This window comes from Eschscholzia californica, unplaced genomic scaffold (assembly GCF_041429995.1).
Source record: "Eschscholzia californica isolate CP2 unplaced genomic scaffold, dmEscCali1.0.p SCAF_3, whole genome shotgun sequence".
NCBI lineage: Eukaryota > Viridiplantae > Streptophyta > Magnoliopsida > Ranunculales > Papaveraceae > Eschscholzia > Eschscholzia californica.
This window is the reverse complement of record NW_028238420.1, coordinates 12,991,314-13,135,492: the sequence shown is the minus strand read 5'-3', so window position 1 is coordinate 13,135,492 and position 144,179 is coordinate 12,991,314. Positions and strand designations below refer to the sequence as shown.

General features: G+C 37.7%; 7 protein-coding genes and 1 non-coding gene across 25 annotated transcripts; 5 read left to right on the top strand and 3 right to left on the bottom strand.

Moving 5' to 3' along the window:
* Positions 1–26,796: 26,796 nt before the first annotated feature.
* LOC147548514 (uncharacterized) lies at positions 26,797–27,894 on the top strand. Its single transcript, XM_086668067.1, has one exon. The coding sequence runs from the start codon at positions 26,797–26,799 to the stop codon at positions 27,631–27,633; it is 837 nt and encodes a 278-aa protein (XP_086524193.1). The 3' UTR covers positions 27,634–27,894.
* A 9,567-nt stretch (positions 27,895–37,461) lies between these two features.
* LOC147548513 (geraniol 8-hydroxylase-like) lies at positions 37,462–41,866 on the top strand. Its single transcript, XM_086664901.1, has 3 exons — positions 37,462–38,614; positions 40,394–40,852; positions 41,139–41,866. The coding sequence occupies exons 1-3, from the start codon at positions 38,114–38,116 to the stop codon at positions 41,757–41,759; spliced, it is 1,581 nt and encodes a 526-aa protein (XP_086521027.1). The 5' UTR covers positions 37,462–38,113; the 3' UTR covers positions 41,760–41,866.
* Positions 41,867–42,820: 954 nt separating this feature from the next.
* LOC147548512 (uncharacterized) lies at positions 42,821–72,192 on the top strand. Of its 14 annotated transcripts, none has more exons than XM_086664909.1 (26): positions 42,824–43,077; positions 43,216–43,290; positions 43,427–43,485; positions 43,654–43,698; positions 44,532–44,577; positions 44,686–44,736; positions 44,926–44,999; positions 45,346–45,404; positions 45,842–45,898; positions 62,303–62,391; positions 62,621–62,771; positions 62,938–62,988; positions 63,094–63,269; positions 63,379–63,456; positions 63,571–63,682; positions 63,999–64,083; positions 64,162–64,213; positions 64,308–64,366; positions 64,443–64,558; positions 64,657–64,769; positions 65,313–65,381; positions 65,468–65,525; positions 66,159–66,232; positions 67,242–67,278; positions 67,669–67,748; positions 71,802–72,192. In XM_086664909.1, the coding sequence occupies exons 11-26, from the start codon at positions 62,645–62,647 to the stop codon at positions 71,862–71,864; spliced, it is 1,350 nt and encodes a 449-aa protein (XP_086521035.1). In that variant the 5' UTR covers positions 42,824–43,077; positions 43,216–43,290; positions 43,427–43,485; positions 43,654–43,698; positions 44,532–44,577; positions 44,686–44,736; positions 44,926–44,999; positions 45,346–45,404; positions 45,842–45,898; positions 62,303–62,391; positions 62,621–62,644; the 3' UTR covers positions 71,865–72,192. The 14 variants fall into 14 exon arrangements, 11 of the variants coding, with proteins under 11 accessions (XP_086521034.1, XP_086521035.1, XP_086521037.1 ...); XM_086664910.1 differs by having other exon boundaries at positions 42,838–43,077; positions 62,636–62,771; XM_086664902.1 differs by lacking the exon at positions 62,303–62,391 and having other exon boundaries at positions 42,838–43,077.
* A 446-nt stretch (positions 72,193–72,638) lies between these two features.
* On the top strand, positions 72,639–72,740 carry LOC147548511 (U6 spliceosomal RNA). Its single transcript, XR_015239111.1, has one exon. It is a non-coding gene; the product is annotated as a U6 spliceosomal RNA (small nuclear RNA).
* A 1,196-nt stretch (positions 72,741–73,936) lies between these two features.
* Positions 73,937–78,858, top strand: LOC147548510 (uncharacterized). Its single transcript, XM_086664897.1, has 6 exons — positions 73,937–75,501; positions 76,252–76,307; positions 76,697–76,927; positions 77,294–77,585; positions 77,683–77,879; positions 78,440–78,858. The coding sequence occupies exons 1-6, from the start codon at positions 74,266–74,268 to the stop codon at positions 78,591–78,593; spliced, it is 2,166 nt and encodes a 721-aa protein (XP_086521023.1). The 5' UTR covers positions 73,937–74,265; the 3' UTR covers positions 78,594–78,858.
* PTAC14 (plastid transcriptionally active 14) lies at positions 76,396–85,187 on the bottom strand. 3 transcript variants are annotated; one of them, XM_086664899.1, is made up of 14 exons: positions 84,880–85,182; positions 84,584–84,715; positions 84,111–84,248; positions 83,855–83,980; positions 82,532–82,660; positions 81,738–81,827; positions 81,499–81,649; positions 81,279–81,388; positions 81,066–81,137; positions 80,389–80,494; positions 80,096–80,296; positions 79,827–79,869; positions 79,653–79,735; positions 76,396–76,940 (listed from the first exon to the last, which is right to left on the bottom strand). In XM_086664899.1, exons 1-13 carry the CDS (start codon positions 84,931–84,933, stop codon positions 79,657–79,659), a joined length of 1,431 nt encoding a protein of 476 aa, XP_086521025.1. In that variant the 5' UTR covers positions 84,934–85,182; the 3' UTR covers positions 76,396–76,940; positions 79,653–79,656. The 3 variants fall into 3 exon arrangements, with proteins under 3 accessions (XP_086521025.1, XP_086521024.1, XP_086521026.1); XM_086664898.1 differs by lacking the exon at positions 76,396–76,940 and having other exon boundaries at positions 79,567–79,735; positions 84,880–85,187; XM_086664900.1 differs by lacking the exon at positions 76,396–76,940 and having other exon boundaries at positions 79,567–79,735; positions 80,096–80,293.
* An 8,946-nt stretch (positions 85,188–94,133) lies between these two features.
* Positions 94,134–114,454, bottom strand: LOC147548508 (nascent polypeptide-associated complex subunit beta-like). 3 transcript variants are annotated; one of them, XM_086668156.1, is made up of 6 exons: positions 114,405–114,454; positions 95,526–95,593; positions 95,066–95,214; positions 94,873–94,929; positions 94,622–94,660; positions 94,134–94,508 (listed from the first exon to the last, which is right to left on the bottom strand). In XM_086668156.1, the coding sequence occupies exons 2-6, from the start codon at positions 95,591–95,593 to the stop codon at positions 94,342–94,344; spliced, it is 480 nt and encodes a 159-aa protein (XP_086524282.1). In that variant the 5' UTR covers positions 114,405–114,454; the 3' UTR covers positions 94,134–94,341. The 3 variants fall into 3 exon arrangements, with proteins under 3 accessions (XP_086524282.1, XP_086524283.1, XP_086524281.1); XM_086668157.1 differs by lacking the exon at positions 114,405–114,454 and adding an exon at positions 96,473–96,774; XM_086668155.1 differs by lacking the exon at positions 114,405–114,454 and having other exon boundaries at positions 95,526–95,599.
* LOC147548507 (nascent polypeptide-associated complex subunit beta-like) lies at positions 112,047–114,539 on the bottom strand. The gene is made up of 6 exons (XM_086668158.1): positions 114,405–114,539; positions 113,319–113,386; positions 112,845–112,993; positions 112,700–112,756; positions 112,447–112,485; positions 112,047–112,328 (listed from the first exon to the last, which is right to left on the bottom strand). The coding sequence occupies exons 2-6, from the start codon at positions 113,384–113,386 to the stop codon at positions 112,162–112,164; spliced, it is 480 nt and encodes a 159-aa protein (XP_086524284.1). The 5' UTR covers positions 114,405–114,539; the 3' UTR covers positions 112,047–112,161.
* Positions 114,540–144,179: the final 29,640 nt, after the last annotated feature.

Sequence of the window (144,179 nt, the reverse complement as noted above, 5' to 3'; positions counted from 1 at the left end):
TTTCAAGTGAAAATCTCATTATGGTTTTGCTTGAAGCTTTAAAACCCTCGAGGGTTCTGGAACCCTTGATCGTGAATTTTTATTAGTCAAAAAACGTGTGATGTCCCAGACAATAAATTTTAAAAAATTTTGATGTCCCAAACACAAATTTCTTAGATTCAGATGTCCCAAACACAATTTTCTTGAATTCAGATGCCCCAACACTAGTCTTGCAATTTTTTTCAAAAAGATCAAAAGAAGAGAAATTTAGGATGCGCCTTTGGATAGTAACGTTTTGTTAATCCAAAATTTTAGTTGGGAAAAATCATGGATGTCCACCATTATTGTCACTCTTTTCTCTCACAACTCTTGCAAAGGGAAGGGTTCTCTTTCGTCGGAATCCCTATTGTCTGAGAAAAAGGGAAGAAGTTTTTAGGGGAACCCTTCCTCGAAAGTTTCAGACCCTCAATGTTTTAAAACAAAATCATTTTTCTTCGTCTAAGATCAAAGGGGTTTTAGAAAAGAGAAACATTTCCTTCGTCAGATTTGTGAGACGAAAGACAAATAGAGACCGGGAGAGTGAGACCCACATTCGAGAGAGAGATTCGCGGAGGGTTCATGAAGAAATCCTCCTTGAGAGGTTTAGACCTACGACCAAGGATTTCAGAACACTTGAGGGTTTTAAAGCTTCAAGTGAAACCATATATGAGATCACATAAACCTTTTCAACTCATTTGATACGAAGAGCTAGGGTTTCATTAACCGGTTTTTATACATTTATTTTATTTATATAAATAAAATTTTCCTTTTTATTTTGGATATTATTGATTTTTTTTTTTTCGCAAAACTATTTTTAGAGGATCTAAATTTAATAAATTAGTATTTGGGTAGGGGTGGGAATCGGTCTGGGTCGGGCTGGTTGGGTTCATATCATCAATCTGGTCGGCCTTTAAAACTCTATGTTCATTCGGGTTAAGGGGATGTCCTTCGATCAAAGATGCAATCCGAGCAATTTGTCGGATAGGAGAATTGATGAAGAAGATCATCAATTGTCCGGTTGATTTAGGGGTCGTAGTGTTTAGCTAGAAACCAACTACGATCGTCGAATTACGAAGTAATTCGCGGCTAACTTCGACTGGATTCTACATCGGGTTACACATAAGAATGTCTATTTGATCGGATGATATGACTAGTGGGAATGAGACATATAATCCTGGGAGAGTCCCATAAACATGTCTCATTGGCCTAAAACAAGTTTAGGCAAATATAGCACAAAAGGCCCAAAAAGGGGGTTTTGGGTCGGGGGCAAAAATGAGACTTTTTGGGCCCGGATTGGGGCCGGCAATGGCTGGCAGGTTCCCCTAATGGGGCCGGTCAGATCTGCCCAATTTGGGTGGATTTGGACGGCCACATCTTTAGGAATTTGGAAAAAGAAAGTAGTTTATATTTTCGACTATTTCCTTAATCTTATTCAAAAAGGACTTTTTAGGAATCTAATTAGGGTTGAACTCTAACTAAGAACTCTATATAAGGTCTCTTAGGGACTTGAATAAGGTGTGGAATTTCTCAATAAATTTTCTTACTCTACCACATCAAGTAGAGAAGAGAAACACCATTGGAGACTTATCTAGCTACAAGGTGGGGGATCAATAGATCATTCAGGTGTCATGAGTAGAGGAGCAACACGTGGAGCTCTTGGTCTTCGCATTCGATTGGAAAGGTTCGAGAGAAAATTAGCGATTAAGGTAATCCTAAACTCTTAGTTAATTATTAGCTTATGCATGATGATCTTGGGACCATACTAGTGTTAGACATGAGATGTCTGAGATTCCGCTAAGAACACTAGGTGACACCACAACCCTACATCGGGTTCTCAGGCTTAATCAAACGGGTTATTTTAAAAATCCTAGTGTCCAAAATCCGTTCAAGTCCGTCAAACCTTTCGGATTTCTAAGGAATCGGGCGGTCGGGTATCGGATTTTACACCAAAATTTTGAAATATCTCGGTCGAAATGACCAAAATATTTCTATCAATGGCTACGGAAATTTCCATGGAAACTGAAACTCAATTAAGTTTCTCTTAACAATGCCTTGTCAAAGGGCACCTCGAACAATAATATGTGTATATATATATATATTATATATATTATATACTTAAACTATTTTTAACATATCAAAGTACATTTAATCTACTTTATGAAGGATATAGTCCTTCGATCTGGAAGGAGATGTCCTTCTGAATGAGTGTCCTTCGACCAAGGTGGAAATGCGTACAATTTGTTAGTTAGGATGACGATGACTTTATCCGCAAGATCATCTAGTCTGGTCCAATTAGGGATCGTAATGTTTAGCTAGAAGCCGCTTACGATCATCAGATCACTTCGGTAATCCGCGGCTAACATAGACCGGATCCTATAACGGGTTACACCAAAGAGTGGTAGCTTGATCGGAGAGAGTTGACTCATGGAAGCTTGCCTATAGATGAAGATAATCCAGTCTGATAGTGCCAAAAGATAGAATGAATCTGGCTCGAAAGAGGAGACCCGAAAAGTGCAAAACCCACTGGGTGGGTGCCCAGATCACATCCGATTAGGGGCAACCCATGACCGACCGTGTGATGTCAATGGGCCGGGCATATCAAGTGTAGGGATTTACACCCTTCTACTAGTGTTTATAGCGGAAATATGACATCTAATGTCTACACTAGTATTCCCAGGATCACATGCAAAACTAGTAATTAATCTAATGGAGATAGTAGATTACCTTAATCGCTTTTCCCTCGAACTAGTTGAATTGATTGAAGAAGACCAAGAGCTTCAAGTGTAGCTCCTCTACTTGGGACACGAGCAATCAATTTGATCTCCCACCTTGTTGTATAGCTAGCACACCAATGGTGGTTGGAAAAGAAGAACACCTTCTTCTTTGACTAGATAGATAGTTAATGGGAATTAGCTCACTTTCTCCTCTCTACTTGATGTGGTAGAGTAAGAAAGCTTAGAGAGAAATTCCACACCTTATTCTCTGTCCTAAGAGTGTTTATATAGAACCCTAATAAGAATCCACCTCCTTTTAGGTTTCCTAAAACACCCTTTAGAATAAGATTTAGGGAAATAGTCGAAAATAGCAACTATTGATATTTTCTCAATTCCCTAAGGAGGAGGTGCCCAAACACCACGAAAATTGGCAGATATAATGTTTATTATATCAGCAACTAACCCTCCAAAATTCAGCCCAATCCGAGTCCTAGAAGTACCCGAACCGGTCTAGGCCCAAAAACCCTGTTTTTGGCCTTTTTGTACTATCTTTGCCTAATTCCTTTTTAGGCCTATGAGATATGTTTATGGGACACTCCCATGATTATATCTCACTCCCACTAGTCATATCCTAGATCAATTTGTCACTCTTATGTGTAACCCGTTGTAGGATCCGATCGAAGTTAGCCGCGAATTACTTCGTAATTCGACGATCGTAGTTGGTCTCTAGCTACAACTCTACGATCCCTAAATCAATCGGACTTGATGATCTTCCACATCAATTGTCCTATCCGACAAATTGTTCGCATTGTCACCTTGGTCGAAGGACATCTCCTTCAACTCCTTCATCAAGCCCATTATGGGATGATATGGATGGCCATAGCACTTGGAGAAACCCATTAGGGTTTCGGGTCAGAAAGAGTTCTGACTGTTTACTTTTTCTGGGACTCTTATGGAAACCTAATTGGACCCAAATTCTAATTAGGGTTTCTCTATATAAGGGTGATTAGAGAACAGACTAAGGGATGGATTTTTCTCGAGAGAAAACATCATCTCTCTCACAATATACAGCTTATGGAGACAGAGGGTTTTAGAGAAAAAGCTCCCAATCTATCTATGGAGTCAAAAGAAGAATAGTTCTTCTTCTCAACCTTCAATGGAGTTCTAGCGGGCATGAAAGAAGGGAGATCAAGTTATTGACTCGGGTGTCTCAAGTAGAGGAGCTACATATGAAGCTCTCATCTTCTTCGGGATAAAGTTAATGGATTCTAGTTCGTGGGAAAGCGAATCCAGGTATTCTTCTTTCAGTTTCTAGTTCATTATTAGTTCATGCATATGATCCTGGTTAATTAGTGTTAAACATATGATGTTTGAGATTCCACTTACAACACTAGTTAGATGATTAGTATGTATTAGATACGTACAAAATCCAACACTTTATACATTATCTCACTGGGCCAGTACCATATTTTGTCACCTTGGTCACCACCACCATACAACCGTCGCATGCACGGTCCACCATCATACCTATATGTAGTAATGTATAATTATGTGTTATATATATAATATATGAGTATAGTATATATATTATGCATACATAAATACATACAAACAAGCATATATACATGCAATGTACACATGCATTATCGTATAAATAGATGACATTATTAAGTGTGTTATGTCGAATGAATATTAATGGTCGGGTTCGGGCCGGAGTTCGGGCGGATGCCGGGCAGCACTCCAAATCTCGAGCCCAACCCGTTTATTTCACCGGGTCGGATGAACCCATCTTCGGGTTTCGGGTACCCATGGGTTCTACCGAACTCAGGTACCCGTGAAGGGTTTTGAGTTTTCAGACGTTTTTCCCAGCCATAATTTGGGACAAAAGTTCAAAAAATTTAGTGTTTGGAGCATCTTACGTTTTTTACTAGAGTTAACTAACGTTAAGGTTTGTTAGACGTCATTATTTTTGGGTAGTAAATTTAGTCTAAGTTAGAACATGCCCTAAACTCAAAAAAGAACATCTTCATGTCCCAAACTCGTCGCCAGGTATTTTTGTCCCTTTCACAAATAACTCATAAAAATATTTTCTAGGGTGTAAAAATTAGTCAACTTTAGTTGACCAATTTATTTTACATTGTTATGGAGAGATAATTTTGAGTGAAAATTTTTGGCTTTTCTTTTTGTTCTCCCAATTCCACCACCGTTTTTGCTCTACTCCGATAATGGTTTACAAACAACCATTGCTGACAACCTTTACTTTTTCGAATATTTCTTCTTCTTTGCCCACCACCATAGGCCACCATCACCACCATTATTTCCCTTTCTCTTCCTTTTTCTCCTTCTCCCCCCCTCCCCCTTTCTTTCTCTCATCTCTTCTTCTCTCTCTAGTGATTCCAACAAAAAGAAGATCCCCTTCACCGGAAAAAGGTGTTGGACTCATTGGGTATTTCCCCCAACCAGCATCCTGGTTTGGGGATCCCCCAAACCAATATGAACTGGTTGGTGGACCTGCGTTAGTAAAACTATAAAACCCTTGATCCAATCAATTATGAGAATACCATCATCATCAGTCACTGCTTTATGAACCAACCACCGAAATTGACCACCAAGGACACAACTTTTAGAGAGGCAAGAATTTTTGACAAAGAGGCTACAAGGCCTGAGGATTGGAGGGTTTGGCGGTTTTATTGGCCAGAAACTTCTAAATTTTGACCCTTAATTGACTAGCAAAAGGGGATCTCCCAGATTGGTTGGTCTTCCCCTTCGCCGGATTAGATTGAGAGAGAAGAGGGAAGGGTAGAAAGAGAAGAGGGGAAGGGTAGAAAGAGAAGAGGATAAATGAAGGTGGTGGTTGTTGGGTTATGGTGTCTCCTAGTGATGTATGCGGAATCTCAGACATTAGTCCGCACTCTAATGTCTAAACACTAGTATTCTCAGGATCTTATGCATAAGCTAATAATTAACTAAGAGTTAGAGATTACCTTAACCGTTAATTTTCCCTCGAACCTTTCCAATTGAATGTGAAGACCAAGTGCTCCAATTGTTGCTCTTTTACTCAAGACACCCGAACGATCAACTTGATCTCCCACCTTGTTGCTAGCTAGAACACCAATGGTGGTTTGATTGAAGAACTACTTCTTCTTTATGACTAGATAGATAGTTGGAGTTCTCTCTTTCTTTCTCTACTTGATGTTGTAGAGTAAAGAAGCTTCTTGAGAAATTTACACACCTTATTCAACTCCTTAAGAGACATTATATAGAATCCTAAGTTAGAGTATAACCCTAATTAGGTTTCCTACAAGTCCATTTTGAATAAGATTTAGGAAATACTCCAAAATAAAAACTAGTTTCTATTTTCTCAATTCTCTAACTTGTGGCCACCCAAACCATGCGCAATTGGGCAGATATGGGCGGCCCCATCAGTGGAACACGTCCAAGCTTGGCTGACCCCTTTTGGTCCCCATATCACCACTTTTGGTGCCCGACCCAATTACCCTTCTTTTGGGCCTTTTGTACTATCTTTGTCTAAACTTCTTTTAGGCCTATGAGACATATTTATGGGACTCTCCCATAATTATATGTCTCATCCCTCTAGTCATATCATCCGTTCAAATAGACATTATTTTGTGTAACTCGATGTAGGATCCGGTCGAAGTTAGTCGCGAATTACTTAGTAATTCGACGATCGTAGTTGATTTCTAGCTAAACACTGACCGCTAAATCGTCTGGACTTGATGATCTTCTTCACCAATTGTCCTACCCAAAAAATTGCTTGCATTGCATCTTTGGTCGAAGGGCATCTCCTTCAGTGCTGGTGGTGTTGGAAGGAAAACAGAAGAAGAAGAAGAAGACAAAAATGGTGGTGGTGGGTGAAGTTGGAGATGGTGCCAAAGTTTGTGGTGGTGGGTGGAGTTGGTGGTAGGATATGAGGAAGAAGAAGATGATTTGTTTACCATTAAAATTTTGGACCTCAACAAAATTTGTAACTATTTACATTTTTCCCGAAATTTTTTATTATTTCCCCAAGCTGTAACCTTGTGAAAAGGTACTAACAATTTTTCGTAGATCAACGACGGAAAGTAAATAAGTTACAGGTCTAAAAAGTAAAATCTTGACAGTAAAAGCAAGGAAAATTACCAAATGAGATGTATTATACATGTTACTGTAGATTCGTCATGTGCAAAAAACTCATTGAAATCAGTAAACTGACTTTCACAGGTTGTTTTTCAGGGGAATTAAAGATGTGCCATCTACTAGATTAATTTCACCTGATTTTTTTTTTGGTCTTTGGTATATGGACTTGTCTCTAGTGTATTGGGAGTCAATTAGTAAAGAGAAATTAGTCCATTCAGTAAGTAGAAATTTTTCTGAAAGAGTAAATAAATTATCATATATTCACTTTAAAACGACTATTTTGAGAATACTTTAATATTTAAATCAACCCGCTAAAACATAAAAAAAATAAAAAAAATAAAAAAAAAGTTTAAATAGTTTAAGATTTTCTTTTATTTTTTGAAATTGAACTCCCGGAATCATTACATTTGAATGACATTGATACATCGTGATTATAATACGCAATAACATCATCAATTTGGATGAGCGTGATAACCGCCAATTAAGATCTCCTTCTCTACCTAAAAATGCTAAACAAATGATATATAGACATCAAGATTAGACAATCCAATCTAGTAATGTCTCTTAGCTCATTCAAAATCAAGATTATGACATTCAGCTCGAGCTCCTTCGAAAATTAAAGTTAAGATATTGGAATGACATTAATATTACACTGTTAAGCAAAAATTATGAATCTAAAAACTCGAACAAATAAAGAGAGTGAAGCAAACATGGGATGAGATGTGTCAAGAGCTCATAACTTTTGCCACCTCATGATAGAAGGAGATAACCAAAGTTCAATGAAACATTTGCAAACCAATAGAACAGGGATATTTAATGGCAATCCAAAGCCACATTTAACACCATTAGGAGTTTACAGAATTCCTTTAACTCGAATTACTTTCAATTGTGAGTTGCAGTGTAATAACAATGCAAATATTTTAGCCAAATGGTCTAGACAAAATCATAGGAAGCGGTTGTGGACGTTGATTCCACCTCTCCTATCACATCTAAACTGTACTTAAAAGAAGTTGTCATAGTTCGATTAAGTTATATTTCACCAAAATATATCTTAAGTTTCACACTTACTCATATGTGGTTTATGTTTGAAAGGTTAAACGAGACAAATGAGTAACTACGCCGGTCAAACCTTTTCAATCTTCATATTTCGTTAGAGTATTCAAATAAATATAAAATAATTATAATAATAATAAATTGTTAGGATCAACACAAAGGCTTTTCGTAAACTTTTTGCAATAGGTTTATATAAATATATAAAAGTTCATTACGTGATTGTCTATTTATAAATAACTTTCGCTTCTAGATAAAAAGTATTTATAACCCACAAAAAAATTATTTTCAAAACAGTTTGTAATACGTACTACGTTAATTCATAATTAATATCCTACAAGATTAAAATAACTTGTGTCAGTGACGAGTAAAAAAATATCTTTCGCTTTCGTAGACCTTCGCTATATATATATATACACACACGTATTAATGTATGCACATATACATATTATAATAAGATTAAATGAGTCAAGGATCCAAAAACCACCCCCAATAATTTGGATGCCCCCAGCCTTAACCAGAAATTTGAAGCAGACCCAAAGTGTCACAAATGGTAAAGAAAATGCAACTTTTTCTTTTTCTTCCTGTTATACCCCTGCACGGTACACAAGCCTGTTGACTTCACCTTTTCCTGACTGAGATGACATATCGCATTAAATTTAGGTCCCTTCTTTAAGAAAACTTTCCAAAATCAATCTACCCTTTGGTTTCTACGTCTTACATGGATCATCTTCTTCATCTCTATTTCTTTGTCTAAAAGATTAATAACTTCTAATCTCTCTCATTAAAAAATTTTGGGCCTGAAATATTTCCTTTCTATTCTAGCGAAGATCAAGGATCGACTTCATATGGTTCAAAAGATCAGATTCATATTTTGGGATCCTTTCTCTCACTAAAAGAAGACCAAATATTGACTTCATATGGTTATTCAGAAGATCGAGGATCGTTGGCGATTTATGATCGATTTCGTATGGTTAGGCACTTATTAAGAGATTTCTGAATGAAATCTGTGATTTTTCTGGATTCATGGATCTTAAAATCCTGAAATCAAGATCTAGAGTTTTTTACAAATGAAATCGAATAACAACAACTCTGGTATTTTTAAACGAGATCAAAGATCTCTGTTAAATTTGGTCTACAACTTAAAACATAAATTTTAAGCAACATCGGATATATCTGTGGACGGGTAGAAAGTCACACGGTTAGACAGATCGTTAGGTGGGCACCCGTAACTAGGCTTTGAGCCTTCAAATTGACGGGTTGACGGGCAGAAGGTCGGTTCTGGTAGTCGGGTAGATGGGTAGGCAAACGTCAGGGCTGGAAACCGCTACTAGTAGGCTACTGCTACTGGTAGGCTACTGCTACTGGTAGGCTAACGTGAGGGTAGGAAACTGCTACTGGAAACCTGTAGACCTGCACAAGAGAAACACAACCGTGAAGTCCAAGGGCACCGGGGATGGTGTCGGCCAAGGACCCTCCGACGGTCAAGTTAGTAACTTAGTTCGATAAAATAAAGTAGATAGATCGAAGATAGAGTTACTAATGATGTTAGTGTCGTTGTAGCATCAGGGTGGCGCGACTCGTAGGGTGGCCGGAGCTCGATTCTACGGAATGATGAGTTGTGGTAGCTTCTGGACTACTTGATCAGCAGAGTAGACTTCTGGTTATAGAAGAGTAGGATTATGCTTGCGGAAGGGTAGATCTCTACTTGCGGAAGGGTAGACTTCTTCTTACAGAAGGGTCGACTAGCAAGAAATGAGAGAAACGAGAAGCCTCTAGCAAATTTTGATATGGTTTCGTGCATGCTTCTAGCCGGAATCTCTGCCTTAGGCCAGCTTAGATCAGAGGTCGTCGGAGTAAATGATTTGTAGCCATAGCTTAGTATATAATGAGTGAAGTGATCGGAGTAGAGCTTCTGGAGTGCTAAGTAGAGAATGAGTGAACGATTTCGGGTGAGAGTTAGATGTCTTATCCAATAGGCTTCCTCTATTTATAGAGCGTAGAGGATAGTAACCGTTCTTGGGGCGCAGGGTTGTTAGATCCGCAATAGTATGATCCCACTAGACTGCCTTCTTAGCCGTTGATCTCTTGAGAAGGAAAGGTAGCTCTACGATGCATGCCACCTTAGTCTGCTCGTTGCCAGTAGAAATGGTCCACTACTCCTTTAAAATAGCGCAAGACTCGGTCTTCTACCATGACTCCAACGTGTAGCAAAATGCTAGGATTGGACTGACTCAATCTCTAACACCTTGGCCACGTGTACGCGCAACTAGCTGGAGTGTGGGTGGATTGTCATGGCAGACCATATCTTGGCATGCCAGAAACGTGGGCTTGAGCAAGCATGCTTAGACTTTCTGGGCTTACGAGGCGTGTTGGGCTTTTGATGGGCTTCCTTGCTAGACCACAGAGGCTACTGAAGGCACTCCTCTCACGTTATGCGAGGGTGGGCGCATAAGGAAGGCCCAATGCTATTTTTAGCCAATATAGTTTGTCCCCCACTCTTTGAGTTAGCAGGTGGCTGACTTAGGGAGTAGTCGTAGCTCGAAACATAGGGATCGGGCTCGGAGGCTTGGTATCGTTGTTTCGCTTTCCCACGCGGTACACCAGAGCATTTTCATATGAGTTTGAAGAAGCGGGGCAATGGTTGTTTGGTATTCGAGTCGAGGAGACCTGTTTTCCGAGGGAGTGACAGATGCTAGATTAGTGGACCATGCTCGGCACGCAGCGTGACGAAGGAGAAGTGGCCCGGATGACCTAGGTAAAGAGAAGCGAGCCGCCCGACACGGAGCGTCCGGGCTAGGACGCCGCAGGGCGGGAGCGCCCTGCCCAGCGCTGGCGTGCGGGGCAGGAGCGTCCTGCCCTGCTGTCTCCTGCCTGCTGTAGCGCCCAGGGCAGGAGCGCCCTGCCCAGCGTTGGCGTGCGGGGAAGGAGCGTCCTGCCCTGCTGTCTCCTGCATGCTGTAGCGCCCAGAGCAGGAGCGTCCTGCCCTGCTGTAGCACGCAGGGTAGGAGTTCTTGCCCTACTGGGATTGTCCCAGGCAACAGTTTCTTTTTTTTAGTATATATATATATACGTATATTTGTCAGAGTTACCTGAAGTTCTACTTCCGAATTTTTGGCTCGAATCGACGAATAAGCTGATTCGGCAATGCCACAACCTATGTTGTTCATCCGACCTTGATTTTGCTCGGTTATGGGCGAGGCTATTCTGCCAAGTCTTGCTTCCCTCGGTGGTATCTTATCCACAACATTTTTCGGGGGTCGCAGACGAGCCGTACAGCAATGAGAATGTGTCGGACGGCGTGGGCTGCTTAATTTACTTTGCCACCGATATATAAGGGGACGAGGGGTCTTGGACCCTTGTTGGTTCCAAGTATCTATTGGAACCATCTTTGGAGGAGATTTTGGAGAGGATTTTCTGGAAAAAAACTTAGAGAGATAAACTTGAAGATCTTGAGGTAATCTTCGAATTTTTCTTTAAGTGTTCTTCGCGTTCTTCATATGTTGGTAAAAATACTCATATTTTGATCTTCCCAACAATAATCGTAGCATGTTTTTCATATTTTGATCTTATGGTAGTGTAGGATTTCACCAAGTTATGTTTCTTGTTTGCCATGTTAGTATAGTGAACTTGACTTATGCATGGCAGAAAATGTGTAACGACGGGGTAGAATCGGGTTAGGCTTGTAGTAACCATGTACCCTAGGGTAAAACTTTCTTACCGTAACTATGTGGGCTAGGGTTGCCATATGCTTTCCTTGTTTTACTCTTGTAGTAGGCGTAAGTTTCCACCAAGTTATGTTTCTCGCTTGCCATGTTAGTATAGTGAACTTAACATGTGCATGGCAGAAAATGTGTAACGACGGGGTAGAATCATGCTAGGCTTATAGTAGCCATGTAAGCTAGGGTAGAACTTTCCTACCATAACTATGTGGGCTAGGGTAGTGATGGGCCTAGAAAGTTTCCTAAATAGGTCTACACCCACAAGTGCACGGGTGTCAAGTTGTAATATTTCCGGTAAGACCGGTTCGTTCCTCAGAGACTAGTTAAACTATTCTAAAACTTAGAATTAGTACGGTTTTTGGTTTTGATTTTGGTTTTTGTTTTTAAAATAAAATAAGTAAAATATTAAAATGATTAAAAAGGTGAACTCACTTGGGGAGAAGTCAAATGGGAAGAGAGCCTAGGATTTTAGAATCCATTTTAACACATTCTCATGAAAACCTAATCATGCATATCTTTTTATCACTCGAGTTTTGGTAACCGAATGTACCAATCCCCGGAAAATAGTCTAATTAACGCCGAAAATAATTAAAGTCTAAATTCTAAAATCTTGATATATTAAAGTTTCAACTATTGACTATCAATCTATAAGCATACACTATCAAAGAACTAAACCTAAGTATAGTTTATCAAATCGAAAGCATAGTCAATGAAGAAATCGTCATCTATCGAAACTAAGAATTCAATATTTCTACATTTAAACCACATCAAGATATTAAAGCATAAAGAAGATATCAAAATTATATGTCAAAACTTCATCACTAATCCTAGCAAGATATTTTAGTTATTCATGGTGGGAGAGATAAATATTTAAACAATTTAAAGTACGAGAGTAAAGTGGGAAGAGAATTAACTTTCTTGATGATTTGCAACCAAACAGGGCCTTAGGGAAGTATTTTCCAGCAGATGGGAAAATAATTTTATCGACAAACCAAACATACCCTAAAGGAACACGACTCTCATCTTCCCGGAATCAATTTCTCTGTGGGAAAATATTTTCCAAGCATTTTTCTCATCTTCCCCACTGATTTCTCTACTGTTTTCTCTCTTTTCTTCTCACTCTTTCTTTCTCAACAGAAACCATAACAACAAGAAGAAGAGGAAGAAAAGAAGATAGATAATAAAAACTAAAAATAAAATGTCAATCTTTGTTTTCAGATTCTTCTCTCTTTCTCACTCTACAAATCACTCTCTCAATTTCTCTCACTCTCTGTTTCTATTATTTCTCTCACAAAAATAAAGAAAGCAGTATCATGGTGAATTAGATATCTCTCTCTTAATTTCAGTCTATTTTCTCTCAATCTCTATTCTGTTTTCTTTCTCTCACTAAAATAAAAACAGAAGAAGGAGATGAAGATGGTGATGATGGTAATAACTCTCTCTGTTTTTCCTTCTCTTTCTTTCTCTGATTTTTTTAATTTAGTTGAGCTTTTGACCCCAACCGAGATATCTTGTTAAGCTCCTGTCCCTTCTCTTTTATAAGAGATGAAAATCTCTCTAGAAAGTAACTCAGTCATCTCTGAATATGGAAAAAGATAAAGCCGAATCCCACTTTCTCTCTTTAATCAATATCTTTGAAAATCCAATCTCTAGATATTTCTTTAATTCTCGGTTATCTCTAAAAACAGCCATCATCTTCTCCTCTTTCCTTCTAATTCTTGATAAAAATAAATTTAGAGAGGGAAAGAAGATGAGAAGGAGTACCTGACTTTCCCCTTACTCTCTCTATTTTTGTAAATATATCTAGGTTTATATCTAAAGGATAAAGACGAGAGAGAGAGGGAATAAGTGGAAGGAACTACCAATCAAATCTTTAGGATTTGACAAATCCCAGGCTGTCACGTAGCAGTAGCTGGTGAGGGTTCGCTTCTGTGCAACACGAAGCAGCTGGGACGAGGTGAAGCGTGATCCAGAGGACGCCACGTTGTGCTGACGTGAACATAGCCGTTGGATTCTTGCGGGAGCACCGAAATATCTTGCGTCCAGGAGAACTGCAGCGCAAATCTTAGGATCCCGTGACAGACAGCTGGTGTCAAGGGTGTGAAGATCCGGTGTAGCCGAAACATATTAAGTAACGTGTCTTGCACGTTAAATTAGTAGATCCCGTAATCCAATCTTTGAGGTCGTCCGATATAAAGGGCCACGGTGGTAAACCATTTCGGGTTGCACCAGATTTTCACTTGTTCTAAATTCCAGAATGACTTCGGACGCGCCCAACAATGTACCAAAATTTCACTTTGCCGTCAGATTAGACCACGCCATCCTACTGGATCAATGCCACGTGTCCTCTAGCACATTATCAATTGATGTTGACCCAAACTTTGACTTGCTCTATCTTTCTCGTCCGGACTCCGATTTGACTTCCTTTTTCGCCCACGAGTTCGTCATGAACTCTAGTTTCATCCGAGTGTCAATATTTGCCAAAATTCTCAGAGCACAAAATGACCAAAATGCCCTCAATACGTCTTTCTCTCGATTTTATCCAGTTTTCACACTGAACTCCGTAAAAGATACCTGGGAAAGAGAAACACACAATTCATCAGAGTAACTGCCCGAAATAGACTAACTAACCCAAATTAAGAGATTCAGATGAGACATTTGCATGACTCATCAAACATCCCCAAACTTAGATTTTGCTAGTCCTCGAGCAAAACAGAAAAATAAAACTAAACCCATTTCACCACTTTCGTAGGGACTCACGATTGCACTTAGCCCGTGCAACAAGCCGTTAAACCTCTAGGTTACCCAAGAGGACGAGTTTTGTCTCGTGAGCAAAATTTAAAGATCAAAAATGCAGAAGGGTCTAAATATGATGTGGACTAAAAATGTTCATCCGGTAGATTTTTGAAAGCTAATAGAAATGAAATCCAAGTCAACCAAACCATACAAATGCTAAAAATCCCTTCACTAGTAATCTGGACTCGAAGTGCACGTGACCAGCCAATATGAGTATCATTTCAGTTCCAAAAAGACAAGACCTCGATTTCCCTCTCAATACATTTCGCCTCGACTACTGCCTCACGATCATACACTCAAATTTAAGTCACTCAAATTTAAGTCACTCAAAAATGGTTCACTCAATGTGCGAGTATGAGTATGAAGGAAAACTCAACACATGAAAAAGATGGACTAAAATTTTTGTGAACGACTGATCTCATCGGAAGGAAACAACCACTAATACGGAATGGGGAAGCTTACCAACTCTTCTCACCTGATCAACTGTCTAACAATGTTTCCTAGAGGTCAATAGATGCTAAGGATGAACTAAAACTCCTGAGAACTCGACGTCTTCAAATCTTCAAGAACTAATTCAAGGGATAAACACTTAAACTAAACAAACACACTTTTCTTTGATTTTTTTATTTCTTCTTTTTTTTTTAGTACACTAGTAGTATACTCAAAATACAAATACTACTTATTCTTTCCTTGGTAATATTCTCTTCCTTTTGCTTCATGTCGTATTCTCAGGGTTCTAAATGATGGATGAAATTTTCTATCTTCCTCTAGTTGACACTGTTTTCAAGTTTCTCAGACTACAAGAGTAAGGTTTGCATTCCTGAGGACATCCCTAGTGGTTGTAAAATGTGAATTCAAGAGATCAACTGAGCTCTAATGAATATTGCGTGGTTGAGTAGCTCTTCATTCTACTCGGAGTTAACTCAGAAGAGATCACTCAAAACAAGAAAGGCTCAGAATCTCACATAGGTTAAGTCTCCACTAATGATCGATTAAGTTCTCTCAGAAAAGTCAACTCTTCACCTATCTAACACTCACATGGCTAGTGCACAGACAACTTCAAGACTCGAAATTCATGGAAAAACCTTTAGCAAACGGATAGTCTGACAAACTAGACTCTATAACTATTAACAAGCAAAAACAACTAGACTCACATTTTCAATCCAAAAATTAAAAATTTTGAACCCTTTTGAATTTTTAAAATAAGGACTTAACAAAAAGTCCAATCCCCTATCCCCAAACTTAAACCTAACATTGTCCTCAATGTTCTGAAGACTATGCAAAAAATAACAGGGTGAAGGGAGAGATATTACCCGATTTAGCGTCCTCTGCATGGGTTGCCTCCCAGAAAGGTTACCCTAAAAGGTCTCCACCCGCAAGTATACGGGCGTCAAGTAATAACCCGGTAAGACCGGGATCGATCCTCAAGGATAGGGGGGTAATTCGAATACCGAAAGAGTCTAACCCACCAGTTTAAGTGTCAGTCACTAACTCAGACTAAAAAACGAAAAGATAATAAGTTGGGTTTTTGGATTGATTTCAAATAAATAAACAAATAAGGCTAACTAAACTAAAGGTGAGAGATTCGGGAAGAGTCGAGCAAGAATCGAATGAGAGGGATACTTCGATCTACAAAATCGATAGTGACTATTACTAATGATCTTTAAGCTTGAAAAGTTAGTTAACTTCACCCATTTACGTGGATTGGTCAACGAACAAGTGGTTTAACTCAGATTCCAGTCCATGAACGGTCTAAAAACCCGGAAGATTTTATCATTAAAAGCAATAAAACTCTTTTGTCACATCAAAACATGTTTCACGAGTATCCGACTACAAAAGCTAGCTAAACATGGCGATACAAATAATAAAAGTAAGAAGATAAAGTAAGACAAAATTAAGATTGAAAACCCCCTTTTTCGATGATGGCGCGAGGCTAGGATAGTTGGAAAATATGAATATGTATGTGCTGCCAATCTCCCCTTAGCAATATCCTGATTTTCCCTTAACAGAGCAGATTAGGTGTCCCCTCAGTGAAAACTAGGGTTCCCCTTAGTAATATAGTACCTTCTTCTTCCTCCAAACTAAAAATCCACCATGAAAGCTTCACTTAAGCTTTCTCTCTCTGGAAATATCAACCAAAAACACAATAGGATGACAAGGGATTCAAGGCAATGATCAAAGGAGCAAAACCCCTAACTTTCCGGCCAAAAAAGATGGTCGGAATCACCACAAAACTGTCCGACCAGATCTGCTTTTTCCGGCCAAGAATTTGAAGTTCCGGCCAAGAAATAGTGCTGTCCCGAGCTGTTGCTTCAACCGAGCAGCTGCTCGTGCTCTTCTCTGTCCCGTACCAGCGTCCCTTAGCGAATCCGAGCTGCTGTTAAACCCGAGCTCTTCCCGATTGGAGATGATGAAGACCCGAGCTGCTCCTCCTGCTGTGAAGAACACGAGCAGCTGCTGTCCCGATTACTCCTCTTGTTGTGCCGGCTCTAGCTTGGCCGGCCTGAAGTGTTGGCCGGACCAAGCTTGGCCGGCGACTCTTAGAACCCTAAAAACCTCCTCCCCCTCTCTAGCTTCAAACCCTAGCTAATGGAGAAGATTCCCAATCAGACTTTTCTTTTCCTTTTGTTCAAAACTCAAAACCTTAGGTCACCTTGACTTTGTCAACCCAATTAGACTTAGTCATGAGACTTTGACTTGGGCCACCTCCTATGACTATTCTTAAAAGCAGGTGCTCATAGAATTTCTTTGTTCTTCTTTAGACTTTTGGGCTTTGGGCCTTGTATCTCATTAGAAACCAAGGAGGTGCCTTCAAATTTGTCATTTCTCTCTACTTCTTTATTTCTTTTCTAACTTTCTCGTCCGAACTCCGATTCAACTTCCGTCTTCGCCGTCGGACTCACCATTGGCTCCACTTTCCATTTAACCTCTAAATTTCACAAAATGACCAAAATACCCCTGGTTCCCTCTCCTTCCGATCTCTTCCACATGAGACGAAAATGTGACGAATTGCTTCGTTTTATTCCGAATGTAATGGCAAACTCCAAATAAGCTTCCTAACAAGAAAAATACATAAATTATTAGAAATAAAACCCGAAACGAACTAACTCATCCAAGTTAAGTGATCTCAATGTGGTATTTTAACGCCACATCAGGTAGCTATATGCTTTAGTCTCAAGTAGAGAAGACTTTATGCTTCTTAGGTTTGGCTTTTGGTGGTCGCTAGGGTTAGGCCAGATCCTTGCTAGGAGTAGTCTATTCTTACTTAGACGTGTGCTGTAGGATGGATGAATGGGTAGACAACTCTTCCAGTGGGTTTACTAGGGCTTCGACGCAAGGCAGAGTTAGCTCGCGTGCTCCTGTTGGGCGGCCCGACGTGTTGATAAATCCTCCATCCACCATTACCGACACCTGTTTGAAGAGACTCGGGAAGAAATACAAGATACCCAAAGACGTGAAGCTCAGAGCATCCGGCCCGTCAGAATTAGTAGACAGTGACATACCAGGCTGGGTTGCTTTATATGAGCATAGCTTCGAAAGCCGCCTCCGGCTTCCAATCCCTTCCTTGGTGTATGAGACCATTAGACGGTTCGAGATTCACCCATCCCAGCTGATGCCCAATGCTTGGAGGATCCTCTATGCCTTGACCAGTTGGCTAAGCCGGGTAGGATATTGCACGGAAAGGACGTATCTGCATTTTATCTCCTGAAACTTGAAAAAGGTCGGTATCAGTTTCGTATCCGACAAGGTAAGACCCAGATGGTGTTACGCTTGCCTTCCTGCGAGAGGCGACGGTATGACCGATAGTTTTTTGCAAAGGGTCCCAGCTTGTTTGGTGGGCGTGACGTGTCGTGGATGCTTTTCGGGGTGGAGACTTTCTAGTGAATGGTGTCTATTGTTTGTTTGTCGGTGTTGTGTGAGTTTTTTCGTTTCCTGCTTCACTTGGTCTAACCGCGTTAGTTTATGCAGATAGCGAGCAAGGGAACGAAATCGACTTTACGAAACGGGAGGCTGTTAGGCGTTTGACTTCTACCTGACTCTTAGCCCTATCAAGAGGCATTGGGAGGTCATACTTGGTCATAAGACAGTCGCCGAAGTGAACCCTGGTATGCACTCTATACTCCTTGCATTTCATTATTTTATATTCTTGCCTTTGGTGTTTTCAAAGTAGTATGGGCTTACTTTCCTTCAGAGGACGTTATGACGAAGAAGAGATATCGCATTCCCGAGGTCGATGTTGCTGCAGAAGCAGCCGCCGGAATGGCAACGTCGCCTTCTCATCCTCTGCGTATCCGCTTCAGGCCCGTTGTTACTTCTTCTCCTTTTGTTGCTTGTGTCGAGTCGCGGCCAACGACCGTGGCTCCCTTGATGGATAGTAGCAGTGGCATGGTGCAGTTTGAGATGCCTTCTTCATCGTCGATATTTGGCGATGATTCATTCGTGCCACAGGTGGTCCCCCACTTTCTTGTGGAGGGAGACAGGCCTCGCTTTGCAGAGATGGGGTTCCGCGGGACCATGGAATGGTCTATGACTCATGCTTATCAGGTTCGCACTCATCCTTCCTTTCTTAGGTCTTTCAGCGTTATTTGTTTGGTTTGTTTGTCTGACCTTGTATTTTGTTCTTGTGCTTCTGTCGCAGGCTTTGTCTGGCATGAGCCATGCTATGGAGTTTCAAGACCAGAGGGTTGCCGAGTGGGAGCACAAGTAGCACGCAGAGCATCTCCTCGTTGAGGAGATGTCTTGCTTCGCCGAGGAGTAGCGTTGTCTGTTCGAGGAGCAGCGTCGTCTTGCCGAGGAGCAGGGTCGTCTTGCCGAGGATTTCAAAGGCAAGTTGAAGGTAAAGGAAAAAGAGTTTGATGCGGCGGTTGAAGAGCATGGGAAGCGGGTGCAGGTGGATGCGCGAGCCACGCTTATGCGAGAGTACTTGGATGGGACGTATCATACGAAATGGAACCCAGCCGCTACGATTGCACTTCACGACTTATAAATGGCGGTGGATAAGGCGGAGGATGAGGCGGAGGAGGCTAGGGCTAGAGCTTCGGGTGGCCGTGCCCGCTGAGTTGTGATGTCATTGGGCTAGCTCCTTCCAGCCCATCAGAAGTTAGATTTACTTTATCTGTTTTGCCCATGGGGCTAAGTCAAAACTACTCGAGTACTTTCTATTATGTCGACTTCCACTTAATTAGTCGTTTACAAGACTGCAGTATGCTTGGTTGCCCATGGGGCATGTTAGACTCTTTTATGGGATTGCATTGACAATGTTGACGTTTGCTTTAACCATGCTTTAACTATGTTTTATTTATATTTTGCGAATTGGTGAACATTGAGTACAGAAAACCAGTAAAAAATGTGACAAGTATTTATGTAGTAGGACAAAGAGTGGTGCACTAGGGCAGCCTAGGGCGACGCTTCATTCCTGGTTCCCCGTTGTTTGAGGGGGTGAGGAGAGGCATACGTCAGGGTAGCCTGAGTCTTCGGCTGCGCGTGCTTTTTTAGTCTTCAGTGGACTCGTTGAATTAATGTTGTATGTCTTGTTGAGTAGAGGGTAGGTTGTGCCCTCCACTTTGCTTTGTATTACTCTGACCCGGGAAGGGATGTTCATGCTAACAATGGGGAGGCGTCATCTGGGCAGAGATGTCGAATTGTCTGTGTGAACCGTCTTTTGTCGTCTCTTATCCCCCAGCCTAAGTGTAGAGTTTGTTTACTCTGGACTTAGGTTGTTATTCTCGTTGGGGTCGTAGGATGGGAGAAGGGCGTCCTTTTTCCAGCTTGTCCAAATCCTCCATCAGATAGTCGATCATGCATACTGAAATGAGGGGTGGTCGATGGCAATGCCATCGACCTTCCGAAACTCGAGTTAGTAAAGTTTTGAGATGACAACAAAAATTGGACAAAGGAGGTAAGGGTATGTGTTACTCTCCCTCAGGTTAAGTGTTGGACTAGACTTGTTCTAGCCTTAGGCTGTTATCCTTGTTGACGTCGTTGGATGGGAAATGAGTGTCCTTTCTCCAGCTTGTCCACGTCCGCCATTAGATAGTCGGTACTGCACACTGAAATGAGGGGTGGTCGATGGCAATGCCATCGACTTTCCGAAACTCGAGTTAGTAAAGTTCTGAGATGACAACAAAAATTGGACAAAGGAGGTAAGGGTATGTGTTACTCTCCCTCGGGCTAAAGGGTCGGATTAGACTTGTTCTGGTCTCAGGTTGTTATCCTGGTTGACGTCGTAAGATGGGAGAAGAGTGTTCTGTTTTCACCTTATCCAAGTTTACCATTTGATAGCCAACCTGTACACCAAAAGAAAAGATGGTCGATGGCATTGCCATCGACCCTCCGACGCCCAAGTCAGTAATGATCTGAGGAGAAAATAAAAAAAATGGACAGAGGAAGTAAAAGTATGTGATACTTCCTGTTCCCTTTCGAGGGGTTAGATTTGGGCATGTTGTGTTCTACCGAGTTATACTGAAGCTATGGCTACCCTTATGCTCCTTGGTCTGGGAGCTGAGCCAACTTCACCAGATGCATACGCCCATGCTGGCAGACCAGCTGGTCTAATGGGGCGTGTGCCACTTTATTTGTTAATAATTCTGTCACAGAATGAATGAGAGGGGTAGTCGGTGGCATGGCCACCGACTCTCCAATGCTTAAGTCAGTACAAGTGTTATTGGAAAGAGTGAATAAAGTAAAGAGATAGGGTCTAGAAATGGTACAACTTTAGATGAGTGGCGTTCCAACTGTTGTTAATATTGAGCCCACCTTTTGCTTGGAGCTTGTATGCCCCCTGGCCTATCACCTTGGTGATTAGGTAAGGGCTTTCCCAGATAAGGGCTAGCTTGCCTGCTCCAGCCTCTCTGGTACTCTGGAAATCTTTCGGAGCACCCAGTCACCTACTTTGAAGGTACGAACCCTACTGTTCCTGTTGTAATGACGGGCTACCTTTTGTTGGTATGCTGCGTTCCTTATTACTGCCATCTCCCGAAGCTCGTCGACAGTGTCAAGGTTGTGGTTGAGTTGTTCCCAATTTGATTCTTCTGTGGTCCATTGACAATGTACTGATGGTACTCCAGCTTTTACTGGTATGATCGCTTCAGAATCTTAGGCTAGGGAGAAAGGAGTCTTGCCAGTTGTGGTTCTAGCAGTAGTTCGATACGACCATAGAACCCCTGGAAACTCGTCTGCCCAAGCCCCTTTAGCTTGTTTGAGTCTCTTCTTCATAGTTTTCATAATGGTCTTATTAGAAGACTCTGCTTGTCCGTTAGATTGAGGGTAGCGTGGGGTAGAGAAGTTAAGCTTGATTCCCCATCCTTTGCAGAAGTCCTGGGAACCGAAACTGATGAACTGGGAACCGTTGTTCGTAACGATCTCCTTGGGTACCCCTAACCTGCAAATAACATTTTTCCAAATAAAATTCTTTACCTCGCGGTCTCTGACCTGGTGGAACGCCTCAACCTCGATCCACATGGTGAAGTAGTCTGTCACGGCTAGCATGTAAACTCTCTGCACCCGGAGCAGTAGGTAGTTTACCCATGATGTCCATACCCCACTTCATGTATGGTCATGACGAGAGTATGGAGTTGAGTTTTTCTGGAGGTAAACGATAGGAGTTGGCAAACCTCTGGCAACTATCGCAATTTCTGACGTGACTTATAGAATCTGCTCGCATGGTAGGCCAATAGTAGTCGGATGTTAGGGCTCGAAGGGCTAGACTGCGACTTCCCGAGTGGTTGCCACATTCTCCTTCATGAAGCTCGGCTAGCACGTACTCGGCTTCCTCTGGATTGACACATTTGAGATAGGGTCCAGAGTAGGACCTTTTGAGTAGCTGACCTTCCAGCATGGTGAACCTAGCTGCCTTTGCTCTTAGCTTGCGCGCCTCGTTCTTGTCTTCTGGTAGTTCGTCTGTAGCCAAATATCTTATTATGGGTGTCATCCAATTGTTGGTGGAGTCCACATTTGATACTTCTAGGGCAGAATTTTTCCATGTGGCTGGCCATTGGAGAATAACCAGTGAGATTGACTGCTATGACTTGGCTGGAATTGACGAACCTAGATTGGCTAGGGCATCGGTGTGTCAATTCTCCAGTCTGGGTGCTTGTGTTATGTTGGCCTCTTCGAAGTCAGCTAACATCTCCTTTACCTTGGCTAGGTAAGCAGTCATCCTGACATCTCTGGTCTGGTTTGCTCCTTGCGTCTGATTGACTATCAGTTGGGAGTCTGATTTTATTTCTAGCCTTCGGACACCCATTTCTTTGGCGAGAGCTAGCCCGCGATCAGTGATTCGCACTCTGCTTCGTTGTTTGTGGCTTTGAACTCACATATGACGGCACGCTGGATTTGGTCTCCCTCAGGGGATTGGAGGACTAGCCCTAGCCCGACCACATTCATGTTACTGGAGCCATCGACTGACAAGGTCCATTTCAGCTTTTTCTGCTCTGCAAGACATAATAACTCCTTCTCGGCTTGAATTAGAGTACTAGGCGTAAAGTCGGCTATAAAGTCAGCCAATACTTGGGACTTTAGCTTCATTTCATTTTCTAAAAATCATTTATCCTTCACTTTCTCTCTTTAAAATACCAGACTAATATTTTGGGACTTTAGCTTCATTTCATTTTCTCTCTCTATAAAATAGATTTCCTCCTCAACCAAAAACTATTTTTCTCTCTCCAAACTTGATGAAGAGATTGTATCCGGACGGAAAATCTTGTCGGATTTGCTTCTCCTTGAAGGTACGTCTTCATCTCTCTTCTACTTTTTTCAATGTATCTTTTATCTTAAATCATCATCTTCTTTAATGGAGGTTGAAGAAGCTTCAAATCTGGTTTTAGGGTGTTTTCATGGTATTTTCATAGTTTTTTAGAGAGTTAAATATATAGATTTGTAGATCTACTTATTTGAAGCTCCATTGGTGAGGTTGTTCTTGGTGTTTTTTTATCTTTATAAGGTTTAATCTTCTTATAAAGCTTCTTGGTTTTACTTCCACACAATATAATTTCAAAAACAATACTGTGAAAAAGCTTTACATAAATTTTTTTCTAAGAAACCAAAAAGTACAATTTCAGATCTATCTTTCGGTTTCTCTCTCTAGAATTAGGTTTTTTGCATATGTTGGTTTTTAACAGACAAATTGACTGGTGCATAAAGCATTTTAAAATATGTTGTTAAACGATGTTAATACAGCGAGCAAACTAAAAAATGTTGTAGTTTTTTTTATAGATGTTACCATCATAAATCAGATTTAGTTTTTTACAGAAATCGTTTGGTGTTTTAAACACTTTTACATATGTTTTGAACACTTGTAAATATTTTTTGACATTTTCAGTAGTGTTTTTAACATAATGCTTAATTTCGAATATTTTGTCTTTTACATTTTTCGACATTTGTGAACATTTACAAATTTGTCATGCGCATTCTCAGAAATGTCGTGTGCATTATGTCTTTCCCGTATGCATATAATTATGTGTTGATTTTTGTGCATTTTTCTTCGTTATACAGACAAAATCATGTTTTCGTGAACATTGTTTGTCGTGTTTTAAACATAAATCTTAATCCTTAAATACTTTCGTTGTTATATCGATACAAACACATCAATTAGTAAACACTTAACAAGTTGTCATGTGCATTCACACAAATGTCTTGTGCATTTTGTCTTTCTCGTAGCATATATTTATTTTGTGTTGATTCCACTTGCAGATTTTATATCTATGGAAAAGGATAGAGCAATTGATATTTCTCAAACGAAGGACAAAAAGCTTATTTCTGAATCTTGGGGCGAAATATTTACTGATATTGGTCAAACATTTATCAATGGTGTCAAAGCTTTTCGAAAAGCTCTTTGCAATCTTATAGTTCTCTAACATTTTCGATCCCGTACAAGTTTTGAAGATTTCGCCTATCGATTATGGTTGTGTTGAGAACATTGTTACAAATGTTTTAAACATTTTTTGTAACAAACAACATTTTGTATAATTCCAACACTGTTAGTATTCATTTTTCATGTAACGTGTCGCTTAATTTTTCTTCGTTATACAGCCACAATCAGGGGTAGGAATTATACCCGGAAGCCCGATACTCGTCCCGTTTACCCGCGCCCGACAAGGCCCATGGACGCATGCACCCGAAGCTGGGTATTACCCGCCCAGCCCGGTGATTTTTCATGGGCGGGCTCGGGTGAAAAGCTCTGCCCGACACCCCGCCCACACCCGAGCCCGATATGTTCACCCGACGGGTGCCTATAGATGCCCACCACTTATCTGTCCATTATACTTCACTATAGAGCCAAGGATAGTGCACGTAATTCTATCCATTAGATTTAGGGCTTCTCTTAAGATATATAAACTATCCAATGAAGCATCCCTAACTATTTATCATATGGAAATGGTGTTGGAAGAAATTCCAATATATGTGGGCTCACATATGTATAGACATGTGTATGGCTATCTCAGTAAATTGTCAAGTCGTAAAGTGGTCTAATATGGATTGACTTGACTAGTAGGTATCAAAGTGTCATGGAATAAACGTGTAGAGACCATTAAGTGATTTTTAATTTGATGAGGGGCCAAATCAGAAATAAAAGTCTATAAATAGGGGTTATGGTCCCCATTTGGGCTTCTTCCCTAATCTCTACAAGTTTGGTTAAAGTGTGAAATCCCTTCATCACAAGAGATGTTCTAAAGGAAGAAGAACTAAGTGGAAGATCAACCCTACCCAACCATCTTCAAGCTATGGATCAAGGTACGCTTCCGTGATTAAGTTTAATCTCTTTGAATCTTGTGGAGAGCATGTCTAGTTTATATTATACATGACATATTATATGGTGGTTTTGTATTTGACTATATGCATGTATAAGGTTAATATATTTACTAACAATTGGTATCAGAGCCACTCCAATTTTAAGGTTCATTGAGAAATTTAGGAGTCTATGGTATTTGATTTATCTTTTGAATATATATCAAGGTTTTCTTATGTCTAAAACTTGGGGTTATCATGATCTTCCATGAAAATTAAGTTCAGATAATTTGTAGATAGGTTATTTTGACATATAAATATTTATATCATGTGATTTGGTTCCATTTCAATATTTAAGGATCAAAGTTTTGATATAAAATTGAAACATAATGATCTTACATATTTGGATTGAAAGTTTTATAGACACAATGAATTTAGTATAAACACATGTTATTAAAATTTTGATATTGATTTAAATCCTTGATTTATCAAAATTATGTGGAAACATATTGGATTAAACACATTATTTGTCAAATTTTGGTATTAGATTAAACTATTATTTATCAAAATTTGGATCAAGTTTTTCTTTTATGGATTAAGTTCATGTTTTTTTTTAAAATAAAAAAAAAAAAAACATTAAAGTTGTTTTAATTCCCCACTTAAAGTGGGGAACTAAAACAGCACCCCACTTAATGTGGGGTGCGTTACTAAGCATCCCCACTTTAAAGTGGGGCTACTGTTAGTAACGCCCCACTTTAAAGTGGGGATGGAAGGTGCCCACGTTCCTTATTAATTGGAACGTGGACCGAGTCAGTCAGATCTGACTCGGACCGAGTCAGACAGACCTGACTCAGGTCTGACTCGGACAGAGTCAGACAGACCTGACTCAGGTCTGACTCGGACCGAGTCAGACAGACCTGACTCAGGTCTGACTCGGACCGAGTCAGACAGACCTGACTCAGGTCTGACTCGGACCGAGTCAGACATACCTGACTCAGATCTGACTCGGCTGAGTCAAACAGTTCTGAATGGTCTGACTCGGTTGAGTCAGACATGTTTGATTGGTCTCAGTCAGACAGATCATTTAGTGTGTTAGACCGGTCTGACTTATTGAGTCAGACAGATCTGACTGGGTCAATTACAGACCAAATTAAAGGTTCTTTTTTGAACATTTATTTTGTAAAATTTAAACAACTAATAACTGATACATCCCTCAAATAATATCCGACATTCGATAGAACTAATTGAAGTAAAATGTCGCCAAAGTGACCTCTTTTATGTAGATTAGTTCCATGACAATGTTGGAGTAGGTTGTGTATATGTAAATTCATGCGGATATTAAGTCGACCCAAAGGTAGTTTAATATTTGGCCGAACTACATATACACCTGCGGTGATAAATGTGAGATGATTGTAAGGTGTCCATGTGAATAATGAGTCGGTCCAAAGATAGACTTATTGTTTGACAGGATTTATCGTCTATGTTTGATTACTGCAACAGAGATACCACTTACAAATTAGTATTACTGTCCAAAGACTTGATGTTAATGTTGTGCTCGGTATTCTGCTTTGTATCTAGTTATTGTTTAAATTTTAAATCTCACTTTAGTTATGATGTGAACATGTAAATTTATTATGTCTATTCTCTGTGTGGTTGCTGCAAATATACCAATGAATGCTAACAACATTTCTATTCTCAATGGGAACAACTTTAAGGACTGGAAAGAGAGCGTTTTGATCGTTCTGGGCTGCATGGATCTGGATCTTGCACTTAGGGTGGAGCAACCTGCCCCTCTTACGGATGATAGTTCTCCTGATGAAAGGAGACACTATGAGAGGTGGGATCGCTCCAATCGCATGAGTCTCATGATCATTAAGCGCGGCATTCCAGAAGTTTTTCGAGGCGCAATCTCTGCTGAGGTAACTAAGGCCATTGATTTCCTTGCCGAAATCGAAAAAAGGTATGAAAAGAACGATAAGGCAGAAATAGGAACGCTTTTGGCGAACCTGACTTCTATGAGGTATAAAGGCAAGGGAAACATAAGGGAGTACATCATGAAGATGTCTCATATAGCTTCCAAACTTAAGGCACTGAAGCTCGAGCTGTCTGAGGACTTACTCGTGCATTTGGTAATGAATTCTCTTCCTGCACAATTTGGTCAATTTAAGGTCAGTTACAACTGTCAGAAGGAGAAGTGGACTCTTAATGAGCTCATTTCAAATTGTGTGCAAGAAGAGGAAAGAGTGAAGCATGAGAACTCTGAAAGTGCTCATTTGGCCAGTACCTCAAAAGGGAAGGGCAAGAAAAGGAAGAAGGATAATGAAGCTGCTAAGGGTCCAGAGCAAAAGAAGCCTAAGGAACAAAACGGTTGTTTCTTTTGCGGAAAACCTGGGCATATGAAGAAAGAATGTACCGAGTATGCCACTTGGCGTGCCAAAAAGGGGTTGTCTGAGCTACCGAAAGCCAATTGATGGTGAAAGATACATCTATGTGGGAGACAGGCAGGCGGTAGAGGTCAAGGCAACGGGTCATTTCAGGATATTATTAGGAACTGGTTTTTATTTGGATTTGAAAGACACTTTTATTGTACCGTCATTCAGACGAAATTTGGTTTCAGTTTCTGTTTTGGACAAATTTGGTTATCATTGTTCATTTGGAAACAATCAGTTTAGTCTTTCTTTAAATTCAAATAAGTGTGGTACTGGTTCCCTAAGTGCTTATGATAAGCTATACATCCTTGAAGACAGCAGCTTAAATCCTTAATAGAGTACCATCTAAAGCAGTTGCTAAAGCCAAGTCTAAAGTATCTACATATTTGGGGATGTCCATCTGAGGCAAGGCTTTATAGGCCGAACGAAAAGAATTTGGACTCCAAAACAATAAGCAGCTACTTTATTGGATACTCGGAGCGATCTAGGGGCTACAAATTTTATGATCCCACAAGAAAGTCTATTTTTGAAACGGGAACTGCAGTATTTTTGAGGATGTTGAGTTTGGGGGGAGAAATAAGGTCAGAGACATTGTCTTTGAGGAGGAATCGATTGTGATCCCTACTAATACTTCTGACAATGTACCAATCTTCATGCGTACGATTGTCGAAGAAGGAGATTTGGAACCCTTAGAAGACAATGTTGAACAACTCCCCACTCCAGTTCAGGAAGTTGTTCCTGAAGAACAAACTCAACAACCTCAAGAGGAAGTGCCATTAAGGAAATCCAACAGAGAGAGGAGAAGTGTTATTTTGGATGATTACGTAGTATATCTCTAAGAACATGAGGACACAGGTGGATTGACAGAAGATGATCCAATCAACTTTCGTCAAGCCATGCAGGATTCTAACTCTGAAAAATGGATCAACGCCATGAATGAAGAACACAAATCAATGCAAGACAATCAAGTTTGGGATCTTGTCCCATTACCTGAAGGTAAGAAACCCATTGGTTGCAAATGGATTTTTTAAAACCAAAAGGGATTCGAAAGGTAATGTGGAGAGATATAAGACTCGTCTTGTGGCTAAAGGCTTCACTCAAAAGGAAGGCGTAGATTATAAAGAGACTTTCTCTCCGGTTTCTTTGAAAGACTCTTTTAGGATAATTATGGCACTTGCAGCACATTTTGATCTTGAGCTACATCAAATGGATGTCAAAATGGCGTTTCTCAATGGAGACATTGATGAAACAATATATATGGTTTGCAAATTAAAGAAATCCATCTATGGGCTCAAGCTGGCTTCCCGTCAGTGGTACTACAAATTTCAACAAGTTGTAGTCTCATTTGGTTTTGAGACAAATATTGTTGAGGATTGTGTGTATCACAAGTTCAGTGGGAGTAACTTGGTATTCCAGGTTTTATATGTCGAAACCAGGAGACCCCCCAGTCGCTAAAGGAGAAAAATTTAGTCTAAACAAGTGCCCTCAAACCAATCTGGAAATTAAAGAAATGCAACATATTCCTTATGCTTCAGCAGTTGGGAGTCCGATGTATGTTCAAGTTTGTACACGTTCAGATATAGCATTCATTGTCGTTATGTTAGGCAAATATGTAAGTAAACCTGGAATGGATCACTGGAAAGCAGCCAAAAGGGTTTTCAGATACTAACAGAGAAATAAAGATTATATGCTCACATACAAGAAGTCGGATCCTCTGGGAGATCATATAGCATTTGATTCCGACTATAGTGGATGCAAATAATTACAAAATCAGTATAAGGCTACATTCGTCTATTTACTGAAAGAGCTATGTTAGGAAGAGTGTTAATTAAACACTCATAGCTTCTTTTGGATCATGTAATAGAACTTGTAGCAGTTTTAAGACATCCAATTTTGGATTAGGATTGCAGTATTTTGTCACTAAAAATGTCATTCTAAGGGTATTAAAATACCATTTAAGTCATATTGTGACAATTATTTTGCATCTGTTTCATATTAACAACAATGAGAACTAAAATATAAAGTTCTCGGTTGTGAATAAAAGAACATAGAGTGGGTTTCTTATAGAGCATATTAAGACAAACTCCATTATTGCGGATCCGCTAACTGAGGGATTAACACCGAAGGTGTTTAATGAGAACATTGTTCTCATTGGTGTTATATCACTATATGGTAATAAGGTTTAGTGGGAGTTTGTACACATATGGTTTGGTGTTATTTAGACATTGCACTATGTTTTGGATATTTTCTGCAGAAATAAGGTATTCAGTTATTTTACACTCTGTGATATTATGTTAAGGTTGATCTCAATAAAGTTTCGGTAGGACCAGTTGGGAATAGGCATGGTAAGATCACATTGCATGTAATTTCCATGCTACGCGTCCATGATTGATCTATGTCATTTGGTTATGTTGGTATGTGTGACTACTGATGGATTTAGTGACGATTGAATGTTACGAAAGTCCCTTTAATCCCATACTAGCACAACTGATGGACCAGATTGTTTGGGATACCTAATATTTGATAGCACATTTTGAGCTCATAAGGATGTACACATTTCTGGATAGCATATGTGGCCCAAGTGGGAGATTGTTGGAAGAAATTCCAATATATGTGGGCTCACATATGTATAGACATGTGTATGGCTATCTCAGTAAATTGTCAAGTCGTAAAGTGGTCTAATATGGATTGACTTGACTAGTAGGTATCAAAGTGTCATGGAATAAACGTGTAGAGACCATTAAGTGATTTCTAATTTGATGAGGGGCCAAATTAGAAATAAAAGTCTATAAATAGGGGTTATGGTCCCCATTTGGGCTTCTTCCCTAATCTCTACAAGTTTGGTTAAAGTGTGAAATCCCTTCATCACAAGAGAGGTTCTAAAGGAAGAAGAACTAAGCGGAAGATCAACCCTACCCAACCATCTTCAAGCTATGGATCAAGGTACGCTTCCGTGATTAAGTTTAATCTCTTTGAATCTTGTGGAGAGCATGTCTAGTTTATATTATACATGACATATTATATGGTGGTTTTGTATTTGACTATATGCATGTATAAGGTTAATATATTTACTAACAAATGGAAGTTGTAAAATTTGGTAGCATAGAGAGCGAAAGATAATTGAGAATCCAAGCCTTGTCTCTCTAGCTGTTTCTCTCTTGTTTTGTAGGGCTTCTTCTCATTCTAGTCTCCTTCTGTATTAAATAAATTCTTTGGATCACCTTTTATCTCTTTGAAGTGGTCAATTTTTAAGATTGTTTTGGTGTGAAGGAAGAATTAATAAGAACTAACAGAACATAGAAAGACAAGCAAAAAGTGGAAAAGATCCAAGTCTCATGTTTGCATATAGAAATATACTTCTTTTTCTTTCTCTTTGATCTCTATTATAAGATCTATGTATAATTTTACATCTTTTTCTCTAAATCTATAATATATCTATTTAGTCTGTAACATGTCTTTGCAGTTTTGTTGTAGATTTGTTTAGATATAGGTTGTATACATCAATAATAAACATATGGATTTATACTCATCTATATCAGTTGTTGATTTCTTATGTAACCGAATCTGAGTAGTTCTTTCATGCTTGATTTATAAGTTTTGTGAAGATTTGATATCAATTTTTAGTATGATCTTGATAATTTTCAATGGACCCAATACCCGATCACCCAATGCCCGTTTCACACGCATACTTAAATGGGCTTGGGCGGGCTTTGAGCATGAGATATCTGTGAAATGCCCGCCTGAATCCGCCCGCTACCCTAATAGTCAAAGATGATTTCTACCCGACCCCCCCCCCCCAGCCCGACACATCATTACCCGCGGGCACCCATATCCGCCCGATTCCTACCCCTAGCCACAATCATGTTTTCGTTAACATTTTTTATAGTGTTTTAGCCATAAATCTTAATCGTTAAATGTTCTTCGTTATACAAACACCTAATTTCTATACTAAAACATTTTACAAAATGCTTATCTAACTACTACTTTTGCCACCAACATGGATATAAGTGCAGACGTAACTTCATTTGAAGCTCTACTCAAATCTAAAAATGTACAAGATAAAAAAGTAAATATTTTGTAAAATGTTTCCAACAAATAACTTCATGTTAAAAGTGTTCTGAAAAAAATTATCAGAACAAGTTATTTTCAAAATCAAGACACCTAACTTTTTTACTAAAACATTTTACAAAATGTTTATCTAACTACTACTTTTGCCAGTAACAGAGGTATAAGTGCAGACGTAAATTCATTTGAAACTCTATTCAGATTTAAAAATGAACAAGATGAACTTCGAGCAAATTCCATGCCTAAGAATGGATGAACAACTCTCAATTCTGTCATAGCCAATTGTTTATTAAGACGAGAAATGACACCTCAAATAAGAAAGGTCGAATTTAGTTAGTAAGAAATGGTCAACATAGACTAAGAACAAAGTAATAGATTCACCAACAACTGGTAGCTCAATTGGTAAGTACATCTACTCTGCAATATGGAAGTTTCAAGTTCGATTCCATAGAAGTGCAAATCTAGGAATATTGAATTTGGGTATAAATCCGTCGGGCTTTAGGCCATTAGTTTCGTCAGCTTTAGGCCAGTAATAATTCGGCAGTTATTGTGCTTATCAAATCGTATCTATGTATCAATGACTTTTGTAATGACCATTGTAGTCAATATTAAAAAGTAAAATAAAAAAAAGGATTCAGTATAGGTTAGTTTTAAAGGCGCCTCTATAAACCTCCCTCCAATACATGTAACTTTTGTTCAGAAGGGTGCCTAGACGTGGCCTGCTATAGAAAAATCTTGGGTGTATATATAACTTCCCACCATGTTAGGAAGTTCTTCGCCCATAGTCTACAAACCTGGTTCTCCAAATGCTTGGGCTACTATCACTTGTTCCACATATAAATAAATATTGCCCGTAAAACAGGTTAGCTCTGGCCCAACGGGAACAAAATTTCTCTTTGGGCCGCCGACTTTTAAGGAGCCCATCTGAATGAGTTTAAATAAGAAATCAACTTGGACCACATAAAAACTAAAAGCACCCGTTGTCTGATATGTGAGAATAGCCCCATAAGGCCATAACAACTCTGAGACTTTTTAGTTTTTACGCAGCCCAACTTGATTTCTTATTAAAATTGATTCAGATGGGGCCTTTAAAAATTGGCAGTCCAAAGTGAGGCTTTGTTCGCTTTGGGCAAAGGCTGGCCCGACTACGAAATTAGGGAGTATGAAAATTCCGATTACAAGAGTCGGTTGGAGCTTTCCATCGGCTCATCGCAGTCTGGCCTTTTCTCCGCACTGTGATGAACTCCATCACGTTACTTGCAGTTTGAGTATCTATTTCACAACTTTTGAGCGGGACAGATGCATTGTCCCCCTCATAAGCAAAAGAAAGAAATGTTCATGTTGTTGTCTTAGAAGACGAGAGTTTTTTACAGTTTATTCTCTAATATCATGTCTTAGCCACAGAGTCATAGCCAACATTCTTATATCGTCCGTCAAGATGTTTACCATTGTTGGTGACAAAGGAGTCAAGACACGTTGCCTCAATGCGTTCTTACAAATTAGACACATGAATCTAGAGCCCGAGTCAACTGATTAGGTATGTTTTACATCATATACCATGCTATCTAAGTTGGTACGTCGAAGTGGAACGATATGTTTCACGAGATACCAACTTTATGCAATAAAATGACAAAAACTACATGCAAATCAAGGTATTTGTTGCACTCAAGAAGTTGAATCAATTACTCATTTATTTCTAGAATATAGATCTGATTACTTGTTGATTTCACATTCCCTGATTCCCTTTATCCAGTACCTTAAATGATCAGCAGACAACTTCAATAATAAATGGGAATGTTGGAAAACTATATACCTTCTCAAACGATTTTTACAGTATCACATCAGAGACTGACTCAAAGAGCTTGGCAGATGACATTAAAGGATAACCCAATACCATTCCATGAGTATACAATCTATTCTCTCTTATATCTTCAAATTAGACGACGAAAAATAATATTATGAACATAGAGGTTGCAGAATTATATACCTTCTCAATAACTATCTTGTATAAATAATGATGTTTTATGAATAAAATCTAGTTTTTCTTTTTGAGCAAAAAAAAATCAAGGTAATAGTATACTTTAAGGCTTCCTGGTTCACAAAATAACTAGACCCAACAACACAAATTGGAATGTGATATACTTAGATGAGATATTAATCGTATTTATATATTTTTCATGTATTTTTGTCTATCGAGACATCGGAACCTGTTTCTTGCTTATTCTCTTATTAAAGAAAAACTAGTTCAAGGAATAATGTTTTTAGTTCTATATTAAACCATCTTTCAACAACCTAACATCAAATAGCAACTCGAAAGGGGCAAACCGAACCGTGGCACAAAAAAAATGCATAGGTCGAGAAGTCTTAGTATGTTGAGTTGTGATGGTATATCGGACTAGTCTCCCGGTTAAATTCCAGACGGATGACATGGCATATCCAGTTACAGAGAGAATTTTGTCTCTCTAAATCTGGATCGGTCACGTCACCCTGTCGAGATTTAGCCGGGAGACTAGCCCGGCATACCATCATTTTTGTACTATGTTTACAGAGAGGAGTTGGTGAAAGTTTGAAAAATGGATCTAACAAAAGTTGTACAAAATGATACTTGATTAGTTTTAGGTTAAGATTATAAAGGAGCATTATTAGATTGTGTTATCCCACGGGCAACACGTTATGTGATAAAGTCAAACATGAGAGAGTTTCTTGTTTGATCCATCCTCTTCTCTTCTTGTTTTTTCATCTTATATTCCAAGACAAATAATAGTAAAATCTTATGTCAGTCCCTACTTCTCCTCCCATCAAATAACATCCCACGAGCTTCTCGTTTTCACGTTTTGCCCTCCACCCTCTCATATAACATACTAAAAGTCCAAATTGCCACTACTTGACACTCAATTTTACTAAAACGCCTCCCCAATTTTTTATTGACAAGCAAACAAATTTGTCTTGAATCAAGCTCAAATAATTTTAGATCAATATATATTTTAATGTTTGAAGTTTTACTCATCTATAAATGAACAGGATGGTATCTACGCATTTCTCATTTTAAATTACATTTAATTAGTGCATGAGGGCCACGTGACGATGAATTAAGACTCATCGAAAAATTAAAATTTGTAATTATTTATATATTATTTAGATTAAATGAAAAGAAGAATCTTGTACATGGATTTTATGTAATGGAAACCTATTTTATTAGATAATTGAAATGTGCATGAGTAAGAGCATCTCCAAGATAAAAGCCAAGAAAAAGTTTTGTCAGATATGAATATGAGATTTTCTTTCTTAGATGACAGAATAAGGGTCCTTTTATTTGTGTCTTCGATATAAATCTCTACAAATTTTATTTATCTACATGTAACTTGATAGAAAAAAAATAGTTATTAGGAAGTTACCAAAGAAAAGTTCATATGGTCGAAACACAAAAAGTGACGACTAAGATAATTAGAGATCTTTATAAGAACATTTTAATTCTAATGGTATTTTAAGTGGGAGACCCAATCTCCTATGCTTAGGCTAGGTTTAGGAAATATGAATGTTCTCTCAATTCTGAATTCAAACTTTTGTTTTTTTAATTACCTGCTAGATTTAATTAATAGAGGTTTTAATCAAACCGGTCAAAATAATATTGAAAATAAGTAAAAAAAAAAAACACAAAACATTTCATAATTATTACTCAAGTTAAAAGACACTTTTGTCATTTTGTGTAACTAAATCTTTTATATTATTTTTAACTTTAAATATATAACTTTTTCTTGAGATGTCTGATTTCTATGAAATTTTTATATATTTAGAAAAGATGTTTCACTAATTTCTACAATCTGGGTTTGCAGAAAATGCAAACTGGGATTGCAAAATGTAAACAGTAAACTGAGGTTTCAAAATGTAAATTGCAAATTGAGGTTGCATGATGTAAATTGCAAACTGGATTTGCCAGCTTTGTAGGATGTAATCTTGAGTTGCAGATCTTGCAAACTCGATAACAAAAAAAAATGAAATTTCTTCTTCAAATATGAAAAAAAAAATCATCTTTTTCATCATCAAAAAATTAGGATTTCAGATTTGGGTTCACATAATCATCAACATCAGATTCATCATCATCAAAATTAGAGTTTCAATTTTAAAGAGAGTGAGAGACAGAGAAAGAAAGAAAGATGAGAAGAATACAGAGATTTCTTCAGATTCATCGTCAACACAAAATAATAGTAGGTGTGGGTACAACAACCACCGATCTGAACCAAAAGAAAACATCTTGGTCAAAACAACATCTGAACCCACGAATTATTTGACTTACACCCCCTAATCGAATTTCTAGCGGCCATGAATGATTTATTGTTATTTTCATTTCTATATGAAGATGGTTACTTTTGATAGTTTTGATCCAAGACCTACTTAACTTTTGACAAAGGAAATGGTGGAGATGATCTTACGAAGGTGATGGCGGCAATCACGAACTTAGAAGACAAAAAGAAGAAGAATACGAAGAAGAAAAAGAACAAGAAGCTAGCATAGAGAAGTAATGTCTTAAAAATTTTGGGGTTTTTTGGGAGAAATTGACTTTTAATGTAGAAGGGTAGTTTGGGAACCAAAATATTAAAATGACCTGATTAACAATTTCACATATTATTTTTAACTTTACGTATTATTATCCATAGTATTTTTGGTAGCTTCTGGTGAATAGAAAAGATTTCTTGTTTTTTTAGTTATTGTGAATAATTTATTGATCCAAACAACCGTTTTCTATAATTAATATCTTTGTGAGCGGAATAAAATTCTACTCATTTAATAATGTCCCAAATGATGATTGTACCATCTGAAATGTAAGAAAATTCATATCTCCATCTTTTCACTTCACCACCACAACACCTCCATCGCCTTCTCTCCCTCCGTCTCCTTTATTTCAAACATGATACTTTAGAGTGGATAACAAACATTCTAACTTTTAAAATAATTCAACCAATTTAGGTTCAATCAATTTTAATTGGGAAGTTTTAGGTTCAACCAATTTTAGAAGGCTTTCACTTGGTAAATTATCATAGAGGGAGGCCCTTTTAACAAAAATGAGGAAGCTCTATAAAATCTCTCATTTTAATTTTGTAAGTTCTATTCACACAAAATGAAAGCCAGAGTGCGCGTAGAACGATTTGAGTTTTTATGAAAAAATTATCGCGGACGAGAGACCAATTACGTATTTCATGATGACCTACGGATAGTTATTATGAATAACTTCTAAATTTTTCTGCCAGTACTTCCAAACCAAAGCAAGTTGATGAGATCATCACAGACCACACAAAATTCTGAATCAAGTTGGGCATGTGGTGGGGGCAGGTCCCACATTTCATGGCATTTCACGTTTTATGGTAAAAGTTCCCTAGCTAGCAGTTTTGCCGTTCTTAGAGCATCTCCAATGCAACACTCAACTTACAAAACTCAATTTGACACATAGGACTACTTGAGTTTTTGACAAAAAACACTCTCCAATGCAACACTCAACTAGAATCTTAATATGATGTGGCAACAATAAATTTTAAGATACTCAAAAGAAAACTCAATTGTTGAGTTTTCTTTTGAGTATCTCAACATTTATTGTTGTGTCTCAATTGGTCCACATCAACATTTTATATATTAAAATAAGAACCAAAAGCAAATCTAAAGTAAATGTTGAGTTTTTTTAAGTGTTGCATTGGAGATGAATTTTGAATTGAGTATCTCAATAGTGCAACTTAGGAAAGAGAAACTCAACTCATACTTGACACATTGGATTAATTGAGTTTTTGTTGAGTTTTGCATTGGAGATGCTCTTAGTGTAATGATGCTAGACCTTGCCAAAATGTTGCCAACTCGCACATCGTATTTTCATGGTGCATGTGCTCTACTGTCACATTTATAACGTTGTTGTTTAAATAACCATGCTTCTAAACAGGTTGGATCGCATCGTTTTTGTGAAGAATCGTCCTTTGTGAACCCTTACGGATAGAGTAGTCATTTTATTCTCATACGTCCAAATCCCCAACCCAAATGCATATGTATACCGACCGTGATGGTATGTCCGGTCAGTCTCCCGGTTGAATCTCGGTCTGGTGACGTGATCAGTCCAAATCTAAAGAGAGAGTTTTTCACTTTTTCTTTCTAAATCTGGCCCGATCACGTCACTCAACCGGAGTTCAGCAAGGATACTGGCGGGGCATACGGTCATTTTTATATATAAGGAGAGAGAGAAGGGTTAAACTATTGTTCTATTCATATTTTAATCCAATTTTTTTTTTTTTGATGAAGGTATTTTAATCCAAGTTGAGTAACAATAATCAGCCATCCGGCTAAAACGTAATTATAGTTGAGAACAAGGGCATTAGCGTAACTTTGATTAATATAGCACCCAATACAAAGTTATAAAACAACACTGACAAAACCTCCAAATTCCACAACTCTTGACTGAATTTAGTCAGGTGACCGGAAAATGGATCAGCTGAAGCCTCTAATCACCACCACCACCACCTACATCTCCTCCCTCCCATTATCCACCACCGCCTCCATAGTCGCCTCCGTCTTAGCATTTTTCCTACTCCCAGTATTCCTTCGCCGTAGAAATTGGAGAAATTCACCACCAGGTCCAATTGGATGGCCAATATTAGGTTACCTCCCTTATTTAACAGATCGTCTTCATGAAGATCTATTTCATTTAGCTAAAAAGTATGGACCAATTTATAGCCTGAAAATGGGTCAGAAAGCGGCAATCGTTGTATCGTCGCCGGCGATGACTAAAGAGATTCTTAAACATCAAGATGCAACTTTTTCAAGTCGTACAATAACAGAGGCAGTTAGATGTGTAACTTATGATGCAACTTCACTTGTATTTGTTCCTTATGGATCAAGGTGGAGACTTCTACGTAAGATTTTAACTACTGAGTTATTTTCTACTCGTGCTCTTGAACTCTTTCAACCAGCTCGTAAAGAACAGGTTAATTTCTTTTTCTCTCTAGATCTCTCTATCTGTTTTTTTTTTCAAATTTTGGTTTTTGAGTAATTAATTGTGGGTTTTACGATTTGATTTTGGTGATCCATTTTCAATCTTGGGTGAAGAATATTATCAGTAATGGACTGGAAAATAGCTGCAATTTTCGGCAGCTTTTCTTGTTCTTTATTGTTTCACAAACAAAAAGTATACTCAACCGTCTCCTTGGACTTTCACTTGAACCGCGTGCGAGAGAAACAAAGATTTCTTTCTCCTCTCACATGTTCAGTCACGTTAAGAGAGAAACTTTTGTTTCTCTAACATGCGGTTCATGTGGGAGTCCAAGGAGATGGGTCGTGTAACTTTGTTGTTTGACAAATGAAAATGACTTATGTACAACCCCATCACTTGCTACATGATGTCTTGTATAAACATGGGGTAAATTGTCCTTTCATATATGTGAAATGAAAATTTTGCCCCTTGTCATATAAAAGATAGCAATATATATGGGCATGTGGAGGCGGTACATATATCTGCTTCATTTCAGAAACACTATTCCCGACCCATCAGCGTCATCTTGTGGTCGTCAAATTGGGGGTTTTCGGCCAAATGATACTTTCGTTTTTGTTTAGATTAGTACATGTTAGGTGTATCAAACCAAAAAATAGTCCCACATATAACATGATTTTGAGAACAATCTACACTTAACGACAAAAAAAAGATTGGGACAACAAATTTTCAACATGAACTAGATTACATTTTCCTAGATACAAGTTTTTTTTTTCTCTGTCATTTTATTTATTGTTTTTAATTATCTCTATAACGTACAGAGAGAAACTTGAATGAAGAAGATAAAATATGTTGCATAATTGTTGTAAGTTTGTTGTATCGAGATTTTTTCTATAGATACAACAAATTTTCGACAATTATACAAAATATTATATTTTTCTTGTGTCTAATTGTTTGGAAAAAGTTATGAATTTTAAAAAATAAGAAATTACTTTTAAAAAGTCGTCTCTATAAAACAATCATATTTAGCAGTTGTTGTGATTTTATTGATAAATAATTTTCTTTTGTTAGTAAAATCTTATTCAAACAATTAGTGTTTTAATTTGCATAGTTATTTCAAACTACTAAAGTTTAAACATAAGTTATAAAAGAATGTGGTGAAGTTGATGTCACATGAGCTTGGGGAGATACTCTAATTAAGAGTAGAGGAGAAATAGTACTAATTTTCTATCGACAAATATACTTTGATTCATGTCTAAGTCTGGCCCATGCTTATGTGTTTGAAAATGAGATGACTACTGGTTAGACCAAGGTATCAATCATGGTTGGTTGAGTGTGAAGTACCATCCCCTTCTTCCTCATATTTTATGTAGGACCACATTCATTCCCAATTCTAGTGGTCTTATCTCATCAAAAAAAAAAAAAATTTCTAGTGGTCTTACACTATTGTGACATGGGGCTATTTCTTCGATCTCTTATCTTCCAAAGTTATATTAACAAATTTTATAAATAACAAACGATCAGTATAACAAAATTACAACAATTATATATTAAAAACATTTATTTAACACAATTTTGGCCGTATCTTTATTTATTTGTTTTACTAACTTCAAAATACTTTGAGATCGATGTAACTAGGACCACTCAAATTGAATGGATTGTGTATATAATTGTTATAATTTGTTGTACTAATAGTTTGATTCTTCTTTTTTGGAAGCATGAATTTAGGTGGATGGAGTCATTTTGTAATTATTTTACTTGTTTTAAAATTTTTAGGTGGGAAAATTATTGAATTCACTCTACATAGCTTCAAAGACAAAGACAAAAGTGAACCTTGCAGATTCTACATTTGTGGTATCTTTAAATCTTATAAGCAATCTTGTTTGCTCAAAGAGTTTATTTGATAGTTCAAGAAAAGAAGGAAAGGAAATCAAAGAAATGGTGTGGGAGATTTTGGAAGTTGTGGGTGCACCCAATGTGGCTGATTTGATTCCATTTTTAAAAGTATTTGACCCACAAGGATTGAAGAGAAGGGTTTGGAAAGTTGTGAAGAAATTTGATGATTTCTTTGAGAAATTAATTGATGAGAGGGTGGAAGAAAGGAAGAAAGGTTTGAAGATGAATGCAAATGGAAGGTTGGATATGTTGGACGTGTTCTTGAATTACAAGAGTGAGAAGAAGAATGATGATGAATTGAAGGAATTCTCTAGGGATGATATCAAAGGAATGCTTTCTGTAAGTATTTCATCATTCTTCATTTATGTCTATCCTAATTTCTCTATTTCTTAGGTTATATCGATTATGAATTTTTCATAAGGCATGAATACATTATTTTCGGTATAGATTAGAAAAATATATACTAGTTTGAAGTCTTAAAACGCTGAATTTTCAGCGAACGTGAGCCACATTTAGGTAGAACTCGTTCTAGATGGTGGCACGCATTAAAGACCAGTCCTTTTATCGCTATATATCAGGACCGGAAATATGAGTCCTCATTTCTTGCTTTCTTTTGCTTGGACAGGACATGTTTGTTGCAGGAACAGATACTTCTTCAAGTACTGTGGAATGGGGAATGACAGAAATCCTTAGGAAACCAGAAGTCTACAAGAAAATATTAGCTGAGTTCGACGAAGTCGTTGGCAAAGACAGATTCGTGGAAGAATCCGATATCCCAAAACTCACTTACTTCCAAGCAGCAGTTAAAGAAACCTTCCGCTTACATCCCGGTGTTCCTCTCTTGATTCCTAGACGAACAAATGAAGCTACCGATGTTTGTGGTTATCACGTACCCAAACACGCAATAGTTTTCGTGAACGTGTGGGGAATGGCTAGGGACCCAAATGTATGGGAGGACCCATGTGAGTTCAAACCTGAAAGGTTCTTGGATTTAGACATTGATGTGAAGGGACAAGATTTCGAGATATTGCCATTCGGGACTGGCCGAAGATCTTGTGTAGGAATGCCTCTAGGGCACCGAATGGTACATTATTCATTAGCTTCATTGCTTCATGCTTATGAATGGGACTTCTCAGCTGAAATCTTACAAGATATGAAAGAGAAAGTTGGAATTACTCTACAAAAGGATAAGGTTTTGAATGGGGTACCCATTCCTCGCTTGAATACTTCTGTTTATCAGGTTTAGGGAACCTAAAAAGGGATGGTTTTGTGTTTGATTTACAATTTAGTAAGTAATGAATGTTTTTTGGGAATTTAATTACTTGAAGTGATTTTCCTGCAAAAAAACAAAAACACTAGATTTTTAAATTCAAGTGACATCCTTACAACCCTAGTGAAATACTTGCTATCTATTATATTAAAACAGCTCAGTCGGTTATCCAGGGGATAAGTCTGGCCGTCTATTTTATTTTAGAGATTTACTTTTGATTAGATCCAACGGCACATACAAAACACGCTTTGGTAAATAGACTAAAAAAAAGAGGGTATTATAGTCAATTTAATCATCTCCCTATTATCTCTCCAACCTACCCACGATCCCTAAATTCTCCCCACGGTTCATACAATAATTCAGAAGATTTAGTTTTGAAACTCCCTAACTTCTCCCGAAGATCTCTGTATCTCAATTTGAAGTCTATATCCAAAATCTTAGTTTGATTTCTCAAGAGAAAACCTACAAGCTATAAATCTTTTGGGCGAATTTATAAATCTTAGTTTGTAATCAAAACCTTCTCTGCAAACCTACAAGCTATAAATCTTTTGGGCGAAGTTATAAATCTTAGTTTGTAATCAAAACCCAAAGTGAAGGTCAGTAGTACATTGTTTTCTTAATCTATATTGTTCTTTTTCTTAATTTCCTTCAAGAAACTTTAAAGTCAGTTCAGATTTTATAAGTTTAGGTTTAGCTTGGGATTTAATCCCTTCGAGAAAATTTTATAAGTTTAGGTTTAGCTTGGCCTTTAATCCCTTCAAGAAACTTTTTCTGGAATTTCTTCGGACTCATCACACTTCAGATTAGAGGTTAGTTAACTGAATTTTAACTTGCTATCTATTATATTAAAACAGCTCAGTCGGTTATCCAGGGGATAAGTCTGGCCGTCTATTTTATTTTAGAGATTTACTTTTGATTAGATCCAACGGCACATACAAAACACGCTTTGGTAAATAGACTAAAAAAAAGAGGGTATTATAGTCAATTTAATCATCTCCCTATTATCTCTCCAACCTACCCACGATCCCTAAATTCTCCCCACGGTTCATACAATAATTCAGAAGATTTAGTTTTGAAACTCCCTAACTTCTCCCGAAGATCTCTGTATCTCAATTTGAAGTCTATATCCAAAATCTTAGTTTGATTTCTCAAGAGAAAACCTACAAGCTATAAATCTTTTGGGCGAATTTATAAATCTTAGTTTGTAATCAAAACCTTCTCTGCAAACCTACAAGCTATAAATCTTTTGGGCGAAGTTATAAATCTTAGTTTGTAATCAAAACCCAAAGTGAAGGTCAGTAGTACATTGTTTTCTTAATCTATATTGTTCTTTTTCTTAATTTCCTTCAAGAAACTTTAAAGTCAGTTCAGATTTTATAAGTTTAGGTTTAGCTTGGGATTTAATCCCTTCGAGAAAATTTTATAAGTTTAGGTTTAGCTTGGCCTTTAATCCCTTCAAGAAACTTTTTCTGGAATTTCTTCGGACTCATCACACTTCAGATTAGAGGTTAGTTAACTGAATTTTAACTTTGGGTTTTCTGTCCACTTTTGATCCTTCAACTGAAAGCCCTAATTGTTTGCTATATTGTCAACTACTTCAAAGTTTTCTCACAAGTTTGCTTCTCTCTTCCAAACAATTTCAGTTTTTATCTTCAAAATCTTCATTATATCTATTGTCAACTACTTCAAAAGCTTCTTACAGGTTTGCTTCTCTCTTCCAAACAATTTCAGTTTTTTTGGTTAAAGATTTTACGTTCTAAATTGCAGAAAATTCTTCTTTCGTCTACGTGGTAGTTTGATTTCCATTCTGAATTGATTGCAGCTTTATGTGGGTTATTTTTGATTAAATATTTGATCTTCTAAATTGCAGAAAGTTCTTTCTTCGTCTATCGTCTACTTTCTAAATTGCAGAAAGGTATTTTTGTCTCTTTTCCTTTTGTGTGGGTTATTTTTGATTAAATATTTGATCTTCTAAATTGTGTGGGTTATTATTGATTAAATATTTGATCTTCTAAATTGTGTGGGTTATTTTTTATAAAAGATTTGATCTTCAAAATTGCATGTAGGTGAAGTTCTTTAGTGTGTACTTCATGCTCACTAAGTGTTTGAAGAAATGCTTAAGTGAATTTCTTAGTTTGTGGCTTAAATAAAAAAGTATAAAAATTCACAGAGCTTCAAGTTCTAAATTATCTTTCTTGGTTGGCTTCAAGTTCTAAATTATTTAGTGTGCATATGTCTTTAATGTATCTGCCTTGATTATATGGCGACACAACCAGATCTTATCCTAACCATTGCTTTAACATTATGTGGTTTTATAAGACCACCACCCTGTTTTAAATAATTGACCCTATTATGTGTTGGTTCGTCAGCTCTAGAGGCGTGGTTTAAGCATCGTTTACGAATTTCAATTTGACTTCTGAATCTGATAGTAGGTATTCATATGATTTGTATTCATAGGTTCAAAAGTTAATAGTATTCATAAGATTAACATTGATTCTTATCACTATTTTGATCTCCTAAATCGGATAGTAGTATTCATTATGTATGAGAGAAATCTTGCCTAAGAGCTCTTTCTTCTCTTGAAATTTAGATGGTTTCTTTTTTACTTTGGACAAATAATTTGGATTATTAAGCTTTTTTGAATTGTTTACTTATGAGGAAACTAATTACATTGTTTACTTTGGACAAATAATTTGGATTATTAAGCTTCAATGATGCACTAAAGGTGTTTGATGAAATGTCTGTTAGGTAAAGCTTCATATTTTGATTATTTTTCAACATCTTTTGAATTGCTGTGAGTTTTCTCTTTTTCCTTCCACTTTCTCTCTCTCTCTCAAAATCACTTCTTTTTTGAGTTTTTTCTTCTTAAAATGCTAACTGAATGTCTTTTGATTATTTCAAGGTCGGACCTTTGGCTGCCTACTATCAAGTACCTTTGCGCCATATCCTATTGGTACGTATTTAATCTGAAATTTCAGTATTCATAAGATTAATTTCAGTATTCATAGGATTAGTATCACAATTTTTGTTTATGCAAGTTGAAGTTCATTACTTCAAGGTCGGACCTTTGGCTGCCTACTATCAACTACCTTTGCGCCATATCCTATTGGTACGTATTTAATCTGTCTGTTGGTCATTGTAGGTTTATGACGAGATGAGCTTACCCAATGGAGTAATGAGACTTCAACCAAAAGGAGGACATGGTCATCATAACGGGTATACTTTTGGATACTATCTATTAACCGATGAACTAAATGTACATACATGTCCATTATGTGATAGGTTTTGGACCTTTTCTCATTAATGAACTTCAACTCTCTCATTAATGAACTTCAACTCAAATGGCCAGATGTGATATGAAAAGCCTCAATCGGAAAGTATCTTTTAATTTTACCTCTTTCCTCAAATTTGCCACTTTGGTGAATCTTTATCCCAATTTCATCTACCTAACTATGTTATTTATATGTTGAAATATATTCCTTTGTCTATCTCAATAAGATATTGCTCTCTCTAAAGAAGTAGTGCATTCTTTTAATTGATGATATCTTAAACTTTATGATAGGCTGAAAAGCGTGATGGACCATTTGGATCGCTGTCGGGAATTTCCTCGGTTGTGCATAGGTTGGCTTTTTCAAGTTCATTAATTTAACTTGCACTTCGCAGATTAGAAAAGAAAATCTTAAAACGTTAGTTGGTGAAAAACTTGAAATATAACTCTCTTTTACTAGGGATCGAATTTTCCAGTCTGGACGATCCACCTTCATTTGGTTCTTTTTTTTCACTTAGATTTTGCATCATAATCAACTAATTTTATCATTCTAGGTCTGAATCCCTAATTATATTTGTTCTCATTTGTTACGGTTCTTCTAATACTTGGTTTCATGATCTTAGAGGAACTTAGATCAACTTGAAGCACTCTCAAAGAAGCTCAAATCTAAAGCCCTTTAATGTTTCAAATGCTACCCTTTTACTGAATTTATCATTAACCTTCATTTTGTTCTTTCATGGTTTTTAATGTTTATGTGCTTATATTTTACTATTCCTATGCGAGGTTATAGGGAGGTTTTTGTAACTTTGAAGATATGCTTCGCTCAACCACTATGCTGTCCAAAGTGGTAAATTCATAACACCTTTCGTAAGTTGTAAATTCATAACACCTTTGTTTCATTAACATAGACCACTAAGTTGTGGTTTTGGGTGAACTATCTATAGTGGTACACCTGTTGAACTTAACTGTGAAATCGGTAGGCGAAATTTAGTGGAATGGCACGTAAAAATGCAGGATATGGTTATTGTCACATGTTAATTTCTTTGGCTAATGCTTGATCGAATTGGTTGATGTCATAAACCAATTCATTGCAACCAATGCTGAACTATGGTTGATGTCATAAACCAATTTATTGAAGTAAGAACTTTTATGTGGAAAAAAGGGTTCTTCGGTCCTTAAAATCTGACTAGGTTCCCACCGCGCCCTACGGGCGCGGTAGATCCCTCTTGGCTAACGCCGTTGTGGTTCATTACGTCCCGGTTTTACGAGTAAAGTATTTTCGAGCATTCTCCGAGTCTGCTTATACTGTGGGATCTATGATCACGTCGTTGACATCACGTTGGGTCGAGCTTACCCAAGACGTGTATTTACAATGATGCCCATTTTCACACCTTTTGGTGTCATGTGTTTACTTGTCATCCGAAATCAGTACGTGATTTCATTCGAAATCAGTACATGATTTCGGATGACAGGTATTCGCGTGACCCCACATTGTGTGAAAATTGACATCATTGTACCTACACTTCTTGGGTAAGCTCGACCCAACGTGATGTCAACGACGTGATCATAGATCCCACAGTATAAGCAGACTCGGAGAATGCTCGAAAATACTTTACTCGTAAAACCGGGACGTAATGAACCACAACGGCGTTAGCCAAGAGGGAACTACCGCGCCCGTAGGGCGCGGTGGGAACCTAGTAATAATTAATATGAACTCGTGCGGTCTTAGAGCTTCGTTTCATGACTAGGTGTTGGAACCCGCCGAGTCTTTCTAACTCTGAAGTCTAACATATATAGTTGTAGCCTGTGTCGTTGGCACGGTGGTGAAAATAAAATAAAGACCACAAAATTAGAAATGAAAATTTACACGGAGTTATATGAAAGAAGCAAGAAAACGAAATTGCATGGTGTCACTGACAGAAAAGAGAATTCAGTAATTCACTTAGTTACTGTTTGTTTTCTAAACTTTTCAGATCGGAGATCTGAATTGGGATCAATTCAGATATCAGATGTTTGTTTTTTTATTTAAAAAAAACTGAATTGTTTTCTGGATTAGGCTATTGTCTGAATTGGCTGAAAAGTAGTCCATATTTTTCAGACTTCAAAATAAGTCTGAAAACAAAAGCCCATGGCTGGATTAAATGTCGTTTATACCCCCATAAAATTATCAGTCATTTTTTTATTTAGCACAGCCACTGAGCCAACCACCGCCACCACTAAGCCAACCACCAACTCCACCACCACCACTGAGCCAACCACCACCACTGAGTCCGCCACCACCACTACTGAAACCACAACTGAGACAACCACAACCACCACTAAGACCACCACCACCGCCTCTACCGAGACCACCACCACCACTACTGACACCACCACAGCCACCGAGACAACAACCACTGAGACTACTACCACCACCACCACTGAGACTACTGCCACCACCACCACCACTGAGACCACCACCACCCACCGAAAGCACCACCAACACAGGTAGAAACCCCCTCACCACAACATTAGGAACTAAATCGCCACCATCATAACAGGAAAGAAATCGCAACCACCAGAAACCAACCATCGACAAAATCAGAAACCGACCCCGCCACTAAAGAATAAACCACCAGATCCAGCGTGCGTCATCGCTTTTGAACCCTCGCCAGATCTTTAACTGCGACAAAGATCAGTTGAAGATAGAGACAGAGAGAGAAAGAAGGTCTGAGAGAGAGAGAGAAAGAAGGTCCGAAAGAGAGATAGAAGGTCTGAGAGAGAAAAAAAAACGAGTAAGAAAGAGTCTCACCATGCCGGACTTTCATTGTTCGACCTCCATTGCCGGATGTTTTCTGTCGAGAGAAGGGGGTTGTGTTAGAGAGAGACGGTAGAGAGATGAGAATGAGAGAGGAAAGACTTCAGGGTTTTGTGTTTGATTTTATAAATAAGTTAGGGGTGAGAAAAATTAGGGTTTAGGTTTTATTTTTCAAAAACATGTAATAAGGGTATAAATGTCAAAATACTAATTCAGACATAAAAAAACAAACATCATATTTCTAAAATAATTCAGCTAATTCAGATTCAGACATTTAAAAATACAACACCTTAAACTGAACTATACAAATTCACATCGAACACATTCTCATTATGCTTCACATGTTGTACATTAATTGAAGATCTTTGACCCCTCCTATATGTTAGAGCATCTCGAATGGGACACTATAACAAAATTATAAAATCTAGTTGTCCAAGTGTCAAATGAAAATTTCTCTCTTAGAGCATCTCTAATGGGACACTCCAACAAAAACTCTAAAGTCTAGTTGTCAAGTGTCAAATAAAGTTTCTCTTTCCTAAGTGCCAATATAGAGACACTCTAAATTTTTTTGGTCTCCAACGGAGATTTCTAAAACCTCTCTACTTAGTACACATGTCACTCTTAAATTGAATATGAAAAAAGTAGTTGAAAAATAAAAGGTTTCTATTGGTTTAAATTTTAAAATGACACTTAGAGAGTCTCAAAGAGACATATTCTCATTATGCTCCACATCATCATAAAGTGTCAAGTAGAGTGTCACATTGGAGACTCTAAGTGTTAGAGTTTGAGTGTCTCATTGGAGATGCTCTTAAGTGTTAATAAAGAGACACCATAAACTTTTTTGATCTCCAACGGAGATCTCTAAAATATCTCTACTTAATACACATGTCACTCTTAAATTGAATTAAGAAAAAGTTTATATTGGTGTAAATTTTAGAGTGACACTTAGAGACTCTGAAAGAGACATTATAGTTTTAGAGTGTCTCTTAATATCACATCATCATGGAGTGTCAAATAGAGTGTCCCATTGGAGAAGGTATTTTAACAAAATTTCTAAAAATCCTATATTGCACTCTAAGTGTTAGAGTTTGAGCGTCCCATTGTAGATGTTCTTATGCTAGTGTTACTCCATCTATAAACAAAGAACAATTTACAAAAAAAAAAAATTGGGGCAGAAGACAATTTAGTATTCGAGGGGACTTAATCAACCATGGTAATTAGAATTATATGATTCAAATTCATCATGATATCGTTTGAAGGTAATTATTATTTATAGAAATTTAATATGGTATCAAGTTTATGATATGCTCCAAATTCATCTTGAGATGTAATATAATTTTGATATTATCAAATAAAGTGTTTGCCACATTGTCTGATAAGACTTCTTTAGCATGAAAATTTGTTGGAATTTGTTAAGTTTGTGGGTCATCCAACTCAAAATCAATTGACAACGAGTGGAGATGACCTAGACATTATATTATTGTTTGTTAGATAGCCTTCTCTTATGCGAGACTATTCTCACTGCCTCTCACGTGTGACGTGATTAGCCTTACACGAATATTTTTTATTTGAGTGGCGTGGAACGCGTGTGGTCCTAGCTCTGATACCATGTTAAGTTTGTGGTCATCCAACTCAAAACCAATTGACAATGAGCGGAGAGGAACTAGACATTATATTTTTAGTTGCTAGACAACCCTTCTTCCATGTGAGACTATTCTCACAGAATTGGTTCAATTGTATATCAATTAGATTTCAAATGTTTCACTAAAATCCACTTTACTCACTTTTTTCTCAATCGTATATTAGTAAATAGTATTGAATAATAGTATGAGAGAGAGAAACAAAAGAAAATTGACAAATAGACTTCCTGGTGAAACCTAGATAGTCGAAGACTTTCTAAGTAAAAAGGATGACAACCCCTTGACAAACGTACAAAGACTAGATCGTTGAAGCTCTAGTCGCGTGCGCCTGCAATGACAAAGTGTGTCGATCAAAACTGGGGATTGGATTTTCAAAGCAAATCCGCTGCAAATGTTCACTCAACATTTAATGTGCAAGAGCTGTGGATCAATCGTGGGCTAAATATATAAACATGTTGAAGAAGTCAGGCGAATCCCACCTCACTCAACAATTTTCAACATCACATATGTGTCCGAGGTCAGATTACCACTGAAAATCGGAAAGTATGTATTTCGAAGGCTATGTCGGGAGTGCTACATGTACAAAGTCCTTGACAAAATTCTTCTCAATGAGTCATTTTCACTAAAAGACAAAAATTGATCAAAGTTTGACTTTGATCGAGATCGTTCACTTAGCATTTTGTCAAGAATCTTGTCAAAATATCTTTGTACATTTAGCATTTCCCATTTCAAAGGTAATTCGAGAATACTTGTCAAAGTTATCAATCAGGATGGGACGTCAGCGAACAAGTCCTTTCTAAAGATCGAAGCTTTACGGGTTGTTTTATTGTGTGAGCGTCTTTTTATCAAGCTATCCTTTGTACCCGTTGAACTTCAAGATTTATTAATGGAAAAAAATCATGAAACCCTTAATCTTGTATAGCCGTTGCGAAACAACATCTAATTTTGCAGAAAGTTGATTATTTGGATACAGTTTAATTGTGTAATATATTAAATTTAGGTTTTGATTTAATTCTATGAAGTGGTTATTTGTTGATTTATCTTGTGGATTTCTTGATTTCATCAACTTGTTACGTTTGTAGTAGAAGAACAGAAAACTTGTATTGATTCAGAGTTATTACAACTTATATAGGAGCCCGTTAGAGTTTGTTAGAGATTAGTTTAGAGTTAGTTAGGTTGTTTAGGTTGTTAGGAAATACTGATCCAGTGTGAGAGGCCACAATGAACCTAAGGTACAACCTACACATTAACACTTATAAACTCTACACCTCTCTTACACCTAGACTTCCAAGACTTCTCTTTGACTTATCATGACTATTACTCCCCCTCAAGATGAAAGGGACTGAGAAGAACCTTCAGCTTGTCCTTTAAAGCATGAAACCTGAGAGAAGGAAGAGCCTTGGTGAAAACATCAGCTAGTTGAGCAGCTGATTTGATGTAATGAACCTTGATCCGTCCAGAAGAGACCAGTTCTCTTATAAAATGAAAATCAATGGTCAAATGTTTCATTTTGGAATGAAAAACAGGATTGGATGCCAAAGAGATAGAGGAGATATTATCACACCAGAGAATAGGAGGAGCATCAAGATACACATGAAGCTCATGAAGAAGATGGCACAACCAAACTGATTCAGCTGCACATTGAGCAAGACTTCTATACTCAGCCTCAGTAGATGACCGAGCTACACTAGATTGTTTCTTTGCTGACCAAGATATAGGATTAGGACCAAGAAAAAGAATGTAACCTCCAGTGGATTTGCTAGTGGAGAGATCTCCTGCCCATTCAGCATCAGAAAAACCAGTGAGAGAAATATCACCTTTGCTGAATGTAATTCCTTGATGCAGAGTACCCTTGAGATACCTAAGTATTCTCTTGACAACAGCCAAGTGAGATTCAGTAAGAGTGTGCATATGTTGAATGACTTGACTAACAACAAAACATATATCTGGTCTTGTCCATGTCAAATATTGAAGAGCCCCAACCAATGATCTATAGGAAGTAGGATCAGAGAGCAAGGGACTATCATTAGGTGCAAGTTTAGAGCCAACAACAGCAGGGGAGGAACATGGCTTAGCACCTAGATTATCACTCTTCTTCAATAAGTCCAAAGTATACTTTGTCTGTGTAAGACTAAGACAAGAGCTATCTCTTTTAACTTCTAAACCCAGAAAGTAGTGTAAATAACCAAGATCTTTCATAGAAAAGAGGAACCAAGCTGATCAATAAGAGATTTACAAGCAGTAGGAAAAGACCCAGTGACAAGGATGTCATCTACATAGATAAGCACAATAGTTATGACACCATGAGAATAACTAACAAACCTAACTAAAGATGTCATCCACATAGATAAGCACAATAGTTATGACACCATGAGAATAACTAATAGTCATGATAAGTCAAAGAGAAGTCTTGGAAGTCCTGGTGTAAGAGAGGTGTAGAGTTTATAAGTGTTAATGTGTAGGTTGTACTTTAGGTTCATTGTGGCCTGTCACACTGGATCAGTATTTCCTAACAACCTAAACAACCTAACTAACTCTAAACTAATCTCTAACAAAGTCTAACTGACTCCTATATATAAGTTGTAATAACTCTGAATCAATACCTTTGTTCCGCGAGATATGAGGTTTAAAGTTAATAAACCTTTTCTTTTCTTCAATCACATGAGCTTTAGAAACCAAAGATGCAGCAGCTTCGTTTTTCTCCTGTTTGAGGTGTTCTTCCTCCACTCTGATTTGAAGGATTAGATATTGCATATCTATATCCTTCCTTTTATGACGCAATTTTTTCTTATATTCACTTCAGCTGACGGGTAGTTTCTCTATTACTGCAGCAACTTGAAAAGCCTCATCAACCACCATTCCTTCTGTCATTATTTCGTTTATGATTAACCGGAGTTCCTGGAACTGCTCAACAACTGATTTAGCATCTTCCATTTTGAAATCGAGGAACCGTCTGACTACAAATTTTTTGATTCCTGCATCTTCAGAAATATATTTTTGTTGTAGGGAATCTCACAACTCTTTAGCAGATTTTGTTTGACAATAGATATCATATAGAGTGTTGTCAAGGCAATTTAAAATATAATTCCTGCATAAGTAGTCAGCTTTTTTCCATGCTTCCTCAACCCCAGATTTTTCCGATTCATTTTCCCCAATAACTGTGGTTGTTGGGTCAGTTAGGACGTAATGAATGTTGAGGGTGGTCAGAAAAAATAATAATTTTTGTTGCCATCTTTTAAAGTTTTGGCCATCAAATTTTTCTGGTTTCTCAAAGCTCATTTTGTAGTCCATGTTAAACAAATAAGCAACTTGGTAAATTAATAAGATTTGTTTTCTTTTCTTTTGACCAAAATAGAGAAGTTAAAACCAAATAGAGGTGAAAGATAAATAGAAGAATTTTGTCTTAAGATTGTTAATAATATATAATAATAAAAATAAATTTCCTCTATTGATTTTAAATAACCTTGAAATAAAATAACTTATCTATTTTTTATGAAGATATAGATGTCTTATATCCTGAGGTAAGACCTGCAACCACAGAGATTATAAAGATGAAGAACTCGACTGAGGCACGTGTTTAACATGTTGTCCTTAAGACAAAATTCGCCCCTGCTATCCTCTCAGAAATGTTAGGCAGTTGATTGGACAATTGCCTTTAGGATTCAACAGTCAATCAGAAATATAGTAGCATTCCGTATTTCTGATCTGTAAGAACTTGACAGTGTAAGAAAAAGCAAACTGAGAAAAAGACTGTTTATAAGAAATAAGAGACAAGAAATAGAGAAGTAGTTTTTTTTTTCTGTATCTAAACCAAAGGGGAGGACCCCTATTTATAGTGTTGAACGTCCAGTTAATATGTAACACAATGTCGACATAATGTTGACATTCTACATGGACGGTCTAGATTTTGACAACAAAATCTCTGCAATCTAATGACTGAATTAGTTTTAAAACCTATGATCTAACGGTTAAAATGGAGAAAGAATTTAAAAGGAATAAGAGAGAATATGCCATATTTGATTTTATATTAAAGGAGAATAAAATCAATAATAATGACAAATCAACCAGAGAAGGAAACAAATGATATTGGATATCAAGGCAATAAAATAATGGCCATATTCTCTTAAAGAAGGAAAATTTAGTTGACTGTGATTTGAAATTCAAGTTTGAATTTTATAGATAGACCAAAAATTTAATTCAATTTTAATTATTTGTTAAGAAATCATTTAGTTACCAAAATAATGTTAACAATCCCCCACATGAATGAAATAACGATAAATCAAAAACAAGAATTGTTATGCTTTAGTGAAGGTGTCTTTTGGACTTGAACCTTTACTTAGTGAGAGTCTGTTGAGACTAGTGGTTGGTCAGTGAACACAATGTCTTGAACTAACCTTCCATGTTACAGACACAAACAGACTTCACACATAACTATATTCTTTACTGTCAAAATCTAGCAGTTGTGCTCATTTCGGCCTTGAGCCATATTCTAGTATTCATGGGTGCTCTAGAGAATTAGCCCAGTTCTCATAGGAAGCGGCCCCACTTCCACACTCATATAGGTGAGTCTATCAAGAGTGGCCTATTCCACCCCACTTGGCATTTCCAAGCTATAGATCTCATCCCCCACATTGAACAGGTACCATTCTTAATTTGTCGTAGGGATGGGAGGGAGTTACCTCCATAGAGTGGTTATTATACTACCGTCTACAACTTAGTTGTCCCATTGAACCATGTGCATGGGGTTTCCAATTCCAAGGTTGGGTATCCGTCATAGATGGTATCATATGATGATAGGTTGTAGCCCCATCCCCCTCGACATTTCATGTATTACTTCTCTCGATAGTCCTTTCGTCAAAGGATCTGCAAGGTTATCCTTAGACCTTACAAAATCTATAGATATTACTCCATTAGATAACAACTGTTTAACAGTGTTATGTCTACGACGAATATGTCTAGACTTCCCATTGTAAATTTTTTTTTTAGCCTTAGCTATGGCAGCTTGAGAATCACAATAAATCAGAACTGAAGGTACTGGTTTAGGCCAAAGAGGTATATCCACTAAGAAGCTTCTCAACCACTCAGCTTCTTCTGTCGCTTTGTCTAGTGCAATGAATTCTGACTCCATCGTAGATCGCGCTATACAGGTTTTCTTAGAGGATTTCCAAGCTATAGCTGCCCCACCAAGTGTAAAAACATATCCACTAGTAGATTTAAAATCTTCTGAATCAGAGACCCAGTTTGCATCACTATATCCTTCCAACACAGCAGGATAATGCAAATAATGAAGACTGTGGGAAAGAGTATACTTCAAGTATCTCAATACTCTGATTAGAGCATCCCAGTGAGTCCGGTCAGGATTGCAGGTATATCTGCTAAGCCTGCTTACTGCATATGCTATATCTGGCCTAGTGCAGTTCATTATATACATTAAGCTCCCAATGACTCGGGAATATTCTAGCTGAGATATGGGTTCACCTTTATTTTTCTTTAAGTTGGTTGTAGGGTCAAAGGGTGTCTTAGCTGGAGACGAGTCAAACTGGCCAAACTTCTTAAGTACACTTTCAATGTAGTGGTTTTGACTTAAGATGATACCGTATGGTTTTCTTATGATTTTAATCCCTAAGATTACATCAGCAGGACCTAGATCTTTCATTTAAAAATTTCTAGTCAACATGTCCTTGGTAGTATTGATTACATCTAGGGAAGTTCCTAATATTAACATATCATCAACATATAAGCACACAATCCCATACGACCCATTAATGCATTTAGTATACACACATTTGTCTGACTCATTGATCTTAAAACCATTAGATATTACGACTTGATCAAATTTTTCATGCGATTGTTTAGGAGCTTGCTTTAACCCGTATAATGATTTTAAAAGTTTGCATACTTTGTGTTCTAGTCCTTTTACTACAAACCCCTCAGGTTGATCCATATAGATCTCTTCGTCAAGTTCACCGTTTAGGAATGCAGTTTTGACATCCATCTGATGTATTTCTAGGTTGTACAAGGCAGCTATTGCTATAAGTGTTCTTATTGAGGTAATTCTAGTTACCGGAGCAGAAGTGTCAAAGAAGTCTAGTCCTTCTTTTTTCCTGTAGCCTTTAACTACCAACCTAGCTTTGTATTTTTCTATGGTCCCATCTGGTTTTCGTTTTCTTTTAAATATCCACTTACTCCCTATTGTTTTACTACCTGGAGGAAGGTCAACTAGTTCCCAGGTTTGGTTTTGAAGGATAGAGTCCATTTCACTTACTACAGCCTCCCTCCAAAAGGGTGAATCTGGAGAAGTCATTGCTTGACTGTAGGTTAGTGGCTCATCTTCGGTTAAGAAAGATACGAAATCGGGGCCGAAGGTTTCTTCAGTCCTAACCCTCTTACCTCTTCTGGGTTCATCTTCTATGTTGGGAGTAGGATGACTACTAGAAGGTAATACATCCAATTCTGGTTCTTTTCTTTTAAGGGTTTCAAGTTTCTTAGGAAATATGCTTTCAAAGAATTCAGCATCTCTAGATTATATTATAGTGTTCTCACTTATGCTTGAAACTGAAGAGTTGTAAACTAAGAAGCGATATGCATTGCTATTTTCTGCATAGCCTATGAAAATACTATCTACGGTTTTGGGACCTATCTTTGTCTTTTTGGGAAAAGGAATTGCTACTTTGGCTATGCACCCCCACACTTTCAGGTGTTTAAAACTTGGTTTTCGTCCTTTTCACATTTCATATGGAGTAATTTGTTGTTTTTTAGAAGGTACCCTATTTAACACATAACAAGCAGAGAGAATGGCTTCCCCCACAAGTTGTAGGGTAACCCTGAACTTATTAACATAGAGTTCATCATTTCTTTTAGTGTTCTGTTTTTTCTTTCTGCCACTCCATTAGATTGAGGTGAGTATGGAGCGGTTGTTTGATGTATTATTCCATTATTCTTGCAGAATTCCGAGAACAGGTCTCCTACGTATTCTCCTCCTCTATCTGATCTTAGTATTTTTATTGTCTTATTAAGTTGATTTTCTACTTCTAGTTTATATGTTTTAAATACATCTAATGCTTCATGTTTATTATGTAGTAGGTATATATGACAATACCTAGAATGGTCATCTATAAAAGTTATGTAGTAGTTTTTTCCTCCTCTAGATGGAGTAGATTTTAAGTCTCCTATGTCAGTGTGAATTAGTTCTAGAGGTTTATTAGTTGTTCTGTCTACATTTGTAAATGTTTTTCTTTTTAGCTTGGATTCTACACATATTTCACATTTATTTCCATCTTTGAATTTTTCTTTAGGTAAATATCCTAGATTCATTAGTCGTTGGAGTGAAGAGGAACTTATGTGTCCTAGTCTACCATGCCATACATTCATATTAGATAATTCAACAGAGTAAGCAGAAGTAGATGCTTTATTCATTTCAGAGTCAAGAACATTTAATTTAAATAAGCCCTCAGTGGCATAACCCTTCCCGACATAAACTCCCCCCTTGGTGAGAATAACTTTGTCAGACTCTATTACAAGTTTAAACCCTTTCTTGTCAAGAACTGAAACAGAGATTAGATTCTTCCGAATATCGGGGACGTGAAGGACATCATTCAGAGTCAAGTTTTTTTCAGAGGTGAGATTCAGGATCACCTTGCCCTTGCCTACAACAATAGAGGAAGAAGAGTTCCCCATGTATAATTTTTCTCCATCTTTTATTAGAGTATATGAGGTGAAGACCTCTCTAGATGAACAAATATGTTTGGTGGCCCCTGTATCCATCCACCAGTCCTTCACATTGGTCACTAAGTTAACTTCAGTGATCACAGCACAAAAATTCTCTGTTTCAGCTACATTAACAGTATTAGGCTTAGGGTTTTTGTCATTATTAGTTTTCCGGTGTCTACAATCTTTAGCTCTATGTCCGGGTTTGCCACATACAAAACAAGATCCTACTTTAGCCTTAGTGATGCCCCTCTTAGGTTTAGAGTTACCTTTGTTCCGCGAGATACGAGGTTTAAAGTTAATAAACCTTTTCTTTTCTTCAACCACATGAGCTTTAGAAACCAAAGATGCAACAGCTTCGTTTTTCTCCTGTTGGAGGTGTTCTTCCTCCACTCTGATTTGAAGGATTAGATATTGCATATCTATATCCTTCCTTTTATGACGCAATTTTTTCTTATATTCACTTCAGCTGACGGGTAGTTTCTCTATTACTGCAGCAACTTGAAAAGCCTCATCAACCACCATTCCTTCTGTCATTATTTCGTTTATGATTAACCGGAGTTCCTGGAACTGCTCAACAACTGATTTAACATCTTCCATTTTGAAATCGAGGAACCGTCTGACTACAAATTTTTTGATTCCTGCATCTTCAGAAATATATTTTTGTTGTAGGGAATCTCACAACTCTTTAGCAGATTTTGTTTGACAATACATATCATATAGAGTATTGTCAAGGCAATTTAAAATATAATTCCTGCATAAGTAGTCAGCTTTTCTCCATGCTTCCTCAGCCCCAGATTTTTCCGGTTCATTTTCTCCAATAACTGTGGTTGCTGGGTCAGTTAGGACGTAATGAATGTTGAGGGTGGTCAGAAAAAATAATAATTTTTGTTGCCATCTTTTAAAGTTTTGGTCATCAAATTTTTCTGGTTTCTCAAAGCTCATTTTGTAGTCCATGTTAAACAAATAAGCAACTTGGTAAATTAATAAGATTTGTTTTCTTTTCTTTTGACCAAAATAGAGAAGTTAAAACCAAATAGAGGTGAAAGATAAATAGAAGAATTTTGTCTTAAGATTGTTAATAATATATAATAATAAAAATAAATTTCCTCTATTGATTTTAAATAACCTTGAAATAAAATAAAATAAAATAACTTATCTATTTTTGATGAAGATATAGATGTCTTATATCCTGAGGTAAGACCTGCAACCACAGAGATTATAAAGATGAAGAACTCGACTGAGGCATGTGTTTAACATGTTGTCCTTAAGACAAAATTCGCCCCTGCTATCCTCTCAGAAATGTTAGGCAGTTGATTGGACGATTGCCTCTAGGATTCAACAGTCAATCAGAAATATAGTAGCATTCCGTATTTCTGATCTGTAAGAACTTGACAGTGTAAGAAAAAGCAAACTGAGAAAAAGACTGTTTATAAGAAATAAGAGACAAGAAATAGAGAAGTAGTTTTTTGTTTTTCTGTATCTAAACCAAAGGGGAGGACCCCTATTTATAATGTTGAACGTCCAGTTAATATGTAACACAATGTCGACATAATGTTGACATTCTACATGGACGGTCTAGATTTTGACAACAAAATCTCTGCAATCTAATGACTGAATTAGTTTTAAAACCTATGATCTAACGGTTAAAATGGAGAAAGAATTTAAAAGGAATAAGAGAGAATATGCCATATTTGATTTTATATTAAAGTAGAATAAAATCAATAATAATGACAAATCAACCAGAGAAGGAAACAAATGATATTGGATATCAAGGCAATAAAATAATGGCATATTCTCTTAAAGAAGGAAAATTTAGTTGACTGTGATTTGAAATTCAAATTTGAATTTTATAGATAGACCAAAAATTTAATTCAATTTCAATTATTTGTTAAGAAATCATTTAGTTACCAAAATAATGTTAACATTTCTATCATCTTCTTCCTTCTTTCTCTGGATTTCTCTGGAATTCTATCATCCTCTTCCTTCTTTCTCTGGATTTCTATCGTTTTCTTCCTTCTTTAGCCATTAACTTCTACTCTCTCTCTAGATTCAGTTTACAGAGATTCAATACTATCATTTCAAGATCAAATCAATGGAATACCCTAAAATCACTTCTGTTTCAGTGAATTCTATGGGAAATGCTATTCCTATTAAACTCCATGGTGATAATTACATTGCTTGGAAGTCATTATTTCTTTCTATTCACAAGAATTATAGAGTTCTTGATCTAATTGAAGGAACAAGGCCTTGTCCCTCAAAATTTAATGATGATGATGATCAATCACTTGAAAATATCAATCAGTCGTATATTGACTGGATTGAAGAAGATCAATCACTTCTAGTTTGGTTGAATTCCACACTTTCTGATTCTATTATACCTTATGTTGTTGGTATAACCTCTGCTCGAGATCTATGGCTTAATCTTGAAGAGAATTTTTCAGCTTCTTCTACTGCTCATGTTCTTCAATTACAAAACAAGCTAAGAGAAATCACTAAAGGAAATCTCACTGTACCAGAATATCTAGGTCAAATTAAGAAGATCACAGATAGCCTAGTAGCAGCAGGATCACCATCTTCAAAGAATGAAATCATAATAACTATGCTTCGTGGTCTTCCATCTGAGTATGATGCTTTCTCAGCAGCCATTAGAGTTAGACATCCTCCAGTTACAATCAATGAACTTCATAATCTACTAGTAAGTGAAGAAATCACTGTTTCAGACAAGATCAAGCAATCATCTGCTTCATTCAATCAACCATTTCTTGCTTCTGCTCCTAATCGAAATACCTCAAATAGAGGCACTTATGATAACAAGAAGTATCAAGGAAGAGGTGGTGGTCGCTTCTCACAACAATCTTATTCAAATCATTAACAAATTCGATCTAATTAATCAGCTACAAACAATTATGCACCTAGTCTCAGAATTCAGGACATTCAGCTAGTTCTTTCTCAGACAAACCTCCACCAAGGTGTCAGATTTGCAACAAACTTGGTCATGTTGCTTATGAATGCTATCATAGGATGAACTTTGCAATTCAAGGCAGGAACCCACCTAGAAACTTATCAGCTATACTGGCTTCAGCTAATATTAATGGTTTTAATCCCTGGTATGCTGATACTGGAACATCTAATCACATTACCCCTGATCTATCAAACATTGCCTCCACTTCTTCCTATCAAGCCAATGAAACTGTTAACACTGCTAGTGGCCAAGGTATGTGCATCTCTCACATTGGTAATTCTTCATTTAGAGTAAATACACAAAGCTTTACTTTGAATAATATTCTTCATGTGCCACAAGCTTCACATAACCTTTTGTCAATTCATAAATTCACAAAAGATAATCAGGTTTCTGTCACTTTTGACCCTGATAAATTTCTTGTGAAGGATCTTCAATCTCAGAAGAATCTTTTCCAAGGACCAGTTGAGGATGGTCTATATCCAATTCCTATCCAAATCTCCAAGCCATCTACTGTTCAAGCACTTCAGACCACAATGAACCTAAAGTACAACCTACACATTAACACTTATAAACTCTACACCTCTCTTACACCACGACTTCTAAGACTAGAGCATCTAATCACATTACCCCTGATCTATCAAACATTAACACTTATAAACTCTACACCTCTTTGACTTATCATGACTATTAGTTTTTCGATTAATCTTTCTTAGTTGTGGATCTAGTTTCATGAAAGTCCTAATTTGGTTATCCTGATGGGTTTGAATTGTCGGTTAAACTTGCTTTAATTCAGTTTTTAGAGTGCTTATCACGGTGATTTTGGGTTTAGTATACTATCTCTCAGTTATTATTTTGATTTTGGTATCTTCAGATGAGATTCCGTTGTTTCTTACCATTTTCTTGATTTTCAAAGTACCCATTAAAATCAGTTGGGTATCTAACTTGTTCAGGGATTTGAAAGCTTTTAATTTGGTCCTTTAATGGAGTGCCCATTAATTGAAAATCCAAGCCTGCACTTTTACAAGTTTCTTCCTTTGATGAAAAAGTTGGAATCCCAATACTAAGAGGGATAATAAGAAAGTGATTTGTATTCACAATCCTAGTTTCAGAGATAATATGAAAGTGATTTATATTGATAGTAAGAAAGTGATTTGCGTGAAGAAATTACAATGGAATTTCAGAGGAAATCAAACCCTGTTTGTTGATGGGTCATTACTTGTAATAAGAATATCTTTTTCCATCGAAGAAAAATATTCGGGCGATTAAGTGATTAGGGTTTGTGAGGAAGAAGATGAATTAAAGATAAAAGAAGAAAATGAGTTAAGTAAACTAAAGGGTCCAAAGTACAATATTCATTATATAAAGGTAAACTGGGAATTATTTAAAGTATAACTTTAGAGACGGAATATTTTCGGGTGATTCTGTCAAAAGAAAGTCCAAAGTCTCACACTGGAAAAAGAGAGTCCAAACAGCAAGTCGATTACAGGAAAGGGGGTCTAAACGACAAATCTCCCGCAAAAGATAGAATGAGTTTCACAGGAGTCGGACTTCAAAGTTCACCTGCAACTGACATGTGAAAAATACACATTAAGTAAGACATTCTAGAGTTAAGAAGTACCCTCAACTCGATTTAAGAGGAGACTATCATTACCATCTGACTATTTGAGAGTTCTAATGACTTTATTGTCTTCCTTACTTGTATAGGGATTTTCAAAGAAGTTTAAATTGTTCGATCCCATCCCCATTATATAACCAACTTGTGACACAAGTTTGCGATATTTTTCTGAGAAGTTTGGACTACTTGACCAACTACGGTTCATGAATCAAATTCTAAGCGATTGTATCACTATTTAGTACGCACCTATTTCCCTTACAGTGAGGCTAGGGGGACCGTCCAAAAGGACCCCCAAGTGAACCGTATGAGAGGGGAACCCCGGTTTCTCTCTCATCACGTGTGAAGTCACGTGATGAGAGAGAATCCGGTTCACTTGGGGATCCTTTTGGACGGTCCCCCAAGAGTTTTTGTTTCCCGTACCTCTGGGAAGTCCTTTATGATTCCCCTTCTTCTTTCCCGCCAACGTTATTTTTTTTCCTAAATATTCCCGCCATTTCATTATTTTTCTTCTCCCTTTCTCTCTCCAGCTTTCCTCTCTCCCACCGACTCACAAATCTCATTTTGCGCAATCAACGTTAGCATACTTGTAGTTGTAGATTACTTCCGCTGCTGAATTGTAAGTATCTACAGGTCTCCGACTTCTCCATAATTTCTAGGGTTTTATGCAAAAGTGTAACATAATGTTTTGATTTTCGAACTCTAGATCGTTTTTCTTGTTCAAGCTTTTATTTTTCTGTCTTAATTGTTTTTTCGATTTAGGTTAAACCCTTGTTGTAAGTATGTCTTAGTTGCGGAAAAAAGGGTTATTTAATCTGGGTCTTGTATTTTTTTTTTCCTCTGATTAGGGTTTTTGTTTGAAGTTTCTATATATGACGAAAGATGAAATTGATAATGGGAGAGATGATATGATGATTGATGGATATGAACATGAAGATAGCAAAATGAAGTTGGTTCTTGAAGAAGGATTCGATGTCAATTATCTTAAAGTATATTATGGTAATTCTTTTTCAATAATTCATCTTTTCTTACTTTCTCAATTTTATTAGGGGAAATATTTGCCCTCTCTCTCTCTCTCTCTCTTCATCCTTAACAATCAGAATTTAAGTGATTAGCAATAAATTAATCAGAAAGCTGAAAGGTGACTCTTTTTTTCTTATTACAGTGAGGTTGTTTCCATATGCTGAAATGTTTAAATGGATGTCCTATGGAAATGGTATATGAAGTTCTGCATCACCCTTCCAGTTTCCGCAAATGCTTCTTGATTCTTTACTCGTTTTTTTTCTTCTTTTAACATGTGATTCCGGCTTCTTGATTTTAGATGGGAAGCATCCAGCTTGTGACGTTTCCTACTTTGCACGGAGAGAGTTTTCTTTTACTCTAGAAGATGATATATATATTCGGTTTAAGTCGTTCAACAGTGTAACTCAATTCGAAAATTCAATCAAAGACAATTGCCCATTCAAAATTGATATTGGGCCTGTATACAGTGTAGAGGTAACTTGACTTAGTTTTGACATACATAGTGCCTACGCCCAAACTGGTGATAATGTTTACCGAGTTAAAGTATGTTGTTTAAAGGTGTTAACATTGTCATCTTTTACAGCCTTCTAAGAAGAATGCCTATGCCCAAACGGGTGACAATGTTTTCGCTCCAGTGGAGAGGGAGCTAGTTTTTGATATTGTACGTTAATACCTTCCTATGAAACTAAAACATTTTTTTCAAGTTTAAAACCTTAAACACAAGATTGTTGTGACCCACTTTTTAATGTACCAGATGCATTTGTTTTTGTTACAGGATATGACGGATTATGATGATGTTCGATATTGTTGTTCAGGAGCTGATGTTTGCTCAGATTGCTGGCCGTTAATGACAATTGCTATTAAAGTGATTGATAATGCCCTCAGAGGTAGGAAATGTTGCACACCGGTTTACTGCATTTATATACATGTATATATATATGTATATAAATTATACATATATATGTATATAAATTATACATTGGCTTAAGTATTATACTTGTTTTATGCGTTTGCGTAACCGTGTTATCTATTCCTTCATTGGTGTCATAATTATAATTTATTTTCTTGTCATGATAAAGCAGAATTTAAGAAAGTTTGATACTAACGTCTTGATGATTTTCTTGGGCTTATATGGTATATTTTGTCTTTTGTAATTACATAAATGAAATTGAGACTATACTTTGTTAACATTTTTGTTTGCAGATGACTTTGGTTTTAGTCACATTCTATGGGTGTATAGTGGTCGACGTGGTGTTCATTGTTGGGTCTGTGATGGGAAAGCTCGAAGGTGTATAAAAATGAAATGGTAGATATATTCTAACTTTGTACGTAATTTTAAAGGTTTAACTTGCTACACACTCTTCAGGTTAACTAATGAGCAGAGAGCCGCGGTTTCAGACTATTTTCGTGTAAATAAGGTGGTATATCATGACTTCTTTCATGATTAGATATGTAATATATATTTTTGCTAGAACTGATCTCATGGGCTTTCATAAATTACATTATTTTCAGGATAAAGGAAATAGTACAAAAGTTTCTTTAGGAAGTTTTCCTCTTCACCCTTTTCTAGTGTAAGTTTTGACCTTCCTTGCTTCATTTTCAACTGTTCCAATTCTTTTCTGAACCAAATGGTATTATAATCTGCAGAAGATCATATGAAAAAGTTTTGAAGACTTACTTTGAAGATAAATTGCTGTCTGGCCAAAATTTGTTCGCAACGAAGGAGAGATTTGAGAAGATCCTTAAGATGGTTCCAAATGAATGTATGGAATTCAACAATATCCTCAGAACAAAGTTTATGTTTATTTCTAGAACAAATTTTATCTCACTAGAACAAAGTCCATTTCTATTATCTTTGCAGCAATTACAGCTGACCTTCAAAGTAACTGGGAAGAGAACCGGTGTTCGAAAGAAGATGTTAATAGTCATCGGTGGAAACAACTAAAGCATCAACTGCAATCAGGAAAACATAAGGTATAGAACTACTTATACAAGTGATTCTTTACTCGTGGAAATGAAACTCACTTACCAAACATAAAAGTCGAACTCCACGATATTAGTTAGTGGCGAAACAACATAGGATAACAAAAATTAGGAGTTCACTTTTGAAGATCACTTGACTAAGGTGGAGGACCTCCCAAATTCCCAATCCAAGAACTCACTGATTGGACGACACATGTAAATAATCTTTGACTGCAAGTTATAGCAACTTCATAAATTTCATAATGCAGTAAACAAAGTAGAGAACTAGTGTTCATCGAAAGTTTCTTTCTCCTCTTCAGTTTCCCCTTTCTCATCTTCTCACCATATTTGTTCCCCTCCCTCTTGTATTGAATTTTATTTCTTAATTCTGCCTCTTCTACTACCATCTCCGTTGAAGGGATAAGAACCACAAATCAGTTTGATATTGTTAATATTATTAGATCTTATTGTATTGGTGTTTACATTGCTTCCTCGGTCATTCTGGTACCTCTCATACTTCAAAGTGATACTTATTTTGATTAGATTGTGTTTTAGGTACCGGGCCTTCGTAGGTGTGTCGAAGAAATTGTTTTCTCATATGCCTACCCAAGGCTTGACATGGAGGTGCGGGAACTTTCCTTTCCTACCAGTTGCGGACATGTCTTGTTAATTTTCTGACATGTCTTCTTTTTTTGCTTTAAATTTTTCAGGTTACAAAACATACGAATCATTTGCTAAAAGCACCATTCTGCGTGCACCCAAAAACAGGTGAGAGGATTATTTGTGAAATTTTAACACTCAAATAGTTGACCAACTTGTCCCACTGTAGCTCTCAACTTTCATGAGTTTTAAACGAAATCTGGGGTGAAAACTGATGTTATGTTTTGGATGTGCACACGAAAACTTTTATTTTTTCTATGTCCGAAGAAGATGCCATTGCACAATCATTGCCATTTCTTATCACACTGTCATGTGCGTAAACATTGGGTTAATAGACTTCTCATTGCACGTAAGGCAACTTAACAGGCTAAAGCACAAGCTAGTTTGTCAAATTCAGGAAGCTAGTCTTTGGCATCCTTCAGTTTTAAAGGCTATCGGGTAACTAGTCTAGTGGTTTAATTTAGGTTTTGGCTTATAGTTAAACGTGGTCTTTAGAGATCTATGTTTCAAACCTTACCATCTCTGAAGCTTCCAAATTATGATCCAAGTCTTTGTGATTTTTTAGGGAATAATACTGAAAATACAAATTTCACATGTTAGGGTAAAAGATGAGCTGCGTCAATGGCTAAGTATTGAACTATATTCCTTTCTGTTTACTCTTGAACCAGCGGATTGGGTGAACTTCTGGGTATTGTTATATATATATATAAATAACACTAATATTATTTGATTGTTTTGCAGGCCATGTATGTGTCCCAATTGACCCTGAGCATTGCGATGAATTTGATCCTTCAACAGTACCGACTCTTTCTAGGGTATGCTTGTAGTTAACTGACCATGAGTTGGCCTATTTGTTGGGAACTGGGAAGGATAAAATGGCCCAAGATTTAAGATAATGTTATACATTTCCAGATAGAAGTTAATAATTTAGAGGGTGAAACATGGATCCTTAATCATCTACCAAGTAATCTAAAGTAACTAGACAAATAGACATACTCACTCTGATAACACTGTTATAGTGTTATAGCTTCGCATTCCTAAAATTTCACGAGTTTGAGTTTAAGTACAGAAACTACCTAAAAAAACAAAAAATAGGATTTCCATATCTCTAGACAACTGATCCTAATGTAAGCATGCTTGCAGAAGCGTCAATGGAAGTTTACCCTTAGATAAATGAAAGAAATAACTATTATCCAAAGTACCAACGCATTATTTATACCGAAACTACCTCTATCTAAGTTAATATTTAACTCCACAGAATAAAGACTCGGAAACATACTAAAAGTCTAAAACTCCTACAACTGCTTAGAACTCGTTTTAGGCATATAATAACCCAAAAAAGCAAATCATGACTTCCTAAATACTCTCCTAAAAGCAACTGTAAACATTCATAAGATATCTAAACTTATCTTATACTAAAAAAGAGCACAAGTAAACATAAATTCAATATTGAAATAAGAGAAATGAAATAGTAACTTCCAAGTGGTTGGATCCATGGAGGTGCACTTATACAATCTTGAGCCAATCACTTTCTCATGGTATTGTTGTGAGTTGTTTGAGACCGATTTTCTTATCGACTATGCAACTTCATCAAAATCTGTACAGGGTGGTTGGACACACCAATGTCTCTTTTGATTAAAAAATGATAAGGTTAGCATTACATCGAAGAAAAAACAAATCCATCAGCTGTTAAAAGTTATCTTCTAGATATTGCAAGTGGTCTATCTTTGGTTTCTTTGTTGGGTTCGCTATTCCGTTCCTAGTCTTGTGATTGTACTTTATCAAGTTTGAGATGGCTAACGTCTGTATTTGCTAAATTTGCAGCTCATAGAAGAAATAAATAAGGGAGGTCTTGAAAATGGTATGTCACATGAGACTTGAATGGTGTACTCGTCGATTTAAGTATTTTCAGTCCAAAGATTCAGTTCTCCATACATCCAGACAACGGTGCAGTGTGCACCAACACTTGTACAACATTTATACTAGTGCATTTTGATTGTTTGATCCTAGCGGGATCATAATGACCCACAAGTGAGTAGACATATTTGAAGAAAATCTGATACAGATTCAGATATCAGACTATCCATTTTTATAACTGTCAGTTTATAGATCTAAGATACGCATCTTTTGGGAGAACTTAAATCATTTATTACATAAAGCAGCTTAACCAGTAGTTTGTTGATTCTTATGAATTTTGACTCACAGCATCACTTGAATGTAATAAAATCTTTTGCTTTACATTTATATGCAGAATTGGACAGAACATCACTTGGCAAATATGTCAGATTTTTCAGCACATCCTTCTTACAACCGCTATTGAAATCTTGCAAGGTATCCCTCATTAATCATTAACTAAATTCTGCTTAAGTTTTTTTTTTTTGCATACATTTCCGCTGAAGTATATACTAGGAAAATTAAATACCCAAAGTTGTCGATCAGTCAACAAGGAAGATTTCATCTTCGGCAACTATCGAAACAATAAACATATCAGTTTATCGGCTTGTACTCAGTTAACTTGGTTATTAGTAATAGTAAAGATGGTTTTAAATAGTTGTTCTCTGGTGTTGATGGTCCGTGCAAGAAAGAGAAGAGGCAGGAATTTTGGGAAGAGTTGGACTTGGTAGCTTCCATGTGGGATTTGCCCTGGTGTATCGAGGGGGACTTTAACGTGGTCAGGTTCATTCACGAGAAGAGAAACGGTTCCAAGATCACAAGTAGCATGAGAGGGTTTGAGGACTGGATTTTCAGGAATGGCCTCATTGATTTACCTAAGCTAGGGGCCGAGTTCTCTTGGTCCAGCAATCAAGAAGATCCTGCCATCACCCATGAGTCTGTTAGATAGGTTTCTTATTAGCCCTACTTGGGAAGTGAAATATCCCTCGGTGGAACAACTTATTCTTCCGAGACTAGTCTCAGATCATTCCCCTGTTCTTCTGAGGACTGAGATAACTAAGGCTCAGCCGGCTCCCTTTAGATTGGAAGAAATTTGGATGCTCGAGGAGGATTTCCGAGATAACGTTAAGTTGTGGTGGAGTGAGTGTATCCCCAGTGGAACCCATAGCGAGGTACTGTGGAGGAAGCTACAGTTCGTGAAAGAGAAACTCAAAGTCTGGTCGAAGGAAAAATACAGAAGTATGCAAGAAAGGCTAAAGTGCTTAAAAGAGAAGATTGGAGCTTGGAACTTAGAAGAAGAGAGGAGCAACTTAACCTCACAAATTTTTGAGGAGAGAAAGTTGGCTAGGGTGGAGCTGGAAAAGCTGCTGAATCTGGAGGAAATAAGCCTCAGACAAAAGTCTAGAGTTCAATGGCTAAAAGCAGGAGATAGACACTCGGCTTATTTCCATAAAATTATTAACTGTCGGGCTAGAAGAAATAGAATCAGCAACTTGGAGAGTAATGGGGTGAAGATTTCTGAGGATAAAGTACTGGAAGCTGCTGCCATTAAACATTTTAGCTCTTAGTATTCTGAGAATAGATTCTGCAGACCCTCTATAGATAATATGGAGCTGCCCAAGATTAAACCTGAGAGCAATGTCTTCTTAGAAGCAGAGATTAATGAAGAGGAAGTTAAGATAGCCATGAGAGAGTTAGCTAGTGATAAGGCCCCAGACCCTAACGGCTTCCCTCTTAGCTTCTACATTCGTAGCTGGGACATTATCAAGCAGGAAGTCATGGCTATGGTGCAAGAATTCTCGGAGACTGCCAGGTTAGAGTGGAGATTGAATCACACTTTTATTGTTCTGATTCCAAAAAAGGAGGAGGTTAGGTCATTCTCGGATTTTAGACCTATTAGTCTGGTCTGCGGGATATATAAAATTGTGTCGAAGGTGCTGGCCACTAGGTTGAAAGTGGTTATGGGTGATCTGATTTCTCCTTTCCAAGGAGCTTTCGTGGCAGGTCGACAGATTTTGGATGGTATTTTGATAGCCAATGAGCTTATAGATTCGAGAAGGAAGCAAGGGGAGCAGGGGCTGGTTATCAAGATAGATTTGGAGAAAGCATACGATAAGGTGGCTTGGGATTTCCTGTACCAGGTAATGGAGAAGATGGGTTTTGGTTACAAGTGGAGATCTTGGGTGTTTGGGTGTGTCAGCACGGCCTCTTTCTCGATTCTTCTCAATGGAATCCCATCAAGGCCGTTCCAAAGTTCTAGAGGCTTGAGGCAAGGGGATCCCATATCCCCATTGCTGTTCCTCTTGGTGGCTGAATCCTTGAGCCACTGTCTTCGCGAGGCAGAGAGTAGGAAATGGGTGCAGGGTTTCAAGGTGCAAGAGCATGGACAGCAGTTAATCACCTCCAATTTGCGGACGACACACTTTTTTTCTTAGATGACTCGACGTCCCAGGTAGCAAAGTTGAAGGATATTTTGATCTGGTTTGAAATAGCCTCAGGCTTGAAAGTGAATTACTCTAAGTCAGTTATAATGCCAGTCGTTCGTAATGTTCCTATGGCGGCTCAAGTTAGTGCCTTAGGTTGTAAGGTGGGTACTTTACCCTCTAATTACCTTGGACTTCCTCTAGGACAGTCGTATAAGTGCAAGGCTGTCTGGGACCCAGTAATTGAGAGGGTGAATAGAAGACTATCTTCGTGGAAAGCTAAAACTCTCTCGAGAGGTGGAAAGCTTATGTTAATCAAGTCGGTCCTCTCGGCCCTGCCACTATATTATCTTTCCCTCTTTAGTATGCCGGCATCCGTTCTCAAAGTGATCGATAGAAAGATGTGCGACTTCTTATGGCACGACAAGGAGAACACCAAGAGGATCCATTGGATAGCTTGGGAGTCTGTGTGCAAGGAGCTTGAAGAAGGGGGCCTGGGTATCAAGAACTTAAAGAAGATGAATGAAGCGTTGCTCACTAAATGGCTGTGGAGATTTGCATTAGAAAAAGAGTCTCTATGGAGAACCATTATAGCTGAGAAGTTTGGGAGCTCTTGTGGAGGATGGAGTCAAGACAGCATTAAAACTCCGTCTCCGTTTGGGTGTGGGCTTTGGAAGGGGATAGCAGCTAGAGGGAAGAATTTTCTGAGCCACACTAAGTGGGTTTTGGGAGATGGGAAGAGTATTAGCTTTTGGGAGGATGTATGGTGTACCCAGATTCCGCTCAAGGAGAGATTCCCTGCTATTTTTTACATCTCGGCTTCCGAGCAGGACTCGGTTCACAGCCATTTTAACTGTTCTTTAGGCTCTTGGGAGATCCGTACGAGGAGTTTAAATGATTGGGAGGTCCCAATCTTTGCTGACCTTTTGAGGGTTCTTGACCAATGTGCGCCTGTTGAAGACAAGGAGGATGCTAGGGTGTGGGCTAAGGATGGAGATGAGAAGCTTACGGTTAGGAACTGTTACTCTAGACTGAACCATAGCTCAGCCCATTCTTCAGACATGTTCGATTTTAGATCTTTGTGGTCCAGCCACATCCCTCCTAGGGTGAGTTTCGTGGTTTGGGCAGCATCTCTGGGTAAGCTGCCTACGGTGGATAATCTCAAAAAGAGAGGATGGATTATCCCCAATAGGTGTCGGAGGTGCAAAGAGGAGGAAGAGTCAGTGTCTCACCTGTTTATTCATTGTTAGGAGGCAGATAAGCTTTGGAAGTTCTTTCTTGGGTCTGTTGGGTTAAGTTGGTGCCTTCCTGGGTCTTTAGTTCAGCTTCTAGCTCAGTGGAAGAAGGTCCCTTTGAAGAAATCAAAGAGAAGCCTCTGGTCCCTTGTCCCTTTTGCTATTTGCTGGTGTATTTGGAAGGCTAGGAATGAGGGAGTCTTTAAGAACTCCCTTCCTGCCTTCAAGGTGGGGGAGGAAGATGTATTGGGGGTTCTCTTTCATTGGAGTAGGTCCTTGGGTTGGACCAGAACCTATTCGTACTTCGATTTTGTGTCGAATTGGGGGCATCTTGAATATGTAATAGTGTTAGCTCCCCTTTTTCTTCCTGTATAGTCCTTCATATTCTTGGTAGTTGGGGATCCCGGGGCATATGAAGTTTTTAAGCTTTAGTGTATTTTGGTAGTTGACCACGTTTACAGTGGGTAAACAACCATTCTTTTACCGTGGATCTAAATCGTTAACTCGTGAAACAGGAGGAATTATATTCACCAACTCCAATCATGGATGAGAAAAAGAAACGAGAAATCCGAAGTGTTTTTTTTTGTTTCCTGGTTGTGCATCAACGTTTCTAAAACAACTAGTGGATGCTATGTTTATTTGTCACTTGTCACCCACGTTGAAGCCGATCATTTATCAAATGATCTAAACCCATTAGCAAAAGCGCAGTTCTTTTGGCTCTAGATCTTCATAGCAACAAAATTCTGACGTTTTATAGTATCATCTCGTGTGCTGGCTGTTAATTTCTATTGTAGGGAACACTTCGGAATCTCATGTTCATTGCATGTGTGCAGGAAGAGATGGAAAGTTCATATGCTGCAAAACATCAACAATCAAAGAATCCATTGAGTTGGTAAAAATTTCTGGAGTTTGCGTTTTCATGCTCACAATATAAATCTTTCAGAAACCTATTTCCTTTTGGCGGGGCCGTTGGTTTCTTCGTTAAACCGGAGTGGTATTGGAAGCGATCTATCATTCCATTGAGGAAGCAAGTGCTCGATGGAAATGGCTGAAGAAAGGTTACCAGGGTTACTTCGGACGAGGTTTTAAGGAAAGCCTAAGGAACCATATACAAATCATCTTTAAGTTTAATTTTCTTACCTAAACTCGAGTCTTACTAGTTATCTACTTCGCTTATAACATTATCATCTTACTGTTTCTTATGAAAGAGTTCTTCTTTGGCTATTGAACGACTCAGAACCAGAACCTATATTTTTCATTTTGAATGCTCGGATAACTGGTAATCTCATTTCCCTTACAAAATTCATTAATTTGAGCTTACAAAATTCATCAATTTGTCTCTATGATATTGAAAGGGGGACGATATATCAGTACAATGAGAATAATACTATCATAATTACTTTTTGTGAAGTTAATAGCTATGGAGGAGGCGATTTAATACTCCGATAATTAAAAGGTCTAATCCCATAGTGCACCAAAAAATTTTAGCCATATTGACCTGATCCAATCTAGGGGCGTGTATAGATGTCAACTCAGTCCTGGAGAAGAAAAGTCCAAGCCCAATAATAAGTGGTTGAATATGTGATTTGTAGCACCCGACCAACAGTCTCACACTGCTTAAAGTAAACCTGGTATCTTAGCTCTTGTACAGTTTCCTAACTGTATCTAACTTCCCTTGGGGGACATCCGATAAAATTGGAACAATACAGAGAAGATTAGCGTGGCCCCCTGCGCAATGATAACACACAAATCGAGAAATGGTCCAATTTGGGGGTGAAGGTCGGAGATAGAGGTGTCGTCGGAATTTGGGGGTGAAGGTCGCCGGAGTTAATGGTTGTAGTGGGAAAGGAAGAAGATTGAAGAAGAAGCTAAAAAAATATAAGGGTCTCGTGTTTGGGAGAAACAAAAAAATTACAAATTCTTTTTGTTTCACCCAAAACTTTGCATCCCGAAAACTTTCTTTATTTCCCCGTAACACCGACATTTGTTTATTTTTATTTTTTTGTTGAAAGGCAACCTTTATTTTATGCTTCAACTTCCTATGTAAATTACCTATGTAAAGGTTTGCATATATATATTTGCACAAAAAAGAGTGTGATATTTGCACAGATTCGTACATAGTATATGTAAAGGATCGCCCAACAGTAAGAATTGGGGGTTTCACCCCAAACTCCTATTTTTGACAAATAATAATATCTATAGAGGATAAACCCAGAGCTGACTGAATCAATCGAAATCCAACCAAGGTGGAATTTCAAACTTAGTAGCAACTACCAGTACATGTAAAACAAGAATCAAAACAAAGAGGCAATGACTACTTTATAATAAGGGATAAGGCAATACCGTTGTTCTTTTGTACGTCAAGCAAGTAATACAATAGTTCAACAAAAAAAAAAAAAAAAAAGCAAGTAATACAAGTTCTCGTCTGGTACATGTGACATTTTATTCGAGACAATGCACTCATTGATTATCTGCACGTTATTTTCGACACTAATATAATTTAGAGATATTAGTATATCTATACATACACGGTTAATAATAAATAGGTTTTGCACCAATGGAATAAAAATGTGACAATGTCACTATTCCTCAAAAAACAAAAAAAGAAGTGAAAGAAAGAAGTAATTAAGGATTTCTAAAGACACATACATACATCATTGGGTTAAAAGGTCGAGCGGCCGTAGAATGACAACCTGAGCAAAATAAGTGGGCCCTCCTGCAGCAATCACTCGACTAATGTCAAATTTATGGTTGACAGATTTTTTAATTTTTCCTTTATCGAGAAATCGACTACCATCAACATTAGTCGTTACAAGACATTGATATATCATTAAGATGTGATAAATACGATAACCGCCTAAGTCAATAATAAAAGAGACCTAAATCCCGACAGCATCTAATTTATTTAGTGTCTAAATTACATGGGATGAATCTTGATGATAAACTGCTTCCACTACTTTCACCGATTATCGATCTCAAGAGTTCATCGGCTTTAGAGATGTCCGTCCACCCACTCAAACCAAAGAGCGGTAGACCCAAAAAAATTCCATTTGACCTTTTCCCCAAGTCAAAATTTTCAAATCTTCTCTTTCTCTCTCCAAAACTCACTCCCTCCCATCCCACCATTAATGTCCCTCCGCTTTCTCCTCCCGCCCTCATCTCTCTCTCTCTCTCTCTCTCTCTCTCTTACGTCCATAGCTTTCTCTTTCTATTTTCTTTATCGTCCTCCTTCTCTCTTCGACGATTTATCCCAACCTTTTCTCTTTAATATCCTGAAATTTCTAAAACAAATTAGAAATGAATCAATCTCAAGATACTACTCACTTCCAGTTTTCCCCTTCTTCTTCTTCTTCCTCTGGAACTACTCGTCAGAATTCGGCGGTTCATTTCGGCGGAGAAAAACCTAACCAGATTCAAAAGGAAAAACCTAATCTGAATGAAGAAGAAATTTCCATTTTTAATGAGGAACAAAAGTCCGAGATTTTAGGCGCCAATCAAAATTCAAATCACGAACAGAAATCTGAACCACCGATTGATAGAACATCAGATTTTTCTGATATTGAGATTGAAAAAAGAGAAATTTACATCGAAGAAGAAGAAGAAGAGATGGAAGAAAATGACGATCAAAAGTTCTCATCTGATAAAAAAAGTTCATTAATCAATGACGGAAAAGATCATCAGAAGATCATCCGACCTCCTTCACAGTTTCCTCAACCGGAAGTTCCACCAGGTTTACTCAAATCTTCTTCGAACGGAAACAATAACAACAACAACGAAGAAGACGAAGAGATTAATCGAATGGAGCGATCACAATCTTTTTCAAATTCTTTAGCTGGATCTATGCCGACATTAGGTAAATTCTTTCGAGAACGAAGTACTAGTTTCTCGGCTGCTATTTTCAGAGGAATTTCTAGTCTTAAAGATAATAACAATGCTAGTGGCAACAATCTTTCATCTAATGTTACAGAAATTAATCTTTCTGGACTTAAAGTGATAGTTAAGATGAATGATGAGAAAGAAAGTTTAGATAGAGAAATTGAATTCAAAGGTAGAATAAGTTTTTTTTCAAGATCTAATTGTAGAGATTGTGGAGCTGTTAGATCATTTTTCAGAGAGAAAGGATTGAAATTTGTTGAGATAAATATTGATGTTTATCCAATTAGAGAGAAAGAATTGATTGAAAGAACTGGAAGTTCTTCAGTTCCTCAAATCTTTTTTAATGAGAAACTTTTAGGTGGATTAGTAGCTATTAATTCTTTGAGAAATAGTGGAGAATTGGAGAAGAAATTGAAAGAGATGTTAGGGGAAAAATGCCCTGATAATGCTCCAGTAATACCGGTTTATGGATTTGATGATCACGAGGATATGGGAGAAGAAGAAGAAATGGATGAGATGGTTGATATAATTAGGGTTTTGAGACAGAGATTACCAATTCATGATCGATTGATGAGGTTAAAAATTGTCAAAAATTGCTTTGCTGGTAATGAAATGGTGGAAGTTTTGATTCACCACTTAGACTGTGGAAGGAAAAAGGTATTTTCAAAACTCCTTTATCATTATATTTTTTTTAAGCTTGATCAAGCATTTTAGTATTCATGAAGGCTTATTTAAGTAAAATGAATAGAAAATCTTGTATTAGCCATACATATATCGACGTCACTTGCTCCTAGATCACTTAGTAATTGAAAAGAAGAAGTTGAAACTTTATCTTGAATGTGTTTAGTTAAATATTACATTGTCGTTTTGAAGAAGTGGGGAGATAGATTTAAGTGACATAATAAACATTATTGTTACTTGAAACAATATGATGTACAATGTTATTTAATTGAGTTTCGTTAAGCGTAACGGTAGCATCGGTGAAGGAGTATGGTGCCGAGTATGGTGGAGGTATGTCATTAGTCATAAATACATCGAGTTGAAGTACCTACGCGGTTGCCGACACTCTTTGATATTATTGAATTAGTTTTGCAACTTGATTACTTGCCCCCATGAAAATTTTGCAGAAAACCCACAGTGGGACAATAATTTATAGAGTAATCAGAGATTCCCAAATAGTTACTACTTTTGTTTGTGTTTTTAATTGAAACATTGATTCTTTCAACAAAAAAAAATTGAAACATTGATTGAAGAGAAGGAAAAAAAAAGGTTTTTTTTATCCTCTCTCTCTCTCTCTCTCTCTCTCGCTGTTCCCAAATTGTTTGATTGAAATGTGTTTCATTTACTCTATGAAAAAGAGTGGTTAATTCAGTAAAGACTAATTCGAATTTCGATGTGTATTTATAGGCTGTTGAAATTGGGAAGAAGTTGGCAAAGAAGCACTTCATCCATCACGTATTTGGGTAAGCGACTAAACCAACCCATATAAATTAAGCTTAACGTTCGAATCTTTGGACCCTCAGTTTTGATGAATAAAGAAGCAGGAGTTGATTTAGTAAGACACTTTAAACCAGATATCTTTTATATGCTATCATTCACTAAAGTTGTCCAGCATGGTACAACTTGATGGAAGCTATGGAACTTACGTTATTATAGATCATAACTGTCACATTGAAATTTCAACTAGGTTAGTATTCAGATAACTTAGTCATAAGGAAACTAAACACAAGAAATTTCACCAAAACCTGGTGTTTTGGTGAAACTTAATTCAGAGCAAATGTCTTCGCAAATGCTTAAGAGATGCACCATATCACTCTATTTTTGTTAATTTGCCTTAACTTTGTAATGTCAGGCACAACGATTTTGAGGATGGAAACCATTTCTACCGTTTCCTTGAGCATGAGGCATTCATTTCGAGATGCTTTAACTTTCGCGGATCCACAAATGACTGCAAACTGAAGCCTGCCGTTGTTGTAGGGCAAAAGCTCACCAAGCTGATGTTTGCCATCCTTGAGTCATATGCATCTGAAGATAGACGTCACCTTGACTATACAGGCATTCGAAACAGTGAGGAATTCCGAAGGTATACTTTTCCGCTTTTTGAATACAAAAATTAAAAAAACAAAAAGTTCAATTTCGATTGGAGAAACCCATACCATATTTCTTCTACGGATATCAGGCAATAACATTAAAAACTAACAATAATATACATATATATATATATATATATATATATATATATATATATATATATATCATAATAAGAACTAAATGTAATACCTCAAGTCAGAACCTTTAATGGTTTAACAAATTCGAACAGATAAGCATTTATATCTCGTCTACTAGTTTATATTCTTAATAATAGTAGAGGAACTTCTTTCGGGATAACTTTGCTTTTTCATTTATAAAAAGCCATGAGTGTGACACTTTCTTACTTTAATGCATGTAGATATGTAAATATGACTAAAGATCTGCAAAGAGTCGACATCGAAGTGCTTACAAATGATGAGAAGCTGACATTTTTCATGAACATGTATAATGCCATGGTAATCCATGCAGTCGCAAGAGTAGGCTGCCCCGAAGATGTCATTGACAGAAAGACCTTCTATGGGGACTTCCAATATATAATCGGAGGATTACCATACTCCCTGAATATCATTAAAAATGGAATCCTCCGATCCAACCGGAGACATCCTCTTTCCTGGACTAAGCCCTTTGGTGCTGGGGATAAGCGTCTCGAGGTAATCAAAGCAACTCCCATAACTTGAATACACTACTTTCTCTAAAAGCTTGAACTTTCAGTAACTAATGTGATAGACTTGACGGGGATATTATTAGGTAGCTCTTCCAACAGTTAATCCATTGATCCATTTTGGGCTATGCAACGGGACTAGGTCAAGTCCTAAGGTAAGATTTTTCTCCGGACAAGTTATTGAAGCTGAGTTAAGATCGGCGGCGAGAGAGTTCTTCCAAGGAGATGGATTGATCGTTGATGTCGCCAAAAGAACAGTATATGTCTCAGGGGTCATAAAATGGTAATTTTGAGCTACTATTCTATCCTGTTGTTTAAATAACATGTTCAGTTGGTCTTGTTAAAAAAGACAAGGCAATACCTTTTAAGGCTTGGCTCAGATGAAAATTGTTCAAGCTTTTACAAACCTGTGCAACTCCGTCGAAACTATTTGCAAATCCTTCAAAATATCTATGTACCCGAGCAAACCTTACTCTGACGTCCCAAGCATTAGCAGTATCGACATTGTCCCCGCTTTTACCACCCCAGGCTTGAGCGTGGGCTATAAGTGTACACTCAAGCTTAGTAAGTATGAGGTCTTTTGGGTGGGTTCATGGAGCCTTCGCCAAGAACAAAACCCTGTATCTGTGGGCTTGGGCCCTGAGGTGTTAAACGCAGGCACAATATCGATACTGCTAAGGCTTAGGGCGCCACACTTACTCTCTAATCCGGAGCTAAAGCCTAAAATAGTTGATGAATTCTTTTTTACCAATAAAACTGGCCAAGGGAGTTTTTGGCATTTTTTTTGAATATTAACTATGACTATCATATCTATTACATGAACGAAACATGTTCTTGTTGCAGGTTCATGGTAGATTTTGGGGAAGAAATAGAGCTCCTTAAATGGGTGATAGAGTATTTGGATTCAACTAAAGCTGGGTCATTGGCTCATCTTTTGAACGACGAAGGCCCGATTAATGTTGTATACCAAAAATATGACTGGTCATTGAACGCATAACTTAGTAATATAAATTTCGAAGACAATAAGAAGTAAAAATAATTGGAATTATATCCAATGAAAGATTTGAGGATCCTTATTCAGTACTTAATTGTACTGGGGTTTTGAGAGGGAGTGAATATATTATGAGAAAAATTGTGTAAATAGACAATTTTGTGTAACTTTTGAATTGGGAGAGTAACATCCAAGTTTTGAGAGTAAATGTCTGTTGAGACATACCAAGGATAGCCAAAGATAATGAAAATTTTGAAGAATTTTGTGAATCCATCTATCTATTTTGGAGTTGGTGTTTAATGATTGATCTATGGTGCTTAGGGATGATCCCTTTGACATGATTATTGAGTGCTAAAACTTTTCCACACCCAAAAAAAGGAAATGGTGTTTATCTTTTTCTTTTGTCTGATTTTGATTTTTTTGTATTTAACTTGTCTAGATGTGAGTTGTTTTAATTGTGTCTACTAGTTGTATCTTTGAATACCTTATATATATCTCGTATGAGTAATGCTAGGGAACAAGAAAAATCACAGGGGCTTCAACATTAATCCTAAGTAGCTTGTTGTGATTCGCATGACTCTACCTAGAGTGTCTATTTTTTCTTGTTCCCTAACATTTCTCCCCTCGCTAAATGTTCAAGCTGTTATTGTGCAGCAGTCTTTTATACACCTAAAGTATCTCGTAAATCTGCCACTAGCTGAGAAAGTTCAAATTGTAGCCCTGGGGAAAATGAGTTTCCGCTTTTTATCACGATCCCAAAAAGGTTGGAATTTTTGTGACATGAAATCTCAGTTTCATTAATACTTTTATTACCTATTGATAAATTTTGATCATTCCACTACAAACTTAAGTTGAAGATCTAACTTGTACACGAAAACATCACAAGATCAAACCTCGGCTCATGGTTCATGTGGCATTCAAGGAATGGCAAAATATGTATTTAGAAATGCATGAAATCAACTATGAATGGATTCCGTCAGTCAAAAAACTACTCTTGAATTATCTATGTCAAAAAAGTTTCGAGTATGTAACAAAAAAAAAGGAGAAGCATTAGGAGGAAATTACAGTGTCAAAAGAGTATCCTATCTTGATAAATCTCCAAAGCCTGGATCACCTTCTTCAGGAATAGTTTCCTATGTAATCGGTACCTGCAAAGTAAAAAAAATTTGGTCTTATAAGCATAATCCAAGGAACCCACTAAAACCCCTGGGTGCATTAGTTTGTCTGAAGTTTACATACTTGATCGCTGCTTCTTGTGTTCTCCTTGCTTGTGGTGTAGAATCTATTAAATGGGGGAAGAAAAACAAAAATGGAGATCAGAGTCTATAACTCCAACAGGAAAACCAATTAACCACAGATGAACGATCTGAAAGTTTACGGAAACTATTTTAAATTATCTCAACCATCCTTGGGGAGTTAAAGATTGCTACGTGTCATTATAGGATCGGGATGAGTAAAACGTATGATAATTACAAGATAGGAGCAAGAGTTCGGAAAATGGGTAGTACCTAGGATCTGCTGATCTTGATCAGATGTAGTTGGGAATTCTGTTAACATCTGCTGGCATTCTTCTTGTAACTCTCTCGCAGCTTTTCTTTCTATACTTGGGACAAGGGGAATATCTCCATCTGACCACGTCGGCAATGTTCGTGCCGCTGCTATAATTGCTCCATCCACAAAATCACCTTCATCATTCGATAGCCTACCTGCTAAAGTTTTAATGAACGTTCATCCAATTTATAGAGCAAACAGAAGTTATGATTAGGACAAAGTTTCGTAGAGAAAAATATAATAATCTTACTGTTATGGTAGTATTCTTGGGGAAGGCCAGAGATATTGAATACTGACAAGAACGAGTCCAAATGAATTCTTGCATTACTATTGAATTGGATGATATCCCAAGGGTTCTGCAAGTTTAAAAAGAATCAGAGATGGTTGAAACAGAATTTTTTGGGCTAGAACTATATGCGAAGTGGATCGCCTACTTATGTTTTGATACGTTAATATTTCTAACGAGCCAGTGACTTAGGTTGCAGTTAAAATAAATGTTGTAAGCTGAGGACAAAAATATATAATGTCCTGGTAAATTCAAGAGGTGGGCAAATGTGGAGACAGATCATACAGATAACCATCAATCTCCCCTTTTATTGAATAAGATTTGTATGACTAAACTACCCCAACCTCTTCATGTTTTTGGGTGAGAAAGTAGGATATAAAAAAACAAAAACCTGTATGATGAGTTGATAACATATTTAACATAGCTTACACTTGAAGCGTACCTAAAAAGGCTAAATGTATACTAAAAAAGCAAACCCACTGCCTAAAGATGTGCAGCCCTTCGCTCTTACACTCTAAATGTCTTTTTTTCCGTTCCGAAGTAGTTTACATTAGCATATTTCATGTTCAAGGTACATCGCATTTTTAGCTCAATATGTGCACGACTCAACACTTTTGGCTGCCATAAGTAGGCGTACGTACCGCTGACGATGAAAATCCATATTGTTGCATGAACATATTATTCTTCTGGCCGCTCATATAATTAATAGTCATCTGCAAAAATTCACCGGATAAACAAACCAATAAACTTGTATAGACGGTTAAAAGACAAACAAAGATATGTTTTTACCTACATTAAAATGAAAAGTTCCACCATGTCTTTACCTACATTAATATGTAATATAAGAAAAATACCTCATCTCCTTTTCTGATCTTTTGCCCAGCGTTTATCATCACCTCAAGCATGCGATCCTTGAAACGCCAGTGAAAAAAGCAATTTGGCTGAAATGAATGGTTCAGCATGTCTGCAGAAAAATAATGTGGAAATATGAAGCAGTAGTGAAGTTAGAGTTCCTTTATTTTCACTAAAGGATTTCAGTGATTTAGTCTCTTATGAGATTCTGGAGAAGCTTACCAGCATAAGGAATTAGCATGTTTGAGTCTTGGACAAGTGCGCCAATCCTCATTTGTAGGTCAATACATCGTGATTGTGCAATACTCAGTGCCCAAATGAATCTCTCTGGGTCACGAGCAAGTCGTTTTATTTTAAGTGGAACAGCTGAGTGCTATAAAGATACAAACAAGTTGTGTCAAACATATCAGGAGATATAGCACCAAATTAATGAAAGGTGGGTTGGTGGCACATTTTCTTACCCAATTCCTTTCCCAAAATTCTAATGCTCGTTGCTGTTGAGCTCTCATTGTTGACGCTAGGTCTTCATCCTGCAGAGCCAAAAGGTCCTCCTGCAACAAAAACAGCTAAGTACATCAATCATGGTTCAGAAAGCAGGAATATAATTAACCTAATAGGGGAGAAGATTTGGCTAGTACAAGGTTAATTATATCAAACTGCACCGTGGAGATTATTGAGAAAAGTTAGTGACTACAAGTAAATTCATGATCCCAACTTTTCCATGACTCAAACAGAGGTTTGGCATGGGGGAGCCAGTGCCGAAGGAAAATTTGAATAATGTAACGGTAATTAGAGCGTAGTTTAGAAGATAATAAAATATTACTTAAACACATAATATTGAAGTTTTAACAATTCTTTTGTAATTCTGACTTGCTATAAATTTTTTACTAGGATGATTAGTCAAACTCTTAGCTTCTGCTTTCAACACTGAAAGCTCTTGTTTATGTATCAGGCATACACATATGGTTAGGCATCAAATCTTGCCTAACCTCAGCTAATGGATTAAAATGAGGCATCAAGGTGTAATAGTGGTTATGTGTATTCTAACTGAAGAGTCATGCATCAGCAGTAAAAAGATTTGAAAAGGGGAGAAACGGTAAATCAATAAAAGCTATGTTGCCCTAATACTTCAAAATACAAAGCCACCCGTGTTCCAGATACTTATGTCGAAAAATGCGGGTGTCATGTCATGTAGCAACGAACCTGGGTAACTTGGATTAGGGTGATATATGTAAAATTGAACATGTACACGTACCTCCGTTGCAAGAAGCAAACTTGTACACTCATCTGGACTGGGTAAGAAGTCACCATACAACTGCCAGAAGTTGCCTTTCAGATCAAATGCAAACAAAAGAAGACATGCTAATCTTAGGTCCCAATCTGTCTGTCAAAAAGAAAGTACACAAGATGAGAAAATGTAGAAATAAAAGTACCAATATGATTCATAAATATACACATGTAAATATGTAATATGAGATGATAACACAAAAGGACATGGATAATGGGGATAGTAAACTAAGATTGGGCCCGACTACTGACGGGACCTGAAACAGAATCTAAACTCTAGGTTGGGTATCTGAAGAACAAAATAGCTAATTAAAAAGTTTGAATTGGTAGTGTAGGCTGGGCATATAGTCAACACAGCCCAACTGATGGATCCAATTGAATAATGGGATTCTAAATTTGGCAATATCTATAAGATATTAAGAATACCCCAGGGTCGCACAATTTCATCCATTGATATTCGTAAACAGATCCCCAAATGAGCATAACAACATGGATCATAGTAGAAAATAATAAAAAAGTGTTGGAGATAACAGCAGTCCTAGGTCGGGGTTGATGGGGCTCGAACTTGATAGGGCAATAAGCTGACCGCAAGCAGAAGGGTCTGGAGCTAACCCCCTCCTATTCGAGACAAAGGTGACCTGAGCCTGACCTCCCTTCCTCTCTTCCTCCATTCTGTCTCCATGCACACGCTAGATAAGAGACCTACTCATTCAAAGGGCGCTACTTCAATTCAAGCACTCAATAAAGTACATCGCTTTCCTTGATGATGGGACTGGTCTACAATGTTTCAAAAAAACGTTTTCCTGCCTCAAGGTAGTTTGCTACAGAAAAGCAAAGCGCCGCCTTAAGGTGTATGCCTCGATGTGCAAAAAGTTTACACTAATTCTTTTAGAAATATAAACGATACCACGTGTATTTACAAAGATAAGATAATAGTCTTTTTCTGTAGAAACATAAACCATAATATAGGCTTGTTGTTCCATTGGAGAAGAAATCTAAAATGGGCTAAGACAAAATCATATTGTGACTTTGTTAAAAATTGGGAGGTTATGAAGTAACATTATTCTCTTCTAAAATTGCATATTATTTTTCCAACAAATATTCATTGAAAGTTTCAAAAAGGTATTTAACCGAAAAAAATCAGTCTCAGACTACAATGATGTAGAATTTCAGTCATCTTAAGGGAAGTTAGAGGAAAACAAAATTCAGAAAATGAAGTATAAGGCCAACACCAGCAATCAGGTTTTCTTCTTATTCTTGAGCTAAAAGTATCAATAAAAGATACAATTACCTCTGGATTGGTTGAATTAATAATATCGAAAATTGGATGTCCGAGTGGTACAATATCTGGGAAAAACATCCACGGGAGATTTTGCCTTATAGTTAACATCAACTCTAGTGGAATTTCCATGATTACCTGAAAACAGCAAATTTCATTCATGACCACCCAAAGAAGCATTTTTTTTTTCAAAATTACGAATTATGATAAGAAACAAGTAGGATATTTTCTTTCGATGTTTTGAAGATCTAAATGCATATTCTCTCACCCTGGCACGACGAAGTGCTTCAATGTCTTTGGCAGCATAGACTCCGAATCCATTTGGTCCTTCCATAAACTCAACTCCATAAGCTCGAACACTTCGAACATAACCTATCTTGTAGAAATCAGGATCTGCTGGCTCCAACTACAAGCAAGCAAAAAATCAGAATCTAAAGTAAGTGTGGGAATAGTTCCACTGGAGAGAATGACAATCTAGCAACCAAGAATATAATGTCTAAGTCCTCTCTACTCATTGTCAATTGGTTTTGAGTTGGACGACCACAAACTTAAAATGGTAACGGAGCTAGGTCACCCGTGATAAGATTAAAAGCCACATGTGTTCCACGTCACCCGAAAAGAAAATGAACGCGTGTTATGCTCAAAGAACCCACACGTATACAAGAGCAAGTTTAATTAGAAATTAAGTAGAAACCCTAAAATGTAAATTAAAAGTAGATGTAGGCATATAATAGGGCTTACCTCAGAAGGTGATTCTTGTATTTGGGGAGGTTCAAATAATCTGAATGGAGGTGCTACAGTTGAAGCTTTAACTGGTCGAGCATTGTTACAGAGGAAAGAGTAACTGCGTTTTTGATACTCATGGGTTTTCCACTGTTGTGTGAGAAAGTAAAAGGGAAACGGAATTTATACAGATAACTAAAATACAAATATAAATTTAACTTCAAATTATCATTCTATTCAAAAATTTCTAAAGAAGTAGAGAGAGAGAGAGAGAGAGAGAGAGGAGGAGGAGGAGGAAAGAAGTATGGACAGACCTTGTGGGTGAAAATGAAGGAGTGGTTGGGAAGTTGAAGATGAAGAGAAGCCATAAAAGAATACCCAACTGAGCTCACTTCAATTTCTCATTTATTTCTGTGCGTGTCTCTCTCTATAAGTATCTATGTTTCTCTCTCTACTCTCTACTGTGTAAAAATGTTAGGAGAGAGAGAGAGAGAGGGTTTGAGGAGGTTGAAGATGAAGAATGGAGGAAGTAGGAGTACTAATTTCAGACTTTTCAGTGAAGGGAACGTTATCCACTGTAAAATGTCACAAGACTGATGTTCATAGTGTTGTCGTATGGGCCGGCCAGAGAAGGTCCGGCCTTCCATACTAAGGCCCACGATGGCCCAGGACCGGGACCAGCTCCGGGCTTGGCTCATCCGTCGGGCCGTTTAAATCAGACTCTTTGGAGTCCGATGTGCCAGTCCGTTTAAACCGGTCCAGAATCCAGTAGCATGATTCATGTGTGCATTTTATGTCAAGTTATGAGCCACGGTATTACATTGTCGATAACAAAACATAAAATGTATTGAGTCAAATCTATGAATACGATGACGAATGTCAAAGTATAATCGATCGAGCTTCCCAAGGAATTGTGTCGACCGTTCCAAGAATCGCATCAACTATTTGTTTGCAATCGCCTTCGATAATACAGTTTTGAATACCCATTTGATGTGCCAATTTGACTCCCGTGGAGAATGCTCAAGCCTCAGCAACTATCACGGAAACTTCCCTAAAGCTGTTTTGAGCAACGTCTTATATATCGCCATTCTAAATTCTGGCTACCGCCACATGTTGTTGATCCTTGTAGTAAAACCGACCTATTGGCATTGATCTTATATTTTTTCTGGCTGGGAAAGGATTCATCCATGATTAATTATTAGTCGGTTGTTTGTTGGTGGAGGCTTGGTATTTGAAGATGGAAGGAAGAAAAAAAGCTTAGTAACGAGTTATATGTTATTTTTGTTAAAAGTAGTCGAGTTAAAAATCCCATTGTTTTTCTTTCCATATACTCCACATAAGTAAGCAAGTTTTATTAAACATTAAGTAGGAATCGCCTAACCTTCCAGATTTTTTAAGAGAAGTGTGTGTACATAGGGCATCCAAGGATCTTCAAAGAGTCACATTGAAGCACTATTTCCCAATGACCAAAAACAAAAATTTTGGAAAATTACTATTGTTGCTAACATCCCTTGCCGAGTACAGGAACTACTCGAGCCATGAGAAGCACTCCAAAAGTTCGACTTAAGGATATATTTGGCTTGAAGAAGTTGTGTTCGTGTTGATTTTCGTTTGTTCAGGAAACTCCGTGTCAACTTAGCGATTAATGACATTTAATTACCACCTCTAGATTCCTAAATCTTTGACCTCCCTCTAATTTAGGCGGGCAAATGGTCTCCAAATTAATGAAATGTAGTTTATGTTCCTCACGACCATGTTTCCACCAAAAGTTTCTTTTTTAACTTTTCAAGTTTAGATATAACTCCTTTCGACAAAATTGATGTACTCATAAAATAGATAAAAAGTGATGATATAATAGTCTGAATTGCAAAACCTCTTCTTGCTTGAGACATTGACCTTTGTTTCCATCCTGCCAATTTTGTAAAAAATTTAGACTCAAGAAAATCAAAGGATGTAATTTGGCGAGGAGGTTTTAATAAAAAAAATTCCCCAAATACTTATCATTACTTTCCATTTGGTTTACCCCTAATGAGTTGATGACAGCTTCCTGTTGAAGTTGTGGTACACCTTGTTGGGGTTTGTTGTCTCCTAATATTTCAAGCGGGATATCAGGCGTCCAGTACGTCTAACATTAGATTTTTCGGAATCTAATGTATAAACTAATATTAACTAGTAAGTAAGAGATATATACCTTATATCACTTTCCTCTGGCTAAAATGATTGTCTTTTCTCGAAAGCCAAGAGCTCCAATTCGCAACTCGTCCACTCGAGGCACCCGAGCAATCGACTTGATCTCCCGCCTTTCAACTCAGCTACAACTCCATTAAGCGGTTAGATGAAGAATAAATTCTTCTTTCAGACTAGATTGGTAGCTTGGGATCTTCTCTTCCTTCTCTCTACTTGATGTTGCAAATATACAAAAATCATCTTAAGATAAATATTTTTATGTTCTAGTGATGTCCTTATATAAACCTCTAGAAGTTTGAATCCCATTCGGACTAAGATCCAGTATGGACAACAAAAACAGATATCTAATTCCCACTTAGATTGGGATTCCCAGATGGGATGTTTGTCCCATCCGGGGCATCCATAATATGATCAACCGACCTTACCCTAATATAGGTTGGGCCTGGCCGGCCCTATTAATGTGGTCGGCCATGCCATGGCCGACCCTCTCATGGGTCGGACCTTATGCCTGACCATGCCTTTTGCCCGGGCACTTGGCCCAGTCTATGTTATCTTTATCTTGGCACTTTCCCGACCTTTTGTCCACATTTATGGATCTAATCCATATCCCATATGCCTCATCTCTGTAGTTTTATCTTTCAATCGAGTCGATACTCGTTGGTGTAACCCGATGTAGGATCCGGTCGTAATTAACTACGAATCACTTGAGCGATCTGCCGATCGTCGTTGGTTTCTAGATAAACTTTACGATTCCTAATCGCCCAGACTTGATGATCTTTCTCACCATTTGCCCTATCCCATAAGTTGTGTGCATTATTACTTTGATCGAAGGACATCTCCTTCATCCCTTTCCCAAACTTACTAAAGATTTTTGATAATTGATCTTTTGCCTAGAAACTAAGGAATTTATTGATAAGATGTTCATCGGGTTCTATATTCTCTTACGTGCAAGTACCATATATGAATATATTGTCTGTGAAACTTAAGTGTGTCGCTAAATGTGTTATATTATTTAGACGAACACCTTCGTACAATCTAATGTTAGTCATTTGGTGAAATATATTTGACAAGGAGGAAATCATGTGGGTATTCGAAACTTTTTGTTTTGGGTATTAAGGCCAAATATGTATGATTAAGTGGGGGCGGGATCTGAGATTCATTAAATATTTTCCTGATAAAAATAAAAAAATCGTGTTCAATAATTGACCAACATCGTTTTTCAGAAATCGGGTGGAAACCCATCAGGACTAAGTGCTCCAAGCGACCCTATTGAAACAATAATGGATTGGATTTCATCATTTGATGGAGATTGTTTGAAAGTATTAATTGCAGAGTTTGGAAAACAAAAATAGGAGTCACTAATTTCAGTAGGTAGAGAAGATGCTAATTGACCCACGTCTCGAATATGTGATATAAAATTCTTTTTTCGACAATTGGACACCGGGCTTGAAAGGTCTTAGTGTTTCTATCTCCATAATGTGCCCATTGTTGCTTTGTCCATTGTTCCAAATATATTAAACATTCATTTTTTATAACCCTTGTATATCTTGTTGAAGTTGAAGATCGAGATTAGTATAAGATGTCGTTAGTGGGCGAGATTGTGCCTGTAGTAACCTCTTTTTCAGGCACATCAAATGTTTTCGAATATTTTTCAATATTGGCTTTGCTCCACTACTCCAAACTCTGACCTTATATATCCAATTTGGATGAAAAAATTTCATGTGTTAGAAGTCCATGATTCAGTTGCCTTATCCATGAATTAGTGATAAGAAGACCATTGGTATTCATAACGAAAAACAGGTTTAGATTTAGGCTGAGATTGCTCAGTATCGAAAACAATAGGATTGTGGTCACTATTATGCCGTGTTAGACGATAAATGCATGTACACAGAAAAACAGTACACCAAACAATAGTAGCCATTGCTTTATCAAACCTTTTTCGGCTGTGATTTCTAGTCGATTTTTGGTTCGAGCATGTGCATGTTGGCCCAATATATCCTAAACCAAGTAATCTGTTATTATTCATAAGCGACTTAACCAAATCGATAAGTGGTATTCAGAGCGAACCCCTTACTTTGTCATTACGGTTCAATAAAATATTTAGATTACCTAAACGACAATAAGGATTGCAAGAAGCCGAAATAATATCAGAAAATAATTCCCAAAATAATCTTCTTTGGGCTACAACTGGTGGCCCGTGGCAGGGGAAGCCAATCGTGGATGGTTCTGATGATAGAGTGGGGGAGAGGATGAAATGATGGGTGGTTAGGTATACGAGATGTGTGGATTGGGTACTATGTGATAATTGGTATTGAGGTGAGAGACTCGAGATTGGGTTGATGTGGGGGTTGATTTGGTAAAAGAGGTATGGTGGGCTTTTAGAGGAGATGACATAGGAAAAGAGATCGACTGAAGAAATTTGAGGGGAACAGTTGGGTGATATTTGACTTGGGTTTTGAAATGTGGAAGGGTTGGTTATGGGATGAAACGGTTTGACCAAGTGATGGGTGATGTGTCACCTAGAGTTTGAACTTCTCAGAAGTTTGGAATTGTTCAACATTTAATATCTAAATCCAGTGGCGATTTGTGATCGGTGGATCGGTAGACGATTTGACAACCGCTTTGTTGTTGGACAGTAACTGCTTGCGTGTATTATTAAGGAGAACAGAGAAGGGTGGTCGTCGGTACTGTAGTTTCCGGCGAGCTAGGAGATGGTGGTTTTGGTCCATACCAAGAGGAAGAAAATGGTCGATTTTTGTTTATATCTTTGAAACTTTCTGAATATGTGAGCTCGAGGGCCCGATTGATGGCTTAAGTAGCACGCTTTGGTAGATTGTCTCGAAGTAACTCTAGTATCAAAAGTCTCTTGCTACAAATTTTTGCACGTGGCCTATAATGCCGCAAAAATAAAAAAAAAATTGGGAAGGTTTTCGAATTTGAGATTAAATTTGATCATAGTTTTGGAATCCATTGTGAGGTTTATGGTTGATGGAAGTTGTTCGGTGATATTACTTTCCGTTTTTGCTCGACCGAATCCAGCACATGAAGAAGCTTCTTCAGAACTAATAGGTAGTGCCTTGACAATTGAATCCGCCAAGGATGTTATAAGGGGAATTTGGCCAAAACTCCCTAAGAAATTATGACTTTGGTTAAAAAGGATTCATCAAAGTATTTTAGGCTTCACCTCCCTGATGGCAATTATGTAATTTTCAATTTCAGTAAAATGACCAACCTAACCCTAGTCTAAGAAAATACCTTGCAAACACTTTGCACTGCCTTGCAAACACCTTGCACTGCCTTGCAAACACCTTGCAGAGCCTTGCAAACACCTTACATGGTTTTTGCAAACACCTTGGATAGCCTTGCAAACAAATTGCAAAGCCTTGCGAACACCTTGCAGAGCCTTGCAAAAACTTTGCAGAGCCTTGCGAACACCTTGCATGACTTTTGCAAATACCTTACACAACCTTGCGAACACCTTGCAGAGCCTTGCAAACACCTTGCAGAGCCTTGCAAAGCTTTGCAAATACCTTGCAGAGCCTTGCAAATACCTTGCAGAGCCTTGCAAACACCTTGCAGTGCCATGCAAATGGTTTGCAAATTAGTTTTTGAATTAATTTAACATGAAATTGGTTACAAATTATTATATTTTGTCTAATAGAATGTTGTATCGAAAAACTAGCTAAAACCCCTACAAATTCATAATAGTCATTTTATAAGCTCTAGCACCATCATTTTACATTTCTTCGAAAAACTTCCAAAGCTTTCATGAAATTCTCAATTTGAACATAAATACCAATTATGATTGTCCAAGAAAAAATATTTCTCATAGGCATGTCATCTAACAACTTTATAGCTATTTCAACCAATCTAAGTCTTGTATAACCAACTAACGTTGCATTCCAAGCAACAACATCTCTTTCAAGCATTTTATCAAACACATTGCTTGCATCAACTATACTTTCACAACTTCCATATAAATCCAACAAATAAGTTTGAACATAAACATCAAAACTAACAAATTGTCATCCATCATTCATAACTCAATGAAAATAAAGCAATGAAGAAGTTGAATTATACCTTGAAACACTATCAATTTCTCCTTCCATTGAAAGTATATAAAACTTTCTCTCTCTAGAATTTAGAACCAAAAACTAAATCAAACCCCTTAAAAGCATCTTCAAACAACAAGCAAATAGATTAAATCACCAAAACCTAAAAACATCAACCTATCTTATAGCCAAAATCGATTCAAACCCCAGAAATTCTAATCGGCGTCGACAATCCAACTCGGTTCGGTCATGAGAAAAACTCAAATTTTTGATTTATTAGTTAGATTATTACTAGGTATTTCTAATTGAATGAAGGGTATTTTTTACTCTTAAAAAGTTGGTGCCTTTAAAAATGTCCTTCAAGCCTATTTTTATAACTTACTTGGGGCCTAGCTAGTTAAAAAGATGGGTTGTCTTTTTAACAAAAAAATACTAGAAATTGGGCCTCCGGCCCAATTTCCTGATGTTATAATCAGAATTGCAATGAAATTCACCGAAAGATTGTAAAATTAAACCCAAAACTGACATCTTGAGAGGTCAAACTCCTGTGGTGGTTCGTTTGGGATGCATATTTCTGTAATGACCAGATCCTATCTGATTTCCCATAACATTACTTCAAGAATTCGATACAGATCTCCAAGCGAATGAAATTTTACCAAGAAATTGTCGTTAAGGAAGTCCGATATGGAGAATGATTTGTTAGTGTGTCATGCTTGCATCACTCGATCCTTTGCTTCCCTTGTAATCGTAAGTACTTATACATATATACATATTAATGAATTATACGAGTATATGATGCCTCATATGTACTAATAATATAAGGTGGGGGGTTTTGGAGCACAAAAAAAATCTCTAAGATATAAGGGATTTAGTCAACCAAGATTGACTTAGAGGACAATAATTTTTTGGCCCAAAAATTTACTAACTGGCCTTTGCCCCTTAATCTTCATGTTTCCCTCACCTCAACCCCACAAATTCCAACCACCATTTTCATCTTCATCTTTCTACTTTCTCTCCCTACCTTTCTTCTTCTTCTTCTTCTTCTTATTTTTCTTGTTCTTCTTGTTTTCCCTCTTTTTGTCTCTTTAAAAACTATCTTCTTCAACTCAGATTTTTTCGAGTTGAAAAAGTTGAAGAGGAAACCCCTTCGCCAATGGAAGAGACCAAGGGGTTTCCTCTTCGTCATAGATTCAGCAGGGCAAACGAAGGGGAAAGCCCCTTCGGCTCTTCCCCTCGTGGAAGACGAAGGAGCTTTGCCCTTCATCACGTTCTTCCACTCAGATTTATCTCTCTCTAATCTTCAACTCAAATTCCCGCCACCATTTTCTCTCTCTAAAATCCATCTTCTTCAACTCAGATTTTTCTTATGCCTCATTTTTATTTCATTTTCTTATACATATACATGGGTGTGTATGTGTGTGGCGTTATTTTGTGACTATTTTTCTAAACTAAGTTTGAACTCCCTTAACTTCTCATATAATTCGAATGTATATAAGACTACTTATTTATATTGGTTACAGTCTACACAACTAACTCGTAAGTTAATAGCAGTTGAATTGGCTTAGAATATAACAGTAATGTACATAGAAATCAGTCGTTTTGACGTCACATCAAGATTTCTAGAAGATTTACTACTTAACTAAAAGTGTCCTTTTTTTTTTGGTCCGCCACTGAACACAACACTAACTTCACTAATCCATTTATTAAATACGGTCCAAACAAGTTGTTTAATCTATTATGGATCTCTGCTTAAGTTTTAATTAAACTATCATTACTTCTCTTTCTTGGGACGCTCTAAATATCTTGTAAACCTAAGTATGGTCAAAATAAGTATCTATTTTGGACACTTTTTAAACTTTCAAGGATATTGGGATGAACCCACATTGAGAGATTAATACCCAACTAGTTAGAAAGTTCTGAGAATCATGAATTTGAAGCAAAAAATTTCAGATGATCAAAGAACAATTATGGATAGTATAACTTTGGATATTGAGAACTTGTTACAAACCTCAGATATTGGAAGTCCAAAAAAGACAGTAGGTACATTTTCTTAAAACTCTATTCATCTCATAGTGATCTCTAACTTGAAACGATACATGAGCTTGCATTGTGTTTTGTAGAGGGTGCTTGTTCGAAAAGGCTTTGTCAAATGGAGAGAATGTTTGGCGAAGACCATGAAGATGTTGATGTAGCATCCAGAAAGATACTAGTAAAAGGTATGTGTCTTTTGCTGATAAATCTTTCTTGAATTGTAGCTACAATCTCTATATTTTGTTCCTAATACTCTTCGAATTTTGGACAAACCCCAAATACTCCAAATTGTAGGATTTTCTTACTTTTGTTTACTTTATACAACAATTATGTTCTTAGAATCGAAGTGAACAAAATATTTCAACTAATGGGATCTAACTGCGCCCACCCCTTATCTTGTAGTAAATTCCCAATCTGAGCCATTAATTACTAACAGATCCTCGTCGGCCCTAGTAACTTACACAAACACAGGAAGGAGTAAAAGATTCAATCCGCTAATAGCCATCAACCCAAGGAAGATCGTTCTCATCTTCGCAGCATTGTAAGTTTACACTAAACCTGCATATATTCGATAGCCTAACTCTAACATCAACTAACCACTTCCATTCAGATTTTACTTCCAATGATTCAAAAGAACCATAAGATGAGAGAGATTTAAGTTTTCATAAAGAATATGATATCGATTTTATTACCATTCATTGTTGGTTGTACAGGTCCAGCATGGGCACAATGATCCTCATCTACTTCACACTTGCCATTAACAGGAAAGCTTACTGACCTCTTGACTCAAGATTAGTTTTCGAAATCAAGCACAAGTACCTCACCCTATCTTATTGTCTCTCATGTCTCGTCTCATCCTAGGGGAAAAGGTGAGTTTAGCAGCCTCAGTTCGAATCTTAAACTGTGCACATTACTTCTTCCCCTTCATCTTTTGGAGATTGTATTTGACTTTCATTTTCTATTTCACTGTCTGCTCATATGCAATTCATTCCCGTTGCCTCAAAAGGGAACACAAATCCAAAGCAGCACAATTTTTTGTCGGGATTTTTGGAGTTTTTCTTGGGTGTCCCACTAGAGATGCTCTTACACGGTTATAGTAAACATGGGCAGAATAAAGCCGACTGACCCATCTGCGTATTAGGTCATGTGTGGTGCGCCCAGTGAAGGCTGTCCACCTTGGCAAGATGGCTAAATACCAACCCGCTTCCTGGACCCTTAGTTGTGTAGAAAACCAATTCTTTCGTAATTTTAGCCTTTCCGATACGAAAAATCTATTGTCAACAGAAATCACCGTAAAATTTCTTTAAACCAGAGAATGTTATTAAACTTCACATTCTCACTTTAAAGGATGATACCCACTTGCTCCAAACAAATATTGCTCCAAACAAAATATCCAAAGCAAAACTACATTTAATTAACAAAGATGGTGGTGAAAACAACACCATAAAATCAGCTGACAGTTGAGGTCAAAAAGGGGTGAAATAATAAATTTCCTTACAACAACAACTAAGAAGTTTTAGCCGCCTCCTCAGCTACAGCTTCGAATGTCTCTCCAGCTACAAGCTCAGGGACATCATCATCGTCATCCTCTTGAGCTGCTGCACCTGCACCACCTGGTACCTGTTTCTGGAACTGTTCTGCTAGCTTCCTCAAGTTGTCCAAGTTATCTGGCCCTGTATAAACAACCAAAAAAATCCCAAATTTCATCAATTGAAGGAAAACAATGTTCTCGTTTGAAGCAAGTTATGACCAATAGTGCTTAAGAAATGGCAAGACATGGACATACCTAATTGGTTGATTATATCGGGTAGAAGATCTTGCAATTCTGTAACATAAATAAACAAAGTTTAGTTAAGATCACAATAATATAAATGACATAAAAAAGGCAGTAATCAACTAATACATCATCAGAATGCATAGCCAAATATATTAATTGGTTCAAATAACCCGTCACTTACTCTCCTTAGAAATGGAAACGAGGCTGAATAGAATGACACAATTTATTATTTTGATAACGAAGAAAGTTATAGAGCTTACTTTTTGTTTGAGGAGAACCACTAACAACCCAAGTGTTGGCCGCAATAGAAGCTTGGACTGAAAGAGATATACAAAAGTATTCCTGTATTAGTCACTAATTGCACACAAAATCCACACGCAACTATTGTTCTTACTCACCCTTCCAATTAAAATAAGAAAACGTAAAAACGTTACGTGGTTTAACTAGTTTTACCTTTTGGATTTAGAAATTGAATGACTACGTCGTCTTTGAAAATGTTTACTTCCTCAATAGCTGGAATGGCATTTACACCTACTCTTTTAAGAGTGCTCTGAAGCTTTTTGTCATCCGTCGTTGTGGTCTTGTGGACAGCCTTCTTCTTTCTGTCGATGAGACAAATTAAATGGTCTTCGGTTAAGGCAAGAAAATTAGGGCATATTCAAACTATTTATGCAAAGACCATCTTTTAGGGAAATACGTAATCAAGAATGGAACCTTGGTTTAAAATACTCATCAAAAACACCAAAAATCAGAAAACTATTAGTCTTTTAGCATTCAGAATTGTTCACACTTTCAGACACTGAGATAACCATAACCGTTCTTCAAGTAAAAGGGGAAAGAAAATCAAAATGACACTGAGAAAAGGGTTATTATATAATGTAATAAATGAAACAATCTAATGAAATCAACACACCTTCTAATGCTACCCTTGCCACCAGTGCGGACTGCACTAGCCATCTTCATGAGCTTCTCTCTATCCATCTACATAGGACAAGAGAGAAAGAAGTTAATAGGAGGATACCCAATTCAGCTGCTAGATCTTGGTATCCATAATTCGTATCATACTAAATACCAGCATAGCATCCTAAGCATTTAATATACAAGTTAGTTGATCGGACACTATTGTGTTACTTAATCTAAAGACGAAACTAACTGGTCACTTCAACTATAGAAGTTCCTTGGAACTGGAACTCATAAGAGAATATATCAGGTGTGAGTTCGATTGTGCTCCAGTACTAAAATCAACTATGCAAGGTTTGCACAAGCTCTTACATAGCATGTAGGGTTAATTTATTGCATAGTTGGCACAAATCTGCATGAGGATCTCAAAAATGGAACTGAAACCAACACGAAGTTGGGTTTTTGGCCTAATTTCTTATTCCACTTATGATTTAGTAATGCTTTTTTGGTCCGAAATATTGATTCTAAGGATTAGGGTTAACAGGAATAATAGGCATGTACCTGAATAAATTTTATCTAGTCAACAATAAAGTAAAGAATGGGAATCTAATTCACTGGGAAATCTTGAATATGCCATTGAAATTTCTTTACAAATTCTTGTCTGGATTTCATTTTGGGAAAAAATTGACCCAAAAATCGTTGTTTCTTAGATAAAAATCGTTATTTTTTCTAACAGTATAGTTGATTTATCTACTTCGCGAAGGAAATTGAGACATTAATGCATCAGATATCCTCCAAACTACAGACGAAGAAAACAACCACAAAGAACTAATACTTAAAACCCTAATAAATTAAGTACAATCATGATATGTGTTGTAACCGAAACATAAGCCCTAATAGAAGATCAGATAACACATTTGAAACACTAAAAGAACTCAGAGAGAAAGAGAGATTAGGTACCTTCAGAGGGTTTTGTTGACGAGGACGGGGGAATTAGGTTTAGCACGCCGAAAGTAGAGAGACCTAGCTTCGTTGCGAAAATGAAAAAGTATATATATAGCCTAAGTCTGCAAATTTCAAATATACCCCTCTTATCTAACATTTCTTTTGTGACATTCACTCCCTCGGAAGTGTATACACCACATGAACGAATATCATCGGTTGGAGATTTTTTTTTGGACTAAGGAGATTCCGAAGAGTTGTTCGTGGTGTTGGAGAAGGATACTCGGTTGTAGGAAGTTGGCTAGAGATTTGGTATAGTAGCTGATCCATGATGGCTCTAACACCTAATTTTTGAGGGACGTTTGGCATCCAATGGGTCCATTAGCAGATTACCTTATTTCTAATAGACGGTTTGATACAAACGTAAGGGAGGACGCCTTAGTTTCAGACTTCTTAACGAATGGACGGTGGGTTATCTTCATCAGCTTCAGCTGAATTTTGTTGAGGTCTTTAACTCCTTAAGTGAAGTCGAGATAGGTGGATTGGAGAAAGACACGGTTGTCTGGAAAGTTACAAGTTCGGGACAATATACTGTGAGGGATACATATCACGATATACGGAGGAAAAGGGACTAGGTTAATTGGTCTAAATTGGTCAGGTGTCAGGAAGGAATCCCGAGACATTCTTTCATCACTTGGGTTGCCTTGAAACGAGGCCTAAAAACAAAAACAAAATTGCGTGCTCGGGGTCTCGAAGTGGATAATGTATGTCCATTTTGTCGAGGCACAACGGAGACAAATGGACATCTTTTCTTTCAATGTCCGTTTTCACTTCAAATCTGGTCGAAACTACTTGATTTATTGGGTGTAACCAGGAATCACACCGCCCAGTGGTCTGATGGAATTGAGTGGAGTGTAGCCACTTTTCACGGCAATACAGCTCTGGGCAGAATTGGAAGTTTAGTTTTTAATGGCTATTTCTATTATATTTGGAAAGAACGAAATAATCAGATCTTTCGAATGGAGGAAAAGACTCAGCAACTACTCTTCATGGATGTTGTGAGTGACATCAAGATAAAGGTGGTTGGTTGGAGGAATAAACCGAGTGGGCTTGATGGGGCCCAACAAATTCTTGACAAATGGAACTTGGCAATTCCACTTTTGGTCAAGGCAGCAATAACATGTAAATGGGCTGGACCATCTTCAGACCAAATTCTTATTAACACAGACGGGGCTTTTGACGGGCAATCATGTGGTTATGGTGCGACATTGAGAAATAATCAAGGGGACGTCATTGTTGCAGCGGCGGTACAAACACCAAAAGTTTCAGTGATAACCCATGAAATGCAAGTGATGAGACATGAAAATGTCCCATCTGAATCTCTTAACTCGGGTTAGTTAGTTCAGTACGAGCTGTTACTCTGATGATTTTGTTTGTTTCTCTTGTCCAGGTATCTTCTAAGGAATTATGCGCGAAAAGTGGCTAAAATCGGACGAAAGACATATTAGGGGCATTTCGTTCATTTGGTGGTATTGGTGCTCTGGAAATTTTGGCAAAAATTGATACTGGGATAAAAACTAGAGTTTAAGACGAACTCGTGGGTGAAAACAGAAGTGAAATCGGAGTCCGGATCAGGGAGATAGTCCAAGTCAAAGTTTGGTCAAAGTCAGTTGACTAAATCAGACTTTGTCACACGTGGCACAAATCCGGAAAGGCAATTTGAAATTTCGGTACATATTCGGGACTTCAAATGAATACCGATCTGGTACATGCAGCCACGAAAGTTCGGTACTCCTTTTCCAGATCCGTTGAGGGTGTTGCAACACGTCCTCAGATATACCATCCGACGGCCATTGCAATTTGTTTCGTTGGTCCGTGAAACACCGTAGCCTCCCTATTTCCAGCTAATTGCACGTGATTGGTACCTTCATACAAAGAAAGGATTCTCAAGAATTAGGATCAGGTACTTTGCATGCCCATGTTTCAGTGGACCCGCATTAATCAAACGGATGTGGTCATTTATAAACACGTGGCACCATCCCTAAAGTTGGTTTTATCTTCTTCTGCTAGTCCATGACATAGCATATCAGCCTCACTTTGACAGCCAATGAATATGGTAGTTACTACCCATTTCTCTCTTATTTAAAATTCCCACTTACCTATTAGCTTTCTTCTTTCTAAAAAATGAGAAAACCCACTCCTACCCATTAAAGAAAGAACAAAGCTGAGTATGTTTGGAAGGATGGAAAGGAGAATAATGGAGGATATTTTTCTTCATATTCTCGGCTTAAGAAGAGAATCATGGGATGTTAGCTGGAGATAAAATCATAGATGGAAAGATTAACTTCTCTGATGGATATATTTAGAGATAAAATAGTAAACAGTAGATAGGAATTGATCCGATGACTGATTTGAGAGAGATTTCTTACTGATAAATGGATTGGATTGGTTGAAGATAAAAATTTCTTCTCATATAGCTCAGGAAATTTGGAGGATTCAATGGATATTTTCTAGACAGAGAGAGATCAAAGGAGATTCGGGAGATTGATGGGATTTCTCTGAATACAGAAACATTTAGAGAGAAATTAGAGCTGCTTCTTTCAGCTATATAAAGACCAGAGAACAGGAGAGAAGGATTATCTCATCTTTGGGGAGATCCTCCCTTAAGCTAAAACAGAATACATTCAATAGAGGGAGAACCAGAGCATCATCATCTTCTTATCTTTCTTTTCTTTGTATTTCTTTTTGTGAGAGAAAGTAAAAACAATATAGACAAGAGAGAGAGATTTTGTTAGAGAAACTACTTTTAGAGTGAGAAAGAGAGAAAACAGAGTACAGAGAGAGAATTGTAAAGGGAGACAAATTTCTATATATTTTCTTTTTTTCTCTTCTTTGTTAAAAGAATTTATTTTGGTGAGAAGAGAGATAGAGAGAACAAAACTTCTTAAATCTTTTTGTGAGAGAGAGATTAAAGAAAATGGTTCTTTGAGTTTTCTTTTTGTCCTTGTGAGAGGGACTCTCATCAACATTAATCGACCTTCTTCATCTACATCAATGTTCATCACCATTATCATGGAAGCTTAATATTGGGTGATATCTCTTTTGTCTTCTACTCTTGATTCTTATGTTAAAACTCTTTGTAATGAATTTGATAACTATGAGTACCTAAATATCTCAATCTAGGATTTTTAATGAAGTTTTAACGTATGATGTTGATGTTCCGTTCATGTCTATTATCTTAATGTTCTTTAATCGTAGTAATATTAAATTCTAGGTGTTGATATACGAAGATTGCTTCACTAACGATGCTTTTGATTTGATGGTTCATGTTTAGATTAAATTCTTTAATGAATCATGCTTATAGATTGATAGTTAGTAGTTGCAACTTTAATATTTCGATACTTTGAATTTAGACTTTAGCGTTATTTGGTTTCAATTCGACTATTTTCCGAGGTTTGGTATGATCGGTTACCAAAACTTGAGTGATAAGAAAAGATAAGCATGTTTAGTTCATCACTAATATTTGTTAAAACAGATTCTAAAATCCTAGACTTCTCCCCAATTTGAGTTCATTTATTTTATTTGTTTTAGTACTTTAGTATTTTATCACTAAAATCATAAAAACAAAATCAAAACCAAAACCGTACTATTTCTAAGTTTTAGACTAGGTTTAACTAGTCTCTGAGGAACGAACCGGTCTTACCGGAAAAATTACAACTTGACACCCGTGCACTTGCGGGTGTAGACCTATTTAGGGTAACCTTTTAGGCCCATCAGCAAGGTATCCGGATGGGATTACTACTTGCAAATAAATTTGGAATTGGACGTGTTAAGATCGCCACCGACTCCTCATTGGTTGTTCAGATTTTAACAAATACCGAAAGCCTTCCACCATGGCAGATTGAACGATTGGTACGTGAGATCAGGGCTATGTGGCGCACCATGGAGGATTGCTCCATCACCCATGTGTATCGCGAAATAAACCCAGCAGACCATCTATCGAAAATGAAACCGGATTCGGGATATGTAGAAGTAGAACCGAACACATTGCCGCTTGAACTAGAGAAGATTGTGAAGGAAGATAAGCAGGGAACAATAAGAGTTAGGATTAAGTGAATTTTGAGGTTGTTTAGAGTTTTTTTTGGTTTTGTTGTTTCTTTCCTTTGTTGAGTTTGAAGTTCATTATCATCAGTTTGGTTTATTCTTTTATAGTTCCTCTTTGTAAAGGGTAGGGTCCCTTCAACCCGCTGACAAATTCAAATAAAAAAATACTGGGTCTAACATTTGACATTCCAAGTAGTGGAAAATGTTGACATAAACTCCAAAACCAGTTTAGTTAAGCTATAGACCAGTTCTTGTTAGAGTTCGAATTAGGCGATTATCGTGCTTATCACATCTTTGATGTATCAATGTCATTGTAATGACTACGTAAATCGTAGTTAATTTCCCCAAAAAAAAATGAATATACGTGGGTGTCGTTTCTAGTGGAAACAAACAATTCTATAATCTCAATTCTTAGAGTTAAGTTTGCGAATTCTACTCTTAGTCATTGAAGATAAGTTTTGGAGGTATGATCTCAACCCTTGGAGATTAGTTTGGGAGTTGTAATCTTAGTTGTTGAAGATGAGTCTATACTCTAAAAGATGTTTTCCTCCCACACTATATAGATAATGAAAACATTGTGAACTAAATAAGCATTAACAATCATTATTTGAGATAATTCAGAAAATAAAGGTCATTGATGATACAAAAAATAGTCATCAGTAGACTATCATAAAAAAGCCCAACAGGTCAAGTCGTCTCAAGGCAACATGAACGTTGAGCCTAAAGAGGTTTGTCACCTAAGCTCATAATCGGGAGGTCAGCAAGATCGACTTAGGAGCTTCAACCCTGCCCCGCCTCAAATACAACCAGGTCTACTCTGGGATTGGCAAGTAGTACAAGGGGCCCTCGTAAGCAAGTCTGATGCCTCAAGCCCTGAACATGAGAGGGTATAAGTGCACCACACGCTTACCAACTCAATCCTGAATCTTCGCAAAGATCTCAGTTGACCAAGATCTTAAGTATTTAAGTAACTTGGGCTTTAAGAGTCTCAAAGGAGGAAACGTCTCCTAAAGACCTATCAACTCGGCAGGATGTCAAGCAAAGATCCTAAAAAAAATGAAACTTCAAAATATCCAAGATACGAGATAAACTCAAAAAGGGAACCCTAAATCTCCTAACTTCTGAAGAGTAATCTAAATCCCGAAAGGTAGATCTAAACCACTTCATCCACACCGTCTGTCAACAGTCGGTCCAAAGCAGTCTACAAAGGGCACCAAATCACCTCGAAGAGAAGGTACGTTGAATCCAGGAACTCCAAGGTTCATTCGATACTCAATTCTTTAACGGTCAGAAATCTTTCCGCGAGCATGGCTTCATCTGAAAGACGCGCCACCATCTCTTAATCTGTCTCGTGATGCACCATAATGTTCTCACTTAACAATTAAGATTGGAAACCAATATTCATTCCTACTCTTCTTCTCTCTCTCGTTTTTATCTATTAAAAGTTAGAACAATCGTTAGAAATAGAGAGAAATCGTGAGAATTGTTGCAAAGAAGGAAACCTCTTTTCTTATCTTGTTATTGAGTCGAAGACAAGAGATTTTCAGAAAGAAGGAGAGGAACCGAGTGTGATTAAAGGAAAATATTCGACAGATTTTGTCCTCTGTTATAGAAATGGAAAGAAGGGAGATTAAAGTTATATTTTGGAGAGAGACAATTGAGTTTTCTCTTGATATGGCAAGAGATTGAACAAGAAAGCTAGATATTGAGCAAGATGATTTCGACATCCTAGAGAGGGAAAGTAAGATTCGAAAGTAGCCTCAGAAGGAAGGAAATGGCTGGAGATTGTTTGATGTAGAGAGAGAGGATGCTGAGTATGGAAATAGGAAGATTTGTGAAGATGGAAAGATTCAGAGATGCTAGTTCGGTTGGTGTATAAAGAAAACAGAGAGAGTTATCATTTGGAGGATCATCTCGGACTGAAACTAAAACAGGGAACATCGCTATCATCTACATCTTCTTCTTCCTCTAGTTTCTTTTCTTTTTGTGAGAGAAAGTAAGGAATAGAGAGAGAGCGAGAGATATTTTTGTAGTGAGAGAAAGTGAGAAACACAGAAATTAAGAGAGAAATAGAGATTGATCTATAGAGAGAGAAGATTGTTTTCTAATTATTTATCTAATAAAATCTTCATCATCTTCCATTTGGTGGTGTTAGTTGTTTCTGATTGAAACAAGAAACAGTAAAAATAGAGAGAAAGTTTGTTGGAGAAGAAGACCGCGTTTGGTGAAGAAGTTCTGCTGGAAAATAATTTTCGCTTGTTGCTGGAAAATTATTTTCTCTAGGGGAGTGTTTGGCTGCCAGCTAGAAAATCAGTGAGAAAATTGTGGTTATTCTTTTATGTTCTCTCTTTCTCTTTCATACTTATTAGTTATTTATCTGTTTATCATGAGTAGCTAAACACCTAATCTAGGGTTAAGATGAAGCTTTAGTTATGTATGAGCAAATGGCCTTTTTAACAAAATATCTTTGATGAGTTTTAATGTTACAAAGTTTAAATTCTTAGCGTTCGATTCACGAAATCTCTTTCATTAGTTATTCTTACATTTTTATGTTTCATATTTAGACTTATTGTCTTTAATGTCTCGTGCTTAGGGTTTGATATCTAATAGTTAGATTAGTTTCTTTGTGTCAATACGTTAGAATTAAACTACAAATCGATTATCTAGTTTTCATAAAGACGATCTTTCGAGATCGGCACGAGTAGTTACCGATTCTTGAGTTATTAGGTCATAACTTGTACGTATTAAGGTGGATTCCGAAACCCTAGGTTTTCTCTTAATAAGTTTCTTCATAAATTATATTTTCGTTGTTTTAATCAAGTTTGTTATTTTTTATCGTCTCATCACAAAACTCAATTTCAAAGAAAACCTTATTAGTTATAGGATTTAGAATAGATTGACTTAGTCTCTGCGGATCGACCCCGGTCCTATCAGGAAATTACTACTTAACACCCGTGCACTTGCGGGTGTAAACCTTTTAAGGAAACTTTCTAGGCCCATCAACCCTAGATACAAGATTGGTTACTCATTAAATTTAGAGACATATACATTGATAAAACAAAATATATGGAAATAAATGAGACAAAAAAAAATCACCTAATTCCTTGCTCCAAATGGTTTCCAAGTATGATCCAAATTATGCTCCAAATCCAATTAATAGCACTTTGAGAATAGGTGAAAGTTGAGAGGTTTAGAAAAGAAATTAGAATGGAATTGGTTGTAGAAAAGAAATGGGAGAACAAAATGGGATAGAGTTAGAATTTAGATCTAGAAATGAGAAAAGAAAGAAATTGAGAGGAAGAGAGGAAGGTGGCTAAGATGGTAGAATAAGATGACTTTAGGATTTTACTACTATAATAGGAAGGGGAGAGAGAGAGAGTGGTGGTCTCTTTAAGGTCTTTATGTATAGTTAAGGTTTAATGGTAGAAAAGAGAGGACGTAAGGGCTACTTTTGGAATTTTAGGGTTAAAATGTGAAAAAACCCTAAACTAATCAAGTGACACCGTCGGCTAGGGGTTGTACAACAAAAGAGGGACATGTGTCGGCTGGAAAGATGGCTGGAAAATTTGGCCGTTAGGGTATGCATTCACGCCGCTAGCATGCTTCGCGGTCACACAGATTTGATGTGAGTGTCCCAACCGATGTCGTTGATCTGAGAAGCGCGGGAGAGGACGACAGATGTGATGCTCGCGTGTCCAAGACTACTGAACTACGCTGCTCCGCGTTATGTTGAGTCTTGATTGCCTACCATGTGTCGGTTGCTGGTAAACCTGGCGTGGCATCAACGACAACCGTCAGATGAAAGAAACGAGGAAGCCAACAGACAAGATTAAAAGGTGGGTGCGGGACTACGAAACTAAGAGGCAACGGTATATACTGGATCTTCTTCTTTAGGCCCCATTTCGATGTTCATCAGAGACACAAAACTTAGATGCGACAGCCTCCGAGTAGAGCCATGTGTCCTCGGTATACCCCGCGTCAGAATCTACCCCGGTAAAGTCCCGAGTGTTGACCGAATGCGTCCAAATTATTGATCTGACTTTGACTTCACATAATTCCCTCGTCCGGACTCTGAATTGACTTATGTTTTCTCCTACGGATTCGTCTTAGACTCTACTTTTCACACATGCACATATCGTGGTCTAATTTCCCAGAATACCATTGAGTCTAAATGACCAAAATACCCTTTGTGTACCTCTCGCCCGTTTTTATCCGTTTTCACACCTAACTCTGCAAAGAACACCTAATCACGAAAATCAACCATTTTATTATAATAAAGTCTCGAAAATGACTAACTTGCCTAAATTAAACGACTCAGATGGGACATTTTCATGACTCATCAATTACATTCCCTAATTCTTTCAACTCATAGGAGAATCAAATGGGAACACTCAGATAATGTGATTTCTCTCTACGCCTCTCTCTCTTACCGGTATATCTCTATCTCTGTCTCTGTCTCTGTCTCTCTCTCATTTCCCTCATCTTTCTCAACTCACGGGAGAAATCACATTAACTGAGAGATATCTTTCTCTTTGCATTTAATAGCTTTGGTTTGGAGGTATTTCTCTTTCTCTCTGGAACTGTTCATCTTCATCTTAGATTCATCTCCTATTTTCGTTGATTCATGTTTATTTTTTTTTGCAGCTTCAAATTCATCTATTTTGTTTCTAACAAGCGAGTTTTATTTCATGTTTAGTTGATTCATGTTTAGTGTCTCTCTAAATCACTTTACTTTAGCTTTATTTCAGCTTAGAAGAGTTTATTACATGGAAGATAGGTATTTGATAAATTGTCTCATAGAAAAATGTTAGTCTAAGATCTATACAGTAAGGGAAAAATGTAGTGTAAAAGTCATAATACTAAATCATCCACTACATAATGATTATAAGACTATTATAAGAATAATAACTATTACCACCAAGGTTTATGCATATAAATACTGGGTGAAGAAAGAAAGAGAAGTTATTGTATTCTTTATAAGAAATAAATATAACGTACTTGACCTTGATGCACAATGCATTTAATTTTGTTTACTTATATTATGTGTCGATAACAATTACAAATTGTCGATATAAAAGCCACACCACCATGGTCATATATATTGGTATACCTTTAGTTATATTAAAATATCTATAATAAACATTTAAGTCTCTGTCATCATATATATTTACTTCAATAGGCAATCATCACAATAAATGAGCATACACATTTGGGTAAGCGTGGAAGGATTAAAGCTAGCATTTATAAAGAAGGTGAATCGTCTAGCTGCGCTTGAAATACGTTTGTTAGTATATTTTCTTAATACGGTCAGTGAATCAACTCCACCAACACCTTCATTCACAGAAAGTACACCCACTGAGACTTTAGTCCGTCACTAACTTGGGATTAATGGAAGTTGAGTGGTCCCATTGAAAACACTTCATTGACTTGATGAAAATTAGTGAACTCTCGTACAAATTCTCCATTAATTGGGACATGATCGATCAACAGCTCTAAACATCCGTAGCCGTAGAAACGACGACTTAGATATTTCAATCCTCCAAATTATCCAGGACACTTCAGTAAATCATAATGTATGCTTCCCAATTTATGTCCAGGCTCACGCAATTTTAATGCAGTGGAAAGCGCCCGACAAAGATATACCCGTTAGTCTATGCTATAGTGCATCAACTAATAGACGACGCTATAATCTACCTACAACTGAAGAAATTGTCGTGATAATCTCGGGAGATGGCACCGAAGTAACTTCATCATGTGATATAATCTTGCACTTGAATGGGGATAATGAATTAATGAGAATATCAGACTGTCTCCCTGCTTATTTCTCCTTGCATTATGTTTTGCTGGGAGTTGGGATGGGAGTTCGAGCTAAAGCAGTGAGATACAAAATTGAACCGGATAAGTTGAAAACGCTAGTGTTTACATGTGTTGCTAGTGTTTACATCTAAACAAAATATGAAGATAAAATTGGTAAAATCAGATTAAGAAAAGCTTGATTGAGATGTACATGTATTGCTAGTGTTTACATGTGTTATTGTATAGATACAACCTGTTTTAGAATGTTGCTTTGAGTAGTTTTTTGCTGTTAGAAATGCCTAATAGCTTAAGTTTTTGGTTTGCTGTTGAGATGTTTGTATTATAATAGCTCTTTGTTGACTTTTCTTTAGATTCATTGTAGTTTCCTATAATGAAAGACTGCTTGTATTTGAATTTTTGTTTCAATAAAAGGGTGAGGGTCCCTTCAATCCCTGCTGACTTCTGCAAAAAAAAAGTAGAAAACGTCTAACTTAGACGCAGTCCTACAACTATCGTCTATTCCAGCCAAGGTTTGAAAATATGATTTTACGCCTCGAGGCGGTGCCTCGGTGCACGCATCGATGCGTAAAATACGAAAACAAAAATTTGTTAAAGATAATGACATCAACTATGTTAAAATATATCATAACAAGTTTTTGTATTTAAATACCATAAAATATATTAAAACCTGAAAATAGTAAAACTAGAAAGTATTCATTGTAAACTGTAACGATTAGTAACTGTTAACAGCTGGTACCATAAAGTATTCATTAAGTACGCAACAGAGAAAAAACAAAGAAGCAGAGAGAAACAATTCCTTTATATGCAATTGGAAAAGTAAAAGAAGAACAAGAAGCAAACAATTAAAAACTAGACAGAGAATTGGTACATGTAGCAGGCTAGCGGTAGTAAATGTAGAGGAAAAGATGGAAGATGGTACATGTAGCAGGCTAGTAGTAGACTAGCAATAGTAAAAGTAGAAGAAGTCAGTGACTAAAAATTGTAAAGAGATAAACACTTGCCAAAAAGTAGAAGAGATAAAAGATTACTAAAGAAGTAGAGAGACTGACTTGTAGCAGCAAGCCATCAACCAACAAGAAAAGTAGAAGAAGATTGAAAATAATGCATTTTTTTCTGACCCAAAAAAATTTACGCCTTGAGGCGCCTCAGGTACGCGTCACCTCGAGGTGTATGATACAACCGTATCTTAAAATCTTGATTCTAGCGTACTGATGAATATTTAACTATATTAATGGCGTGTAATTTATTCCAAAAGCTTTTAGTGGATGCATGGGCCTCAACCGAGTAGGATCACTTCAATTAAATTAGACTTCATCAGAACCAATTGCGTTCCGAACTTTATAATGGTCTCACAGATATTGCAAGTGACGGATTGCGTCCTGGTCAAGTACGTCTTCGGTTTATCTTGTCATCCTCATTTACATGTAGTAGTAGGCCTTTGTTTGAAATCTATCAAGACTCCATGACAATCACACGTTAACACCATCATCAAGATATTTTCTTAACAATGATCGCAAACCCCAAAGGACCAGAGATAACAACTGAACTATTATCAAATCAAATCGCTATTGATCGACCTGACTTAGTTGTGCGTGTCTTTGAGTTAAACGCAAAAAAAATTAATGAGTGTAATTTATAAGGACAGTCTATTAGAAAAAGCTGAGACTCATGTTTACACAATAGAGTTTCAGAAACGTGGATTGCCACATATGCATGCTCTAATTTTCCTTCAACAAAAAGAAAAAATTCACACCCATGCTGAGGTAGATAAATTCATTTGTGTAGAATTTCCAGATCAAGATACTGATCCCCTACTTTTTGAGACGGTTAAAAATTGCATGATACACGGTTCATGTGGTTTACGACGTCCTACGTCACCGTGCTTGATAAACGAAAAATGCTCAAAAAATTACCTCGATAAGTTTGTGGATAAAACAACTATAGGGGAAGATGGATACCCAGTATATTGTCATCGTAATGATGGTCATGCTTTCATTGTTCGAGGTCATTTAGTTCATAATAGGGATGTTGTTCCTTATAATCCTCACATCTCCAAATTATTTGATTGTCACATTAATGTGGAAGTTTGTCCAAGTATGCGATGTGTCAAATATATAAACAAATATAACTATAAAGGAGATGAGCGTACTACAATAGTTGTGGGCACAACATATAAGATTCAACAATATCTTGACTCTTGATATATTGCAGCACCGGAGGCGGCATGGAGAATATTTGGTCATTTACTGCATGAAGAATATCCATCTGTTGATAGGTTGGTTGTGCATTTACCTGGTATGCATCATATAGTTTTCCATTTTAATGGCTTTTTTCTTCCGTTGTGGCATGGATCAAACTGCAAGAAAATACACTTATCAAGAATTTCCACATCACTATGTGTGAGAAAAACAATCTAAATTGTGGATGAAACGGAAAAAAAGTTTTGCAATTGGAAGAACGTATTTTGTTAATCCTAATGAAGACGAAAATTATGTTTACTATTATTGTTAATCGTTGTGAAAACCCTAGTGTCATTTGAATCGTTATGTACTGTAAATGAAAGGTTGTACGTATGACACATTCAAATCTGCATGTGTTACCCGTGAACTTTTAGAAGATGATGGTGAATGGGTATTATGTTTAGAAGAAGCTGTTGTTATAAACACAGGTTACCAATTACGGAGATTGTTTTCTATCATTTTATTAGAATGTACTCCACAAATTCCATCTTATTTATGGGATAGGTTCGCCCTAAACATTTGTGATGATCTCGCACATCAACTTTGTACTACACGAGGTATTACCGAACCAACAAACTCTCAACTAGAAGATCTCAGATTACACCTCCTCAACTAAATCCTCTTAGAGTACGGTAAAACTCTTAAAAGACGATTTTCCATCTATGCCTCAATCGCATCAATAATGGAATCAAATTCAGGCAATCGATTTATATGGGAACACGTGCAACTAGAAGCATCAATCAATGAAACGGAACTGACTGCAAAAGTTGACCTTCTCAATAGTGCACAAACAAACGCTTTTAAGTCTATTACTCAATCAGTAAGTAACGCTGAAGGATTATTATTTTTCCTCAACGGTGGGACTGGAACAGGAACAACATTTTTATACAATACAATTGCAGCAACGTGTCGGAAAAATGGAAATATAGTTATTATTGTAGCTTCATCCGGTATTGCCTCTTTGCTATTGGTCGTAGGGAGAACAACCCATTCAATTTTTCGGATTCCTCTTGATGTGCATGAAGATTTTATTTGCAACATTGGTAAGAAAACAACACTTGCCGATTTATTTCGAGCATCGAATTGATTATAAGGGACGAGGTTCCAATGCAACACAAATATTGCGTCGAGGTTGTCGGTCATTCACTTCGAGATATCTGTGACAACAATAAGCCTTTTGGTAGATTGACTCTTGTCCTTGGTGGTGACTTCCAAAAAATTCTTCTTGGTGTACCAAAGGGAGTCTGGGAGCAAATAGTAGGAGCCTAATTAATGAGATCACTTTTTTGGATCGACATTAAGGTGTTGACTCTATCACAAAACATGCGTCTTCAATCCGGTGGTGCTGACAATCAAATGTTTCAGACTTTCCATGTTCTTTAGCTGATTTTCATATTTTATCTTTTGACATTTCTTTTATAAATTTACACATGTTTAGATGCAAGAGTTATTTTATGTAATATACGTCACACTTTCTTATGTAGGTAGAGACAAATGACTCAAAAATGCGCACCTACCTTCTTACCTAAATAAATGTCGTACTCTGGTAGAACTCACAAATGCAACTTAAATATGATTCAAAATATTACAATCGATTATCTTACACAACGAACCATTTTGTCTGCACGAAATGAAGATGTATCAACAATAAATATATCATCTTTAAGCATTACTCCAGGCGAAATGATCACTTATATGGCTGCTGACAAGATGGCTGAAACTGAAGAAAACGATTACTCTTTAAATGCTCGCTATCCAAACGAGTTTCTTAACTCTCTTAATCCATCTGGATTACCACCATTCAAGTTGTAGTTAAAAATCGATTATCCTATTATGTTGCTAAGGAATCTCTCCTCTAAAGATGAACTATGTAACGGGATTACATTGATGGTTGTCAACTGTGCAACAAGAGTTATTGAAGCAAAAATCCTAACTGGAGATAAACATGGTAACATGGTGTTTATTCCTAAAATCTCTCTAACACCAAGTTCTTCTGGGTTCAACATTCAATTCACAAGGCGTCAGTTTCCTATTCAATTAGCGTAAGCAATGACAACAAATAAGTCTCAAGGCCGGTCAGTCACACATGTGGGAATAGACCTGTGATTTTCAATATTCAGTCACGGTCAATTATATGTAGCTTTATCCAGGAGTACTAACAGCAAGAGGGTGCATATATTATTGCCTGAACAATCATATTTCTTCACCACAACTTATGTTGTTTATAATGAAGTTTTATTGTAATTATTTTTAATATAAATCTTTGATATCAAGACAATTTTGTACTTGACTTTTATCATCTTTATGTAATAATTTTTAATATCAAACTCTCCCCTTTATGTAACTAAGAATATAATTTAATCCCTCTAATGAACACATAAAGCGTTCAATTTGACATCCCGTGTGGGAGGAACGGGTTATACCTAGTATGTAAACAAAGTAGATAGTAACCTAATAATAGAGAAAATGAGGAAACTTGTCCCAAGATTGTTACTTTGGGCCTTACGTGTACATATTCATCTAAAGTATCCGCATAATGATCTAAAAAACACTGTTGCAAATGTTGAGAAGGTTACTAGTAAAATATATGTTTGATTTGCTGATAAATCTTTCTTGAATTGTAGCTACAATCTCTATATTTTTTTGTTCCTAATACTCCAAATTGTAGGCATTTCTTACTCTTGTTTACTTTATACAACATTTGTGTTCCTAAAATCAAAGTGAAAAAAACTAAAATTTGATTCAATGGCATGATTATCGTCGGCATAAACTTCCACAAACACGAGCGAAGGAGTAAAAAATTCAGTCGATAATAGCCATCAACCCAAGTAAAATCCTTCTCATTCTCACAGCTTTGTAAGTTAACACTAAAACTGCATACTTTCCATAGACTATCTCTAACATCAACTAACAAATTCCATTCAGATTTTACTTCCAATGATTCAAAAGAACATAAGGTCAGAGAGACTCAGTTTTGATAAAGAAAATTGGAAATCATGGCATCAATGTTCTTCAGATTCATTGTTTTAGGGTGTGGTGTTGGTGGTACAGGTCAGAGAGAGAGAGGGAGAGAGCAGAAAAGATCTAAAGATGTGTTGAATAAACAAAGTTATCCACCTTGGCAAAATAAAACCCACTGACCTATCTGCCTACCAGGTCGTCGTGGGTGGTGCGTGCCAGTGTAGGCTTTCCACCTCGGCAAGATGGCTAAAATACCAACTGCTTCCTGGACAGTTCGATGTCTAGCTAACCTTTCCACCCTTTCACAATTTTAGCCTTTCTAGTTCGAAATATCTCTGGTTAACCGAAATCACCATCACCGCGAAACCTATTTAAACCAGATGATGTTATTGAACTACACTCGCACTCTCAAGGATGATACCCACTTGCTATAAACAAATAAGGATCACAACCACTTGCTCCAAACAAAATATCCAAAGCAAAACTACATATAATTAACAAAGATGGTTGTGAAAACACCACCATAAAATCAGCTGACAATTAAGGTCAAAAAGGGGAGAAAAATAAATTGCCTTACAACAATAACTAAGAAGTTTTAGCGGCCTCCTCAGCTACAGCTTCAAATGTCTCTCCAGCTACAAGCTCAGGGACGTCATCATCGTCATCCTCTTGAGCTGCTGCACCTGCACCACCTGGTACCTGTTTCTGGAACTGTTCCGCTAGCTTCCTCAAGTTGTCCAAGTTATCTGGCCCTGTATCAGCAACAAAGCCCCCCAAAATCTCATCAATTAAAGGAAAACAATGTTCCGGTTTGAAGTAAGTTATCATCACTAGTACTTAATAAAAGGTAAGAGTAAGACATAAAAATACCTAATTGGTTGATTATATCGGGTAGAAGATCTTGCAATTCTGTAACACAAATAAACAAAAGTCTAGTTAAGATCATGGTAACGTAAATGACATAAGAAAGCCAGTAATCAATCTAATGCATCATCAAAATGCATAGCCAAATTTATTAGATTGTTTCAAACTACCCGTCATTACTCTCCTGAGAAATGGAAATGCGGCTGAATAGAATGACACAATTTATTGTTTTGATAACAAAAAAAGTTATAGAGCTTACTTTTTGTTTGAGGAGAACCACTAACAACCCAAGTGTTGGCAGCAATAGAGGCTTGGACTGTATACACAAGCAACTGTTAATCTTACTTACCCTTCCAATTAAAATAAGAAAACGTTAAAAGGTTATGTAGTTTAACAAGTTTTACCTTTTGGATTTAGAAATTGAATGACTACGTCGTCTTTGAAAATGTTTACTTCCTCAATAGCTGGAATGGCATTCACACCTACTCTTTTAAGAGTGCTCTGAAGTCTTTTGTCATCCGTCGTTGTGGTCTTGTGGACAGCCTTCTTCTTTCTGTCGATGAGATAAATGACATTGAACACTACTGATTAATACAAGTTAACTGGTTGTGGTCATGGGTTAAAGTAATTGGGCATACTCAAACTATCTACGCAGAGAATATCTTTTACGAAAATAACCAATCAAGATTAGAACTTCGGTTTTAAACTACTCATCAAAAACACCAAAAATCAGATTAGTCTTTCAGCATTCAGAAGTGTTCTAACTTTCAGAGTAACAATAACCGTTCTTACTATAAGGGGAAGAAAACCAAAATGACACTGAGAAAAGGGTTCTTTTATAATGAAATGCAAGAAGCAATCTAATGAAATCATCAGACCTTCTAATGCTACCCTTTCCGCCAGTGCGGACTGCACTTGCCATCTTCATGAGTTTCTCTCTATCCATCTGACAAGAGAAAAATAAGTCAGTATGAGGATACCCAAATTAGCTAGAGCTTGGTACCCGTAATATGTATCATACTAAATATCACAGTATAGCATCCTAAGCATTGGATTACATAGTTGAACATTCATGTTTTGAAATACGTTAGTTGATTAGATACTGTAGTGTTACTTAATCTAGAGAGAAACAAACTCCTCACTTCCAATGTTTTAAAATACGTTCTATGCCTCAGCACTCAAGGCAGTTAACTACTCACAAGGCGAAGGGGCGCCTTGAGTCGTACGCATTGATGCGTAAAAGGCGTTTTTGCAAGGAAAATGACATCAATTATGCACAAACAAAACATAGTTTTTCTACTTCACTACCACATTATAAAGTCGTAAGTGATTAATAAACAAATAATTTTGTGTTGGCTTACAACTCAAAAATAGCAGATGACTTCAAATGTGCACGTTTTGTTCTCCAGTTCAAATACGTATGCCCAGAGGCATCAGATGACCAACCTTCGTCAAAATAGTTCCATCAATTTATTTAGGTTTAGGCTCCCCATGTAAGGTTTGCACAAGCTCTTATATAGCATTTAAGGCTTCTAATAGATTGCATATCCATAAGGAAAAAACATGGCTGCTTCGAATCAATACCAACACCAAGTTGGGTATTTGGTCCAATTTACGCTCCCACTTATGATTCGGGTTAACAAGAATAATAAGCATTAAATTGGAATAATTTTTTTTGTTGAGTACAGAATAAATTTTTATTTAGTCAACAATAAACTAAAGAATTACGATCGGGTTCACTGGAAATTCTTGAATATGCCATAGCAACTTCCCTTGCTATTTCCTCACAAGTAAAAAAAGAAAAAAAACGCATAGTTATCATTTTACAAACTCAGACGAAGAAAACAACCATAAAGAACTAATACTTAAAACCCTAATAAATTAAGTACAATCCTGATATGTGTTGAAACCGAAACATAAGCCCTAATAGAAGATCAGATACGAGAGAAAGAGAGATGAGGTACCTTCAAAGGGTTTTGTTAACGAGGACGGAGGAATTAGGTTTAGCACGCCGCAGTAGACTGTAGACAGGCTTAGCTCAGTTGTGGAAATGTAAAATGTTTATATATAGCCGAATGCTGAAAATTTCAAATATGCCCCTCTTTTCTTGCCTTAGGGGGGTAGTGGAGCAAGACTTTCGTAGACATTTGAGAGTCCGCGAAAGTCTCAGGCATTCAAATCCAGACATTTGAGAGTCCACGAAAGTCTGAGGCATTCAAATTCAGATATTTGAGAGTCCACGAAAGTCCGAGGCATTCAAATCCAGACATTTGAGAGTCTATGAAAGTCCGAAGCATTCGATTGTAGACAAAATATGTCCCAGACTTTGGTGGACTTCATAGTTTGATGGATTTGTAAAGGATTTGGGACAAATTTGAAAGTCAAAATGTCTTTCAAAAAACAAGAGACATTTGAAGTCCATCATGTGATCAAACAACAATAATAATAATATTAAAATAATAAATGTCTACCAAATACCCATTAGTGTCCACAATATTTACAGATGTCTACGAAAGTCGAAAAATATATTTTTGAAATGTTAGTATAAACATATTATTTCATGTGATTAAACAATAATAATAATATTAAAATAATGAATATCTACCAAATGTCCATCAATGTCCACAAATATTCACAGAGGTCTACGAAAGTCGAAAAATATATTTTTGATTAGCACAAATATAATATGCATTACACATTTTGTCAATGGACTCAAGATCTTAAAATGTCCCCAGGACATTTTGTCTATGGATCAAATGTCTTGAAATGTCTATAAAGATATTGTCTACAAACTCAAGTCTTGAAAATGTCTATGAACACATGTTGTCTATAAGAAGTCATCCGAAATGTCTATGAAAGTCTACGGGACATTTTGTCTATGAAAGTCAGTGTCCACAATATTTACAGATGTCTACGAAAGTCGAAAAATATATTTTTAAAATGTTAGTATAAACATATTATTTCATGTGATTAAACAATAATAATAATATTAAAATAATGACTATCTACCAAATGTCCATCAATGTCCACAAATATTCACAGAGGTCTACGAAAGTCGAAAAATATATTTTTGATTAGCACAAATATAATATGCATTACACATTTTGTCAATGGACTCAAGATCTTAAAATGTCCCCAGGACATTTTGTCTATGGATCAAATGTCTTGAAATGTCTATAAAGATATTGTCTACAAACTCAAGTCTTGAAAATGTCTATGAACACATGTTGTCTATAAGAAGTCATCTGAAATGTCTATGAAAGTCTACGGGACATTTTGTCTATGAAAGTCTGTGAAAGTCCCGCTCCACTACTCCCCCCCCCCCCCCCCCCCCCCCCCCCCCCCCACATTTTTATTTAGAGACAATTTCACTGCAAGAGTTACTATTAGGGTTATTTCTCAAATAGCCTCACCTTTGTGACCAGTTTCCTGCCTAGCCCCTTACTTTATAAAAAATACTCAGATGGCCTCTTTTTTCAGTTTTCGTTATAACACTGTTAACTAGTCATCACATCTCTTTCCTCCATCTCATCACTTCTCTCTGCCACCTCATCGTCTTCACCGGCGAAGGTCGCCGATCCACCAATTTTCCGGTCGGCGACCTTCATACATATTTATTTTTTCTCTCTAAATTTTTTTCCCTCCTCTCTCTCTAAACAGATTTAGAGAGAGGGGAAGTATGTTTTTGAACAGACCATTGAAGGTTTGTTCAAGAACAAACCTACTCTCTTTAGATCTGTTTAGAGAGAGGAGAAAAAAGATTTAGAGAGATAGGAAAAAAGATTTAGAGAGATAGGAAAAAAATATAATTTTTTTTTTAATGTTTGAAGGTCGCCGACCGAAAAACAGTCGGCCGACGATCTTCGCCAGTGAAGACAATGAGGTGGCGGGTAGATGAGGTGGCAGAGAGAAGTGATGAGATGGAGGAGAGAGGTGATGACTAGTTAACGGTGTTATAACGGAAACTGAAAAAAAGGGGCCATCTAAGTATTTTTAATAAAGTAGGGGACTAGACCGGAAACTGGTCACAAAGTTGGAGGCTGTTTGAGAAATAACCCTTATTATTTTATAGTATTGATACAAAAAAACATATATAAAAACATCATGAGTTGAATAAGCAATATAACCACGATCATTTTATAAGAAACAAAACTATCATTGACACAATCACATTATGAAGGCACTATATAATGATCCTTATTATCATAGACAACGAATTATTTACCACTTGACTTTAGTACCTCATGGATTTAAAAGGAGGTGTTTAACTACGACACAAAAGAGTGGTGTACCTTTATACTTTCTTTTAGTCACAACTCACATGTTTTCATAATCAAATTCAATAAAAAGGTTAATTCTAATTTGGTCTCCCATATGTGACTCACTTGACATTTTGGCTCCATATTTGTTAGATGTTCCATTTTGACTCCTAAAACCATGTTTCTATTAGTCAAACTTAATCCTCAATATTTCTTTTCCTTTTTTACCCTTTATTCCTCCCTTTTCGTCATCTATTTATCCTCTTGTCGAAAAAATTATGTTGGCTACCTTCAGCTTAAGAAATAATAATCAATCTCCTTCTTCTTCTTTTCTTTGTCCCGCCACATGCATCTTCTTCACTATGTTCATGTCTCCCTCTCTGGATTTACGAGGGGTTAGAACAGGAAAAAGTGATGAAGGATATGGTGGTGGTGGTGGTGGTGGTGGTGACGGAAAAAAAAACTTAGTTGAAAGACAGAACTCTGTTGAAAGTCGTTGAAAGATGGTCGACTTGCCATCTCCCAACGGATTTTTCCAACAAGAGGACAAATAGATGAATAGAGGCAAGGAAACATTTTAATAATGGAAAGAACATATTAACTGTTAACTTTGACTAAAACAGTCATGATCCTGTGGGTAAATTTTCCAGTTGGTCATAAATTAGGGGTCAAATTAGAACTTACTCAAAAAATCGTCATTCGTCTATATAGGTTTCACCAAGGGTTTGTTTTTTTTATAGAGGGACTATCATTTATAAAGAAAGTAATTACAAAGTAGACTAATTATAGAGAAAAGAAGGAATCTTGTCCCAAGATTACTCCTTTCAGGTTTTATACACATACTTAACTAGCTGTCCACATAATGATATGATTTAAAAAACAGTAAACACGAGAAATTTTATTTTGTTGGAAAACCGGAAGAAGAAAGAAATTTGTTTCGTAGTTCTTCAATCATCCAGTGGTAGGATTGGTGATGACTGATGACCTTGAAGAACTTTAATTAAACACAAGTCAGAGATGTGACATGAAAATGTCACATTTGAAGCGCCTAACCTAGATTAATTAGTCTTTTTCGGGTATTATTTATAACAGTTTACGTGTGTTTCTCTTGTTAGGTGGCTTACATGGAGCTAGACACGTAAGTCAGAATAAAAAGAACAAATTATCACTTTCATCTCATGCGACCGAAGCGGGATAAAAAGATACCAAAGAAACCGAACAATAAGTGGACTCAATGGCAAGTCCGACGGTGAAAACAGGAGTCGAACCGGAGTTCGGATGGAGAAGTTATGAAAGAAACAAGCTGAAGTCTTTTTTTGAAATAAGATTTGTAGAGAAGAAGATGAAGGCACCCCCTTGATTTCTAGTGAAGACCAAAGCCCAAGTTCATAACTCAATAGCCCAAAGAAGAATGTCAACTAGAAATATATGGGCACCCACTTTTACGTCTAGGGTGTTAGTTGTTGGATCAAAAGAAAGAAAATATCAAGGCTTGGGGTCATCATCTACAACAAAGAAAGGAGGCTAGGGTTTAGGGTAGGCCTTTAAACGGTAGCTTATCAGATCGGATATAGGCATATCCGTATCCGAATCCGATAAGCTATCCGAATATCCGAATCCGAATTATCAGACGGATATTAGAAATCAATATCCAAATCCGATAATATTAACAGATATCGGATAATATCCGATATCCGAAACTTTAACAAAATTTCAAATTTGTTCTTTAAAATTTTAACCATTAGATTTAAATAATAAATCTCAACCATACATTTTATATATTATTATGAATAAATTTAAATTTTTATTAATTTTTTATATTACTTATCGGATACGGATATTTATCGGATCGAATATGAGTGTACCCGTATCCGATATCCGATAAGCACATATCCGTATCTGAATCCGAAATTTCGAATCTTTTTATGAAATTCGAATACGGATGCGGATCGGATGTCGAATATTCGGATGTCTATTGACAGGCTTAGTTTAGGGTGTTCTTGGTGAAGTTTGAGGTTTCCTAGGTTTGAGCTTGAAAGAAAGAAAAAAAGAAGAAGAAGAGAGGCGTGTCGGCCAAGCTTGGACCGACGCACTCAGGCAGGCCAAGCTTAAACCGGCACGGGAAACTTCACCAGTGACTCACCATTAACACAACAACTCGGGTCTTCATTGAGAGCTGCTTGGGAGCACCTCAAAGCTCGGCCAGAACTCACAATGCTCTGGTAGCTTCAACAACGGCTCGGGGAAGAAGAGGAAGTCGGACATGGCTGGTTCGTTCACTCTTTCGGTCAGGAATTAAAGACAGTAGCTAGGCCGGAATCTCCTTGCTTTGGTAGGACTTTTCTAGGGTATTCTGGCCAGAAACTTTGGGTTTTTGTGTGGGTTTCTTTTGCCTCTGTCTCTTGATGATTTCTTTGTGGTTTGGTGTTCATCTTCTAGAGAGAGAAATCTTATGTTTGGCTTTCATGGTGAATGGAGTTTTGAAAGGAAGAAGATGACTAACTGCTATAGGGCATTCTGGTTTTCGCTTAGGCACACTCAATTTGCAATTTAAAGGGAATTGAATTATCCTCTAAATGGAGATCGACTGCACCTAAAGACTTGAGTTTCCCGACGATCAAAGCCTCGCGCCACATAGAAAAAGGGGGGTTCCCACTTTAACTCATGTTTTTCTTTATCTTCTTTCGATTCATTACTTGTTTCGTCATGTTTAGCTATTCTCGTGTGTATATTATGGGATGAAACGTGATGAATTTTATAAATGTGCGTCTTATGAATTGATGCTTTGATTATGAATCGAAGTTCTAGTTATTTCGATAATTGTTTCAATTGTATTTTCATGTGTTTGTCACGCACCTCACATAGTTAATAGATGAAGTAAGGTATTTGATATCGATCGTAGTCTAGATCAAAACTTCATTTGTATTGTCAAGCACTTCACATAGTTAGGAGACTAGACATCACCCCTGATGACTCAGGTTTAACCGTTGAGGATGTTTGTTTGGCTACGTATGATCTCCGGATATAAGTAGTGCTTAGAGACATCTACCTTAGAAGTCGAGCTTAGATTTTGTATCGACACATACGATCGGACATACATAGTTGTAGGTTGATTATCATGGATTCCCGGATCTGAACACTCTCTCACTTGTTTGTCTCCCGACTCTTCTCCGAAACTCTCTCACTCTACTTTTCTCGAACTCTCCCGCTTCCATTTAGTGTCTTCCTACTTTATTTTCATGTTATTTCCTTCGATGACTGGAGATCCTACGATCTAGGTTGAAAGGGCAGCTGAAGCTATATCCTAACTTGACAGTAACACTGTAAGAGATTTCTATCTCTTACCCATTCCTAGGATGGAAAAAGTGTTGCCTGCAGTGAGAGGCTAAGCATTAAGCTTTTAATGAGTCTGAAAACTTAGAACTTGATTCTAACGCGAGGTGTAGCATGATACCTTATTACGGATAATCTATATGTGTGTGAATTTGTGCTGGTTCTAAGGGAAGGTCGTCTAGGCCGACTTCTCTAAAGCACACATGAAATTGGGATTGTTCAAGGCCGAACTGAACACAACCGAGAACCTACGTAGGTAAGGGATTAGATGTGTGATAGCTATTTTGGTTTACAATTCCCAGGACTCAGTCTATGACGAAAAGTTCACTGTCATCCTTGTAGACGTTGTAGTTATTCACTAGGAAAGGATCAAAGTCGAAAGACTACCTTCTTCAAATGCAGCGAAGTTTCGCATATGAACTGCTAGTGTCAGTCTGTCAGTATAGTGTGTATATATATATATATCATAGTAAACTTCGAATTTTCATTCATGTCGGGGATTGTTGGAATCGGAGTCGGTTTTTGCTTGACCCGACTCGTCAAACTCAGAAACGGAATGCGCCATTGCGTTCATCTTGTCGAGCTCTTCAACTTACAGCCAAGAATCACTTAATCCGATTCCGGATGAATGAGAAATCAAATATTGAAGTTTGCACGAAATTCTATTAAATTAGGGACTAAAGCGTCAAATATGACAAGTCAGTTTGGGGGCCATATGGGCGAAGCGAGCACCTCCAGATCTGGATGGTTCGCGTTCTACCCAAGCGCATCCAACAGACGCGCGATGATCCTCTCGGGATCGCGTCGGGACACAGTAGCGTGTGGTGGGGGGTGCAGGGTGTGCTCCCGCACAGGGCCCCACCACATGCATGGGCCCCAAAAAATTTTCTTTTACTATTTTTATGGACTACTATAGTACTATATAAAGAGTTTAGAGGCCCACATCCCACCTGTTCTCAGACTTTTATCTATACAGGAACTCCACGAATCCCACTTACCTTGTTTTTCTCTCTACGTACATTGGGTATTCTTCTCTACCTAGTTATTGTTTAATAACCACTAATCTATTACAGCTTACTACTTTTTTTCTATTGAAATCATCTGTTTATTATTTATTACTGTTGGGTTTGTTTCTTCACTTTTTGTTTTAAAGAAAAAGAAGAAGGCCAGCAGGGATTAGTTAAATCTCAAAGATCGAATTAGACAAGTACAAATTTCTCGGTAACGAAATTGTACAAAAATTTTCTACCATCAAGATCTTGAAATCATACTTGAGATAGACTATGTTGAAGGATAGCCTAAATGGGTTAGCTTTGCTTACTTTTGAAAGCGTATTCTTAGACAAAATTGACTATTAAAGTTTAATTGACGATTTTGCTTAGATAATGCGAGAAGAAAAAAATTTCGAACGAAGACACTAATTTGTAATTATTTAGTTCAGAATACAACATTGAGATTCAATTCGCCGATGAATTATTACTTTTATGGTTAGATCGTTTGAATTTTATGTAAAAAAAATTAGACATGTAAAAGGCCCCATTAATATTTTGGCACCGGACCCACAATTTCTCAGCCACGCCACTGTCGGGACAGATCCAGAAGCGTTGGATCCGCGCGGTCCAACAGGGCGCATCACCTCCGCGTCGGTCAAGTTGTGGGATCTGTTTAGATCTTGATCCAACTGTTAATTAGCCAATTCGTTGGGCATCTCTTGGGACGATTCTAGTGCCATCCAACGGTAGGCGTTCCACCTGAGTTCTTGAAGAGGATCTGACGTTCTATTTGCTGCTGACTTACACAGAGGCAGTTATTTCAACTTAAGTCCTTCATTTTGAAAGGATATGTCCCTTTAACCCCAAAAAACACATGAACGTATTTGATTCCTATATAAACAAACCAAAATCATTTCATTCATCATCCACTTCATTCTCTTATTCTCTTCTCTTCTAAAATCAGTATTCTGGTTTGTTTGGAATATAATTCTGATTTTAGAAGTATTTTGGTATATCTAGAATTCTGAAGAAAGAAGTCTCCGAGTGAATTCCGTCAATTTTATTCTTATCTACTCTCCTGAAAGCAGTATTCTGGTGTCTGGAATATAATTCTGATTTTAGAAATATTATGTTGTGTCTGGAATGTAATTCTGATTTTAGAAATATTCTGGTGTGTCTGGAATATAATTCTGATTGTAGAATTCTATTCGCTTCAATCCAAGAGCTCATATTATTTACGAAAGGTTTCCCCGCTTTCAGAATATAGAAGTACCATCTTAAATTCTGAAAGGATAATCGTTGTATCTTAAAGGCATACAACCTAACTGTTGGTACAGTTACGAGGGTGTACAATGTCTTAAGAAAAGAGAATTTATTCTCACCACGACTCCATAAATACTTATTGTCTATCTCGGATAATCCGAAAGAAGGATTACTGATAGGTCAGAATTTGGTTATTGTCCATCTCTCTGTAACTTAAAGAAAGGAAGTTCCCTACTTTAATCGAGGCTCTGTCTTAATCAAGACAAGACCCAGATAAAGTGAACACGACTCATAACTAGAGGAACAACATTAATTTTTTATGAAAATACGGAAGAGTAGATTATTTATAAGAACAAGATGGAGTATAATGATTTTTTGGAGTGTGTGGGTAACAATTAGAAAGCATATGGAATTGATTTGAGTTATTATGCAATCAAAATCTAAAGACTGGTGAGCTCTAAATATGTAATTACATCTAGTTTTCCAGATAACCCACATTATCATAATAAGTAAATAAAGTTTACATGTCTTATACGTAGATTTCTATGAAAATATACAACATAAAATCAATTTTATTAAGCATCGGATTTAATATTAAAGACGAACCAAATAGCTCTAGTAATGTCACAATATGAGAATAAATGGGATTTAATTTCGTCTTCTATTTGACAGAAAGGGCATTTAGTATTTATTTTTAGGAATTTATTAAGTCGGTTTCTAATGCGTAGAGCTTTAACAACACAATTCCATACGAACAATTGGATTTTTGATATTGTCTTTACAAATATATATTGGATAAGATGTGGATTCCATCTTCCTTGTAGTTGTCTCTTGAGGGACCATCTTATCCCATCTTCTTTGTTCGGATTTAAAGAAATCAAGAGTACTTTTTTCATTTTGGAGGGATCAACTATACATTGGATAAGATGTGGATTCCATCTTCCATTTTGAATGAGTACACCAGGTAGATTTAGAGGAGAGTTACTTACATTTTGAACTAGATTTTTTGGTTTGGAATCCATTTGCCTTTTCTAAAGGTTTACTTTGCTTCTTCTGTTAACTTACCAAATTATATAAGATTGAATCATTGGGATTTGGTTTTGAGAACCCTTCCAACTCCAGGAAGATGATGGTTTAATGATTGAAGAGGGAGGTGAGTGAGGTAAATATTTGGCTTTAGTGGTGAACCCAATATCTTTTTAGGTTCATTTAGAATATGCCACATGACTTATCCTAACATTGTTTTATTATCTAACCTTTTTTTTTGTTGAAAGCTTTATTATCTAAATTTTTTTTGTTTGAAAGGCAATGCATTAAAATAAAGAGTCTATTACAATAAACCAAGTAGAAAACAAAATTACAATAAGCCAAGTAGAAAGACAAAATAACAAAATTGAGGAATCGCATAAGATTACTTCGATTTGTAGAGCATTCTTCATTCTGTAGCTTGCAAGTCAGACAACTCTTCTTGAGAATGATATGAAATTTGATCTTGAGAGTCCTTTTGGTTGGTTTGAAGATGAAACTTCTACCTAACTTCCTGTAACATTGAAGATGGATTAAACATACACCCAAAGTTTCAAAAAGAAACGAGGGTGTCTGCAAGATGGAACCAAAAGATGATTCCGAGTTATCCCGCTAGTATTCTACATATAAAGAGACCATATCCGCTCGAGTTCTACCAAGTAGAATCAGGTCAGACACCTGGTAAATGGTATCGCCGTCATAGCCCGAGTATAAATACCCAGCTAAGATGTGACACGAAAATGTCACATTTGGAGAGCCTAACTTAGACTAATTAGTTCGTTTCGAGTAATATAAATAATATTTTATGTGTTTTTCATGTTAGGTCCTATTTTGGAGTTAAACATGTAATTTGGAATAGAGCGAATTATCACTATCACTTCATGTGTCGAAAACGAGAGAAAAAGACTTCGAGCAAATCAAATGACAAGTATAGTCAATGACGAGTCCGACGGTGAAAACCGTATTCAGTTCGGAGTTCGGACGAGGAAGTTATGGAAGAAAGAAGTCTGAGGGCTCTTGGTTTCTAAGAAGAAATGTGTAGAGATTTTATGGGCACCCATTTGTGGTCTAAAGACTTAGTCAAGTTTGACTAAGTCTAGGATTTGAATCAAGTTAGAGAAAGGGGTCAAAGACACTATTCATCATTTTCTACCTTGGAAAGGAGGCAAAAAGAAGAGAGAGAAAGGAGGCTAGGAGATCTAGGGTTTCAAGTTTGGAAGTTCAAGGGTTTAAAGAGTTAGGGTTTGCTAGAGAGGGAAAAAGAGAGAAGAAGGAGGAGGCCGGCCAAGCTAGGCCGGCCAACACTAAGGCCGACCTAAGCTTGGCCGAAACAGCAACAACTCGGGAGCTGCTCGGAGCACGGGAGTGAAGGATATAATGCCTAAAGTCTGAAGGAATGGTATCCTTCCGAAGGAGTGTCCTTCGACCAAGGATGCAATGCGTACAATTTGGCTAATAGGATCTTAATGACCTTACTCAGAAGATCATTAGTCTGGTCCAATTAGGGGTCGCAATGCTTAGCTAGAACCAACTACGATCGTCGAATCAAGAGTTGATTCGCGGCTAACATAGACCGGATCCTACAAGGGTTACACAACAGAGTAGTGATTTGAACGGAGAGAATTGACTAGATGGATAATGGCAAATAAGTGGATTGGATCCATTATTGGTAAGTCCTGAAAGATTCGGAGAAGTCCGAAGAGATAAACATGTCCGGGCCCAAAAGGGAGGCTCGGAATGGCTTTAAGGAGGCCGGCCATGTGATGGCCAATCTAGGCAATAGGGCCGGCCATGTGATGGCCGGCTAGGCCCTAAGTGGGTCGGCCAAGGAAGCCCATAAAGGGCTATGTTGGCCAGCCACCTTAAGTGACCCAATGGAGGGTATTTTGGGTGTTGCCTAATAATTAGGTTTATGGAATCCTAGTCTGAGTCTAATACCTCTTCTAGGGATTTCTATATATACCTAATTATACAACCTAAAGAAAGACAGAACTTAGAGATTGATTTCTCAAGAGTCTGAGGGTTAACTGAAAGAGTTTCAGAATATACATCTCAGAGAGAGAGAGAGAGAGAAAAGGAGTTTTCTCAAGTATCTAGTCAAGAAGAAGGAGTTCTTCATCTCAACCTTCAAGAAGGTCCTAGCTGACTGAAAGGAGGGAGTTCAAGTCATTACTCGGTGTCTCAAGTAGAGGAGCTACACTTGGAGCTCTTATCTTCCGAATACTGGTCTGGATTTAGTTCGTGGGAAAGCGATTAAGAGGTAATCATCTTTCCAATCTAGTTCATTGGTATGTTCATGTATAGATCCTGGAAACTAGTGTTAAACATATGATGTTTGAGATTCCGCTACCAACACTAGACAATTAGGTGTATGAGATACCCTAGTACAATCCCCTTCAGTGGCATCACGAGCCGTTTGCATGAACTATCTTTGACTAGACGAATTAGATTCATACTTGAACAACTAGATACTAGTGTTTTTTATGTTTGAATAGAGATTCAAGCATAGTTTGATGAGATCAAATTAGGGTTTTGAATGAGATTCATGACCCAGAAACACTAGAAACATAGTTTTATGAAAAGAGTTTTCATAAACAAGCTTTAGGGTATTAGAATTTTGATAGAAATCATCAAAACCATGAAGATTGGATGATGAATTGATAAAAAACAGTACCTAACAGCAGCTGGAACAAAGAAAAACAAAAAGAAAATCAGTTGGAACGGTTGGATTTCCAAAAAGTTTGGAAACCCAGCTGGCCGGACCGGACAGGACGCGTCCGGGCCGGACCAGCACGTCTCGGACAGACAGTCCGAGACAGAAAGGGACACAGACTGGAAATCCCAGTTCGTGAAGGACCGGGAATCCTAGTCTGAGCTGGACTAGGAATCCGAGACTCTCGGGTCTCGGACGTCCCAGAGCGTCTAAGATGCGTCTGAGATATCCCAGTCCAACACGGACTAGGAGTCCGAGACTCTCGGGTCTCGGACGTCCCAGCGCGTGGAAGACGCGTCTGGGATATCCCAGTCCGAGACGGAATAGGATTCCGAGACAGGAGCGTCTCGGACATCCCTGACGCGTCTGGGACGCGCTCGAGGGAACCTATTAGAGTCTCGGTCTAGGACTGAGGCACTGGACAGGTGTCCGGACGCATTCAGGATGCGTCTGGAGCGACCAGAAGCATCTCAGATGCGACCGGAAGCTTCCAGACGCGACTGGGATGCGACCGGAGCATCCAGAAGCGCATCCCAGGTAGGATGGCCTTGCCGTCTGTGCACAGAAGCGTCTGGGACGCGATTGTGGAGCACGGGTGCATCTCGGACCGAACATTCTAGATGGCACATGTGCTGTCCCAGGTCCAGACACGTACGGGACCCGTCTGGGAGTTCCAACACCTCTCGGATTGAGTACCCGAGAGGGATGTAAGGTGACCGGATGGTCTGGACGCGTCTGGGACGCGACCAGGACGCATCCTAGACATCTCACCCGAGATGTCTATGGTCTGTCCTAGGACAGAAGCGTCTAGCTGGGCTAGGACGCGTCTGCCCGAGAGACTAAGCACGACAGGAAGGTGCTGTCTCAAGGACCGGACCTTGACCAGGTTGAGTCAAGAGTTGACCAGAGACCAGTCAAGGGACTTTGACCAGGGTTGACTCAGATCTTTTTGAGTGTGACTCAAGGGCTTTTAGGCCATGATCTGAAAGGGAGTTTTTCAGACTTTTCTCCCGGTTCCGAGCATAATTTTTTCCAACATAGACCCGGGTAAGTGAAGAACCCGAACGGAGTTTTTCCTTATATTGATTTAGGAAACAATTAAGGAAGAAACGTAATGTGCTTCTAGTTTAAGTATTGTGAATACGAATCTTTAGAGCCCATTAGACATAGAGATGTCACAAATTCCCACGAATAGCTATACGATACATAGCAAAACCTAGAAACGAATCTAGGATACATACTTTGTTTATTATGATTGTCATATTATTGTATATATGGATGTATGTGATTGCGTAGAATAGTATACCTTTAGATAGGATTATCGTTTCTTGTTCTAAGCGCAAGGAGTTGTGCCCGAATAATACTTAGAGTATAGGGTCTTAGAATCTATTGACGAACTGAATGATGAGATCATGGTTCAAGTGGGAGTAGTCAATAGAGGTTCTTGGATGTGGATCCAATCGAACCATAGGCGAACAAGAAATAAACTTAAAAGATGAGATCTTTTAAGGGGTAATACTAAGATTTAACAAATCATTACGCAAACCCACATAAACTTTTACGTAATAAATCATGAATGGTTATGCAAGAGTTTACAGTAACGCAACTTGATAAATTACGTAATAAGTCCCAAAAAGAATTTTGAGTAAAGCCTACCCAGATTAAGACACCTGTTGAGCCCTTGTTCATCGATGGTGGGTCATGCCAAAGCAGGGTGTCGTCTTTTACCTTGGGACAATACGGGTAGATCTATGAAGAGGTCTACATGTCTAAATGGTTATTCTCAACGAGTCAGCAAAAGGGTTTTGGACTTCGAGGCTAAAGGACGATTTAATGTTTAAATCGTTAACCAAGAGTCATAGGAGTATGATCAGTAAGGAGTTACTCACCCAGGATGACGAATTAAGGGCAGTGCCAAAGTACGCTTAATTTTGAAGGAATGGGATCTTGGAATTATATTATTCTAAGGGGACAACAAAAGTAGAATAATATAGGCAAATTGAGAAAATTGTCAGGATAACAAGTTTAATCACTTTCGCATTTCTTACATGTAGTTTAATTATGACAAAGAACATCTTCAACCTCTATACCATACTTGAGAGATTGAACGATACCAACTTTGTTCAATGGGAGAGGAACCTGAGAAAGGTTCTAGGAGAAAGCGCAGAAGTATTGGACATTTCGATCCCCGTGCTTTCAGAAACTTCTTCAGATGAAGAACGTAAGCAAGTAGACGATATTCGAAGGAAGTCAGCGCTAGTAACCGGTTTAATGCTAATGGCCATGGAAAGAAAATATATAGATATGTTCGTTGAAATGGAGGCATACACCATTATTCGACGACTAAGGGAAGTGTTTGGAACACAATGTCGAATGGAAAGATTTAGAATCACAATGGTGACACTGGGAATGCGACTGGAGAAAGGGAAATCCGTCCGTTATCGTGTTTTGGAGATGATTGATCACTTCAAGGACATGGAATGGATGGGGTCTCCTATGCCAGTCGAGATGGCTGTTGACATCATCCTGAATTCATTGGATGAAAGGTTTCAGGATGTAGTAGCGAACTTTGAAATTAAGTTTGGCCGGGTATCCTTCGAAAGTCTGCTGGCGATACTGGAAGTTGCTGAAAGTAGGTTCAGCACCCCTGAAACTCTAGAAGAAATTCTAGGTGTTCAGGAGACTGTAAATACGGGAACGGAAGACGTTAGGAGAAGGAAGCCGTCTGGCAAGAGAATGGGCAAGAAAGCACCGAAACCCAGAACTATCCTTCCTAACAAGAGATGTCTTGTGTGCGGTAGTACATCTCATATTCGATTAAGAGATTGCCCGCGATTCTTGGAAGAACTAAACGACGGAGCTGGGAGTTCCGGTCAAGGTAAAAATAATTAAAAGTTATTCAATTAAATACAAATTCCTCAAGGTATGAGATACCTAAAAGACTCTTATCATTATGAATGACAAGAGCAAGAGGGAGCTGAGTATTTATTGAAGAGGAGATGAACCTGTCAAAAGCTAAGAAGGCAAGAGTTGCTGGAAAAGCTCAAGAAGGATCATAGACTCGATAGGCAATACTTTAAAGCAGTTTTAGTATTCCTTTTTCTTTTTAGAACATTGACTCTGTAATGAGATTATGGGAGTAAATAAAATATGAGATATTTTATGATGTTCTTAAAAGAGCCTATCTAACTTTTAAGTAATTTTAACGAATGATCCGACTTAGTCATTGTAAATCTTGTAAGAGTACAAGAGTTCAGTTAATCGTGGAAAATAATGTTAGACATGAAAGTCTGCGATTAATGTGATTAGAATGGACGTAAGACTTGATTTTGGAGAAGTTTTGGAAACAAATCCTAAATCGAGAAGTGGGTCTGGGTGACTAAAGAATATGATGAGATCATAAGTTCAATAGTCATCGGTCTTCCGAAAACACAAAGTCTAATACGTATCTGCCAACCTACTAAAAACCTAGAAAAGCTATAGTGAATAATTAAGTCCATATGGATATGGATAATATTTTAGAAGGAGTTCTAAAATTTTTCAATTATTCTCATGTCTAAAGCGTATTAGACATAAGTTCTTCAAGAAGAAGAACGGGGTTTTCTCACAAATCATCGAAACACAATGAGATTGTTGTTCTCGATGGTGTCTTCATTAAAAGGAAGGTCCTTCAAAGAAGACAAGTGGGAGGAAAAATCGAATAGGATTCGATAAAGAGCAACAAGAGGAAGTAAGGAGTTACTTGCCTTAAAACAAAGGAGGTAAGGAGTTACTTGCCTTAAAACGAAAGAGAGTAAGAGTTACTCGGCTTACGTGACGAGGGATGTCGCCTTGAATGGTTCAAGGGACACTCGCCTAGAAACTTCTTAAGGAGTTAAGAAGGTTGCTCAAAAACCCCAATGAGTCTTGAGAAGATTCAAAAAGAACTATAACAGAAACCACTCTGAAATTGGATTGGAAATCCAAAGAGATAAGAGTAAGAATGGTTAAATCTTGTGAGACAAGAAGGTAAGTGGGAGTGAAACAAGCGTTGTTTCATGTCCTGTATGTAGGAGACATACACGAGAGGACAAGAAGACGAAGGTAAATTAACCATGGGCATCAAAGTCTATGGAGATAGACCAGAGGATGATAAAGACTCGTTCAAAAGGAGTTTTGAAGAGGTCTGAATAAGAAGATCTCTTGGAGAGAAATTCTACCCAACTCCCGTGATAAACATGGGAGAGACACTTATGTTTGAAAACATAAGAACGATCATGAGATGATCGTTGTTTACCCGAACATCTAAGAAGTACTTGGAGTACGAAAAGATGTCGTCGCCCATACAAGTCAGAAGATTGAAGAAAGTCATAAAAGTAATCTTCCGAAAATAAAGATAGGAATCTTTTAGGAAGGGCTAACAGGTAGAAAAGAGTTTTTCATGTTGGGAGTCGTTACTTAACTCTACTAGATAAGAAAGTAAAATTAGAACTTGGGAAGTACTAATTTCAGTGGGAGAAAACTGATATTATCATAACAGCTTACGAAGAGTTCGAAAGCAAGATAATAACAAAGCGAAGTGAAAAGGAAACTAAACTGTCACCTTAGAACGATCATGAGATGCTCGGATCTAAGGAATTAGGATCCAGGAAGGAGAATCCTAAGATGACTTGTAAAATTGAGAACGTGAAGGAGTTCACGCGGGTGCTCAAATTTTACAAACTCTTGTTACCCGAAGGTTTATTTCGTCATCTAAATTGTGGTTTAGAATTTAGACGACAGTCCAAAAGGATGGAGTGTTCCAGGTAGGTTTATTAGATACGTGATCTAATGAAAGAAACCCTACAAAGTGAACATGGAAGCACACCATCCTACTATCCCTAGTCCAGGTCATTAGTTGGACAATAATGACTTAAGAAGACTAGCATGAGTGATTGACAAGATAACGCTGTTTCTTGGGCTATGGGAATAGGAGTATTCAAAGGTCAACTTCATGGGTGTATAGTTGATACACTGGAAACCCGCCGAATGAGAGTACTTCAAGAGTTGAAGTTATAAGATGTCATAACTCTCATTTAAGCAAATTAGAGAGATTCCTCAAAACATGAGTACTCACTCAGTTTATGGAAGGAATGTCGAATTTTGGTACCATCAAACGCCATCCGTAAAAGTGGTTATAAAAGCGGCATACTGGGGGAGACATGAAATTGAGTGGGAGTACAAGAATGGATTATGTTTTCCTGAGTAAAATCAGGATAAAGTATCTCCGGGCCACTTGATGAGAAACAACTGAAAAATGCATGGCCGTGCTCAAACGGATTAAGAGTTAATCGTTTGGATTGGAAGTTTTTCTCGGGATCAAGAGAGTCTGATGAATATGACATATCAGATGAGATACGAAAAAACATGGGAATCGAGCATTGCACTTGTTCTAAGTACAAGTGGGAGACTGAAGGATATAATGCCTAAAGTCTGAAGGAATGGTATCCTTCCGAAGGAGTGTCCTTCGACCAAGGATGCAATGCGTACAATTTGGCTAATAGGATCTTAATGACCTTACTCGGAATATCATTAGTCCGGTCCAATTAGGGGTCGTAATGCTTAGCTAGAAGCCAACTACGATCGTCGAATCAAGAGTTGATTCGCGGCTAACATAGACCGAATCCTACAAGGGTTACACAACAGAGTAGTGATTTGAACGGAGAGAATTGACTAGATGGATAATGGAAAATAAGTGGATTGGATCCATTATTGGTAAGTCCTGAAAGATTCGGAGAAGTCCGAAGAGATAAACATGTCCGGGCCCAAAAGGGAGGCCCGGAATGGCTTTCGGGAGGCCGGCCATGTGATGGCCGACCTAGGCAATAGGGCCGGCCATGTGATGGCCGGCTAGGCCCTAAGTGGGCCGGCCAAGGAAGCCCATAAAGGGCTATGTTGGCCGGCCACCTTAAGTGACCCAATGGAGGGTATTTTGGGTGTTGCCTAATAATTAGGTTTATGGAATCCTAGTCTGAGTCTAATACCTCTTCTAGGGATTTCTATATATACCTAATTATACAACCTAAAGAAAGACAAAACGTAGAGATTGAATTCTCAAGAGTCTGAGGGTTAACTGAAAGAGTTTCAGAATATACATCTCAGAGAGAGAGAGAAAAAGAGTTTTCTCAAGTATCTAGTCAAGAAGAAGGAGTTCTTCATCTCAACCTTCAAGAAGGTCCTAGCTGACCGAAAGGAGGGAGTTCAAGTCATTACTCGGTGTCTCAAGTAGAGGATCTACACTTGGAGCTCTTATCTTCCGAATACTGGTCGGGATTTAGTTCGTGGGAAAGCGATTAAAAGGTAATCATCTTTCCAATCTAGTTCATTGGTATGTTCATGTATAGATCCTGGAAACTAGTGTTAAACATATGATGTTTGAGATTCCGCTACCAACACTAGACAATTAGGTGTATGAGATACCCTAGTACAATCCCCTTTAGGGAGGATGCGACCAGGGGAGCTGCTCGGAGCACGGAACGCGACCACAGGAGCAGCAGCAGAAGCGACCAGCAGCTGCTCCGGACGCGTCCAACAGCTGTTCCGGCGCGACAACAGCTCGGCTGGAAGCTTCCCATGCTCGGATCTTCACGGGATGCGACTGCTGCTTGCTCGGGACGCATCCGCAGGCTCGGGACAGCTCGGTTGCCTTCACGGGACGCTTTTGTAGGGCTCGGAACGGCCGGATGCTTAGGGTTGATTTTGGCCGGATTTCATGCATATTTTGGCCGGATTTTTATGAGTCTTCTGACAACCTTCTTGATCCGAAACCTTAGGGCTTTTGCTCCCTATGTCTTGATCTTGCTTCCCATGTAGTTTGATTTGATTTTGGACAAGAAATTTCTAGAGGGAGAAAGCTAGGGTTAGCTTTAATGGAGGTTGTGTTCTAAATGGAGAAGATGATGGTGGTCGCTACGGGGAACCTAGAAAATTGCTAAGGGGAGATTGGCTACACCTTAAAAACTCATGTTTTCCGACGATCTTAGCCTCGAACCACATCGAAAAAGGGGGATTCTCTCATCATGTTCTTTCCATTTCTTATTCAATCACCATGTTTAGCTAACTTTAGTGTGTTGATTATATGAGATGAAATGTGATGACTTCGTGATTATGTTTAATATGATTTGATGTTTTGATTATAGATTGATGTTCATTTAGTTCGATTATCGTTTTGATCGTATTTTCATGTGTCTTGTCAAACACTTCACATAGTTAATAGACGAAACGAAGTATTCGATATCGATCGTAGTCTAAGTCATAATTTCATGTGTCTTGTCATGCACTTGACATAGTTAGGCGACTAGACAACACTTTTGTTGACTCGGGATCAACCGATTTAGACGTTTGTTTGACTAAGTATGATCTCCGGATATACGTAGTACTTAGAGACATCTACTTTAGGAGTCGAACATCGATTATACCTTGAAACATTAGATCGGACTACACGTAGTCGTAGGTTTATCATTATCGGATTCTCGGTTCGACACCTCTCTCAGTTATTTGTCTCCCGACTCTTGTTGCCTCCCGACTCTTGTTCTTCCGACTCTTCTCTCGAATCTCTCTCGAATCTCTCTCGCCCGTTTACTTTGATTATTTAGTTAGCTTATTTGTTTTCTTTTGTTTCTTATTCAATATCATAACCCCCCATTTATCCTTGTTTTTCTCCTTTTAGTCTAAGTTAACTTTTAATATCTAGACCGAGGGATAAGACCCTTCGATATCCAAATTACCTTCCTATCCTTGGATGGATCCCAGCTTTGCCGGGTTACTACTTGATACCTCCGCTTGGGTGTGCGACCTTTCGGGTGCATCATCCGACAAATGATCGCAAATGAATTGCGACAAGGGGTGGAAGTGAAAATGTTACAGAACTTGGATAAAGAGTTAAATCTATTTGAGAACCAAAGATAAAGGTAAGCAAAAATAAGTGATCTTGAAGATAAGCAACAAAAACTGCACGGCAAAAGGTGGAGATTAATATTCGAAACATAGTGGCGTCCGGGGTCGAAGAGAAAATTGAGATGAATGCTTTTTATTACTGGTCTGATCGAGAGGCAAAAGTGGCCAGCAACTGTACTATTTTGTGTTCCTAAATTGATTTCGGTTAAAGATGAATGAAACTAGAATGGATAGCCGATCAAAATGATCGTGAGACGGTCGACAACATGGTAATACTACATAACATGGAAAAGAACTATGATCGAAGTAGGCATAAAGGTCCAACATGACTGGTAGACTGACAGAATCGAGATCAGGATGTGCAATAGAGGTACTTGACCTCTTACCATAAAAATTTGTTGTTCTTTACTTCATCTAAGGTCTTTCTCAGGAAAGGTGAAGTGAAATCCGATAACAGGTTTATCTCAGGAATGATGAATACCATAAGGCAGCAAATGAGGATGAAATTCCAAAGTCCCCTGATCAAGATTAAGTAGGCATGCATCATCGTATGGAAATCTTGAAAATATAATATATATTGCAATCTACTGAAGAACCAACAAGGGGCTAATCAGAACCTCAACAACCAAACTCAATAAAACAAGGCATGCAAGGAGATGGTATTTCATAAAAAGCTAAGATCAGAAAAGCTATTCCAAGAGATGATGAGAGAATTACAGGGAATAACCAAAGTTGAGTAGAGATCCAATGGTGGGAGGCTAATAAAAGAATATCTAGAGTAAGAACATGTAATAGAATTAAAAGGTAAGAGAACCGATAATCTTCCCTGATTTCACCGTTCTTCTTGTAGATCTATCTCAATCAGTCGCCTTTACTGTTTGCCTGCAACTTCCTGAGAAAGATAAAGCTGAAAATCGCTATTCCCTCTACACCATGCCGAGACTGCTCTTTCCAAATCAATAGAGTAATAAAACCTAGATCTAGGGTTTTGGTGGTAAGTGATTGAAATAACAACTTCTAACTCTAGGTTATGATTAGAGATTTGGGTATTATGGTTTTGAGAACGATGATCTTAGTAGTAGAGAAAGAAATCACATAATCAAATAATGTTTAGGGAGTTGGTTCCTTGTTGCGACTAGGGTTTCGGTGAAAGGAGAGGAAGAATCGCCTTGATGCTGACGTCAGGTGACAGAGTCTCTCTCCTCAAAAAATCGCCTTTATTATTATTTAACTTAGGGTCGTGAATCCCTAGTCCACCTAATGTTATTGGATGTTTAGAGAGTACATTCCAGGATTCTAGGAATACTGCTTTTTTTCCAGAAGAAAGATTTTTGGATGGTCTCAATGTCTTTACAAATCTTTTTAGTGGTCAGAAAACAAGACATTTGGTGTCTGGAGAATGGAGATATAACAATATTGAATGTTATATTTATGTCAGCTTGTGATAAGGTTTTTAAAGACCGACTGTTTAGTTTATTGTTGACTCTGTCCATAATGTCGTCTGCCTTAAAGTTAAATATTTTCTTACGTTATCTGAAAAATCTCTATACTTCTTGGCAACTTCATTATTCAGTCTGAACTACTTTGATACATGTGTTTGAGTTTCCCAGACTGCAAACCATCATTATACGAACTCTTAATGCATGGTAATAACATTTTCTCCAAATGCTTAGTAAACAGAATGAGTAGTAGAACTAAATGAACAAACTAGTGTCCGATATTTTATTCTCTACTTAAATTTTCTTTTAGTCTCTTCTCCGGTTCCATTCTGGTTCACTCTACTCCAGCACAAACTCCTCTCTGGTTTCTTTTCTTTCTTCCTCGTTTGTCAATAGGTTCATATTACGACACGAATTATATAGAAGAACTTATCTCTCGTACTTTCATTCTGTCATGCTAATTTTTCTACTCATACATATAATCAAGAGTTTTCAAAGGATGATTTAGTTATTGGGATAAGTTGCCAATTTCCTATCCGCACTAAAGAATTTGTTTGATTAATGTGAATTTGAAACAATATAGAGATCTGAAAACCTAAAAACTTCTTCTTGGATATCAACTATCCTGCTTTACCATAACTTGTAATTTTAAGACTATAAATTGCAATTTGAAGTCTAAAAAAGTACAATTTATAAACTACAACAAAGAATATTAAAAAAATGCAATGTGTATACTTCAAAATTTTTTAATATAAAAAGAGGATGGCAACCCTAAATTTGTAAAATGTTATCTGCATATAGCAATTTGTACATTGTACACCTAATACTGACACAAAAATACATCAGCATTTTTTTGCTTTTAGGTCCAAACCTTACTTTTTGACCTAGGACACATTGGAAAATTTCAGTGAGATTTTGACACATTTAGGATGTCTTTTTTTTTTCCAGCTTTGACACATTTCTGTAATTCTAAAAACAACCTTAATAGTAAGCTCCAAATTTATGCATTAAATATCTCCAATCATTTAGAAAATTCAATTCAGCATTGTGACACTAATACCTAGTGTTCCTAGTCACGGTTTGTTACTACCGTATATATGTTGGGTTATGGTGTCTCCTAGTGTTCTAAGCAGAATCTCAGACATCTAATGTCTACACACTAGTATCCCAGGATCTCATGTGTAAGCTAAAGATGAAACTAAGTACTTTAGAGATTACCTTAATTGCTAAATCCCACGAACTATTCAGTTGAATATAAGAAGACCAAGAGCTCCAATTGTAGCTCATCTACTTGAGACGGCCGAGTAATCAACTTGAGACACCCACCTTCAAGTTAGCTAGAACTTCAATGGTGGTTAGACGAAGAACACCAATAGATAGTTGGGAACTATTCTCTCTTTCTTTCTGTACTTGATGTTGTAGAGTTAGAAATCTCGATCTTTGAGAATTTTCCACACCTTATTCTGTTCTAATAACGCGTTTATATAGAATCTCTAAAGTTAGAGTCCAACTCTAATTAGGTTTCCTAAAAGCCAAAATAGAAGCAGAGTAAGGATTTTGTCAGAAACTACATTCTATTTCTTCCCCCTTACTCTGGCCGGCACCCTATGACCTAATAGGCTTTAAGCCTGACCCAAAATTTCCCTTTTGTTTCGTCTTTTTCCCTATTTTTTCCTTAGCTTTCCTTTGGCCTTTTAAACATATATATGGGGCTAACCATGTTTATATGCCTCATCCCTCTAGTCATATCTTCTGATTAAGTCGATATTCTTTGGTGTAACCTGATATAGGATTCGGATGAAGTTAGCCGCAAATCACCACGTGATTCGACGATCGTAGTTGATTTCTAGCTAAGCATTATGATCCCTAAAACGTCCAGACTTGATGATCTTCTTCATCTATTGTCCTATTCGATAAATTGTTTGTGTTGCATCTTTGGTCGAAGGACATCTCCTTCAGTCTCCCACTTGTACTTAGAGCAAGTGCAATGCTCGATTCCTTTGTCAATTTGTATCCCATCTGATACGTCATATCTTTCAAACTTTCTTGATCCCGAGTGCGATTGTCAATCCAAATGATTAAATCACTTAATATATTGGAGTGTGGCCACGTATTTTCAGTTGCTAATCATCAAGTGACCTAATTTAATTAGGATGACACAATCCATTCTTGCACTCCCACTTAGCTTCATATCTATCATGTCTTTCCCAGTGTCCGCCTTTATAACCTCCTTTTAAGGCGCGGCGTTTGACGGAACCAAAGTTAGACATTCCTTACATAAGTTGAGTGAAGCACTCATGTTTTGAGGAATCTCTTCAATCTTGTCAATGAGAGGTATTTGACATTAATCACTTTTGATGTACTCTCATGTTGGGTTATCCAATGTATATTCCCAATCATACACCCACGTAGATGACTTAAATACTCCTATTCCATAGCCCATGAAACAACGTTATCTTGTCATTCTCACATGCTAGTCTTCATAAGTCATTGTTGTCCATGCAATGACCTAGACTAGGAGACGATAACGAAATAATTCCAAGTTCACTTAATAGGGTTTCATTCATCAGATCACACATCTGAAAAACCTATTTAGAATATTTCATTATCGATGGACTGTTGTTTAAATACTAAACCAAATTTAGACGACGATCATAAACAACTGTTATTTCTGATAACAAGAGTTTGTAAATTTGAGTCTCCTACGTAAAATCCTTTACTTACTCAGTTTACTAGTCAAGGTAATTTTCATAATGCACCTTATGCCATAGATTCTTGTATGATTCCATTCATACTTTGTCTTAGGTGACAGTTTAGTTAGACGGATTTGATCCGAGTAATCTTTGTTGATTATCACTTTAATCGAAGGTTACTTCCTTCAATTCCTTTTGATAATCTCTAGTATCTCTTTACTAGAATTAAAGCTCTTAAAGCCTTAATTTATATTCTTTCGTTTGTTGAGTTTGCAATAGTACCCAGCTTGGAACGCTTTGTAGCCTAGTTTCCTTCCGTGTTTGCAAGTTTGTAACACATGACATTTTCAACTTTTCCACTTCCACTTTGTACAAAAAAACTCATTCTAAGTAGTTCGCAAGTTCTTTAGGATGTTCTTTAGTTGTGGTCCAGCTTCCCTTATCTGGATTCGAATGCCGATGACTCATCATGCTCCAAGTATTTGAGACGCTTTAGGCGAATGCTAATCATATCTGTTATGCCCAATCGGGGTTAATGTGAATAATACGAGTAATCCAAGATAAGCAATAGGAATAGTAAAGACTAATCAAGAACAGAATACAAGAGATTTACGTAGTTCGGTTGGTGAGACCTACTCCACGACGACAACGGCGCGATGATTTCCACTATGATAAGCAAACAAGTTTACACAAGAGATTCGTGAGATTGTGCTACTGATATCTCCTTAGGGTTTAGTTTACATAGCCACTAAACCCTAATCCCACCGCCTCACTGACTCTCTACAACCGACTCTCTCTACAACTGATATTATACACGGATAACACTAATCATCGGCACAAGCCTAGCTTCCGCATTCCAGCTCTGTCTCGGAGTCCAGCTCTGCCTCACAGCCCTGCTTTGCATACCAGCTCTGTCTCGGAGTCCAGCTCTGCCTCACAGCCCTGCTTTGCATACCAGCTCTGTCTCCACTAACGGGTCCAAAACTCGGCGCCGAGACCTTCGGTCTCGGCAGGCATTTATCATTGCCTTGTAAACGGGTGGCGGGTCGTAAACCGAGTCCGATACCAATCCATATTCGAGTCACTTCTAACAATATCCAACATGACCGATCTTTTGCCCAAAGCATAAACACCTTTCTCATGCGCGCTTGCTCTTCAGGGCCTACCTGACTCTGAGTCTTGTTGAGCACTATGCCATAAGACTTGGGTCTAACTTCTCCTCTAAAGTTTTTCACAATGGACCTTTCAAGAATCTTATCTCTGTAAGTTTGTTGATACAGTCCAATCATCCTTTTGATCTATTCTTATTGATTTTTGATGCCCAAAAGCGTTTCATCCTTTTGTGTGGTCCTTTATTGAGTCAGTTCTAAACTGTTTTCAACATCCCAATGTTGTTCTCAATTTCAGTATGTCCTCTACATACCGGACCTAGAAAACCATGTCCCTCCCACTTACCTTCTTGAAACTTCCGAGGTTCAAGATTTTCTTCATTCTTTAGGAATCAAACATCATTAATTACCTCGTTAAATCGAAGATTCCAACTCTTAATAGCCTGCTTCAATCCATCAATGGATTTCTAAAGCTTGCGTATCCAACTAACCTCTAGAGGCAGTAACCTATTCGAGTGTGTCCAGTATGCATCTTCTTCTAGAAGTTCATCAAGGAAGATGGCTTTTGACCTTCATGTGTTAGTTTGATCTTTATGGATTTAAGCTTAGCGACAGATTGTAAGTCCTCTTCTAGCTTTGGGAAATATCAACATTTTCATCCTTCTCAGTTTGCTCATTTGGAAAACTAATTTGCATCGAATAGGTTTTACTCCATTGACCGAATTTCCAAGTTTCAAACTTGGTGAGATATGGATTCTGATGATGCATAAAATGTCCAGACGTTGACTAACGTCTGAAGAGTCAAAGATCAGACCAGAAGTCTCTCGGAACAGCTCGGCTTAAGGCAGCAGGACAACTAAAACCTCTGATGGTCCACCACACATTCCCACAACTGGGAGGTCGGCCAGAAGAAACCAGCTTTGCACAAAACGCCCTCGGCATGGACAGATCAGCCCTGGGATATCTAAAGGAATAGGGGGGTATCCACAGGTTCGGCCCATATCTTACACCCAGAGATATCAGCGCTGCGCGACCTAATGACTTAATCCCGGACTTTCCAGAAAGATCTCAGTCGGTTACACATCTTGAAGTGTTTAAGCCCGATTGGACTCCACGTATCTAGAGGAGGAAACTTCTCCTTTAGAGTCTATCACTCCGGCAAGATATCAACGAAGTATCCTTGAACTTAGGAACTTTCCCTTATCAAAGATCCGGGATAGACTCGAAAAGAAACCCTAGATACGCAAAAGAGGTAACTTCTATTACGGTTTGACGGCCACCGCCACTAATCACAGTCGGCTTACCTTTGCCTATAAAAGGCCCCCCACACCGTCCTTCAAAGGACACGATCTCTGGAGGAAAAACACACTCTCTCTCTCCCAAAAATACGATCTCTTCATACCAAGAAGGACCGCCCTCCCCCCCCAAAAAATAGAGTTCTTATAACTCGCCCCCAAAAGGATCAATCAATATTCATTCTTTTACTGCAAAGAGCACCCTGACTGTCTTGAGCGGCGGAGCGGTTTTCGAACCCTTTGCAGGTTTTCCCCCCTCGGGAACAGAAGAACAGTAGCAAGGATCCAGAAGCTGGAGCTAGGAGTCAGGAGCTAGAGCAAGGAACGAGGAGCAGAGTAACAGAGCCAGAGCATAAGAGCAGAGCAGAGGAGCGGAAAGGAGTAGGGAAGCAGAGCTGAACAGAGGAATCTCTCCTCTCCAAACAGAATATACCATCATAATGGAGGCTGTCATGCATCAACTCCCTTTTCCATGCTGATTTAACCGGGAGCCAATTTTCGACATCAGCATTTGGCGCTAGAAGGAGGGGATCTCTCCAGCAAATCCTCACATTCGGTAACTCGAATCCTACTCAATATTTTTTCAGAACTAACTACTTCCCTGAGCTCTTCTGTGCTCGTCTGAAGACATGTTTGCCTGAAGAGCTCAGGGAAGTAGTTCGCGGTTGAACTTGAACAACTCAAGACTGATTACCTCCGAAGGGACGAGGATGCAAAACGATTGGAGGAAAGCCTCCGCAAAGCTGAGATAGCCAGGAGGGCTGCAACACCCACTGAAAGGAAAGGAGTGCACAGGACGTTCGCGAGAAGGCTCTATTCGCCTGGCGACACCTACGCATCTGAGACCCTAACTCTGCAACCAGGCGACCAGATGCATTTGGAGAGTATTTTGAGGGAACAAGGTGGGCAAAACACAGACGAACCTTATACCCCCAAGAATGCTGGGATAGGCGTGAAGGATATATTCCCTCGGTCAGAAGGAATGGTATCCTTCCGAAGGAATGTCCTTCGACCAAGGTTGCAATACGTACGATTTGGCGAATAGGATCTTAATGACCTTACTCGGAAGATCATTAGTCTGGTCCAATTAGGGGTCGTAATGCTTAGCTAGAAGCCAACTACGATCGTCGGATAACTTCGGTAATCCGCAGCTAACATAGACCGGATCCTACAAGGGTTACACATAAGAGTAATGATTTGAACGGAGAGAATTGACTAGAAAAAGAATGGCAAATAAGTGGATTGGATCCATTATTGGTAAGTCCAATTAGTTCGGAGAAGTCCGAAGAGAGATAAACATGTCCGGGCCCGAAAGGGAGGCCCGGAAAGGCTTTAGGTAGGCCGGCCATGTGATGGCCGACCAAGGCAAGGGGCCGGCCATTACATGGCCGGTTAGGCCCAAAGTGGGTCGGCCATTACATGGCCGCTTAGGCCCAAAGTGGGCCGGCCAAGGAAGCCCATAAAGGGCTATTTTGGAAGTTATCCTATAATTAAGTTTTAGGAATCCTAGTTTGGGTCTAATACCTTTTCTATGGATTTCTATATATACCTAATTAGACAACCTAAAGAGAAGAGGTGAAAAGAATTCTCAAGAGGAGAAAATTCACAACAACTGAAAGAGTTTGTAATATACATCTCGGAGAGAGAGAGAGAGAGAAAAGGAGTTTTTTGAACTATCTAGTCAAGAAGAAGAAGTTTTTCATCTCAACCTTCAAGAAGGTCCTAGCTGACTGAAAGGAGGGAGTTCAAGTTATATACTCGGTGTCTCAAGTAGAGGAGCTACACTTGGAGCTCTTATCTTCCGAATACTGGTCGGAATTTAGTTAGTTCGAAAACGATTAAGAGGTAATCTTCTTTCCATTCTAGTTCATTGATATGTTCATGTATAGATCCTGGAAACTAGTGTTAAACATATAGATGTTTGAGATTCCGCTTACAACACTAGACAATTAGGTGTATTAGATACACTCATAACCCTTCAGGCGAGGGGTGCGTGGACGACCCCATCCTCTGCGAGTTGCTCATACACTAGGTAGCGGAACTAACAAGAGAAAAAGAGAAGGACAAACTTTGGGGAAGGACGGTAACTCGGCAGCCACTTCTCTGCCGGGAAATACTGGAATCCGAAAAACCGGCAAACTTCAAGTGCCCCACGCTGGAACACTATCACGGCGTGGAAGACCCGGGAGTATTCATCAACAACTATATTGCGAGGATGAATTTGTGTACGACCAACCGAAATATATGGTGTGTGGTATTCGCCACCATCTTAAAAGGGCCAGCTCAGGCATGGTACCAAGCGCTAGCCCCGGGGTCAATATAGTCTTTTGACCAGCTCGCCCAAACTTTTTGCGAAGCTTCTTGAGGAAGCACCAGTATCAAGAGAGGGACTGAGGAGTTGTTCAACGTGGTACAAGGAAAGAGCGAAACTCTAGCAAGCTACTGGCAGAGATTTCGCAATTTTATGGTACAAGTTCCCGACCTGGAATCAAATGTCGTTTTTGTCGCCTTGCAGAGAGGTCTCAGACAGGATGACGTAATCAAAGATATCTCGGGGAGAAAGCCAGGCAGCCTCGCAAATCTGATAGAAAGGTTGCAACAGTTTATCAGGACAGAGGAGAATTATTTGCGGATGAAGGAGGTGGCCAATATTCCTTACGAAAGTGAACGCCCCGAAAAAGAGAACGGGAGGAAGTCAGGCTACCCAGGGAACGAGAGCGAGGCAGGAGGCCCAGGCTGACTTCACAACTTACACCCCCCTAACGAAAGGAAGGGAGGAAATCTTGCAGGTATTGATAGCGAAAGGAAAGGCTGAACTGCTCAAACCCAATGACGACCGAGGAGAGTTCGGATCCAAAGATATGACTGCGTGGTGTGACTTCCACAAAGGCTACGGCCACAAGACCGGCGACTGTCGGCACCTCAAGAATCTGATTGAGGAGATGGTAAGAAAAGGAGAACTAGATAAGTACATCCATAAAGAACAGTGACCCTACGAATACCGAAACAAAAAGCCAGTAAACAGGGCAGGAATCGGATCGGGAACTGAAACCAACGGGCAGGGCCCTACTTCTAGAAAAGCAAACAAAGGCCCGGAGGGGTCCACCGGAGTAATGGGGAATATCAATACCATAGCAGGAGTACCTACCCTCGGAGGAGCAACCAAAGGCGAGCAACGCAGATATGCCAACGAAGCAAAGAACCGACCAACCTTTCTAATCAAGCCTGCCATAAAAACTCCACCCATTGTCTTTACAGACGACGATCTGGTCGGGGTAGTAACTCCACACGCGGATCCGTTGGTAATAACGACCGTAGTTGCCAATTGGAGGATAGGAGGTCGGTACGGGGAGCTCCACAGAGGTCATGAGTCGAACGTGCTTCCAAAAACTCGGGGTAAGTGACCGCCATCTCAAATCTTATAAATCTTGCTTGATAGGATTCAGAGACAATCAGGTCGAAACAGATGGAATAGGGACCCTGTCAGTACTAGGGGTGTACACGAGCCGAGCTCTTAACGAGCTGCTTGAGCTCGGCTCGACTATTGCTCGGGCTCGACTCGAATATTAACGAGCCCGAGCTTAACACGAGCTCAAAATCAAGCTCGTTTACATAAACGAGCCGAGCTTGAACATTCTTTAGTGTATCACGAGCTACTCGTGAACAACTCGTTTAACATACTCTTATAATAGTATAGTACATA

Excerpts from the sequence above, each read along its gene's own strand:
- LOC147548514 (XM_086668067.1), top strand. The coding sequence starts at position 26,797 with ATGTCTATTCTCTGTGTGGTTGCTGCAAATATACCAATGAATGCTAAC.
- LOC147548513 (XM_086664901.1), top strand. The coding sequence starts at position 38,114 with ATGGATCAGCTGAAGCCTCTAATCACCACCACCACCACCTACATCTCC. Across the intron at positions 38,615-40,393 it reads AACCAGCTCGTAAAGAACAG|GTGGGAAAATTATTGAATTC; the intron begins GTTAATTTCTTT and ends TAAAATTTTTAG. Across the intron at positions 40,853-41,138 it reads ATATCAAAGGAATGCTTTCT|GACATGTTTGTTGCAGGAAC; the intron begins GTAAGTATTTCA and ends TTGCTTGGACAG.
- LOC147548512 (XM_086664908.1), top strand. The coding sequence starts at position 45,866 with ATGCTTCGCTCAACCACTATGCTGTCCAAAGTG. Across the intron at positions 64,559-64,656 it reads TAAGATGGTTCCAAATGAAT|CAATTACAGCTGACCTTCAA; the intron begins GTATGGAATTCA and ends TTATCTTTGCAG. Across the intron at positions 67,749-71,801 it reads CGCTATTGAAATCTTGCAAG|GAAGAGATGGAAAGTTCATA; the intron begins GTATCCCTCATT and ends GCATGTGTGCAG.
- LOC147548510 (XM_086664897.1), top strand. The coding sequence starts at position 74,266 with ATGAATCAATCTCAAGATACTACTCACTTCCAGTTTTCCCCTTCTTCT. Across the intron at positions 76,308-76,696 it reads TTCATCCATCACGTATTTGG|GCACAACGATTTTGAGGATG; the intron begins GTAAGCGACTAA and ends TTGTAATGTCAG. Across the intron at positions 77,880-78,439 it reads GTCTCAGGGGTCATAAAATG|GTTCATGGTAGATTTTGGGG; the intron begins GTAATTTTGAGC and ends TTCTTGTTGCAG.
- PTAC14 (XM_086664898.1), bottom strand. The coding sequence starts at position 84,933 with ATGGCTTCTCTTCATCTTCAACTTCCCAACCACTCCTTCATTTTCACC. Across the intron at positions 84,716-84,879 it reads CCTTCATTTTCACCCACAAG|TGGAAAACCCATGAGTATCA; the intron begins GTCTGTCCATAC and ends CTCACACAACAG. Across the intron at positions 81,138-81,278 it reads AGATCAGAAAAGGAGATGAG|ATGACTATTAATTATATGAG; the intron begins GTATTTTTCTTA and ends GAATTTTTGCAG.
- LOC147548508 (XM_086668156.1), bottom strand. The coding sequence starts at position 95,593 with ATGGATAGAGAGAAGCTCATGAAGATGGCTAGTGCAGTCCGCACTGGT. Across the intron at positions 95,215-95,525 it reads GGCAAGGGTAGCATTAGAAG|AAAGAAGAAGGCTGTCCACA; the intron begins GTGTGTTGATTT and ends TCTCATCGACAG. Across the intron at positions 94,509-94,621 it reads CGATATAATCAACCAATTAG|GGCCAGATAACTTGGACAAC; the intron begins GTATGTCCATGT and ends TTGTTTATACAG.
- LOC147548507 (XM_086668158.1), bottom strand. The coding sequence starts at position 113,386 with ATGGATAGAGAGAAACTCATGAAGATGGCAAGTGCAGTCCGCACTGGC. Across the intron at positions 112,994-113,318 it reads GGAAAGGGTAGCATTAGAAG|AAAGAAGAAGGCTGTCCACA; the intron begins GTCTGATGATTT and ends TCTCATCGACAG. Across the intron at positions 112,329-112,446 it reads CGATATAATCAACCAATTAG|GGCCAGATAACTTGGACAAC; the intron begins GTATTTTTATGT and ends TTGCTGATACAG.